At 31.3% G+C, this 143,384-nt stretch overlaps 13 protein-coding genes, 5 long non-coding RNA genes and 1 other non-coding gene across 29 annotated transcripts; 9 read left to right on the forward strand and 10 right to left on the reverse strand.

Annotated features, from left to right (window-relative positions):
* The first annotated feature begins 6,977 nt into the window (after positions 1-6,977).
* Positions 6,978-10,128, forward strand: LOC101265746 (G-type lectin S-receptor-like serine/threonine-protein kinase At1g11300). The gene is made up of 7 exons (XM_004243377.5): positions 6,978-8,317; positions 8,394-8,531; positions 8,619-8,788; positions 8,867-9,077; positions 9,167-9,404; positions 9,495-9,645; positions 9,729-10,128. The coding sequence occupies exons 1-7, from the start codon at positions 7,012-7,014 to the stop codon at positions 10,014-10,016; spliced, it is 2,502 nt and encodes an 833-aa protein (XP_004243425.3). The 5' UTR covers positions 6,978-7,011; the 3' UTR covers positions 10,017-10,128.
* A 738-nt stretch (positions 10,129-10,866) lies between these two features.
* LOC104648392 (uncharacterized) lies at positions 10,867-11,730 on the forward strand. Its single transcript, XR_742398.4, has 2 exons — positions 10,867-11,157; positions 11,237-11,730. It is a non-coding gene; the product is annotated as an uncharacterized lncRNA (long non-coding RNA).
* Positions 11,731-11,821: 91 nt separating this feature from the next.
* Positions 11,822-13,320, reverse strand: LOC104648391 (uncharacterized). Its single transcript, XR_742397.4, has 3 exons — positions 13,184-13,320; positions 12,539-12,664; positions 11,822-12,406 (listed from the first exon to the last, which is right to left on the reverse strand). It is a non-coding gene; the product is annotated as an uncharacterized lncRNA (long non-coding RNA).
* A 1,978-nt stretch (positions 13,321-15,298) lies between these two features.
* LOC101268703 (G-type lectin S-receptor-like serine/threonine-protein kinase At4g03230) lies at positions 15,299-19,475 on the reverse strand. 4 transcript variants are annotated; one of them, XM_019214985.3, is made up of 9 exons: positions 19,269-19,475; positions 17,958-19,142; positions 17,342-17,863; positions 17,064-17,216; positions 16,763-16,959; positions 16,466-16,676; positions 16,118-16,355; positions 15,872-16,013; positions 15,299-15,793 (listed from the first exon to the last, which is right to left on the reverse strand). In XM_019214985.3, the coding sequence occupies exons 2-9, from the start codon at positions 19,042-19,044 to the stop codon at positions 15,470-15,472; spliced, it is 2,874 nt and encodes a 957-aa protein (XP_019070530.2). In that variant the 5' UTR covers positions 19,045-19,142; positions 19,269-19,475; the 3' UTR covers positions 15,299-15,469. The 4 variants fall into 4 exon arrangements, with proteins under 4 accessions (XP_019070530.2, XP_025887847.2, XP_025887848.2 ...); XM_026032062.2 differs by lacking the exon at positions 19,269-19,475 and having other exon boundaries at positions 17,958-18,933; positions 19,006-19,259; XM_026032063.2 differs by lacking the exon at positions 19,269-19,475 and having other exon boundaries at positions 17,342-17,626; positions 17,747-17,863; positions 17,958-19,259.
* Positions 19,476-27,024: 7,549 nt separating this feature from the next.
* On the reverse strand, positions 27,025-29,004 carry LOC138337559 (sporulation-specific protein 15-like). Its single transcript, XM_069287481.1, has one exon. It carries the CDS (start codon positions 29,002-29,004, stop codon positions 27,025-27,027), a length of 1,980 nt encoding a protein of 659 aa, XP_069143582.1.
* A 1,478-nt stretch (positions 29,005-30,482) lies between these two features.
* LOC104648390 (G-type lectin S-receptor-like serine/threonine-protein kinase At4g03230) lies at positions 30,483-34,214 on the reverse strand. The gene is made up of 7 exons (XM_010325478.4): positions 32,482-34,214; positions 32,243-32,398; positions 31,962-32,155; positions 31,651-31,861; positions 31,320-31,557; positions 31,050-31,191; positions 30,483-30,978 (listed from the first exon to the last, which is right to left on the reverse strand). The coding sequence occupies exons 1-7, from the start codon at positions 33,854-33,856 to the stop codon at positions 30,664-30,666; spliced, it is 2,631 nt and encodes an 876-aa protein (XP_010323780.1). The 5' UTR covers positions 33,857-34,214; the 3' UTR covers positions 30,483-30,663.
* Positions 34,215-37,484: 3,270 nt separating this feature from the next.
* Positions 37,485-37,569, forward strand: TRNAS-UGA (transfer RNA serine (anticodon UGA)). Its single transcript has one exon. It is a non-coding gene; the product is annotated as a tRNA-Ser (tRNA).
* A 1,864-nt stretch (positions 37,570-39,433) lies between these two features.
* LOC101265452 (zinc finger protein CONSTANS-LIKE 4) lies at positions 39,434-40,824 on the forward strand. The gene is made up of 2 exons (XM_004243376.5): positions 39,434-40,209; positions 40,301-40,824. The coding sequence occupies exons 1-2, from the start codon at positions 39,727-39,729 to the stop codon at positions 40,589-40,591; spliced, it is 774 nt and encodes a 257-aa protein (XP_004243424.1). The 5' UTR covers positions 39,434-39,726; the 3' UTR covers positions 40,592-40,824.
* Positions 40,825-47,566: 6,742 nt separating this feature from the next.
* On the reverse strand, positions 47,567-52,879 carry LOC101265146 (frataxin, mitochondrial). Of its 2 annotated transcripts, none has more exons than XM_004243375.5 (5): positions 52,513-52,879; positions 50,523-50,595; positions 48,893-48,940; positions 48,719-48,813; positions 47,567-47,885 (listed from the first exon to the last, which is right to left on the reverse strand). In XM_004243375.5, the coding sequence occupies exons 1-5, from the start codon at positions 52,749-52,751 to the stop codon at positions 47,756-47,758; spliced, it is 585 nt and encodes a 194-aa protein (XP_004243423.1). In that variant the 5' UTR covers positions 52,752-52,879; the 3' UTR covers positions 47,567-47,755. The 2 variants fall into 2 exon arrangements, with proteins under 2 accessions (XP_004243423.1, XP_010323779.1); XM_010325477.4 differs by having other exon boundaries at positions 47,567-47,950; positions 52,513-52,832.
* Positions 52,880-54,038: 1,159 nt separating this feature from the next.
* On the forward strand, positions 54,039-55,766 carry LOC138337143 (uncharacterized). The gene is made up of 3 exons (XR_011210569.1): positions 54,039-54,418; positions 54,898-55,029; positions 55,313-55,766. It is a non-coding gene; the product is annotated as an uncharacterized lncRNA (long non-coding RNA).
* Positions 55,767-56,798: 1,032 nt separating this feature from the next.
* Positions 56,799-60,753, reverse strand: LOC101264645 (uncharacterized). Of its 2 annotated transcripts, XM_026032065.2 has the most exons (3): positions 60,514-60,723; positions 57,470-58,214; positions 56,799-57,331 (listed from the first exon to the last, which is right to left on the reverse strand). In XM_026032065.2, the coding sequence occupies exons 2-3, from the start codon at positions 58,210-58,212 to the stop codon at positions 57,250-57,252; spliced, it is 825 nt and encodes a 274-aa protein (XP_025887850.1). In that variant the 5' UTR covers positions 58,213-58,214; positions 60,514-60,723; the 3' UTR covers positions 56,799-57,249. The 2 variants fall into 2 exon arrangements, with proteins under 2 accessions (XP_025887850.1, XP_004243421.1); XM_004243373.5 differs by having other exon boundaries at positions 56,799-58,214; positions 60,514-60,753.
* Positions 60,754-62,593: 1,840 nt separating this feature from the next.
* LOC101264342 (mitogen-activated protein kinase kinase kinase 1-like) lies at positions 62,594-73,004 on the reverse strand. Its single transcript, XM_010325476.4, has 9 exons — positions 71,492-73,004; positions 70,148-70,232; positions 69,774-69,836; positions 69,207-69,364; positions 67,335-67,407; positions 67,136-67,195; positions 65,558-65,668; positions 64,109-64,333; positions 62,594-62,949 (listed from the first exon to the last, which is right to left on the reverse strand). Exons 1-8 carry the CDS (start codon positions 72,529-72,531, stop codon positions 64,118-64,120), a joined length of 1,806 nt encoding a protein of 601 aa, XP_010323778.1. The 5' UTR covers positions 72,532-73,004; the 3' UTR covers positions 62,594-62,949; positions 64,109-64,117.
* Positions 73,005-85,141: 12,137 nt separating this feature from the next.
* On the forward strand, positions 85,142-91,311 carry LOC101264030 (uncharacterized). Of its 2 annotated transcripts, none has more exons than XM_004243371.4 (5): positions 85,142-85,480; positions 87,238-87,664; positions 87,761-88,970; positions 89,084-89,230; positions 90,387-91,311. In XM_004243371.4, the coding sequence occupies exons 2-5, from the start codon at positions 87,614-87,616 to the stop codon at positions 90,995-90,997; spliced, it is 2,019 nt and encodes a 672-aa protein (XP_004243419.1). In that variant the 5' UTR covers positions 85,142-85,480; positions 87,238-87,613; the 3' UTR covers positions 90,998-91,311. The 2 variants fall into 2 exon arrangements, with proteins under 2 accessions (XP_004243419.1, XP_010323777.1); XM_010325475.3 differs by having other exon boundaries at positions 85,227-85,480; positions 87,761-88,769.
* A 2,972-nt stretch (positions 91,312-94,283) lies between these two features.
* On the forward strand, positions 94,284-99,491 carry LOC101263728 (uncharacterized). Of its 4 annotated transcripts, none has more exons than XM_004243370.5 (5): positions 94,284-94,792; positions 94,952-96,047; positions 96,179-97,516; positions 98,405-98,519; positions 98,989-99,491. In XM_004243370.5, exons 2-5 carry the CDS (start codon positions 95,364-95,366, stop codon positions 99,222-99,224), a joined length of 2,373 nt encoding a protein of 790 aa, XP_004243418.1. In that variant the 5' UTR covers positions 94,284-94,792; positions 94,952-95,363; the 3' UTR covers positions 99,225-99,491. The 4 variants fall into 4 exon arrangements, with proteins under 4 accessions (XP_004243418.1, XP_010323776.1, XP_010323775.1 ...); XM_010325474.4 differs by having other exon boundaries at positions 99,001-99,491; XM_010325473.4 differs by having other exon boundaries at positions 96,185-97,516.
* Positions 99,492-100,699: 1,208 nt separating this feature from the next.
* On the reverse strand, positions 100,700-102,354 carry LOC101263226 (universal stress protein PHOS32-like). Its single transcript, XM_004243369.5, has 2 exons — positions 101,635-102,354; positions 100,700-100,969 (listed from the first exon to the last, which is right to left on the reverse strand). The coding sequence occupies exons 1-2, from the start codon at positions 102,275-102,277 to the stop codon at positions 100,962-100,964; spliced, it is 651 nt and encodes a 216-aa protein (XP_004243417.1). The 5' UTR covers positions 102,278-102,354; the 3' UTR covers positions 100,700-100,961.
* Positions 102,355-106,424: 4,070 nt separating this feature from the next.
* On the forward strand, positions 106,425-109,898 carry LOC101262933 (uncharacterized). Its single transcript, XM_004243367.3, has 4 exons — positions 106,425-106,946; positions 107,615-107,823; positions 108,309-108,416; positions 108,785-109,898. Exons 1-4 carry the CDS (start codon positions 106,655-106,657, stop codon positions 109,487-109,489), a joined length of 1,314 nt encoding a protein of 437 aa, XP_004243415.1. The 5' UTR covers positions 106,425-106,654; the 3' UTR covers positions 109,490-109,898.
* A 384-nt stretch (positions 109,899-110,282) lies between these two features.
* On the forward strand, positions 110,283-116,381 carry LOC101262633 (G-type lectin S-receptor-like serine/threonine-protein kinase At2g19130). Of its 2 annotated transcripts, XM_069287058.1 has the most exons (3): positions 110,283-110,450; positions 110,927-110,993; positions 113,587-116,381. In XM_069287058.1, the coding sequence occupies exon 3, from the start codon at positions 113,764-113,766 to the stop codon at positions 116,224-116,226; it is 2,463 nt and encodes an 820-aa protein (XP_069143159.1). In that variant the 5' UTR covers positions 110,283-110,450; positions 110,927-110,993; positions 113,587-113,763; the 3' UTR covers positions 116,227-116,381. The 2 variants fall into 2 exon arrangements, with proteins under 2 accessions (XP_069143159.1, XP_004243414.1); XM_004243366.5 differs by lacking the exons at positions 110,283-110,450; positions 110,927-110,993 and adding an exon at positions 113,412-113,477.
* A 5,719-nt stretch (positions 116,382-122,100) lies between these two features.
* LOC138337246 (uncharacterized) lies at positions 122,101-122,639 on the reverse strand. Its single transcript, XR_011210805.1, has 2 exons — positions 122,557-122,639; positions 122,101-122,461 (listed from the first exon to the last, which is right to left on the reverse strand). It is a non-coding gene; the product is annotated as an uncharacterized lncRNA (long non-coding RNA).
* Positions 122,640-124,096: 1,457 nt separating this feature from the next.
* Positions 124,097-125,616, reverse strand: LOC104648389 (uncharacterized). The gene is made up of 2 exons (XR_011210806.1): positions 125,210-125,616; positions 124,097-124,611 (listed from the first exon to the last, which is right to left on the reverse strand). It is a non-coding gene; the product is annotated as an uncharacterized lncRNA (long non-coding RNA).
* Between the last annotated feature and the right edge of the window lie 17,768 nt (positions 125,617-143,384).

Genomic DNA, 143,384 nt, shown 5'->3' on the forward strand with positions numbered 1-143,384 from the left:
AAGATATGCTTCGAGCGTGTGTGATCAATTTTGGTGCTAGATGGGATCAATATTTACCATTAGCGGAGTTTGCCTATAATAATAGTTATCACTCTAGTATCCAGATGGCCCCATTTGAGGCGTTGTATGGAAGACGGTGTAGGACTCCAATTGGTTGGTTTGATTCGGCAGAGATGGAATCTTTGGATACAGACTTGCTTAGAGATGCTATGGAGCAAGTCCGTATGATTCAGTATAGATTATTGACAGCTCAGAGTCGACAGAAGAGTTATGCAGACCGGAGAGTTAGAGCCTTGGTATTTATGGAGGGTGATCATGTTTGGCTCCAAGTATCACCCATGAAGGGTGTGATGAGGTTTAGAAAGAAGGGCAAGCTTAGCCCTAGGTTCATTGGACCTTTTGAGATTTTGAGCCGAGTGGGAGAGGTGACCTATAAGTTGGCCTTGCCACCTAGTTTGTCGGCAGTTCATCCTGTTTTCCATGTCTCTATGCTTCGTAAGTATATTCCGGATGAATCTCATGTGATTTCACTTGATTCTGTGGAGTTGGGTCCAGACTTGACATTTGAAGAGGAGCCTATAGCTATTTTGGATAGGCAGGTTCGAAAGCTTAGAACCAAGTAGATTGCTTCAGTAAAGGTGCAGTGGAAGCACCGATAGGTGAGAGAGGCAACTTGGGAAACTGAGTCTGACATGCGTGCCAGATATCCTCAACTTTTTGAAGCATCAGGTACTTTCTTTTACTTTATGTTCGAGGACGAACATGATTTTTAGTGATGGATAATGTAATGACCCGGAAGATCATTTTTGGAAATTTTAAATATTAGTGTAACTTGAGCTAATTAATCGATAGTTTATGGGCTAAAGTGATAATTTATTTAAGACCCTATACCATTTAGACTATATTTAATTAAATATGTGGGTAAAACCCATCACAATTAGTACTTAATTAATTCATAAAAGGAAAAGAATGAAGGAGAAAGACGGAACAGACGAAGGGTTTCGGCATCTTACGAACTACTACAGGTAATTGCATCAAGTCTACATGTTCTTCAATAATTTATGCATATATATGCATGCCTGAAACTAATATTATATTAAAATGGGAGGGGAATGATTTGTCCATAAGGTTGTAGGCTAAATAGGTGTCAGATACCCATTACTCTTTACACTTAACTTTGTACCAATTTTTGTTTTTTTTTTTGCCTTTAATGTAGTGATGACTTGGCAGCAATTGCCTTTAGTTTAGAATTAATCCTTAGGAAATAAGAGTTTAGATATTATGAATAGGATACAGTATGGTATTGTGACGGAACATTTGTATGGTTCAAGATTTTATCTGAAGCTTACTGTTGCCCGAATTGCTTTTCATCATTTAGAAGTCAAAAGACATATTTGTTTCAACTTGGCTTATTAAAAATAAAAATAATAATAATAATTAAAACTTGACCCTAGGCTTGAAACTTGGAATTTTGATAATTGAAATATCAATTGACCTTAACATTAGGAGCTTGATTGTATACTCGAGTAAGTTTTTGAGTGAGTTTAGAGTCTAGACTAGAGACAAAGTGATGTAGATATCTTTTCGTCTTGAAATCTTATTATGGACAATTATTTGAATAGATTGCTTTGAATTGGAACTTCAAAGAAAGGGGAAGATTCAAGTTCCGAAGTGATTGTTCGACTACTTGAGGCAAGTGGATTTCTAAACTCTTGTTAAGCGTACGAAATTCGTGTATTTCCTTGTGTGATGTTGAGAATGATTTGGAGACTTGATGTTTATTTGTTGGTGTTGTATTTCTTGTTGTAAATTGTGCTTTGTTATCAAATGGTTATCTCCTCCTTTTCATTTGAGCATGTCATTTGCATTGTATCTGAGACATGGTTGTGGTAAGAGGATGATGTACTATTTTCGAGGGTCGTATCGCGCGCCTCGAGGGTCGTATCGCGCGCCGCGAAGGTTACTATTTATCGAGGGTCGTGTCGTGCGCCGCGACAGATGCATGGACAGATATGTCCCCCATGGGTCCCGGACTGAGAGACAGCGGGTGTGTATCGTTAGGGAAGACATGCATCACTATACTTGACATTGCATCTCATGGCATTACACATTTTATTATTGATGAACTTGAACACGTGTTTTGTTGATCTTGTGATTGTTTCTCTGTGAAGCTTGTGACTGTTGAATATTGAGTTGTTATTGAGAATGTGTAAACTGATAGAGTGTGGTTATTGAGTTGTGTGTTTGGTAAACTGTAAACTATTAGACTGTAGCGTGGAGGTTTAGATATGGTGTAAGAAGTGCCCGTATTTTATTCACTTAACTTGTGTTTAGAGGTTTGCTTGTTGGGTACCGCGTGGTTTGGTACTCACCCCTTGCTTCTAAAATTTTTTGTAGGATACGAGCCTGGATCTTCGTGATACCTGTCATTCTTTTCGTTTCCGAGGCATCTTGTGGAGGATTGTGAGGTAGCTGCTTGTCATCTCAGCAAACTTTCCTACTCCAGTTTATGACTTTGTTTTTTACTTGAAAGACAACTTCATGTTAGACTCCTATTTTATTTCAATTCTAATATTTACATTAGAGGCTTGTGCACGTGACAACCTGATTTTGGGGATTGAATTAATATGACTTGGTTTCATAATAGGAATTGTAGTTGGATTGTCATTTACTTCCGCACTTTGTTAGATATTTAATTTTAGGCTGACTTGTCTTGGTGGGATAAGACGAGTGTCATCACACTCATTTTTGGATCGTGACAAGAGGTAAATTACTTAGCATGATAGTACTATATTTTTTAAAATAATAATTCTTATTCTACTAGAAAGTTAAGATACTAGAGCTGATATGTATCTCATAAGCAATAGTTTTTATATCATTACATTTATTATACTTGTAAAATCATATCAGGAATTTTATTTTTCATGAACTTTTTTAATCATTCTTTGTAATTATTCTAAACTATTCATGTATTTTTATAATTTTATGTTATTATACTATTTAATTATATAGTAAATTAAAATTTTAAAGATTCATGGACTTATGCATCATCCCATGCTTAGTTAAATCTCTCATCTGATAACACGCCTTTTAGTATACTGTTTTGACTTGACATGAAATCAGAACACATAAAGAAATTTTTTTAAATTTTATAATTTTAAACTAAAGATAAAATCTTAAACACGTGATATGAAAATTTGAAATGAAAAATTTGCTTGAAAAGGAAAGAGACATTCCATATGAAACAAATTAAAAATGATGTTACGACAAAATCATATATTTTATTATTTAGCTATTTGAAAGTTATTTTATTTTTATTCATGATGGAGTGATATTTTTATTATAACTAGTCTGACGGCACGTGCGCTGCACGTGAATATTGTACATATAATATGCAATGTTATAAAATAAAATTACTATTACTAAATTAATGTTTTTTTAGTAAATAATTATAATTGAAAGAATATAGGAGAAGTGTTTTAAGTGATTAATACAGATTGTTATAGAGTTGCGTGTATTTAATTTGAGATGCAAATGACCAGATTTTCTTGAACCATTTCAAAATACATAAAAGTTTAAATATAGGGAGAAAGTGACAATTTTTTTAAATATTTTTATGTCAATTTTGTAAGCAAATCTAATCAATAAATTTTTTTAAAAATATCAATGCAAAAAATGTCACCAATGATCTTTCCTCGTGAGGTTACAAACATAAATGATGGACGCCATTTAAATATTCATACTTGAAATGTAGTGTGTGCATGACAGTTTTATCTTTATACACAATCTATCTTTTACAAAATATTATTACCCAATTGATACTTGAGTAAGACTATCATGTATTGATAGGTATTTCCATTTGATTGCAATCATATTATAAGTAAAAGCTAATTTTTTTTTTTTGAAATAGAGGATTTTATATCCAAACTAATAATTCAATGGAACATGTTGATGCCCGTTGTTATCAAAATTAGAAAGAAACTCCTTCGTAAGGGTAACAGAATGAAAAATGAAAAATAAAGAAGAAATATCATACCCAAATCATGTGACTTTTTTAATATTTGTTTATTATTATTGTCTTTCCCACAACTTTTCGTCATTGTTAACTCATGAAAATCGTAAGAAAAACTACGAGTGAATTGTTGAATGATTTACTCTATACTTTTTTCACCAACTCTTTTTTCATACCTCGTATTTTCGTTGAATTTTGAACTTAATCAACTGTTGCAAATGACAATGAGATTTTTTAAGAAGAAGAAGAGTACAAAACTTAAAACAATTGTAGTTTAAAAGTGAGAGGAAAATCCTCTATTTATAGCTAACAAAGACGCAACCTTTTGAAAAAATCATAACTCTTTGAAAAATCACAACCTTTAATATGAAAGGACATCTATTTTTAATATAATACAAATAATTAAACTAATAAACAAAATAAATTGAGTATTTGATTGGGAGTACTATAGTAATTTAACATTTAAGTTTGGCAGTTCATGCTTTTGAGACAGTATAAAATAAAAGGAAAATGCACAAGTACCCCCTTAACCTATGCCCGAAATTTCAGAGACACACTTATACTATATTAAGGTCCTATTACCAACCTGAACTTGTTGTATAAGTAATTTTCTACCCATTTTCGGCCTACGTGACACTAGTTCAAAAAAAAGTCAACCAGCGTTGGGCCCACAAGATAAAATAAGTTCAGGGGTAATAGGAACTTAGTATAGTATAAATGTGTTTCTAAAATTTCGGGCATAGATTGAGGGAGTACTTGTGCATTATAGATAGATAGATACTAGTAAAAAGTTTATTGACTTTTTTTAGGAGGTAAATAGTATTGTATGATAATAATATATTTTTAGAAATAATAATTCTTTTATTATTAGAAAGTTAAGATATTACAATTATTTTGCATGTCATAACAAATTTATATCATTACATTTTATACTTGTAAAATCATATTAGAAAATTTATTTTTCATGAATTTTTTAAATCATGTTTGTAATTATTTTAAGCAATTCATGTATTTTTTTTAATAATTTATACTATATACTATTTCACTATATTGAAAACTAAAATTTTAAAGATGACGGGGCTTATCCCTGACAGAGTTAGGATTTTAACCATATATTAATAATATAATTTTTTTCGCAAAAGAATTTGACTGAACCCTGACTCAACCAATGGGGCTTACGCCTCATCACGTGCTTACTAAAATGTCCGGTCCCACCCCTACTATTTAGAATACTAGAGTTGGAAACCAAAATAAGACACAAAAATATAAAAATAACCAAAATAAGCCACTATTTTAGTAAGTAACTAAAATAAGCTTAGTGGAAGAAAAAGTTCCACTATATCCAATAATTTAAACGTTTTCCGTTAGTTTCATAACGTTTATTTTTAATATATAACGGAACTTTTTCTTACACTTTATAAAGTGGAGTTTTTTCTTCCACTTTATAAAGTGGAACTTTTTATTCCACTTTATAAAGTAAAACTTTTTATTCCACTTCACAAGAAAAATATTTTTCACGTCTGGAATAAGCTTTTTCAGTGTTGTCATACAAATTATATTGATTTGATATGTCATTGAGACGGAAAAAAATATTTCATTATGTATTTTTATTATTTTATTCTGAAAAATCTATTTAAGGACGTTTATACATAGTCGATAGCACCTACAACATAAACTCTTCTATATTTGTTCATTTCAATCTAAAAAAAATATCTTCTACACCTAAAGTTAAAGTTTCAATTTATTGGGATGACGAAATTATACATGACGGAAATACCATTTATTATAATTGTCCTCACAAACACAATGCTAAATATCCAATAAATGTCCAATATCATAAATTTATTTAATCAATTTATAAATGAATGGGTATAAACAGTACGATTATAATTTGATTATAGCCGAAAAATACCCTACTTCATTTTTATCACATGGACAAGTAAATTTTGGAGAGTGAATTATATATAATGACGAATCGTTGACCGACTTTTTAAGGGTTCCAAATCACTATATAGATCAAATCAAGTCAACAATACTTGGAATCTATGTTAGGAAGGATCCTAAGATTAGTCAACAACGTTCTCCTTTATCAGTCGATGTTCATCCCTAATTAGAAAATCATAATAGCATTGATGAATTTCCGATAACTCAATCTACTGATTTTCCTAAAATGACTCATTATCAAAATACTCTTACCGGCCGATATGATTTTGATTTAAACAAAACTATCAATGATAGTGATCGGTAATGCTCAATCATAATATTTCAATTATTGTTTGTTGATTTTGTCAATTATTTATTAATTTATATTATTTATTATTCTTATTATTATATATTTTGTAGCGGTTTACCTCAGCAAGATAGGGATATTGCTCCAAGTTATGGACTAAATAATTATTTTGGTTAGTCCTCACACTTTGAAATGACGGAAAATGTTGGGACATCCTCAAATTTTCATGTCTCACCTACTTTTGACGCAAATGATTATCGCTATGTCTAACACTTATTTTTTTAAGTGAATTTTTGATGCAAATGACCATCTTCAAAGTGATTTTTTTTTTTGGAAGCCATGAAAAGAAAAATGAGAGAAGGTGAAGGTGAAGATGAAAAGGTAACTTTTCATAAATTGGAAGATTTTCTTCCACTTTATAAAGTGGAATAAAAAGTTTCACTTTATAAAGTGGAAGAAAAAGTTCCGTTATATATTAAAAATAAACGTTATGACAGTAACGACAAATGTTTAGAAAATTGGATATAGTGAAACTTTTTCTTCCACTAAACTTATTTTAATTACTTACTAAAATAGTGGCTTATTTTAGTTACTTTTATATTTTTATGACTTATTTTAATTTCCAACTCAGAATAGTATTTGAAAATGAAGTTAAAACAACTTTTAAGTTTTAAACTAAAGATAAAATCTTGCTTAGAAAAGGAAAGAGACACTCCAAATGAAACAAATTAAATATAAAGTTACGACAAAACGAATTGAAACGTGAATTATGAATTCTATATATAGAGAGAAGGAAGAACAGGAGGTGTCGTATAGTTTGGGAAAAACAATGGAGTTTGATAGTTTCTTACCTCTTTTACTGTTAGTTTTCTCATGTTGTTGCTTACCTGTTCTTCCTTGTCAAAATTGTGTGGAAGTTGGCAAATCAATCACTGGTAATCAGAAATTGATTTCATCTGATAGAAGTTTCGCCTTAGGATTTTTCATTCCATCAAATTCAATGTACACCTATCTTGGCATATGGTACAACATAATCCCTCAACAAACAGTTGTTTGGGTAGCCAACAGAGAATCTCCAATCCCATCAAATGCTTCACCAGTTTTCACTGTCGGCGGTGATGGAAATTTAGTGATTTTCGATGAAAAAGGTGAACTCATTTGGTCATCGAATGTCTCATCAACATCACGGGAACCATTATTAACTTCAAATTCTACTATCGGAATATTGTTGGATACCGGGAATCTTGTTCTCCGATACTACGGTGAGTCCAATTATTTGTGGCAGAGCTTCCAGCATCCTACAGATACGTTATTACGCCATATGAGATTTGGTTTCAATAAAATTAGTGGCTTACGAAATGTGATCACTTCATGGACGAGTAATGAAGATCCTCAGCCTGGAAATTTCTCTTTTGGAATAGATCGGGTTATGCGTTTTGTTATTTGGAACCAAAATGATATTTATTATAGATTTGACGATGGTTGCAGAGCGTATATACTAGCAACAGTGTGGTGTTTCACTGTTGTTACTGAAAATGATAATGTATATCTTAATTTAGCTTACTACAGAATCTTTCTGAGATTAAGAGTCGTGCTGAACCCGAGCGGGCAGCTTCAGGTGATGGTGTGGAATAAGAATAAAAGTAACAAATGGAATGTTGAATTTGAAGCACCACGATCTAAGTGTGAACTTTACGCGCATTGTGGTCCGTTTGGTACTTGTGGGATCAGATCAAAAGGATTATGCAGTTGTTTAGACGGATTTGAACCTAAGTTTTCGACAGATTGGGCAAATGAGATATGGAATGGAGGTTGTGTGAGAAAAATAGCGTTGGGATGTGATGGTGGAGATGGATTTTTTAAGCATGAGAACATGAAGTTGCCAGATTATGCCGTCTCTTTAGGAAATATGAGCACTGAAGAGTGTGAAACTCAGTGCATTAGGAACTGCTCTTGTTCAGCTTATGCTTGTACGAGAAACGCCTGTTTTATATGGCATGGCGATTTACTGGATATTGGGCATGACATTACTAACGGCAGAACTCTCTATGTTCGAGTTCACAACTCAGAGCAAGGTATTTTACTTGAATCATTGTTAGTTTTACTAACAACAAGTGAAAGACTACTATAAACTTTGTGTTGTGGATGCAGTTACTAATGCTCAATCTAGAAATTCAGCTCGAAGATACAAAATTCTCATTGCAAAAATTGTTTCCGCAAGTTTTGCAATCTTGCTTCTTATTAGTATCTCTGCTTTTATCTTCAAAAGAAAGCGCTTGAGAAGACGAGGTGAATCTAGCATTTCTAAACTGTAAATGATTTTAGATTTCGTATTGTTCACAGTGCTTTGACTTACTGATTGTTGTTTGAAACTAGGTAAGATGGACGGAGATTCTGCTCTAGTTAGCTCCATGCCTAGTGGATCTTTAGTTGGCAAAGATGATATGAAGTTGGTACAGTACAGCCTGCAGAATATAAGAGATGCAACAAACAACTTCCATGAAGAAAACAAACTCGGAGAAGGTGGTTTTGGCCCCGTGTTTAAGGTGCAAAATTCAATATTTTGATGTTCGTTTTAATTACATGAATATATATAGAATTGTGGATTTAAACATTCTGTTCAGGGGTCTTTGCCTGAATTCGGAGATGTAGCCATCAAAAGGCTAAGCAGGAAGTCATCACAAGGACTAGAGGAGTTCATGAATGAATTGAAGCTAATCGCAAACTTGCAGCACAAAAATCTAGTCAGCCTCTTAGGATGTTGCGTTGAAGGGGAGGAGAAGATACTGATCTATGAATATATGCCCAATTGCAGCCTGGACAAATTTCTTTCTGGTTATACTCATTAGTATTATCTTCACGAGAACTATAACTTTGTTTTCCTCATTTCTGTTGGCTAATTTGATATTCATTTTTCCTTTTAGACCCTTCATTGAAGGTTACACTCGGTTGGGATACACGTTTTGGGATAATAGAAGGAATTGCTCAAGGAATGCTTTACCTGCATAAGTACTCGAGATTAAAAGTCATTCACAGGGACTTGAAAGTAAGCAACATTTTGCTAGATCAAGAGATGATCCCAAAAATATCAGACTTTGGAATGGCAAGGATTTTCGGGACTGATCAAACACAGGCCAGTACAAAACGAGTGGTTGGTACATAGTAAGTATTAGCCCTTTCTGAAACCAGTTTTTATGTTATTACCTCTTGTATATTAGCTACTGAAGACTGATTTACGCCAATATGGCATAGTGGCTACATGTCTCCAGAATACGTAGTATATGGCCAATTCTCGGAGAAATCAGATGTATTCAGCTTTGGAGTATTGTTGTTGGAAATCTTGACTGGTGAACGAAACTCAGACTTCTTCACAACTGAAGTTTGTGTATCTCTATTAGGATGGGTAAGTACACTCGCGCATTTGAATACTAATGTCCAAGTTTGTTTCAATTTCTTTTAAACATTTCACGTCATTTGTCATGTTAGGCATGGAAAATGTGGAAAGAAGGAAGAATGTTGGAGTTGATTGATCCATCAATAAGGGCAATCTGCGACAGTAACAAAGCAGCACGGTCTGTTCTGGTTTCTCTTCTTTGCGTTCAAGAAGTTCCTACTGATCGACCAACAATGTCTGATATAGTTGTCATGTTAAGCAACGAAACAACACCCATCCCTGAGCCAAAAGAACCGGCTTTCCGCAGCAGCTGGCGACATCAAACGTCAAGCGATTTCTCCATAAATGAGTTGACATTAACTTTGCCAGTACCTAGATGAGAGGATTTAGCTTTCTATTTCTCTTATGGAATTAATATTATTTTGTAAAGAACCATCTTCTCAAAAATGTTTAGCACTGTAAATAAAAAAGAATCAAAAACCAATTCAGTTACTCCTTTCTGTCCCAATTTATATCACTTATTTTTTTTAGTCGGTTTCCAAAACAAAAATGATAAAATATTTTAAAGTAACACAAATATTTATCACTTATTTTTCAACACAAGTTTCATTGTATTATGTCATTTTCTCAAAAAAAGGGAAGAGGAGAGAGTAGGAAATCAAATTAAAGTGGATATACGTATTGAAAAGCTTAAATTAATAATTAAGAAAAAAAGATTGATGGCCCATTGAAACTACAGAAAATGTTTCCCAGCCCTTTTAATCAACTATTTTTTTTTTAAAAAAAAAAAGCAGTGTTAATAATTTCCACAAAGATGGAATTTCATCTTGATTTGTCAAACTAATACATCCCCTTTCTCTAATATGATAAAAATGACTCATGTTTTACATTTCACACAGTATTTTTAGTCAAATTTCGACATTTGAATTTACTTTTAAAGTGATGTTTGATCTGACGGTCCAAACGAGAGAAGAAAAAACCACGACTTTTTTCTTCCAATGGAATATGAAAAACATTCATATATATATATATATATATATATATATATATATATATATATATATATATATATTCAAGAAAAATAGCTATGTTTTATTTATTTTTATGTTATATGGATATAATTAGACTATGAATAGCAAAGTTAATTAAATACAAATAAATATCATTTTTCTATGTATTTAATATAATAAATAAATATTAAATAGGAAAGTAATTATTGAATGCCTAATTAATTATGACAGACACATTTGTGATCTTTTTCCATTTATCATCATCAGTTTTTTCTCTTTCATCAATATTCATAAATACATATTTCTGATTTATTCCTCCAAATTCATTCAAATTCAAGATCCTTTACGTTACTGCCTGAGCGATTTTTGTAATTTTGTATCCATCAGTCATCTTCTAATTGCATATTTATCTACAGATCTTCACTTCTTTTATTTTCATAGAGTTTTGATTCAAGAATTTATTTATTCATTTCAATGACTAAAATTGATATCCCGAGGAGGGTTACGAGAGGTATACATTTTTTGATAAATTGTTGGACGAATTACCTTCTTTTGATTTGTTTATTACTCACAACAAGTCAAAACTTCAGGCTCTGGTTGCTGCTATGGAGAACGAAAGAAGAACAAAAAAGGTTAATGACCATATATTCTATTTGCTTAAAGAAATCTAACATGCGAAATTATTAGAAAATTTGATCTTGTATGTATATAGTTAAAAAAATGAGTACAAGAACATGAACAAAAAAGAGATTGAGGGTTCTCTGATTGTCAATTTTGTATATAGTAGAACATTTCTATACATAATTTGTATTATTATATAATTACAAGTTGAACTGTTGATCTGTGAATACAATTATATCTGAATACATAAGTACTCTGTCAAATTTAAAAAGTTGATTAGGAAATCCAAGTATAGTTGGGTACATCAATACTACATTGTTAGCCTTTTCAAAATTTTATTTAGAAGAATATTTATATAGTTTCATACACACAAATTGTATCTTTTTTACTCGTTTGTCTGATGTATCCATATTTATACAATTTGATACCCACAAATTATATTTTTTTGCTCGTTTGTCTAATGTATCCATGTTTTTGCTTAACAACAGTGTTGAAATGTGTCCATATTTATATGCATAGGTACTTGTATTGTTATATAAGCACAAGTTGAAATGTTGATTTGCGATACAAGTATATCTAGATAGATAAGTACTATATCCAAGATAAACAGTTGATTAGGAAATACAAGTACAATTGTATCTAACGTATTCATTTTTGTGGTTAACAACAGTGTATTCATTTTTGGGTTCATTTCTCGATCCAAAAGAATGTTACTTGTTTTCAGATCTCTATGAAAATAATTCTGAGCCTTGAGTCTTCATGAAGATAGAGAAGCCCTCGAGAAATTCCTAATGTGATCTCAAATCGTTTTTTTCCATTTCAATGGCTTGCTATGTGTTGGATCTTGTTTTGGTAACCAATGAGAAAGTTTAGCAAACTAGGATGCTATGAAATGACTTCATAGAGTTGAACTCATGTTGAAGTGAATTATTAATGCTAACCTTATAAACAGGACCAAAACCTCCTTGTCCGAGTTTATTTCTATCTGAGAAATTATCTGTGGCTGCTAATATGTTTTCCAAACTAAAGAATGGAACAGCGATGTTTTGCTTATCATTTTCGTTAATCAGGTTTTGTGCTTCTCTTTCTCTGTTTAAACCAATGTGGCACTGGATTGCCTCCTGTGCTTTGTTGGCTTGCTAAGATCAAAAAACAAGAGCAGCCTTTTAGGATATCTCTCTTGATCTGATTCGGAAAAAAAAACGGAAGGAGAATTTTTTCTGGTAGTGGTAAAACAACAACTCCATAAATTGTAATCGCAACACAAGTACCTGTATTCTTTGACAGTATTCTCCTATGATAAATGTAGCTAAAGCTACATAGAAGTAGAACTGCAACGGCTACCACGCCAGATATGATGACTTTAAGCTTCGGGGACAATTTCCCTGATTTTGCATCTGATGACAGAAGGAAGAAACATAAGGAAACTGTGAAAAGAAATAGACTATTTTGGGATGGTTCTGATTCTAATAACGCGATAAGAAATGGACCTTGAGGACAGCTCAACTATAAAAGCTAGTTTATGAGGTAAGAATTGTCCAAAGAGCTGATGTGGGAACTCAACGAACTGGTAATGTTTACTGGCGTCAACACATATTGGCTAGTTGTAACTAAATCAAAACATGAAAAACAAACATTTGGTCAGTGACCATCTTATGTGTGATTAAGACATAGAGGGTGTTGCGTAAACTTAAACTGGTCGGTTGCTATCTGATGTTTGTTTAAAACGTAGAGGGTGCTCGCGCAAACTTTTAGTTGCCTAGTTAACTCTTAGGAGCACTAAGATTTAGATAATATATATACTCATAATGTTGAAAGCTATGAGGTAAAGAACCAAAAGATTAGTCAGTTACTATTCGGAGATGAGTATTGCATACATAGAAATGACAAACACTACCAAATAAAACTCAATGTACCTTCACCGCATGCTTCATCAGAGAAAGCAACTCTGGTATAAATCACATTTCCACTACCATCTCCTGGTGACAGTAGCTTCAGATTCACATGTTCATCCAAATTGAACACACATTATTATCATAGGCATATGCGTTACATGAGGAACAGTTACTCAAGCAAGTAGATTGGCATTCCGCAGCTGGAACAGTTAGGGAATACCCAGGCAATGTCACGTTGGGATTCACTGAAAAACCGCCCTTCATTTTACCATCACCACACTGCAAGCTTTCCTTCCTTACACAGCCACCAGAATGATCATTCAAGTCCCATTCTGTATCAGATTTAGGTGTGAAACCAGTCAAGCAATTACAGAAGGTCGCGGACTCCTTATTTTCGATCTAACTCAACTTCAAAAGTTAGCTGATACGAAAGGCTTATAAGGAGCTTCCTTATTATATTTGAATATTTATAAATTGAGGTTCATCTCTTTTCACTTAGTAGCATCCAGTATGCAACTCTATCGGGTTAGAGAGTAAATTTGTGACAAACAAGTGTTATACTCTCTCAGTCTTTTCATGTGGCACTATTCATTTTTTTTTTTTTGTCTAAAAAAGAATGCTCTTTCCATTTCTATTTAGTTGTCCTCGTTTTAAATTTTGTATCCCTTAAGAAATTAGGTAAGTTTATTACTGTTATCTTATTTGGTGTTCTCTTGAAGTCAAATTTTCAATCAATAACATGAATTAATTTATTTTTGATTATTTAATTTGATCAATAAACATAAATTATTTACTAGTTTTTTTATGTTGGGCAAATACATATTTTCAAGACTAATAATTCTCGAGGATAAAATAAAAACTATTATCATTTATGCATTGGTTTTATGAAATGATTATTAAGAAATGTTTATTTTTAGTAAGTAGTACATGTAAATACTTGTTCTGTCCCTAATTACTTATTCATTTTTCTTTTATAGTTGTCCTTAATTACTTGTTCATTATTCCTTTTGTTGTTGTCCCTAATTACTTGTCCATTTTGACAAATCAAGAAAGAACAATTTTTTACCTATTATACCCTTAAGTGATTAATTTGGTAAAGATAGAACTTTTTGAAAATCTTACGTTTTTATTCACTCACTTCACAATGAATAGGGGTAAAATGGTTTACACTATGCCAATAATTATTTTTTAAATAAGTGTGTCAATTTAAAAGCTGATAAAAATGTTAAAGAATGACAAAAGTCCCATATCGGTGATTATGAGATGGGTGGACTCCTTATAAAGCATGGGCAATCTTCCTTCCTTTGAGCTAGCTTTTGGAGTGTAAATTATGCCTATGACCTAATTTCACAATATAATTAGAGACATAAAAAGTAGAAATTAAAGGAGTATTACCTTACAATAATTAAAAATAATTTAACTTTAAATTTCTTCTGTTTACCCTTAATAAACTATTTAAAGCAACAACAATATTTAAAAATTGTTTTAGGCCATAAATTTTTTTAAAAAATAAAAAATACATTATGTCAAATCAAATTGTTATTAAGAAAAAAAAAAAAGAGAACCGACATTGACTTGGTCAATAAGTGGGAAAGAGCTGGCATGGGTCGAAAGCGATTTCGGAAAGGGCAATTGTACCAAGGTGGGAACACAACATTGTTGCTATCATGAATAGACTCACCACATTTGGAATTTACAACAATGATTTTATACTTTCTACCATCATAACTCACATCACATTTTTCAAGTAATAGAGATCTCCCCTTCACACCCAAATCCAACTAGAGCGTGGATCGAAAGTCTAAATAAGTATCAATTTCACTCTGATACTATTTGGATTTAACTCAATTTTAAATTTTACTTAATCGTGTCTATTAAGAAAATAAAAAATGTAACTTCATAACTTATGGTAGAAATTCGTGTTTACCTTTGACAAATCTCACATTGACAAAACATAATGGAGATGTTAGTCATATAAAAGGGATATCTTAGATCCTTACTAACATATTTTAAAGTCGCGTGCATCTAGACTTAAAAGCAGATAATATCACAAGTAGGTTTGACTGTTTGACATTTGGTATAAAGTCACAATGCATACAACCTTGGATGACATTAGGGACACTAATTAGGGTAATATGCATGGAAAAAGTGTTGATCAGTATATAACTTTGAATTCGTGTTGTCACTTGAGGGAAGATACAATGGGTTATTCTCTATGCCAAAAAAAATTAACTGAAAAATTGATTACTGAATTAAAAGGGAAGATATAGATGATTTTAACATAATGTTGAATTATTCGTCTTGCATTTACATCTCTATGTATTGGCCTTCTTCTTCATGAGTTATCGCCAGCTCTTTGTTGAACGTGCTGTAGAGCTTAGAAGAGGAAGAAGATGTACTCAAAGCATTTCTTCTTGTGATAAAATGTGGCTGACTTGGTCTTGGAAGAGTCATGCTTTCGCCTCCAAGCATAACGACTACATTTGACATTGTAGGACGATCACCTGGATCTTCTTGAACACATAAAAGTGCAACATTTACGCATTTTATCACTTCCTTGTCCTCAAAAGTATCAACAATAGTTTGATCCATCATGTCTAGTGCCCTGTCTTCCATCCACAGTCTCCATGCCTGTGATTAGCATTTTTGAGACAGTTAAAGTATTAAAACAGAATAACAAATTAGTTGAGGGACGTTTTGGGTACTTACATAACCAGTCAGGTTTACTTCTTCGAAAAATTCCATGTTTCTCTTCCCACTTATGATTTCAAGGACTACCACTCCGAAGGCAAATATATCGGACTTGATTGAAAAAAGTCCCTCCAATGCATACTCGGGTGACATGTAGCCACTGTTTTATCAGTTCATACAATTAGACATCAAAGGAAACGTATATTTAGTGAAATCGGACCAAATTTTAGATATCAAAGCTGAAAACAGTACTCAGAGACTTACTATGTTCCAACAACTCTGGTAGTATTAGCTTCTGTGCTTTTGCCTTCAATAATCCTTGCTAAGCCAAAATCTGAAATTTTGGCGTTCATTTCATCATCTAACAATATGTTGCTTGTCTTAAGATCTCTGTGAATAATCCTTAGCCTCGAGTCTTGGTGAAGATAAAGAAGCCCTCGCGCAATACCCAATATAATTTCAAAACGAATCCTCCAGTCCAATAATCGGCAGAATGTACGATCTATTTGCAATGCACAAGGTTAACTTTAGAGGTAATAAATCCAAAAAAAAACCATATAGTTGCATAAAACGTTACGAAGAGTTTTGAGGTCCGGAGTGGAGTATACTGACTGAATATAAATGTATCCAAGCTTTTGTTGGCCATATACTCATATACTAAGATCTTTTCATTTCCCTCAACACAATAGCCTAGAAGCCTGACTAAATTTCTGTGCTGCAGTTTGGCAATTAACATTACTTCAGTTTTAAATTCTTCAACACCTTGTCCCGAATGATTTGACAACCTTTTCACCGCTAGCTCTGCACCTTCGAGAAACTTTCCCTGTATGTATAATTTTTTGTCAGAATCGCTGTATAACGAAAATAGAGAAACTTGAATGGTACATGAACAAAAGAAAGTAGCCTAACCTTATAAACAGGTCCAAATCCACCTTGCCCGAGCTTAGCTGCATTCGAGAAGTTGTCTGTAGCTTCTAGTATGCTATTCAAGCTGAAAAATGGGACATCAATATGTCGCTTTTCATCTGCAGTGATCAATTCTTCACCAAAACTTTCTCTACGAGGAAAGTTCTCCATATGATTCCCCAAAACAATATCTCTTGCTTCTAAAATCAAACCAATTAAGTAATTAGTTATGAACTTGATCATAATATTTCTCCAAAAGGCGAACTTGAGAAAAAACAGATGAGATTTTTCCGATTGTTATCACCTCTACTTCTTGCCACTCTAGTGTTCTGATAAACTATATAACTAATGCTGCACAAAGTTATAACTCCAAGAACTACAGATATGGAAATAACAAGGGTTCTCTGATTCTGTGAGGATGTCAGCTTCGCGATGAATGATCCTTGTGTTCCAAGTTCTGAAGCAAATTTAAGAAATGAAATGTGTGTTGGTCATATAAAAGGTCAAATGGAGAACATAGAAAAACGTATCATTGAACTATTGGCAAGAAAATCATTTGTAGTAAGTAACATTGATCCATACCTGAGCTCAAGGAACAATTTAAAATCAAGCCATTCCATTTGTGATCAGCTTGGCATATACATCTTCTTTCTCCTTGTTTTGTCATATCGCAACTAGAATTTGGCCAATCATTGCAATCTTCTGAAGTCTTGCAAATTGGCTCCAATGGTGGTTTCCAACTAATCAATATTAAATCTTTCCCTCGACTAATAGGTCCTGGAGTAAGATTCTCTTCGGGATTGTAACACCAGTTTATCACCTTAAAAGGTGATGACTGATTGAACCAAGAAAATCCTGTCACTGGTCCTTTGTCATCACAAGTACCAACAGATTGTTTATGAGCTGCTTCTATAACAAATGATTTATTTTCGTTATCAAAGTTAAGGACATCATAGTTGCCATCCGATGTGTGGAAGCTTACCTTACCGGCTAAATCATCACATGAGAAACTATAATACAGAGGGTCACCACAATTTGGTCCACTGCTTAATGGATAGGGTATTACGTTTATGCCACAAGGCTTGCAATTTCTCTTTGTTGCTTCTGCAATGCGCAAAAAACAAATTATTATACTATTTGTGGTTACACATTGGCTTGAACTATCAGTGTACATAAGTTAAATCGAAAAAGAAATTACCAATATCGGAAATGCTGACACGAACAGAGATGTTGAAGCCACCAGCATAGTTCTCCTGCAGATGCATGAGACTATTGACCCAAGTCCAGCATACAGAATCGCTGTAAGTATAGGCCTGGCACAGACAGTTGCCTAGACAAAATCTCCTGCAGTCCTCACGGGTACTAATATTACTGAATAACCTGTCTGGACTCTTGACATTCATTGACCTCAAATCCAAGAACGTGTCGAGTACTTGTGCATTGTCTTCGTTGCAAGAGCTAACTGATGTACTCGAACAACCGCCTGAAAATTTTCCTGCTTTTGAATTATCTGGAGGATTGAGCTTATACCCGGGCAAACATTTGCATACTGGCTCACGTTTGCTGTTACAAATGCTAAACCTCCCACAATACTTGTACAAATCACACGTATCATTTGGCGCTGACCACATCAAAGACCATCCACTGCTCTCCTTATCCCAACCGTAGAATTGTATTTCCCCCGAGGAGTTCATTAAAAGCCTATACTTGTCAAATGTTACTATCGATTCCAATGAATTATCGACAATGTCTTTCTTAGTGAAGTTGGATAACATGTACGCAACATAACCAGGCATCTCACCGATACTTAAGTTTACTAATTTCATAGATCCTTTCCAGAGAATTTTGCCCTGCTTTGGAACTACTATAACATATTCCTTGTCACTTGATTGATCTAATTGGAATCTGTAGTTGCCATTTTTTGAATCAATCAAATTCAAACTACTATCCATTTTCATACCTGGTAGGAATGTATCAGTTGGATTTCGAAAACTCTGCCACATATCAACACCTAATTCATCAACTACAACTAAGTTCCCTGTATCCAACAACTCTACTTTCCTATTAGAACCACTACCTAATTGTGTGGAGAAATAAGTGTTCCCATTACTTAAAACTTTAAGATTACCATCTTCAACCACAACTGAATTATCCTCATTCATTATTATTTTTCCCTGAATCGAATTATTCCAATTAGCAACCCATACAACTGTTCTAGGACTTAATTTGTAATACCATATACCTACATATCTGTTTAACCCTGCATCATCAGAAAAGAATCCCATTTCAAAGTTTTCTCCAGCAGATACCAGTGTTTCGCCATTGTCGACTAATTTACTGCTTCCATCAATGGTGCTCCTCCTTGCATCACATTGCCGTAACGCTGCAAACAACAACAACAACAACAGAAAATTACTTAATCGCATTGTTTTTATGGAATTGTTGATCATTTGAATGAACAACATAAAATTAAAATGGGCATTTCATTTCCGTGAAATTGAGACCCTACATGACTAATTGTTTCATTGAGAAAAAAATCTCTCACTTTCCGACATTGACACCTTTTTGCTCATTGACCAAGTCCATATTGGTGCTTTTTCTCAATATTATATTGTATCGTTATTTTATTGTCTTAATTAATTATTAAAATTTATGTATATTTTTTTTGAAATTTGTATAAATATTTGTTGATATTCATTTTATAAAAAAGCTAAATAATACACTTAATCAGATATTAGGTTATTTATTTACAGGACTAGAGATTAATTCTCATTTAGTGTTTTTTTTTTCTTATTTTAAAAAATTACAAATTCGTCCTCCGTTCAATACAAATTTATTGATGAAATATATGGCACATACTATAATGCATCTATTTTCAAAGTGGAGCAACTGATACGTGAGAAAAATTGTTTATGTCGAAGTCCAACTTTGAAATAGCGATTTTTCTCCTCCGTTCCTTTATGATCTTTTCTATGCTGAACAGCACTTCCACTCATCTACTACTTGACTATTTTGGATTCACTCTAACGAAAATATTTTATAATATTATGGTCAAAGAAGAGAGTAACTTACATAAATGACTAGATTTATTGAAATTCAATAGCTATAAGTACGTTATTTACTAAAAATGACTATATTTCATATGAATATCTAGCTGAATTTGTATTTTTTTAATTATATAGAGATACAATTAGAATTACAATGAATTAAATGAGGTAACTGAATCCCTTTAATTATGTGCTGAAATTTCAACTTTCCATTATTACATTAACAACTCATGATTACATAGTCAATGAGTATACTTTCGAATTTCAATTACTTTTAAAAAAAAATTGAATATCGTATAAAAAAATTTATTGTCGCTATTGGTCTTGTTCAAATGTCACTTGCGTATTTCTTTAGTTAAATTGATTTATTGTAATTGTGATGAATCTTGTTTGTTTCGATTTCAAATACACGATAAACATAATTGTATCTCTAAGATTGCTACACAATTGTGTTGATATATCAATACAATTGGACAATCTAGAAAAAAATGACAATGAACTACACTACAATATGATTATCCAAATGTATGTGTATTTCACATCTATGCAAAAAAATATAAAAAAAATAGATGTGTTGTATACGTATACATTCAAATCTATGTAATATATTAATGTATCCAAATACACTTGTATTTCTAATTCGACAATTCATGAAAAATAACAAATATTCAAATGTATATGTATTCCATTGTGTTCAACATTTGAATACAATTATATGTGTGTAACAGGAGAATGAAATGCATTCATGTATTATGTCATTTATATCAAACTGAATTTTAACATAATTAAATTATGTATTTGAATGTCAGTGAAAATAACTTCTTCAAACAAAACCCTATGAAAATCGAGAAACATATATATGTATACAAATATAAATTTCATATAAATGAGAGAAAAAATGCAATTACAAAATACCCAACGAAGATGAATTATAAAAATCGTTCATATAATCATGCAAATGATCTTAATTAGGAGGAAATCGGAGAAATAATAATAATAATAATAATAAAAGACATTAACATGTATAATGAAAGAGAAAAATATTAAATAAGGTCAGTATGAGAAACATAGCTCCATAAAATATGCATAGTGCATTTATTAGGTGTATAATGATATATTTTCTATTTAGTAATAATTATTTAAATACATAAAATTTTTATTTTTTTAAATAAAACTGATAATTCACTATTAATTAAGTTTGCTAATTACTATGTAAGTATATCCATATAGCTTAAAAAAGTGAATTATATCTATATACATTAAATATAAAATAACATTTTCTATATTTTATAATTTTTTCTAAAGAATAAATGTACAATCTCATTCATTACACCATATTCTTTAGTGGTTTCTCTTACTTCATATACTTTTCAACTCAATATGAATTTTTCATTTAAATGTTTTAGGGCTGTCAATGTTTAATTAAAATTGATCAAACAGATTATTAGAGATTTTTAAGTAAAATTGAATGATCTTACCTATATTTATAATTGTATTGAATAATTATATTAGAATTTTAATTTTATAAAAAAAGCCCAAGAAAATACCAAAAAGAATCAAAGGTTGTTTTCTCTTTTGTGGTTTGTGTGTGCGCTGGATATGGTATGGATTATGTAAACTCGAATTATTTATTTTCCATCTTTCTATTTCATCTTTTCTGTTTTACAATGCTCGGATATTCATTGGGTTGCATGGGCTCAAATTGTTTTGTCTTTCTATTTCAATCTTTATTTATCTTTTGTCTTTCTAATTCATCTTTTATGTTTAACTAATCTGAATACTTTTTGTTTCTATTTTACTAACCGAAATACATGAGATAATAGTTACAACGTAGAATACACATAATAAAATAATAACGTAGTGCACTAACTAAGAAGAGATCAATAGAGAAGAAAGTAACGAGAGAGGGATGGGATAAAGGACCATAGAAAGGAGACGAGAAATATGAGAGAGGAATGACATAGAAGACCATAGAAAGGAAATGAGAGATACCAGAAAGTCAAAGTTTCGATGTTATAATTTTCATAACCGTTCTTTATGTTCCTTAGCCTTTTTTTAACAATAACTAATTGAATCTGGATTCTAAATAAAACTCTTTAATATTTTACCCAGCCTAATAATATCATTTGATCAATCTTATTTATCATATCTAGCCCATATGCCCTTATAGATTGATCATGCATGGTGCACCAAAGAATGGCTAAAAAGTTGATATATATATATTTTGATAGAATCTATGCCTTCACTTTACGAGTAATGGACCAGGTCCCTTATTTTACTTCAGAAAATTACTAGAAAGTTAAATGCAGTAAAATCAACACAATGATTTTACGTGGAAACCTCCTTGCTTAAGGGAGTAAAACCACGACCTGTCTCACAGGATTTTCAATCGTTTTCACTAATCTTCAAAAGCAAAAGCGAAACACGATTACACCAAACGTAAGGAAGAGTTATCAATCTTACCGTTAAGCAATAGACCTCTATTGCTCAACAAGCCAAAGTAGAAAGACAATCTACCCACTAAGCTATCCCACCTGGACAACCTAGACTTTTAACACAACACACCAAATCCTTTATAGATTCAAGAATGGTTTACAGTTTAAGAACAAGAGAATGTATTCCTAAACAACTAGACGAAAAGCTCAATATATTGCTGTTGTTCTTGGAATAACTCTGCCTTTACTTTGTAGAGCCTTTGCAAGAGTTCTTGAAAAGTTTTTATCAAGTTGCAAAAACTAGAGAGAAGTGTTTAGGAAAGTGCCTTTTATATGGGCAAGTCACTTTCCTAAACTTCTTTGCCATTGGCTGGAAGGGTCACACTTTCTGACGCCATCGGGAAGTGTGCACCTACTTTCTGCACCATCTCCAGCTGGCAGTTGACTGACTCATCATCATGAGAGTCTGGTACCTCTATTAGGTCCCTGAGTTTTGTTTTATCTGCAATACTTTGAACAATACACCTGCAATACTCAAGTAGAAAACCCGGTACCTTTATGAGGTCCCTAAGTTTGTCAAATCATCAAAACTACAAATAACATTTTCCCCCTTTTTGATGGTGACAAACAATGATACCAAAATCGTTCCCCCTGACTGTGTATTCCCCCTTACTGTATATTCCCCCTTAAAGTATGTTCCCCCTTATTTAGCTACTTACAGTTTACTTCCCCCTTTTGGCATCATAAAAAAGATATGCAGTAAACCATTGAGTCAACATAAATACTGAACAAGATCAGAGCGAATTAGCAACCAAACAGTAGAGGAAAAGCATTCACAAAAGAACATAGGAAGAACAGCAAAGGAATAAAGTAACCAACATACCATTATAACATAAATACATTAAAAACAAACTAAAAATCCATTAACACGATGATTAGCCACACAACAAAAGAGACACAGGGAAGGATTGATTGAAAGTTTAGGAAGAGAGGGGAGTTTTGGACAGGGACTGGATAACAAGAGTGAGTCGTGCATTGGCAGCATCATTATCCTTGATGGCCTTTTCTTGCAGGGCAGTTATCTTCGCCTTCAACTCATTGTTCTCTTTCTCCAGGGCTTGTACAACTGAAGAACCAGGTCCCTCACTTTGTGCAGTAAGCAGCTCTACTTTGAGTACAGCAATTTCAGCCTCTTTACTACTCAACCGCACAGTGAGTTCTTCAGTCTCGTGTTTAAACTGATCCAGGTCCTCAAGAAGTTGAGCCATCTTGCTTTTTGGTAAGCCTCTGCCTTCGATACATTCACATTCAAACAAGGTATGCTCAGAGATAGTTTGTTTAACTGTCCCCACCTTTCCAACACCAAGAGGAATCTGAAAGTGCTTGAATACTTTAGTGAGCAAGTATCCATACCCCATTCCATGTACTCCTTTCTTCTCAATAACAGTTTTGTGAATGTGTTCAATCATGAGACTAGGAAGGCACAGAGCCTCAAAGCTGCACAGCATCTCCATGACGTACAAGTCAGCAGCAGTAGCAAGTGTTCTCTTTTCAGTACGAGGGAGAATCACTTTGTTGACAAACTCGAAGACCAGCTGATAGTCACTCTTCATAATTTTCTTATAGATCCCAGCAACCTTGGTTGTGGGAGTCTTAGAAATCAGAGATGCAAATTCTGAAGAGCAAGTTTTTCCCTGAACGGATCGGGTCCCCTCTGTAGGCACTCTGAGGATTTTGCCCAACACCTCCTCATTCAAAGAAATAGCAATATTGTTCACACGTGTGAGGAGACTCTCATCTTCCAGAAATTGAACATTGTAATAGAATTCACGAACCTCTTCTTCATGGAGGATGGGGGATTTCTTGTTGAACAGGTGCATCCAAGACTGGATCTCCACATGTCATGCAGAGAGTCCATGCCCGGAAGAGTAATAATCCCCATATCAAACACTCTTCCTGCGAGAACTGCTTGTTTCCTCAGACTGTCAACTACTTCCTGCAAGTTAACATTCTCAACTTTCCTGGCTTGAGGACCAGGTCCCTGTGTCCGCTTTCTCTTTTTCTCAGATCTCTTCCCTTTTGACTGTGACTTTTCAACCTTCTTTGTAACCCTTTCCCTTTTCTTTTCTGACTTCTTCTTGTTATTTTTCTTTTCAACCTCTTCTCCAGACAACTCAACCAATTTTTCTTTAGGTATCTTAAAATTTGATACCTTGAAGGTTCGTGCACTTCTGACTGCAGCAGCAGAGCATGCGCTTGCCTTCAAGGCATCTACCATCAATTTTTGTGCAGCAGACCTTGTATTAGGTCGTCTCTTAGGAGTCTCTTCCACGATCTTTTCTTTCCCTTTTCGACTCTCAACCTTCCATTTTAATGGTACTTCCTCATTTGCAGATTCAGATGAAGAGAAAGAAGAATACCGCCCCAAATCGGGGGTTTTATCGAAAATGGGTTGAGAAGGCCTGACCTCTTCTCCTTCCAGGACATCAGTGTTTTCTGCTCTGGCCTCTTCTCGCATCATTGCCAGACTTTCAATCACGAGTTCCTCACTCGCTGCTAGAATATTAGACTCGGAAGCCCTATGTTTTGGTAGATCTCCTTCAAACATGTTGTCAGGCAACATGTCTTCACATGGACCAGGTCCAGTGGGCACTGCAGAAGTGTTTAGATCTATGGAGAAGAAAGGGTTATCAGGAGTATTTTGTGGAGGATTGGGTGGGGGAGAAAGTCTTTCTTGAGCAGTTGTTAGAGAATAGAATGCAAGGGGCTCAATTTCACTAAGGGCATCCAACATTTTCTTAGAAGAAGATGAAGAAGAAGACATGGTTGTAATACTGGAAGGTTTCTTTGAAAAACAAAGAGAAGAAGATGAGACAGATTTTGCCCCTTGAATTTGATAAGCCTTTTGAGAAAAGAAAGATGATGTTAAGAGACAGATGAGAGTTTCAAAAAGAAGAAAGGCTTTTTAAAAAAAGTGAAAGGGTGCCAGGTCTTGTGATTGGATGCGTCGTTTGAGGGAGAAACGATGGGACTGATCGGTCAGAGTAACCGATGACTGACACGTGGAATTTTCAACGGTCAAAATTTTCAGTTTAAATTTAATGTATAAATTCTAACCTGGACAAGTACCAGGTACCATGGTAGAGTTTAACTTCATTCCTTAATTGTTCTAGTTTCTTCTTTTGCTGAGCAGGTCCCTACTGAGAGTATACCTACAAAAGATACAAAAAGGGATCTTTGTTCAGATATTTAAAATTCACACAAAGGATACCTGCACTGCAATTTTAGCCATCAAGGGAGTTCCACTGTTGGAAGCTAAAAGCATCACTTGGAGATTAACATTCCCAACTTTAGCCGATTCCTCTCAAATTGATCCTTGCTGAGAGACTTGGTGAAGATGTCTGCAATTTGTTCCTCCGTTGGACAATTTGTGAGCACAATATTTCCCTTCTCAACATTATCTCTCAAGACATGATGTCTAACATCAATATGTTTTGTTCTTTTATGGTGGACTGGGTTCTTTTCCATACTAACAGCACTAGTATTGTCACACATAAGAGGAATTGCTTTGATGTGGATTCCAAAATCCTCCAAGTGTTGCCTGATCCACAGCAACTGAGAACAGCAAGCTGCAGCAGCTACATATTCTGCTTCATCAGTTGAAAGAGCCACAGAGTTCTGCTTCTTGGTACCCCAAGAGATAAGTGATGATCCAAGGAAATGAGCCATTCTAGAGGTACTCTTCCTGTCAACTTGATAACCTGCAAAATCAGCATCTGTAAAAACAACCAGATCAAAAGTGCCACCTGCAGGATAGAGGAGAACCAGGTCCCCTGTTTTCTTCAAGTATCTGAGAATACGTTTTGCAGCCTTCAGGTGTGAATCACGAGGACATGCTTGAAACCTGGAACACATTCCAACACTATACACAATATCAGGCCTGCTAGCAGTCAAATATAACAAGGAGCCAATGATTCCTCTGTACAATGTCTGATTCACAAGGGGATCAGATTCTTCTACTATCATCTTGGAATTTGTTCCCGTAGGAGTATCAATAGGTTTAGAATCAAACATATTGAATTTCTTCAGCAGCTCTTTGATGTACTTCTCCTGGCATATTGAAATCTCATTTGATGATTGCTTGATTTGCAGACCCAGGGAGAATGTCAACTCACCCATCATGCTCATTTCAAACTCCCTTCCCATTAGTAATGAGAATTCTTCACAGAGATGTTCTTCCTCATCAAGAATGTCATCATTTTTGGGGAGTTTGATTTACTCTGACTGAAATTCAGAGTAGTACCAGGTACCTCATCACACTTTCCAACCTCATCAGCCTCTTCAGGTAGACTATGATTTTGATCATCAAAGTCATTTTTCAACTGTTATTCTGCATCAGCTTCACTTCCTTCAATTTTTTATTTTTTTTGAATTGAATAGCTTGAACACATCATCTTCATCATTTGATCCATTGGCTTTTAAGTTTCCATCTTTATCAAAAACAACATGAATGTTTTCTTCAATACCTTGAGTTCTATTGTTGGGTTTAACACTACTTCATTACTTCTAGGATCAAATTTTCCCAGATCATCCTTTCCATTGTTCAGCACAAAATATCTACACCCAAAATATACCCCCTCTTTCCATCACCAAAAGAGACACCCCCTTCCTGAAGTGTCTTGAGTGAGAGGAAATTTTTGATGACACCAGTCATATGTTTAGAGCATCCACTGTCCATATACCAACATTGACTGCTGCTCCTCTCACTCACTTGCAACAAGAATTACTTGTTAAGATTGGGAACCCATTTCAATTTGAGTTCCCAGAAAGCAGATAAGGGAGTGATCAGATTGTATCTAGTCCAATAGGGCAGTTTTTGAATTTTTCTAACAAAGGACTTTGGAGTAGAAACAGATTTTTTATTTGAAAATCTATCAGTTGAAACATGTTTTGGAGGACCAGGTCTCTCATTTGATACTTTTTGCCTTACAGCATAGTTAGAGAGCCTTTCATGGGAATTTTTCCAGCTAGCACACTCTCCCGTTAAATGCCCATTTTTACCACAGTGAAGACAAAGCAGATTGTCAGACACAAATACATACTTACTGTGAGGATTAAAGGGAGGAGTGATATTCAAACTTCCTAGTCCTTTCTTATTGAAATTACTCTGGTTTGTTGCACTTGACAACAACTTAGAGGATTTTGTCCACTTAAGAGATTTTTCAAGTTCTTCCTTAAGTTTGACAATATCCTTTTCTAATCTGTTGCTTTTCTCCAAAGACAGTCTCAGATTTTTCTCAGAGTTTTTCAATTTTTCTTCAATTTCAACTCTTAAACCATTTGACATTCCATTCAGCTTTTCAGCTTCTTCGGTTATCTGATTCAATTGATTCTTAAGTTCAGAATTATCAGACTCTAGAGACACCATTCTTGACATTGTCTCTTCAAATTGAACTTTGTTTTCAGTTAAAATTTCAAGTTCAGCATTCATGGTATCTCTTTCAGATGTTAACTCTATCACAGAATCTAGCATGACTTTTGCCAAAGCTCTCAATTTTTTAAGAGAATATTTTTCCAAGTCATTTTTCATGTCAAGAAGAGTTACCTGATTGTCCTCTTCTTCATTTTCTGTGTGTGCCATGAGAGCAAACATTTCATTGAAGACAGTTTCCTCCTCATGCACAGCGACCATAGACACATCTTTTGGCTCATCAGGATCTTCTGAATCACTTGAAGAATCCCCCCAAGCAGCAAGAGCCCTTTTGACAACCATATCAGCAGTAGCTTTACGATCTCTGTTACCAGGTACCAGGTCCCTTCTATTCTCACTGTCACTTCTTGGTTTTTGATAATCCTTGCTTTCATTCTTGAGCAAAGGACACTCTTTGATGAAGTGTCCAGCTTTTCCACACTTGTAGCAAGTGTCACCTTGAGCAGCATTTCGAGTACCATTTGTTCCTCTTTTATAAACTTTGTTTTTCCTCACAACCTTTTGAAATCTGCTGATGAGATATGCCATATCATCATCACTGGAATCTTCATCTGATTTATACTTCAGCATCGATGACTTGTCTTTCTTAGCTTCCTTCTTTGATAAATCGTAATTCTGATTCATCTCATGTGTCTTCAGATTGCCAATCAAGGCATCCATGGTCAGCACCTTCAAGTCTTTAGCTTCAGTAATGGCATCAACTTTGCTCTCCCAAGACTTTGGAAGAATTCGAAGCACTTTCCTGACTTGTTTGGTCATGCTTATAGGTTCACCCAAACTTCGCAGCTCATTTGTAATAGAAGAAAACTTGGTGAACATGTCATGTATAGTTTCTCCTTCCTTCATTTTGAAGTTCTCATATCGTGAGGTGGGCATATCAATCTTGGATTCTTTGACTTGTTCAGTTCCTTCATGTGCAGTCAACAAGCAATCCCAAATTTCTTTAGCAGACTCACAGGCTGACACTCTGTTGTACTCATCAGGTCCTATCCCACAGACCAGAAGAGTTTTAGCTTTGAAACCCTTTTCAATCTTTTTCCTGTCAGCATCATCATATTTCTGCCTGGGCTTTGGAACAGTAACGGTCATTTCTCCATCCTTTACTTCCATCATTGGAACAAAGGGTCCATCTAGTATAATATCCCATAACTCGCTATCTTCAGTCATGAGATAGTCGTGCATTCTAACTTTCCACCAACTGTAGAAGTGTCCATTGAAACGAGGAGGTCTGTGTGATGACTGACCTTCTTCGAGGTTAAGTGGAGCTGCCATTCTTAGAACAAAATCACTACCTTGGTGTTAACCAAATAGGTAGTGTCTGCTCTGATACCACTTGATAGAATGTATGCCTTCACTTTACGAGTAATGGACCAGGTCCCTTACTTTACTTCAGAAAATTACCAGAAAGTTAAATGCAGTAAAATCAACACAATGATTTTACGTGGAAACCTCCTTGCTTAAGGGAGTAAAACCACGACCTGTCTCACAGGATTTTCAATCGTTTTCACTAATCTTCAAAAGCAAAAGCGAAACACGATTACACCAAACGTAAGAAAGAGTTATCAATCTTACCGTTAAGCAATAGACCTCTATTGCTCAACAAGCCAAAGTAGAAAGACAATCTACCCACTAAGCTATCCCACCTGGACAACCTAGACTTTTAACACAACACACCAAATCCTTTATAGATTCAGGAATGGTTTACAGTTTAAGAACAAGAGAATGTATTCCTAAACAACTAGACGAAAAGCTCAAGATATTGCTGTTGTTCTTGGAATAACTCTGCCTTTACTTTGTAGAGCCTTTGCAAGAGTTCTTGAAAAGTTTTTATCAAGTTGCAAAAACTAGAGAGAAGTGTTTAGGAAAGTGCCTTTTATATGGGCAAGTCACTTTCCTAAACTTCTTTGCCATTGGCTGGAAGGGTCACACTTTCTGACGTCATCGGGAAGTGTGCACCTACTTTCTGCACCATCTCCAGCTGGCAGTTGACTGACTCGTCATCATGAGAGCCTGGTACCTCTATTAGGTCCCTGAGTTTTGTTTTATCTGCAATACTTCGAACAATACACCTGCAATACTCAAGTAGAAAACCCGGTACCTTTATGAGGTCCCTAAGTTTGTCAAATCATCAAAACTACAAATAACATATATATATATATATAGTGTATCATTATTCTTAAGATATTTATGCTTTCTTTTTTATTTTTTTATTATTATTATATGATTATAGTTTTTTATACGTATGATATGTTTTGTCTATACTAAGCCAACTTCTAACAAAATGTAATTTAATTAGTATGAAAATATATTTGTCTATACATTTTAATGTGATGTCTTTTATTATGAATGTCATGTCTTTATTTACTTTTTTTTTGTTTGAAATTATAATTTTTTCTATAACTTTGATGATACACCGCCAAAATATTTTGTGAATATTTTTCTTTATACTATCTTTTTTTTTAATAGACAATTTCTTTTTTGATTATTAGAACTTATGTTTAGTAATTAAAAAAATATTCATTCTTCTAAAATAATTATAAAAAGTTTGTTTTTCATGAAGTATTTAAAATTCAAACCTCCAATATCTAACATAAGATTTTTATGTTATATTTCGTGCAGAGTTATATTCTTATGTCAAACTTACATATCAAAGGACTAAGATTTGAACTTAACTATATAAATTAACTTTTATAATATCAATTAGGGAACAAACGTGCAATGCACGTTCCGAGAACTAGTAGGAGTATAAGTTTGACCATGTTTAGTAGACTATCTTTTAATTACTCTCCGAGACTATAACACAATCTGTTATTTAGCGTGCCAAAATAATTTAACAGGAATTCAAACTGAATTTGAAGAAAATTTATACCGGCACATTGTTGGCTTCAGTACGTTATGCATTTAACATATATATATATATATATATCGATTTCATCGGCCTACTTGTTGAGTTATTGTCAACCCATTGTTGGAAGTGTTGTAGAGCTTAGAAGACGAAGATGATGTACTTGCACCAGCGCTATTTCTTCGTGCTATAAAAGCTGGTTGATTTGGTCTTGAGAGTGTTATGCTTTCACCTCCAAGCATAAAAACAACATTTGACATTACAGGACGTTCAGCTGGATCTTCTTGAACACATAGGAGTGCCACATTCACACACTTTAGCACTTCATTTTCATCGCACGACTCAACTATGGTTTCATCCATCACTTCTAATGCACTGTCTTTCATCCAGAGTCTCCATACCTGTAATAAGTCATTTTGAGTCAATGAAAGCTTTAAGTAGAATGGGATGTGAGGGAGATTTTGCTACTTACATGACCAATGAGGTTTACATCTCCGAAAAATTCCATGTTTCTCCTCCCACTTATGATCTCGAGTAAGACCACTCCAAAGGCAAATACATCAGACTTGATTGAAAAGAGTCCCTCCATTGCATATTCCGGAGACATATAGCCACTGTTTTAAGTGTGTTCCAGAATAGGTTATTTTAGCATCTACTCTGTGTCAACCAATACATTTTTGGTGTGTATATATCTATCTTCTGCCCACCAAATCAAAGGTGAAAGCAGAACTAAGAGACTTACTATGTTCCAACGACTTTGTTAGTATTAGCTTCTGTATTTTTGCCTTCAACAATCCTTGCCAAGCCAAAATCTGATATTTTGGCATTCATTTCTTCATCTAACAATATGTTGCTCGTCTTTAGATCTCTATGAATGATCCTTAGCCTCGAGTCTTGGTGAAGATAAAGTAGCCCTCGAGCAATACCCAATATAATTTCAAAACGGATCCTCCAGTCCAGTAATTGACAGAATGCATGATCTAATTGCAAGGTTTGTAAGATAACTTCAGAGAGAAACAATCATAAAACTATTACTACAACGAGTTTCGTGGCAGGGAAGGAAGTATACTAACCAAATAGAAACGTATCCAAGCTTTTGTTGGGCATATATTCATATAACAAAATCTTTTCATTTCTCTCAACACAATAGCCTAGAAGCCTAACTAAATTTCTGTGCTGCAGTTTTGCAATCAACATTACTTCAGTTTTAAATTCTTCAACACCTTGTCCAGAATCACTTGACAACCTTTTAACTGCCATATCTGTACTTCCGAGAAACTTACCCTGCATAAATGTATCTCCGAACTGTTATATAACAAAAACGAGTGAAATGTTAAAACAACTTAAAACAGAAGAAGGAAAAAAAAAGAGAAAGTTGCAAAACCTTATAAACAGGTCCAAATCCACCTCTCCCGAGCTTACTTGCATTTGAGAAGTTTTGTGTAGCAACTAGTATGCTATTCAAGCTGAAAAACGGGACATCAATCCGTTTCTTATCATCTTCAGTGATTAAATCTCCATCAAAACTATCTCTATGAGGCAAGTAGTCCATAGGCATCCCCAAAACAATTTCTCTGGCTTTTATAATCAAAACAATTGAAATGATTAATATATCCAAAAGTTGGAGTAGTTGAGAAAAAGCAGATGAAATTTCTACATTGTTACCTTTACTTCTTTCCACTCTTTTCAGATAAATCATATAAATAATACCACATAGAACCATAACTCCAAGAATTACAGAGATGGAAATAACAAGGGGTCTCTGATTCCGTGAGGATGTCTGCATCGGTGTATTGTTCAATGGTGCTTGTGGTCTAACTTCTGAAAAGAATTGAATAAATGAAACAAGTGTTGGTATCGGAAATGTGAAATGAAGAATTTATGGTCACAGATCATTTTCTTACCAATAGGGGGCACGCGGACAGAGAGGTTGTAGCCACCAGTGTAGTTCTCCTGGAGATTATTGAGATTCGACCCCCAAAACCAGCATCCAGAAATATTAGAATATGTATATGCATTGCATGAACAGTTACTTAAACAATGACTCAGGCAGTCGCCACTGGTATTAATCTTTGTATCTGTCCATTCTGGATACACAAATTTCATTGAGCTCAGATCCATAAATGTGTCTTCTTTGCAAGAAAAGTTATCTGATTTTCTCGAACATCCACTTGAATATTCTCCGTCTCCATAATCTTCTCGAGGATTACTCTGAAACCTAGGCAAACATCTGCACACTTGCCTCTCGTTGCTGTTACAAATCTCAAATTTACCACATTTTCTAAACTCGTCACATTTATCTTTTGGGGCAGACCATAACAAGGACCATCCGCTCTTGCTATCCCAAAAGTAGAATTGTATTTCTCCAGAGGAGTTCATTAGGAGTCTGGTACCTTGGAAAACAAAATCATTTTTGTCTAACAATGAGAAAACAATCGGAGTAAAATTACGATTATTATTGAACAATGTTCTTGTCTCTTCCACTGAATTATTGAATAACGTTTTTCTCGCTTCAACTGAATTATTGGATAAAAAGAAGGTTACAAAAGATGGCATATCATTGAATCTGAAATATTTATAAGCAGTTGATTTGGCAACTCCTCCTACAGACCCTTGCCAGTGAGTACCCCCTCCGTTCTCAACTATCACATATTTTTTGTTGTCTCCTTGATCTACTTTAAATTTGTATTTCCAATTTCCAGATCCTTCCCAAGAAGTTAATTCCAGACTCTCCATATTCATACCAGGAAGGAAAGTATTCGTTGGATACCGAAAACTCTGCCACATTTTAGTTCCTGATTCATCAAATAAAACCAAATTCCCTGTATCCAACAACTCTGCTTTAACGCCAGAGTTACCCTCTACTCCTGAGGAGATAAAAGTGTATCCACTAATTGAATTCAAAACTTTGAGGTTACCATCTTCAACGACAATCGAAACAATCGCCTTATTTTTTATTGGATGCTGAATCGAATCATTCCAATTAGCAACCCATACAACTGTTCGAGGACTTAATTTGTAATACCATATACCTACATATCTGTTTAACCCTGCATCATTAGAAAAGAATCCAAATTCAAAATTTTCTCCAGCAGATACCAGTGTTTCCCCGTTTATTAACTTACTCCTTCCATCGATCGTGCTCCTTGCATCACATCCACATAAAATTAATAACAACAAAACAAAATTACTTAGTTGCATAACATGAACTTTTCCAGCAACTACTTGAGTCAATAACATATTGTTTTTTTTTTTTTTGATGATATGAGAAAAGAACATTCACTTCAAATGTGAGTACAGTCAACACCAAGTAAATGGTCGTCCTTAAATTAATTTAGCTGTTTTTTTTTTCAGCCAACCATTGAGATTATTTATATGATCAAATTTTGTTTCTATTACTATACTATTTATATTGAGTAATAAACTTTACACACATGGTAGGCTTTGGAGAATTGACAGGTAAGATATCTATAATATAATTGAGTAAATATTTGAATAATAAACTCCGAAAAACTTTTAAGCTATGATTAGCCTTGGAGAATTGATAAGTAGATATCGTAAAGTACTTCTTGGATTGGATTACTAGTGTGTTTTCGAGAGTGAATTATTTCTTCAAAAAATGAGATTTCATTTGTACAAGTTCATCATATTATTAAACATTTAGATACTACTGCAAAATATTGTTAGAATTACTTTCTATTTCTGATTTACCGTTTGGTGTGACTTCACATAAAAACGAAGAAAAGTATTCAAAATCTTTAATAATTTAGGACTAGTATTGTTGAAATAAGTATAACCACATACATTGTTTTCATCTTTATAAGATGAAAGAAATGAGAAGACGAAAAATTAAAGTCAATTCCTTTTCTTTTTTCTTTTTTTTTTTTAGTTAAAGTTAAAGTCAAGTCAACTTTGGAGTAGAGGATATTCTCCTAAGTTAGTTCTTTAATTTATTATCTCTTCGTTTATTTTCTGTATCGACAAATAAAACGTATGGTCCTATATCACAAAATGATTCCTCGAATTGATTTTTTTTTTTTTGACATGCGACAAAGATAAGAAAAATGTGAATTACATGGAAATTTTTCTTGGAATTTGTAGGAAAATAAGTTTTCTACGAATTTTCATATTAATCCCCAGAAAAATCTCCATGTAATTCACAGTTTTCTTGTAGTGGACTAAAATACAATTCTAGATATTGTCTATAATTATCTCATTTAATTTGATTTAAGTTACTTTCTGTTTGGATCATTATTTCATAACATACTATATTGTATTGTAATATATGGTATATACAATGTTTTACTAAACAGTATTGTTTGTTGTTGTTTAATAATATTTTTATTTATTTGATTTGACTCCTAATTATTCTTAGGGTAGGAGGTTTGATTAGGATTAAATAATACTCCCTCCATCCACTATTGTTTCTTAGGATAAGACCATCCAACAACCCTTAAAACATAAGTTGCAATTTGACTAAAATAGTCTTGTAACTTTAAAATGACAAATACTTTTTTAAATCAATGGTTATGTAATTATTAAGTGCGGGATTGGAAAAGGTTGACTAATCGGTTCTTGATGATTTAAATTGACAATTAATTTTGGACAATTAATTTTAGTATATCTGACAAACAATAGTGGACAGAGAGAGTATATGGTAAAGGCTAAAATAGTATTATGAAATATTATGTAAGGATATAATTGAAAAAAAGATATTAAGTTACAATGGGAACACACCCAATCGTTGTTCTGTAAAATGAGAATTTTCGTTATTATGTAGGACGAACTTTCACAATTCAATACAATATATTTTAAGTAACAATCAAAACAAATATTGTATTTATGATAAAAATACAATACAATGGGTAACAATGATCAAAACAGAATGTAACGTCTTTGCACTCCAATTTTATCACAAGTATATCCACTTAAACATTGTGGTGTTTATCTTATGTGGCGATTCACATCCTACATGTATTATATCATGTAGAAATATATGTGTCTACCTATTGATCATCTTTATACATGTTTAAATATTTGTTTATACACACTCAAAATTGTAAAGCGTAGATCCTAATTCAAATAAAATTAAGGAATATGTTTATGCATTTTTTCTTTCAAGGACTCCTATTAAAAAAAATTTAGGACTAATAAATGGACAGATTCAAATTGATTTTAGGCCGGTCAAAATGAGTTGAATCATTGGTCTTGTGCACCTATGCTTAGTTGGGCTGAAAATTGGAGTAAATAATGATTGTTAGCCCAAGTAGGCCCAATTTGGATAACAATCCAACACATATTTTTAAGAAAATATTACGTGGTTGAGCAAATTTATACTACCTAATTTTTTACTATAGTTATAATTTGCTATAATCATCAATTACGACTAACATTAGATATTAAATCTGTGGGCTGACTTCGAGTTTATAATTAATCATATTTTGTATATGTATATTTCACCAGAATATATAAATACATATATATAATATACAATTTCTAATCAATATACACATACAATTGACCTCTCTCGCTCTCTTCTCTCCTCCCTCTCCCAATCTCACTCGCCTCTCTCCTCTTTCTCTCTCTCCCAGTCTCGCTTGCTTTTTATACAAACGGAAATGTGTAATATACAATTATCTAAACTATATACATATACAATTCACCTCTCTCCTACACTCTGCCCTTCTCGCTTGCCTCTCCCTCTCTCACCTGATATTGTTTGCCATATATACAAATACATATGTATAATACACAATTATCTAACCAATATACATAAACAATTCACCTCTCTCCCACTTTTTGCTCTGTCTCGCCTCTCGCCTGTCTCTCCCAACGCTCGCCCCTATCCTCTCTATAACATATAGCTATGAATTGTAATTATCAAACTATAACTATGAAGAATAATTAGACTATTTTTAGTGGCTATATGTGAAAGTTCTCCCTTTTTTAATTTGAACTTTACTATTATAGAAGTGTGAGTAATGGAGTAATATCATCATGTCTGTTTTAAAATTCAAATTGAGGGCATTTTTGACTTTTAACATACTATAGAAAATGTGTGTTAAATCTAAAGTGTCATGGTATCTCACATTCAACTTCAGAGCTTGTGTTAATCAATTATTATCTTCTCTTCAAAATATGGTATCAAAGACAAAGAGGAGACCTCCTTTTTAGTTGTACTTTTTTGAGTTCCAGTTCCAATTGTGGGTCATAGTTATAGAATTTCAATAGAGATCCACAATTGAAAAGTCAGTGTCTTTGTATTAATTATTATACAAGATATTGTTTAGTTCTAATTTTTTTCTTATATTTTTTTATTTTGCTGTTTCTGATTCTAATAGTGTGTCGTTGTTGGAGAAAATCATTGAACATATATTTACAATTGCACGCTTTAGTTATGGAGTGTAGTTGATATTTACTGAAAATTGTTACAACAACATGAAGCAATTTCAAACGACAAAAGCTTGATAATATATTAACAATAAGCTAAGAGGTAAGACTAATCTATCAATGAAATACCCCATACTTGACAAGGTTAATATTACAGGGCAAAATTATCTAGTAATAATTAGAAGAAGCAATAAGGGATCATTTGGTATATGATTTAGGTACGAGTATACGTAAATGTACTTGTTGAATTTATGTATAAGTAATACTATTGCTCGGTAGTTGATTAGGAGGTAAATTATCATTTATAAAATTAATATATTATTTTAATTTTATAATTTAAAAATCTGCATAACTAATACATGATAAGTTATAATAAATACTTATATATATTATTTGACACAAAATAGAAGTCGGAAGAACTAGTCTCATCTTAATTTTGAGTGCTCGATATTCTTAATTTTATTTAGTAGAACAAAATATATTCTTTAAAATAAAACATACGATAATTTAAACAAAAGTCGATATGTCCGAGTGGTTAAGGAGACAGACCTGAAATCTGTTGGGCTTACGCCCGCGCAGGTTCTCGAACCCTGCTGTCGACGTCTTATTCTTTTTTTGCATAATTAATTTTCCAAAAATCCATAGAAGGAATTTTTATAGCATATCCTCTCTAATATACTTATACTCGATATATTTTTACAAGTAGATACTATAAAAGTCAAAATATATACAGATCTTATCTTTGCTTCGTGAAAATGGAGAGAATTTTTTTCTGAAAAATCAACAACTCAAGCAACAGAAGAAAATACTACTTGTTATGAAATTCATTGCATAAGTGTCCACACATATTCATTAGTTCTATAAATTTTTTGTATGTTACAATTTCCCTATTAATTTGGTCAATTAACAGTTATAATATTTGGGTGATTTATCAGATGTCATTCCCCTTTTAAAAATATACTACAATGAACAAAATAATCTCTACATTCTTCTCTGCCCAACTTTGGCAATATGGTCCACTATCAAATGAAATATTCAGGGTATGGTGCCTCAGTCTTTTCTTTTTGGGACAAAAAACTATCAAAACTCTGGAAAAAGATTTTCTTATAAAAAAAATAATGTGCGTCATTATGCTATTTTATAAAACATAAATTTAAAAATTAAGAACACATGAGACAAAAATTAAATTGTGATGCTGGGATTTTGAGGAGAGGCAAATGATTTTAGTAGTAATTTAGCACTTCAAATCATGAAACTTTGCGTTTCATATTTTGCCCCGTTTATATCTCATTTTACCTTAAATAAAATATTTCATATAACATTCAATTTTACGATTTATTATATATAATACATATTATTAAAGAAGGTATACAGTATGAGTGACTAGCTATCCTCCACTGAACAAGGATTATTTGGTTGAAAATAACTTATTTCATTAATTTTAGGATAAAGTTATTTTAAAACGAGTTATCTCATCTATAATCTATCTTATTATTATGGTGATGGTAGAATAAATAACTGAATCACTATCTAATTGTACTCTCTCTATTTCATATTATATGAATCTTTAATACTTTTTTTATTGTTTAAAATAATCGATTGTGGATATTTGATTTTTTTTTATATTTGCCCTATCTTTTAATGAAGTTTGATTTTTCTAGGGGCATAATACACAAATATGACTCTTAACTTGGCATTAACTAACAATTATGTCCTCCAACTTTGAATGTGAACAAGTAGACACAAGTGTTCTACATGGCATAATACATCTAGAATGCCATGTAGATTCAATATTGTCATTTAGGATGAATGTGTCTATTTTTCAATCTTAAACAACTTTAAGTGTCTATTTGTGTACACTCAAAGTTAATAGTCATAATTGTGAACTCACGCCAAATTAAGAGTCATATTTATGTATTATATCTTTTCTAGAAGATAAATTATATAACTTACAAAACTATATTATTTATAATTTCACACACCACAATAATTAAAATTACAATTTAAAAGATACCATTAAATATTTTTCTTAATAAGTACATTATTTTAAAAATTCACTTCATATAAAATATATCTTAACTAAATACAAATTAAAATAATATCTACATTTTGTCCTAAAATTATTACATATTTTATACTCCGCACCCAGCGACTTGTTAGGAGCACCACTATATTATAGACATATAAAGTGATACTATTAAATTCTGAGAATGTGGATGGAAGAAAAAGTCGCCATAACGAAATGACACATGGGATATTATTTACCTTGTAAAATAATTTCATTTTTGGGTAAATAATTAATTTCAATCTAAGAATACGCAATTCAATGAATTTTGTGATTTGAGGTTTGGGTCCTACACCAATTCAAATTCCTCTTCAGGTGCATTTCACGTGGCCCATTGCTACACGTCAGACAAATCAGAATCTTCCTCCTAACTCTAAATCTCCACATCAGCTCAACCCCATATACTCTCTTTGAAAAATATCCTGTACGAACCCAAGGAAACATCCCTTCCCGAGCCACACAAGAAAATTAAAAAAAAATAGAAACTCTTCACGTACCTACCACCTGTCACTCTTTTTTACCATTCATCTTTTATGTACGTTGTCGTTTCTATATCAACCCACATCTCTACCTTTTTCCCATTACATTTATACTCCCGTCTGAGCTGAACAATTGGTGTTTCTGTGATTTCTCTCTCCATTTTCTCTAAATTGTTGCTTTTTTTTTTGTCCATTTGAAAAAATACAGAGAAATTATGAAGAACTGTGAGCTTTGTACGGGATTGGCTAGGATGTATTGTGAATCGGATAACGCAAGTTTGTGTTGGGACTGTGATGCGAAGGTTCATTCAGCTAACTTTCTTGCGGCGAGGCATTCTAGGTCTTTGCTATGTCAGGTGTGTCAATCGCCTACGGCTTGGTCGGCTGCCGGTGCAAAGCTTGGGAAGACGGTTTCTGTATGTGATAAGTGTGTGGATGGTTACTATCATAGGGATGGAGTGGAAGAGATGGAGGAGAGTGAGAGCGTGAATGATGAAGAGAGTGATACAGAGGACGAGGAAACTGATTACGAAGAAGATGAGGACGAAATTGATTCGGGGGATATTCAGGTGGTTCCGTGGTCAAATACGACGCCTCCACCGCCGGCTAGTTCATCTAGCAGTGAAGATTCATCAAATGGCTGTAGAAATGTCTCTTCAAAGCGAATGCGTGAAGCTGATCCGGATCTTCAGTCAGATGTATGAACTTTTCCTACTTTTTTTCTTAATTCTTATTTTGATATTTTTCATAAGTTTTTGAATACTTAAATCTTTGTTATCGTGGTTATAGGACGACAGCGGAAGTTCGTCGTGTCAACGGAAAGTCCATATATCGCCGGCGATGGATGCAGACGGCGGAGACGACGCAGCCGCTAGTGTTGACTCATACTCATCAAAAATGAGAACGCCGGTTAAGATCCAGAGAACAGATCGTCTCACGGCTCCTAGATGCACGCCGGTAATAGAGTTTATCCGGAGAAATAATCGGCAAAGGATGAACTCCGGTGCGGCGATCGCCGAGCTCTGTAGACTCAATCATGAGTCGAGGACCACAGATCTGAAAAGCTCAGAGACATCGTAGCCGTCTGATTGACCATTCGTTTTCATCAACATTACGTGGGTTCTACTTTTTTTTACTTGCCCTTTACCCCTAAATCTTTTAGTCGGTTGATATTTTTTAGGATAAGAGTTGTTGAATTTATTCTAGTACTAATCTTAGGGATAGGTAGTATTTTATTTTACTGTGTTGATGTACTAATATGTTTAGGATTAATATTAAGATGAGGAATGCCTTAAAAACACATTTTTTACAAATATGCATTACATTTTTTTGTTGTTTCTCTTAACCATTTATCTGTTTCATAATTTTTATGATATCTAGTACTCCCTGCTTTTTAAAAATATTGACCTAGTTTGACTTGAAACAAAGTTTAAGAAAAGAAAAAAAAATTAATCTCGTGGTTCTAAATTAAAGTTATATTAAATATATCAAAATGTCTTTTAATCTTATGGTCTTAAACATGTCACGTAAAAAGTTAAATTTTAAGTGTTGCAAAAAAAAAACATCATTTTTATAAACCAACTAAAAAGAAAATAGGAACATTTTTTTTTTTAAACTTGGATATATACGCTTGTTGAGGTGAAAAAAGTTTTTAAATCAATAGTAAGTCTAGATATTTTTATAATCCTGGAGTTTAGGCAGTTTGTGCTGAGTTCTGATTAATTTGTATGAGATATCTGTTACCATTTACCAGTTCTTGGTGTTGAGTAACAAGTCCACCATAGAGTTGAACAATTCTACTAGAATTGTGTACTCCCTAATCCTTTCCATTTTACTCTCTGATTCAAAAGAAACCGTCTGTTAAGTCAACCGATCGTAAGTTTTAGAAATCTTTTTTTTAAAAAAAAAAAATATTGTATCAAATCTAATAATCCTAAGCAAAATAAAATAAGATGAAAAAAATAATTTTTTTTTTTAATTTTGAAGTACAAAATTAAAATGGATATAGTAGCTATTAGTACTAGAATTTTTTTTAATGAAAGGATTTGAGAGGGACCCTTAAACCAGACGAAACCCAACATGAGTGGTTTGTTCGAAATATTGGTTGCGCCACTCATTTTGAAAACATCTAATTTAGAAATGGTACAGAAAAGCTGCAAGGCCACAACAATTTTGAGGTCATTTTATTCTCTTTTTATATTTCTTATAAAATATTAATAAAATTTTGCTAAATAATTAAATAATAGAAAAAAATTAGGTTTTATTGTGGGGAAGAAAAATAGGAGGAAAGATTACGATTTTTTAAATTGAATGCACACTTAATAAAATGAAATTTAAATAATCGATTAACAAAAAAAATTCGTTAACGAACGAGGGAAATAATAAATTTAAGAATTCGTAATTTTTCCGCAATAAGAAATTGTATGGAGGGAGTGGTTGAAATTCCACAAGAGTGGATGAATGGCTAAAAACTTTAGCAATTTTATAGAAATATAGATATTCAAAATTGCCTGCGTTTGACAAACACCACATAATTTTTATATATTTTTTGTTTTTAATAATATACAAATAAATCATTCATGACTCGTTTTCAAGAAATTAGTGAACCTAATTTGTTCTCTTTTTTTGGGCCCACAGTTGATATATTATAAATTTATAATTGAGTCATTATTCAGAAGATATTTTCATGCCTCTGTTTTATTTTATTAATATAGTTTGTAAAATATCTGGAGATTGATAGTGGCCTTAATTTGAGGATTAATGTCTATTATTTTGAATTATTAAGTAAACTAGTTGTGGCCGGCAGTCACATCAACTTGGACAAAGCTAAAAACTTGAAAGAAAGTTATTAATTTATATTATATACTTCTAAGTTTACTTTATTTACTCAGATTTAATTTGATATTCTTCTTAAGATTTAAGGAGTAATAAATAAAATATTTTTATTATATTAATTATTAATATAATAATTTTTTTTAAAAAAAATATATATATATATATTAATTATTGATTTTAAAAACTATATTATAAATTATCTTTTGATGTATAAATTGGCCAAATAAAAATGCATATTTATTTTTAATATAAGGACAAGTAAAATTAACAGATAAAGTAAGACTCTTAACAAATACATAGGTGTCATTTAGTTTGAATACTTGTTATGATCGAATTAGTTAGGCATAATACACGTATTAGATTCTAAATTTAGCTTTACATTTTAAATTTGACCTTCAACTTTCATAATGTACGTAACTATCCAATTTTTTAAAAAATAAACATGAGTCCTACATGAAAGAATACATGTAGGACACCATGTAGGACGAAAAATGACATACAGGACATGTATATCTATTTGTTCATCTTTATACAAGTTTAAGTGTTTATTTGTGCACTTTCAAAGTTGAAGGGCATAAATGTGATTTTAAGCCAAGTTATAGGACACATTATGTATAATGTCAATTAATTGTAATGAGATAAGTTATGTTGAAATTATTTCTTATTGAGTGATTGTTTTGTCGTGTTCAAAATAATGTGCATTACATAAATTTTAAGAACAAATTATTTGTACAAAGGTGTCCTTCTTGAATGTGACAAATAATGTATAAAAAGGATTTATAGAGATGTTTTTGTCATTTATCTATTTTATCTTGAGATAAGTTATTTCGAAATTACTGCACTATTTAAGGAAAGATCTAACTTATTGTAATACTAATTATTAATTCGGAATAAGTTATTTCGAAATTGCCTACTAAACTACAAATCAAATGGCACTATAGTTTAAGCTGATAGCTATTTGGTCTCATTTCTCACACTAAACAACTCCTTGGAGTTTGTTTCGATTGATTTTTCATTTTTGACTTATAAATCAAAAGTCATTAGTATTTTAACTATAGAAATTTATTCAAACTAAAAACCAAGAGCTTATGAGCATTTTTTTAAATTTACTTACATACTTTAAAAGTCGTTAAAATGCTAATATAAACCGACTCTTACTCCATATATATTTCTATTCTACACAAGACTTTTCCAATTCATCACGTTTATACATGTTCAGTAAATCAATTTTGTTTGAGTTTAGATTCTATTTAATATTCATAATGTAAAAAAATTTGAATAAATTGATATTATCTTATTATTATAAAGTATAACTAAGATAGTTACTTATAAAAGCGAGATTAATAGCTAAAAATTAAAGTCAGTTCTATATGTACACGTCAAAAATTAGTGAAGTCCTTTTTGTTATTATCTTAAGTATAACCAAGTAGTTTTGTCTTGAACTATCGGCCATTTTGGATCAAAACAAAAGATAATAAGAGAGAGAAAATATGTATCATCAAAGAATATGGTACAGTAAAATGTAGTAGATGAAATTCTTTTTTTCTTAATTAAATGTCTCGAAATTAGATCTAAATGTAAAAAAAATATCAATAGAAAGCATTTCTTCTCAAATAAAATCTTATTCAACGCGAAGTCGAAATGAATACTAAATAATAAAGTCAAAAGAAAGATTGAAAAAGTAAAATGTGTGTGTAATATGGTTAAATTCAAATAAATTATATGGCCTAGAAAGCAATTCTAGTTCATTTTGCACTTGTATATTAACTTGTGGCCTAGAGATGTGTTGGATTTATTGGACACTCATAGAAGAAAAAACTCAACTATTGTATTTCATAATAAAGTGGAATGGAAGAGGTTTAAATAACAGAAAGTATACAAAAATAATTACAAAAGACTTTCTAGATATTTATTTCCGTTTTTTCATCGGTAAATTAACAATAATTATTCTCTTCTAATTTACTTCCATGTAAATAGAGAAATTCGTTATTTAAGACAGCTACTCTAATAAATAGGAGATAGTTGAATAGTTTAATAACTTTTCAACTTTTACTTTCGTGTATTTAAGATGACTAATAATTAGGATAGTTAGTTAATTATTATGTTATATTTTTGCTATATATACATGTATAGTACATAGGGGAAAACTATTTTTCCCCTTATATTTTGTTATATTTGATATTCTTATTAACTTGAATTTTATCAATAGTTTAAGATCGTGGAATAATAAAAAACTATGCACAATGACACATGAGTATCTTCTACTACTGATAAAATATCTCGTGTGATTATTTTTGTATATTTTTATACCATCTAAAAAACACAAAAAATTAATCCTTTTTATACTTCTTTGTTACAAAATCATCTTCTAGCTTTTTCTTTCACAAGGCTCCAATAAATCCCACAAAAATCAATAATAAGTAATCATAGAGGGAGTAATAATTTCAGTCTAATATTTATTGAATGTGTTCATTTAATTTATCATATTGTATTATCTAGTTACATAAACTATAGTAGTTTGAAACAAAAAGGTGATTACTCATTCATTAATTTAAATTATACTAATAATTCATGTTTACTAGATAAAGAATATGTTATTGTCTTATTATTTTGTAGATATTTTTATATTTATCGTGTATAAAACTTAAATATTAAGAATTTTTTTTTTTTATGTAAATAAAAATTCTTGTGTTGGGTGTCGCTTTTGAGAGACTAAGAAGAGTCTCCTGGAGAATAATAATGTTTTTATCTTGTGGTGTAGAATTCATCAACTAAATTCAATGAATATGGGTTCTCAGATGCTCCGGATCGAAATTTCTTTATTTTTAATCAGAAATTTCGAAATGAGTATGAAATATTTTTTATTAAAAGCATCCTCTTTAGAGGTAAAGTCAAAATTTTAATCTTATGAGTTCTAAAATTTTTTATAAGATAATTTCAATTATTAATAATTATGTTCTAAAATTAATAATTTTTTATGCATTTACTAATTTTTCAAAATGTAATACATTGTTTGAGAAAAAATTTAAATAGATATGAATCTTATAATTTATAAATTTGAATTTAGTCGATAAATTTTAATAGAAATATCCAACATTGCATAGGAAAAAAAAAGAAGCAAAACCACTTGTGGGATATAATAACATAAGTTGATCATATCAAAAGAACTATATATATATATATATATATATATATATATATATATATATATATATATTATCTTGTGGTGTAGAACTCATAAGAAATATAAAGGAATTGATTTGAAATGGCCTTTTTATTCATCTTTTTATTTTTATTTTTTATATATAAAATAAACAATTTGTGGCTATATATAAAGTGTTGAAAGCACTGTGGAAGATATTATGAGAAAGAGGTTGCCTTGTAAAATACTCTTCTTTAAATTATGACCATCATTTTTATTTTATTATATATGTGTGATTATTATGATCACTCAAACAAGAATCAAGTTTGGACCCACTCTTTAATTATGACTACTATATTTCTTCTTTCTTTTTTTTGACGTTCTCAATAGCAACACTTGGTTCTAGTCTAGTCCTTGTATATATCATGTACATATGATGGTCTTCTTTTAATTTCTACAACTTGTCTCTATTAAATAAGGGACAGACATGAGATTTAAGAGTATTGATAGTTTTTTTGTCCCTTATTTGGATGAGTTATTTTATTTTTGTTTGGAGTAGTGTCATTTTGATATTATAATAAAATGAGATAACTAATTTCAAGATAGCTTGTTCAAGTCTAAAGTTTTCATTGTATCTCCTTCAATTGGGTAACGTTTCACTAAATACGATTGAGAAGAATTAACCTAAATAGTCGTGTCATCCTTTCATGTCTAACTCAATAGAGAAAGTAGCTTATAAAGCGTTATTTAATACTTTCTCTGTTCATTATTATTTGTCGTGGTTTTTATATCTAGAGTCAAATTTTAAGAACTTTGACTAATATTTTAAGATGTATGTTTTATTATATTGACATGCAAATAATTACATTTTATAGTACTTTTCATATATTTTTTGAATATTTAAATTTTTTGTTTAAGATATCGAATCAATATAATCTAATTTAACATTAAAAATTAATTAAATTAATTTTTAAAAAGCGTAACATGACAAATAAAAATGAACCGAGAGAGTATCATTTAAGAATAGAATTTACTTAGTCAAAGATAGAATAACTTTATCACTCACCTCCCTTTATCTTCACATGCGGAGTGTAAATAATACAATATGAAAATGTGACTATAGATTAACTAAGAATAAGGAAGACTCTAGCTTTAATACTATAATACTATGTAAAGAAAATAAAATTTGAATTTAACTTTAGCCCTAAAAATTAGCCTATTATGTGGATAATAATTATACAATACCATCATATGGCTACAATTACTCATTCCCTCAATCAAATTATAATTCATGTTATTACAACTTTAAATTTTGACTTATTTTTCTATTTTTTTCATCCCTCAAAAATGTGAAAAAGGTGGAGGAACCAAACAAAGGAATTGATTCTAAAGATAAAAGCATTAAAGTTATTGCCCTGAGAGAGGGACAAACCCCTATCTGAAAGGGATGTTCTTCTTGGTGAAGTTGACACATTGTATAAGAGTTTAAATGATTTAATTTTATTTTCAAACATCATAAAATTATAATATGGTGAATAAAGTTGGCACATGTTATGCAAATTAAGTAGAACTTATATTATAATGCTGTTTTCAGTGAAATAATTTGATAATTCAATTCTAAAATCTTAAAGCAATTTATAATTTGAGAAGGAATATAAAAGACCCATAATTACTACTTTCTCCATAACAATATATTTTTTTAAAAAATAGCTATAAACTTTTGTTTTATGCATGAAAATAACTTTTGTATTGTTATGGGAAAAGTGAGGATGCAACTCTCTTCCTTTTTCTTTCCTTTTGAGTATGAAAATAACTTTTAAATTGTTATGGAGAAACAGGTGGCAGTGATGACTTATGATAGATTTGTGGTGGTAATTTGAAAGTGAAACAAATGTACATCTCATATATGTTCAACGTATCACACTATATACTGAATAACACCTGAAGTTTGTTCTCAATATTCGTTAAAGACGTTTTAACTATGCAGACGTCCTAATCCTCGTATATGTCAATGTATTCATTGTATGTAAAGTGTGTTCATGACATATATGATAACTCCATAATGTCCCAATCCAGAGTAACAACCATAAAATCACGTTTGCCATTCTCCATGAATCATATATGTAAATAGTTTTAGGTAAAGATTTATAATTTACAAGAGAAAAATTTGAGTCGCTATCTGTTTGGGAAAAATAGCTTATTTATTCCAGACATGTAAATCATATTAGAAACAGTACAACTAAAGACACAAAAAAAATCGCGATGTCTCAAGAAAGAGTAATGGCACTTCCGCATAGTTTTTCTAGTTCGTCTTCCAAAACCTTTTGCAGGTTTGCCTTGGTTCGCCTATAGATCCAACCTTGTGAGCTCTGATCCCAATCAAACCTTGAGGGACCGCTGCAACAAGAATGTTTCGTGAACACAATGGAGATTGGGGCTGGGCGGGTATCTGAATATCGAAACTTAACACAAACCAGAAAGAGCAAATGATTGTAGTATGATATAACAACTTCATCAGTAAAAGCTTAAAAGGAAATTTATAAATCATAATGCATTAAAGTGATACTGCTATAAATATAGGGAAACCAGAGAAACAAGTGAATCTTTTGAATTCACGGGCGAGTGAACATGCTCTTTCGGGGAAAAAATAATAATTCACACAGTATGTTTAAATGTTCTTCCGGGTACTTTTTATTTAATTATCTACATCTGGGTATTAGTATCATAACGGAAAGCACATTACAACCATATTGTTTCAATTATGTATAGAGCAGAGCACAGGGAAAGCCCCTCAATGATTCACACACTCTTTGAACATGAGCCTATAACAAATGTTTGCTGGTCTAAATGATGTGTAAATATTTCACTCCTCGTAGTTGTTTCTTAAATACTGACTTTGAATCACAGATCCATTTTTTCCTAAGCATGTTACAGTATTATATATACGCTAAAGGAAGAACTAGAAATGTTTCCAAGTTGACGAAAAGAGAGAGCAATGAAATTATAGATGGAGGTGGCACAGGGGAAATATTTGCAGACTGCATTGTGTTGATGAAAAGAGAACAATGAAATTATAGATGAAGGTGGCACAGGGGAAATATTTGCAGACTGCATTGTGTTAGAAGGTTGATTTTTTGATATGGTCCAGACCAAGATTATATGAAAATAAAAAGATAAACAAAGACACATCAGAAATGCAATTACAAAGAGAGAGAGAGAGGCATTGGTACCTCACTGGTGAAGACATCCAAATCTGCCTATTTGGCGTCTGTTTGTTTATCACGTAGGTTCCCAGGCTCCCAAGCTTCAGCGTTAAAACCTCATTCTGAGAACGAAATCTAGAATATCAAGACAAATGCAGGATATTGAAAGAAATATATTCTAATGCTTTTTATCCTTCTCACCCCATAATCCACATCAAAACCATCAATGTCAACTGAGTCCCCATATTCCTGTCATATAGCAAAAGATACAACTGTTATAAACAATCAAAAGATACAGAATGCTAATCATATGTAGAATACAACCCAACTCAATTTTGACTTAGCAGATTGATAAACAATTTTAACAAGAGAAGTAAGGGTGCTGCATGGGGCTAATATCTCTTCATCGATATGAACGAATGATGCATAACCAATGATTGGGGTAACATGTTCTTCAACTCCTCGACAAAAAGTAGAGCATCTTAAAGCAGCCACTTGAGAAATTCAATCCAAATGACATACGTAAGAGTTCATGTATTAGTGGGATCCACTCTGATTTACATTTATTTCTCATCATCAACTTAATGAAGATAGATTCAATACGAGAAGAATCTTATCAAAATATAACCTCTACTATTTATAAATAGGCTTTGCAGAAGATATAGGCTCTCCATTGATACTAAAGGTAAAGAGAATCCAAACTCAAGTTTCGTATTATCAGTTGCGATATCAACAAAATTATTTTTGAAACCAACTGTTTTCTTTCACACTAGGTGATTTCTTCCTATCTATCCAAGTCTTGGTGAATGGAGTTAACGATAAATGTACTCGTGCAGGTAGCACATACCCGAGGAAATTAGTCAAGGTGTGGTCAAACTTACCCTGACACCACGATTATCAGGGTGAAAAAATGTTACCTTTTATGTGTCCCCAGAAGATGAAACTTAAAACTTCTGGCCTCACCCATGATAGCTAAAAGTTCATAATTCTTTTAGGCTAGATAAATGCATGTACTTGAAATGAAATAAGTTTAAGTTCAACTACTATATAAACTTTTGGGAAAAAAAGAAGATGGTAATGACAGGATAAATCACAGTGCATAATGATCTAAAATGTATCACAACAACATAAGCGGTATGATCCCACAGGTGGGGCTTGGGGAGACAAGAGAACTGCTCCCATGCTGGTACTCAAAAAGGTTTGGTAAGACAAAGATGATAAACATGAAATACTCTCCCTTCGGCAGTATGGTGGACCAGTTGGAAGGAAATGAATGCAATGATTTTTGAAAGCAAATCAGAATCAGTAGTTAGTACTAAGTATTAAGTACAGACGTTTATCCCAACTGTTTTTTGGTGTAACATGGCAAATGCAAATGATATAGAGGCCATGCTAGATTTTTGAGCTCACTACACAATATGTGATGGAGCGACCCTTGTAAATTCCCCACAGCACCTTCTGCTTGCTGGATTTCAATACAAAACCTTTTTGACAATAAAAAAAATCCAAGTAATCTTTTTAGTGATCAATAAATGCCTGAGGGTGAGTAGCGCAAGGCCCACAACTCGAGAATAATGGGCCTAGCCCTCTAACCTTCTCTACTTAAATACCCAAGCTTTTGTTTAAGAGAAATATCTGATACTAACTAAACTTCTGGAAAACAAAAGATCCAATACAAACAAAAACAGAAGTTTTAAATTGACTAATAAACATCAGCAACCACCTTGAGTATCATAGTGCAACCGCTAAGATATAGGTACATATACGAGAAAGTCCAACTGAACTTGATACAAATAAAGTAAACTTAAGTATATCAGATACAACAGTATACCTCCAACTTATCTAGCAAGTCATGGATAGTGGCATTAGCCAGTCTGTGATACTCATCTTCCTGCAGCAGAGATCTGTAGATTTATAAATTTAGTATGAAGATACAAACACATTTTCCTACATCAATAAACTTCCAACTGTGAAAGGACATTCTAAGAATTACAAACACAAAACAACCTCTTGCAGATTTTACAGAGAGAGCAACACACATACAGAAGGAGGGAGCGAGAGAGAGGGGAAGGACTAAGACAACGTTAGTTTCTAAGTGAGAATCAACGGCTCTGTACATAAGACACAAAAATCTAAGTATCAAGCACTAATTATTTGGAACTATTGACATGAAGCAAGATGGGAGCTTTAGCAATAAATTAAAATCCATCGGACAATACTGCAAATGTTTTATGCTGCTCTTCCTTTCAACCCGTAGAGAAAAGGTGTACCATTTCAATCTTTTTCCCAATTCACTCTTCATTTGTCAAGCTTATCTTTACTTGTCTACAAATTCAGTATTAGGTTTTCAAACAATTTAGTTTCCCCCATGTAAGATCTACAGGAGCCAGGCAAAACAGTATCAAACTTCTGTGCAGTTATCTTCTTCTAGATTTTTGTTTTACACCAACCTTAGCTTATCTCACATTACATCAACCATGCAACACACCTTCAGTTGAAACAAACCAAAATAGCTAGTCCTTTATCACGGGCAAGTGTAAATTAAACACTAAACTTCATCTGTTACAACAGCCACTTCTAGTGCTGGGCTACGGCTTCAAAATTCAATATATTGACCTGCAGAACTCTTCTAGATTAATTGTATTACCTGCACTCTATCCTCACTTACATTGGAAGTCGAACACATTGGAAAATCAAAGATGCTCTGAGATACAAAATTAAAATGAGGACTTTAAGCTACTTAATCAAACTAAAAAGATTTCATCTTTGAACAATTATGAGTCTACACTCTTTGGATTGATGCTTAGCAATTACACAAAGGAGGCAGAGGCAGGGAAGTCAGAAGGGCGCTAGTTCAGAATGATGGGAAATGTTTTACTCAATAAATTTGTTTTCCACAAAAATACTAAAACTGATTATGCCACTTAGCCACAGAAGTCATATTCACTTACAAAGATCCTTACTCTTATTCAATCTCCCTGATTTCAAACAACGCATAGACATGGAGGTCGAAGATTAGGATAGAAAACTAGAAGGTAGTGTGTGGGAGAGGCAGGGGTCTAACCCTCTTCTCCTTTTTTTTATTAGTATTCTATAGTTTTAGCATAGTTTCTTATTTTCCAATGTGTACTACTATTTGTTGTTGCATTTGTTTTGTATCTTGCCACTTTGTTCTCTTATTCCTTTACAAACCTGCATCAGACACGTTTCTATTGAGTTGAGGGTCCACTAGAAACAGTCTCTCTACCTCACAAAGGTAGCGGTAAAGTATGTGTACATCCTGCTCTCTCCGTACCCCACTTATGGTGATTACACTGAATTTGATCTTGTTGTTGCTATTTACTTTAGACATTAATTATTGACCTTTACCCAAAATATCACCAAAACCTTTCCCTCACATTTTATCCTACACCTTGTACATTTACCATATGTGAAGCACCTCTCCAACAATACACCGGACAGACAATATTTTCCATGGAAATCACTTTCCTCCATACCAAATGCACCTGACACTATTCAACTTCAAACAGCGCTCAAATCATAGATTCAATACTACTCTCTCATCTAACATTCAGGTCTAATAACATCCTAAAGTATGCCGAATTTCTCAACAGAAAAACAATTAAGACTCAAGTAGTTTCAAGCAAATTAAAATTGAAATAAATTCTAGATACAGATACTCAAACTCCGTTCCTTTCTCCAATTTGTTCAAGCAAATTCTATAATCACTACAATTACTCAGCAAAAAAAAACAAAATCCCAAACATCGAAGTAAGAATAAAGTAATTCGGAACTAAAAGTTGTTACTACATCAAACCTACCGGTAATCGATAGCAGCAGGACCTTCAGAAGCATCTTGAAGAGGTGACGAGCGGGAACAATAGCTTCTACAAACTTCTGAAAGTAACGATTTGGATATAATGGTCGAAGGTTCTAGAAGATATTTATGCGTAGAAGCAGAAAGAAATGATCTTTGTATTAATGAAGAAGAATTAGGTTTGAGAGCTCTGCATAGCGATTTGCGAAGTAGAAGCAGCTTCCGTGAACAAGAAGAAGCCATTTTTACTCTTTACAACAGTTTCCACTTCCTTCGCCATTCTAGTTATTTCACACAAGCTACCAACAGGCCCAAACTCACTTTAAGGTTTAAGCCCGTCATTTTATATATATACTTTTTGGGCCTTACGCACTTTATTTCGATGGTCGTTAACTTGTTATATATTGTTACATAATGTGGTATATTATGTGGTATATTGTATTGTATTGTATTACTCTCTCAGTTTAAAAAAGAATGATTCTATTTTTTTTTAGTTTGTTTGAAAAAGAATGACCTTTTTTTTTCTTTGGCAGCATTGTAACTTTAATTTTCCACGTGACATATTTAAGACCACAAGATTAATGGACATTTTGATACTTTCGACATAACTTTAATTTAGAACCACAAAATTAACAACTCTTTCTTTCTTTTCTTAAACTCTGTTCCAAGTCAAACTAGGTCATTCTTTTTTAAACGGAGGGAGTATATTATATTATACTTTTCTAATAGATATGATATTTGAATGTATTGTATCATTTTCTTCCGTTACATGATGACACATATCCATAGATTTTAACAATAAATCATGATAAAATAGAATATCAAATAATAAGTAAAGGTAAAATGAGAAGAAAATTTCAAAATAATAATGCGATTCACATTAAATCAATCATTAAACAAAATAGGTTTTTTTATAATTACCTAATAATAACTTTTAACGATACAACATAATAAAATTTAAATAACAATCAAAATAAACATTATTTTTAAACTAATAATACAATACAATATATTAACCATCCAAACAATGTGTCAATGTTCGTCCGGAAAACTATTACTAATCATATAATAATAGTATATAATATTTTATTATTTACCAACTTTCCCAAAACAAAAATTATCCCCTTTATTAGCCTAATCAAATGGGAAAAAAATTCACACAAGTTTTAATACCTTTTAATTATCCTAAAAGTATCTCAATCATTGATTTTTGTATTTTATTTTTATTTGTATATATATTGTGTTAAATGTTAATAGATTCATGTATTTGACATTAGTTTAACAAAAAAAAAATGGATATAGATTCATGACCATTTTATCCTTACTTGTCTTAAGAGAGAAAGAAAATGTTTTAACATTTTGTTGATTTATGTGTTATTATCATATTAATGAAATATTTATAGTCTTTAACAATAATTACTACTAAAAATAAAATACTTTTTTGTTATCTTTGAACATGATATAATTTAAGAGAAAAAATAAGGAGTAAGAATTGGTTTCCAAACTAAATCTCATTTTTTATCAGTCAAAACAACCACAACAATATAACTGAAACCTCGCAAAAATAGTTTCTTTAATCAAAAGAGCAAATATAATATATGGTAGATTGTAACAAACTAGGCAATTAATTAATTAATTAGTTGATGAAATGAATTCCAAAAGGCCAATTGAAAGAAGTTATTTATTACATGGAAATGAAAAATGAAAAAGAAGTTAGAATTAGTTACTTAGTTGAAAGTTCATTAGATAGAACTAATCCCTTCAAGAGAAGAAATCATTCAAATCTAATTATATTAGGGACAAGAAGGAGATTTGGTTGTAATCGTAGAGCACAACTTTTAGCCATTGCTCATGAGTTAAGACTTCATCAACAAATATCTCGTAAGTCATCATCAAAACAAAAATACAAGGTAAATCATATATAGTGAAATGTTCTTTTTTTAATTTTTTATTTCACAAAGAAATTCTATGATCGTTCTCGACTTAAATATTCTGGACTCTTGTTTATGGTTGGATTTAGTGGTGGATTCAAGATTGTATTAAATAGAATCAAAATATAAGAATTAATCATATGAATAAATCAGCGATTCTAACATATTATATATACATATAATAATAATATATCCAGTATAATCTCATAAGTGGAGCTGGAGAAGGTAAAATGCACACATACTTTAGTTCTACCTTTTTGACGTAAAAACTAAAAATATTATTTTCTATAGACCCTTGGCTCATATACATATAGTATACATACATAACAACAACAAAAATTCTAATTTTCAGCTCTTATCACCTAATCAAAAAGCATTAGGTTCTAGTGTAATGCTTTTTGTTTTGTTTTTTTTGGTTGGTATATATTGTGTATATGAGTTATTAAAATTTTGTATAGAAATGGAGATGGACAAAAAGGATTAGATTGCCATTTTCCCATTTGTTTGGTAGAAAAGATAAGCAATGGAGGTATGAGAACATTGGAACACAAGGCTGCAAACGAGCAAAAAAGAGAACAACTAATTTTTGTGTAAGTCTTGCTATTATTATTTTCTATAGTAATAAAAATTATGTGTATTTTGATATAATACATAATTTGCCTCTTAATAAGGACTTAAGTCTTTAGAGAAATATACACACTGATAGTATAAAAAAAAGTTTGTACTATTAATGTTCCCACTATTTTTAAGATTAGCACATATATATACTTGTATGTTAATTTTAATTGATAGTATGAAGGAGGGAAAATCATAGTGTTCGTGCAAAGAGTTTAAACACCTACTAATTTGTGTTACTTTTGTTGTGTTATGCAGAATAAATTGAAGGGCTTCTTCAATATGTTAGGTGCCTGGCAATTTTGCAAGCAAACGTAAATTTTTGAAGAGGCAAAATTAGTTCATAAAAACATGATTTATTCAATAAGTTTAAGTATTAACGGATTAATGATTTGCTCACTTTTGACTCGTTCAAATTTTATCTAATTCGCCTATTTTACCTCACCAATCTTGATTATCTAGTATTCTTTAGTTGAATTTTTGAAGTTTCTTATTGGCGTAAATTTAATTTTCCAAAGGGCAAGATATTTTAAATTTATTTTCAGCGCTACAGTTTATTGCTACACAAAGTTTTTGTTGCTCGGACTCTTCTAAAATTATAACAAATGTACATCGATTGTCCAAAAGTAAGAGAAAGAAGATCATAGTTGAGATGTGACGTTGTCGAAATACTGATGTTCTGTTTTTGAATTTGAAATATATGCATGCAAGAGCTTTTTTTCGACACACGAAGGATTCATCGAGAATTTATCTCGATAGAAAATTGTAAATGTAAATAATCAATTTTTTTAAAAAAAAATCAATCAATGTTACCGTAACATATTTCCATATTTTGATATCACTTTCTTTATCCAATGCTTTTATTTGGAATTTTGGATTATATGTTTTTTTCGATATTGTTATAGATGTCAGTATAAACAAAAATATTTCCTTATTAAAAGCAACTATATTTCGATTTTGTTATAGATATCAGTACAAACAAAAATATTTTCTTACCAAAAGCAACTATATTTCGATATTGTTATAGATGTCAGTACGAAAAGGAAAATATTTTCTTAGAAAGACTCTTTAACTTTTTTTTAATATTTGGTAACTAAGCAAAACATTGTTTGTCCTTCGAAGTATTTATAGGTAATATAAAAGAACAGTATGGACAAGGGTGTGGCAGACAGTGGGGTGGCGAGAGGAAGACAAATATTAAAATATAAGTAAATTTATTTTTTCTATGCTCACTAAGAAAGTATCTTTTAAGTCTCGAAAGTCATTTTTAAGTCTTTTCTCAAACCGATGACTCGCTTATTCGGTAATACTAACTATTATAAAATATCACCCTTCAAAACTAAGCTGTTGTTGAATCCCATACAAAACTAGGTTGTAGTTGTATTGGTTACAAACAAAACATAAATGCTTAAATTAAGCATATGTTGACCAACACTCACTTTGTATATACTATCGTATATATGATAAAAAGTAGTGTGGTAATTGACCTCAATACTCATGATAATTGATACTATTGCAATAGAGATAACGGTCTTCATTTGATGTCTCCAAACTAACCAATAACCATATTGGAGTAGATGCAGAAAGCAATAGCAATTGACTCCCATCAATCAAAATAGATCGCAAGCTACTTTCAAACTCAAACCACTTGTAATTGAACGTCACCGATAGAGTGATATTTTCCACGTTAACCCTTACGAGAAGGGGACAATCCTATCAAACATAAGAAACCATTGCAAGCCGGTAAAAAACACAAGGATCGGTACTCTCAAATAAGCTTATTACACGAATCATCCAACGCGCAAAACCAAAGGCAATACAAGAAGTACTAGTACTAGTTCATAGTTAAATAATGTTGCAACCTTCTTTTCCTCAAGGATATGCATATATCCAATGAGAGGAAAACAAAATCTTTAATATTACCTGATTTATGAAACTATTGCCTACTTCATGAAATAAAAGTACCTAAGAGTAGGGAGGAGGGTTGAATTTACTTTACTATGCAAATTTACAGGCAACTACAGGAACTCCAAATTGCTGTAAGCAGTGGTCTTCAATCCTCGCTGGAACAACCGATTAGGATCTGCAACATGGATGTCTCACATATTTTTCTGGGTTAGGACAAAGAAAACAATAGTCAAACAAACATGTCTCATCATCCTAACCACTCTTGAAAACCTTCTTTTCCTAAAAGATCACCGGATTCTACTACTTGCTCGATGTCGTTGCCGCCTCCTTGATCGTCCCAATAGGATCCTACTGTGAAGTCGAGAGATTCTGTTGAAAACATTAGATGCAGCCTCAGTGCCAGAATGATGGACAAAAAAATCATCCTGATCAAATGAATGATAGCTATCATTGAAAAGATCGTCTGGGTGGACATTATTATTCCACAGATCACTAAGAGGGTCTGACCTAAAAAGAGTCTCATCGAGATGGTTATCCAATCCAAAATTCCTGTGGAGCCCTCCGAAGTTACCATCTATTACATAATCTCCCATTACAATTGCCCCAGGCATGGCAGACCTGATTGTGCTAAACACATCGTTCAATTCTCTCTCGTGCTCAAGCTTCTTCCATTTCTCTGCAAGTGAAGGGTCTACTTCTAGGGGACGTGCTGAAGGATGCTCCCGCCTTACATGTTTCCTTAACTTTTTGTACGTTCCAACAAACGAGCAATTTTCATGCATGCATGTTCTCTTCTTTGCATTTAGATGCTTGCGTGCAGGTTCCACAACCGTCCAACCCTTTACCTGCCCACGACAGAGTGGACATAGAAGTTCAGCTGCCCCAGCTAAACATCCTGCTCCTGACGAGCAATTAGGATCATCAGTTGCCAGCAACCCAGGTTCAGAGCCCTCGATTGAAGTGACTTTAGTATACGCTTTCTTGTACTGCTCAAGACAATTTGAGAAACGGCAGCTAGTAGCACACATATACGGACGACATCCCTTGTCATAAGATGAGCACAGCAGCAGCACTGCATTGTGAGGGTGCTCCATGCAAACAGAGCAAGTTGCCCCTTCCCATTCTTTCTTCTCTGATGGTTTTGGTCGTTTCTCCTTTTGGTGAAGCTTATTGTACATTTTTGAGCGGCAAGACGGCAAATCATGGTGATGGAAATCAGCTATCCGTCGCACCTTGTTTGGTTTTGTCATTTCTGGTAAAGAAGATACATTCCCCAACAGCAAAATAAAGGGAACAAAAGAAACCAATGGGATAGGGTGGGGGAGGGGAAGAGGTTAGTAAACCAGATTTTTTGCTAAACAAGCAAATCTTAAACTATTAAACAATAACTGAAAAGAAGGAAAAAGATATCATGCAAGGTTTCAAATGTTTCTCAAACTCTACACTTAAAACTTGTGCGCATTCAGATATATTGTTGTTAAAACAGATAAACTTGCTGCCTTTGATGAAAGAAATCTAGAGGATAAAGATGTCTTAAATCAGCAAAACCTGTTTACTGCACACAATGCTGATCCACATAACATGATAACTAAATTATTAACAATTAAGGAAGTAGAGCAGGTAAATATACACCAGTTAAATGCACATGTAATGAACCATCTCAACCACACAAAATAGTGTTCCATGAAAAGCCAAGCTCCAACACATGCTTTTCTTTTCGTTACTGATAATGGTGGTGTCTGGTCCAATTTGCACGCACTTAGACTAATTTGACAGGGTACTATCACCTCTAGCACATACTGGGTGCTTCAAAACAGATTCCACTGGACCATAAAGTTATGTCTTTTATAGGTGCAATCGTTTATTTGCCAACACTTCATGCCGACTTCTCATTAAAAATCACGAAGGTACCAGAACTAAATGTTAGAGCCTCTCTATTTAAAATAGCATACAATACTCAATCATAGGTAAAACATCTAAAGTGAAAAGAATGGGACCAAAAACATACTTCATAAAAAAATGGAACAATAACAAAAATTCAACTCAACCAACTTTGCAAAAAGAAAAAGAAAAAAGATATGAAAAAAAGGAACAAAAAGAATTGTAGCTAGCTAATTTAGATAGCGTAATAGGCATTGTCTTCTAAATCAATGGTCAATGACATGATTTTGGTATAGGATTGAGAAAACTGCAAGCTAACATGACTGAAAAAGTTCATCTTTACTCCCTCCAACTCGATTTATGTGATGGTGCTTGACTGGGCACATAGTCTGAGAAGGAAAGAAAAGACTTTGGAACTTGTCAAAGTCTAAAATAAACCATAGATATTTGAGTGGTTAAAAATCATCTCATTAAGAGTGAAATGGGAATTTTAAAGTTAAAAATGTTACTAGATATAGAAAAATGTCGTTCTTTTTGGGACTCAAAAAAAGAAAAATAATGCCATATAAAATTAAGACAGAAAGAGTAAAAAAGATGGTGCGGGTGGTACACCTCAATTATTCCACCAAATACATGCTACCTTCCACTAGTACACACCGGATAACTCTATCTAACAAAGCTTAGGCAGATAGAAAGTAAACCCCGAGCTCCACTTAAATTAATCGCTAGGCCACACTATTGGTTGCTAGATAAAAAAAATGCTTTTAAAACAAATTTGGCAAGTGCTAAAGAGGCAATGACTCTCTATAAACTACCCTGCCAATGTCATAATTTTGAAATAGGATTGAGACAATGTCTATAGGCTAACGTCAAAGAGAGTTTTAGTGCACAAAATTACTGATAAAAAATGTTTAATTTATAAAGATTGTGTTTAGGCAGCTTGTGTACATCTCGATTATTCCATCAAGTCCTTGCTACCTTCCACCAACAAAGTATGGGAAACTCTATTAAATAAAACTTACGCCTCTCTGCTGAATATAACACCATGATCTCTAAGAGTTTCACCTACTTCATAAACCACTAGGTCAGACCGTTGAGTGCCTGACAAAAGGGTACTTTTTAACACAAAATTGGTGAGAGAACATTGTTGCCACCCTATCTTAATGAACATATGTCAATGCAAATTGTAAGCAAATTGAGGGTTTTAACATATAGCCTTTAACTCTATTATACCTTTTTATCATTCTATAGATATAAAATACAACTCTATTACCCTTGAACTTCCCTCCATCTCTCCTCTTTTCAGTTAAAGAAAATTAATAAGACATTTTCAAACAAATTAACCATTGCAGAACCAAGCCAGAAGGTCCCTTAAACACGAAAAGAGACACATCTTTCAATTCCAACTATCAAGTGAAACTCTTAGGTAAAGTTATCCATAACAAATCTTAGATAACTTCACATTGCCTTGATATATAAATGAAAACAACCCAACCTATAAACACTACCAAAACTTAAATCAATATACAATCTACTAAGAAACTAAAAATAAAAATCAATATACTCCATTCAAACACAAATATTTACATAACTAATCAATTAAAACAGGAATCAACCCATCAAAATCCGGAAATAGTAACAAAAACAGATCAGATCTTGAACAAATGTACCTGAATATCGTAACGAATTGAATATACGCTAGGTTTATCAGAACTTTGGTATATAGACCCGATTTGAAGATATGATTAGGAAGAAGAAGAAGAAAATTTTGTATGGAGGAGAGAGAAAGTGTGTATGCTTCGCTCCTCTAATCTTCCGGAAGATTTGAGGGTTTGCGTCCAACAATTGATTTCTCTCTCAAGTTTTCGCTGCCTTCTACTGTGGGCTTACACTATATCTGTGCAATTTACACTGATTTCATGTTTCGGGTCGGGTTGCGGGCAGAAAAATACATAAATGAGCTTTTTAAATTTTAATATTATTAATCAACATTAAATAATTATCTAATTTATATGACGAGAATACAAGAAAAAAAGAATTATTATGTTTTACACTAATATAAGATTAAAAGATTAATCGAAATTATATCTTACAGACTAGCTATATCAGAAACAATTACCTGCAAGCTCGAAATATGAGTTTCTCCTAATTTTCTTAAATCCAACCCATGGGATTTGGTAAATATTGACGGAGATTGAAAATATTAACTTTAGATAAATTTAGCATGAAGGATAAAATTATTTGGTGCATACTATTTTAAACATGTCACTTAATATAAAGAATGATTTCTATTATTTTCTTTATTTAGGGATTTTCTTGGATGTAAATGCTACCTCAACATGGTGGAGTCATATTTAACACATTGTGACGCCATTATTTCACTGTGGTGACTTTTTTCATAAAGGAATTTTTACCTCTATTATATTAATCTATAATTTGGAAATTATGGCAATTTAATCAAACTATCAAAGTATATTTATTTACAAAAAAGATGATTTTATATAATTGTCAGTTTCATACTGTTAAAATGACACATTTTGAACCTGATAGCACTTGCAATTCAAAACCAATATTACTATTAACTAGTTCAAAGTTAAGTAGTTTATAATGCTTCCATGGTAATACTATTGGTAAAATAATGTCTACTTTGAGAAACTTAAAATAAAAAGAAATCGTTTTAATTCTATCTGAATAATAATAGCAAAATTAAAATTGTCATTTTTTATTAGAAAATTAGTTACAATCTTTTAAAAAAATAACGCATCTTAAATCTGTTTGAACAATAAACTCTATATCCTTGAGCGCATTTCTCCAAATAATTAGATCTTCAACTTGTTTATACCCTTTCGTTCGTACGTATATAGACACGTTAATTTCTCTCTCTAGATATGATTGATTAAAAAAAAACAAGTACCGTATACCAATACAATTCTTTTTCAATTTTTCAAAGCTTACGTATTATCTAATGAACATACATTTGTTGAGTCACGAACAAATTCTCCAAAAAGTTTATAAAGTGTAAAGGCATTTGATGCTTCTGAACAAATTGAAAAAGATTCCTCAAAGAAATCATTCTTGTACTGTAATACTTTTGTACGTCTACCTCAATTCTTAACTGGTAAAGTGATTTAGAACTAATTCATTTCTTAAAACATATTATACTCTTTTTCTAAACATCTATACAATACAACATACTATCTTATTAAATCCATACTAGTTGAAGAAATCTGTTATTTATCAAACAAATTGTGAGTAATTTAGAGTGAAAACAATTTTTTGATGCTTTTCAAAAATTGGAAAATTCCAAAATTTTAAGCCAAACGTTTTTTTTCGGAGTTATTAAATTTGTTCACGAACCAAACTCTTCTCTGTTAATCTCCATATTGTTGTTCATAAATCTTTCTTCGTACCAACCAGACTTAACCTCACTTCTAACTTACTGAATCTCATCCCCCATGTTATATGGTCGCGCTCCAGATATCCAACTCTAGACGTGCAGGATTGTTGTTGTTCCACAATTCTTAGACATGTGTTCACTTCTATCAATTAGCTTTTGAGGTTGAGTTAAAACAAAATACGAACTTCCCTAAAAAATTCTTACCATCTTCCAGCTAATTATAAGACACTGGCAGCTTCTTTTACTGCTAGCCCACAGCTTGTTCCGAGAAAATTGAAATGCAGTACACATTAGCTTTTACAACACAACGGAACAAGCAAGTAAAAAAGAAAATAAACAAGAAAAGAGAGGTATGAAGCAACAAATGGGCCTCTTCTAGTGATATATACATTTCAAATGGGTTATCTATCTTTACATCCCATGCTGACTCAAGCACTCAACTATGAATTAAAACTACATATACAACACAATACCCCGACGACCTCGTCTTTCCTTCCATGGTGGAGTGGGAGAGGTGTCGGGAAGAGGAAAGAACCGAGAGGGGTTGGGGGCTCAAAATTACACCGCAGCAAAGGTATTGACCACAATTGCAAACAGCTCTCGATGTGGTTTCAAATACCTGAACTCAGTGTTCAAATACAGATTTTAGGAGATGCATCCACGTTAAACCCCCTTCAAAATTTTGAGGATCCAATGAGGAAGAATAGAGCTGCAGGAAAAATTACATAAATATATCTTAGATTAACTAATAAAGTCTAGTGAGACAAGTAGATTGTAATAGAACATCAAAAGTCCATCCACAGGCACATAGTAGAAACGGAAAGGTGATTGTTATGAAATGACTAAGACAAGATCGTGGCCCTTATAAGCAAAGAGGGCAAAGAGTCCTATATATTTTCAGAACAGAGCATCGTTATCATGTTTGTCAGTTTTTCTTTTTCATTTTTTTATATTGGTCTTGCTTGGGCCAGCTTAAATAAATGATAACTTATGCCAGGTAATTCAGCCCCACCAAAACTTGGACAGTTGGAGACAAATTACCAAGTCGCTTTTGTCGGAATTAGACCCTGCTCTCCAAAGTTTGCACCCTATTGCTCACAAGGCCAAACCTTTGGATTGTTACAATGGTTGTCAGTGGAAGTCCCTTTCACATTAGTTAATGTACTTGAGAAAGCGACAAGCTAAACCACAAAACATCTTTTAAGAATGGGCTAGGAAAGGAAGAGCACAATCAAAGGTCTTTCCAATAAAGGGACTAAAATCTGAGGACTGAAAAACCAGCTTGACACATTGCCCTCCTCTCTAAAGCCTAAGAAACTGGTCTCCTATTGACCCAACTCAATGCTTGCACAGGGCAAACCAGAATCTGCCAATCAAAGCCCTAACATCTGGATACACCCAATGGTCTATCAATAAATGCACCCCAGCAGGATCAGGCCGTCGTAACAAGGGGTGTCTAAATCAACGGGGACTCTGATAATATCAATAAGTTCAGACTTTTCTTTTCTTTATCAAAGCAACATATTCATTAATGAGGTACCTTCTATTATAAGTAAATGTATTATTAATGAGGTGCCTTTTAGCTTATCCCTACAGATTTTACCAAGATCCCAACTTATTTGGGATTGAGGCATAGTTGTTGTAATTGTTCAAGTGACACAAAACACAAGTAAATTCTCTATAAATGATTGTGTGAAGTTAACTAAAACAGATTTCAATAATTAGATGGCAGAATTTTTTGCTAACCCAAATGAAACAATGGCAGGAATCAAGGTGCACATGGTAGCATTTTGAAATTCTAAACACTACAGTTGATCAAGTGACTATCATAAGTAAAAATAGATGACAAAGTAACCATTGGAACTTACAACAAGATTTCAAAGCCTCCTGCCCAGATTGAGAGGTGAAGCTGAGCCCAAGGAAGAGGGAAGTGTTTGTTTCACAAATGGATGCTCCAAGAGCTGAGTAGCAGTTGGACGGGCACTTGGATCCACTTGCAGACAGTGGTTAATGAAATCGCGTGCATCTTCCGAAAGGGAATTAGGCACAGCTGGAGGTTCCCCCTTTCCAATCTGATACAGTACCTGCATTGGCTGTTCCCCAAAATATACATGGTCACTCTTCATAAATAGTGAATTTGCACACACCAGCATCTCCATAAAGGAGGTGTTCACAATCAAAGAAATCTTATCCCCCTACTCCAACTCCCTCTTTTTACATTTTTCTATAAACAAGTTAAAAGTCAGTTGCACAAGCATAAGATTTTCTAAGTTGACCAAATATAAGAAATATAACAAAAGGAAACCTCATAAACTAAATAGCATTTGACAGGAGAATAGTTATTGCTCATGTATTATGAGGTAACTTTCCAACTTACACACATAGCATCTTAAAAGACATTCAGTATTTTTATATTCAATAAAGAGAAGAAAATCCACACACACACACGTGCACACACATATCTTAAACAATGATCTTCTGATAATCAATTATTTTTTTTAATGACAAGGAAACCTGCCATCGCTACCCTTTGGGTGAGCACAGGCACAAGGTAAAAACCCCGCTGCTATGCAATAGCTGGCAAACCACACATGAGAGGTAACCCACACTAGGAAAGCCCGGTGCGACGAACTCAACCCAGAAGGCAAACCCCTTGCTTTCGCTGGCAAGGGGTTTCCAACTTGAGGCCTCCAACATGGAAGTCCCAATCCCTAACCACTAGACCACCCCGAAGGTTCTAATAATCAAATAGAACTAGCCAACGATCACTTAAAATAGCAAAGTAACAGAAATAAACAAATTTCATGTGAGAATATAGATCCCAAACATCTACAGCTAATAGTGAAGACCTCCAAAAAATTATCCTCCCAACAATAACTGGAAAAAAAAAAAAAGAAGACCAAAGTATATAATAGGTCAAAGACATCACATTTCAATAGCCATTTCATTTAGGTATAAATACAATCTGGTTTAGACAGCCTAATTAAGTATTGAATTATACTCTAGATGTTTCAACGACAGAGCACTCCAATCATAGTTTCTGAAATAGGCCTTTTGCACATCGTCCAATCAAACAGATATAAAATTTCAAAAAATAATAAGCAATTAGTAATATTTAGCATGAATTAGCTCCAGATTAAGGGATAGCGTATTAGAAAAAGAATACCATTTCAGCAATAACAATTGTCTAGGTTTTACAATAACAAGTGCCACAACAAGCTATATTAGGAGGTTATGAGATCAAAGCCATTGACGAGGATGTCTGACCAATCAATAATCAAGTAAGGAAAAAGAATATGAAGTTTGTGGTTACGTACATTTTCCAAGTGGGAGTAAGGAAATTGGCGAGTAAGCATCTCTAGGACAGTGCAGCCAAGGCTCCATATATCAGCTGCAATTCCATAACCTTGGTTCTTCCTGTTCACAACCTACATAGAAGACGGGATCTCAAATTTCAAATAATGAAATAAATAAGTGGAGTTAACAACCCACAATGAAACTACATGGTAAACAAGATTTTGCAATGGTACACTCATACAAACTTGCAACACTATCCAGATATTAGATTGTCTACCATATGTAATACTAATTAGTGATATAAGTGCATTGCTTCGTTAGAAATACTCCTATGACTTCCTTATCGGATACACATGAACCCAGAAAGAACACTGGAGAATTCATTCTGCAACCTCAAATACGGAATAAATAGACAAGTTATTTAGATTTGCTTGGAGAAGTTATAGACAAGTTTTTAGTGGTGTGTGGTTTTTATATTTGCTTGGGAACTTTAGCTACTAAAAAACTATTTGGGCTCAAATTTTTGGATTCGGGAGGAGAAGATCAATGAATTGTCACATCTAATATCAGAAATAGGCCAATACATTGATAAGAAGGTAAAATAAGCAAACTGACAGTAAAAATTAACAGCCATGCAAACCTGAGATCTACATATGCAATGTACCTTTTTCCGGGAATTCTCAAAATAGATGTTTCAAAATAGTCTATGAGTGAAAGGCAGGTTTAAACTAAAAAGACGGGGAATTAGCCAACTTGCACGATTGAACTCTCTTCTGAACCACCTCTATCACACATCCCCACACCACTAAAAATCTGCATCGCCTATTTTCAGATTGAGCTTGATATATAGGTTCAATCTTTAACATAAGAGGAGACAATTTTCCTCGCACTAGATATGAGATCATAGGTGAGGCCCATCACCCATGAGGCATAGGCTAGCAGCTGCTACCAATAACTTGGTTTTGAACTTTTGAAACTACAAGAAAGAAACCAAACAAGTTTCTCGGTCTAGTAGCTTGACACACAAATCATTACACATTGGGCGACTGAGAAACCCTGTCGAGTAGCTATTTTCAATATCTGCCTACAAGCACTAGTTCACTCAAAGGATGATAATAACTGGAGCAACAACTCAATTTCATATTTATGCACTTCACCATGTGAAAAATTTAACACTAGAAGCCATTTAAATGACCACAAGACTCTTAATGTGCAAGCCAAATGCGGTTTCTTTCCAAGATAACTAAATCCTGTTTCTCAAAGCTGAATGGTAATTGCTAAGAAGCAACCATGAGAACACGAGACTCCTGTTGTGTGCGGCAAGTATATGTTCTCCCAAAAGAGTATTATATCCATTTCTTGATGCTAATTGATGATTGCTAAGAAGCAAGAATGAGAGAAACTCAAACACATTAATGCACTCGGCAACTATATTTAAAACTTAAAAATTTGATTTCTGTTATATTGAGTTGCAAAATGCACCAACATTGATGTTCTTTATCACACCAAAGTAGCTCCCTCTAAAGATTTGCAATATTACATTCATAATTAGACTACCCGATTTCCTTTTAATCATCAAAAGACAAATCAAAGCTTACCTCAGGAGCCATCCAAAGTGCAGTACCCTTGAAAGACTTGACATCATTCAACTTAGTAGCCTGCATGCATGTTGAATGAATCCGCTTATCAGAAAATTGTGACACAAAAAAAAGATTAAAACTCCTGGAAGTTTGAAAGACAATAAAAGCATCAAAATGAGAGAAAAAATAAAGGACAAGAGTGTGATGATATGATAACCTTTGCAAGGCCAAAATCAGCAAGCTTGACTGACCCATTAGCATGCACCAATATATTAGCGCATTTAATATCTCTACAATAAAAATAAAATAAAAGAATATCAATAAGCTACAAGGATTAGTCTATGTTATGTGCAGGCATTTTCAAAGATTTGGGACCACCACTCTCAACTGCAAACAAGATGAGAAAAAACTTTTAAAACTGAGGGTCTGTTTGGAAAGCCACCAGGTAATTGAAATTGGTGTAATTACTAAGATAGTAATTACCATGTTTTTTTGTCACGGTGTAACTATCAGGTGTAAGCACAAGGTTATAGTGAATTTTAAAAATAACAATTAATTATCTAAAATTAAAAACTTATATTGGACAAATAAGGGTCTTTATAAATTATATTAAATTGAATATTTGAGATGCATATTATCTTTTGAAAATATATTAATTAATAAACATATGTTCTTAACTAATATTATAAAAAATAAATGATTTTTATTTTTCAATTTATTATGTTTTAAGTAAATTAATCATAAAAACTAAAAGTATAAAATCTCCATAAACATCATGAAATGCCATTATGTTTGACATAAAAGATTAATAATATAAATATAATGTCATAAAATTATAAAAACATTTGACAAACAGACAATCTATTGAGTCTAACTAAAAAAATAGATTGCAATGTAAAATATACCGCCAATACCTCTAAAAAATGAAATTGAAATATACACAAGTTCTAAATTCAAAACAAAAAATTTAACATAATACTCTTATGTCAAATTTCAACCTAACATACATAAATATGATTTAAAAGAAAAGGTAAATGTAAAACCACAACCTGATCTAACAACAAATTCTACTTATATTAAAAAATAAGAATACTAACAAAATTATACTTCTGAAAAAATAAAAAAAATAATACAAAAATAATAATATATTTTTAGAAAACATTAGAATAAAAAAATAAATTTAAAATAATAATAATAAAAATAAAAAGTAAATTTAAAACAAAAAAAGTAAAATAAATTAGAAGGAAGAAATTTAAAAAAATGCGCTTGTAATTGCACCATGTAATTACCGGCAATTCACATCCTCTTTTGCCTATGAATTGGAGTGTAATTATCACCAATCAATTACACCCAATTACCGATCAAGTAATTACATGGCCAACCAAACAAGCCAGACAATGAAATTACACTCACTTACATTAAATTTAATTACTAGGGTGGCTTTCCAAACAGGCCATACAGTAAAACAATTTTCATGTAAATCCTTCTTTTAATAAATAATTTTCATATAGAGACTGGAAAAATTTTGTTTAAAGGGCCACCTTCTCAACAACCCTTCACAAATCGAAATTCAGGGGCCTTTTCTTTACAAGTACAAATTATCACATGCTAGCATGAGTATGCTCGAGTTTCTAGGTCATTTAACCTTACAATTTCTCATCTTCCTAAACTTTTGACAACAAACCAGATGTGAAAACAGTTCATAAGATATACAGTTACCATTATCAAAAAAAAAAAAAAGAACAGTTCAAAAAAGATATTCTAGTGTCTTTGAAAGCAGATGAGAAAAGTGATCGACCACAGTCAATTAAATAAATAGGCAGTACTGAACAAATGTTTAATTTACTGATGAATAAATGAAACATGTACTGAATCCAAAAGATTCACTTAAATGTCATTAACTTGCAACCATCCGCAAAAAACTTTACCCTTCTTCAAAAGAGACAGTAGGCTTAACTCTTAAGTTTGTTCTGTATCCAGTGTATCACACTAATAGACATAAGACATGGGGGGGAAATAATTAAAAATTGGTAAAAGAGGTCTAATACAGCAGTATAGAGAGCAATTATTTGTTGCTCTGATGTGTCACCTGTGAAGCACATTTCGGTCATGCAAATACTTCAAACCATGCAAAATCTGTCTTGTGTAGGCAGATACTTGCGAGTCTCGAAGGTGATATTTCTGGTAAAGGTTCAACAGAGATCCTTGTGTGACCAGCTCAAGAAAGATGTACAATTTTGAATCATTCTGCAAAAAATTTAACCAGGAGTGAAGAAAAAGATTAACTACAGAAAGATTATTGGTAGACAATGCAAAGGAGATCGAAGTGTTAAGACTGGTAACTTATCCAATTTAGTCATGGTACTGAAAAAAGTGACAACCGAGTGATTTTGAAAGGAAAAACGTGAGACAGAAAATAAACAACAAACTGAAACCTAAGACTGTATTTCACATTTAAACTGCCAAAGGTGGACAATGAGCCGTACAGATCAAAGAAATTTAACTAGGTAAGCGTCTCTGCATAAAGGATTACATGTATGGATAAAATGTGCATTCTTCAGACTAAAGGCTTTTATATAAAAAAAAATAATCATTCACAGGGAAATAATTAAAAAACAGTTCTTCAGAGAGAAGCACAAAATTGAGTAGGCATTACCTTATCAGTTCCATAATATTGGACTATGTTCTCATGTTCGAACTGTCTCAGAAGTTCAATCTCCTAAAAAGCCAAATTAAAAAGAAACAAAAGCAAATCAGTGAATATGCCACTACGGTAGAACATGTGTCACCAAGAAGCACAAAGGAGAAAGCATGAGAATCTAGGAATATAATGACAATTTCATATGCTCATAATAGGCTGCCTTCATCATTCAAACTTATTTTCATAAATCTTATAAAAGGGTGGTCCATTTCTAGTCCAAATACCTCTTCTTTGTTCCACTTCTATTAATATTTTACTGGAGGTGTGTCTCCAGCACAAATAAGTAGTTTTTGGATAAACTACAGCACCATCAAAAATATTGTACAAACCTGCTCAAGTTGGTATAGACTTTGTCTTCCCCCATCACCTTGATCAAGTAATGACACCTCCTTCACGGCAAAAAAGAAACCATCACTGCAGCAATGTGAACACAGAAGGTTACTTTCCAATAGAAACTGTGAAAGCAGGAAAGATTAAAGAAGTCATAAAATTCTAAAATATATATACATTCGAAAGACCGTTAAATTGGTGGAAATAAGAAAAAAGGTTCAGTTTGAGTATGCCATAAAACTATCATTTTTAATTTTTTTTAAATGATAATTGTGGTGTCCGGGGCAGCTTACGTGCACCTCGATTAGTTCCACTGGGTACATGTCACCTTCCACCGGCAAGGGGTATTAGGTAAAACCTTTGTCCATTGGGACAGATGGGAAGAAACCACAGTGTTTTTGTCTATGCAGACATTGAAGCTAGAAAAAACTATAATTTGATGAAGTACATATCCATCTTTTGTTTCCTTTGTGTTCTAGGCAATTATACCAATTGTCTTCTTCACGCAGCCTGACTTTTGTAAATGATGTAAACATTATCACTCAGACACGCTCAGTGCTTTGCACAATCTGTAATGCTTCTGTAGCACTTTCGTAGTGCTACCTTCCTATCAATAAAAGTTCACACTTATCTACGAAGAAAATCCAACAAGTTGGACTCATCAATAAATCATTATTGCAGAAAAGAAGAAGATAATTTTCCTATTAACCATTAAGGTCTCTGCTATGGTCAGGTTAACCAAAATATTATGTCTCTTGAGTCTCATCAAGGTAGTAACAATTCACAAATATACTTCCTTTTATCTAACAGTGTGCTCTCCTAAGTGTGCTCTCCTAACTGTAGCCAATCTTAAATTACACTGTATATTCATACAATACATATTCAGCACTGAATGTCAAGTAACTGTTTTCTTAACGATGCATTATCTTTTTGAAATATTAAGTTTCTTATACCCTAAGTTGATTATGATAAGTAGCTAATAGCTTCCATTACCAAATCCTCAGAAATATATTACTTCCTTGAGATTTAGAATCACAAATAACATTTTGTATTATCTTGATATGTCATCCCTTGAAGCTCTATTTAGCTTTCGAACAGACAGATGTGCTTGCCTTCAATATAAACGCTATCTGAAATTGTTTCCAGAAATCTGTTTCCTGGTCTATTTATTTCGAGGTAATGAGATTTTGCACCAAAATCACAGCCAAGAAAAGTAGGTGTAAATGAAGAATTTGATCCACTGTATAAAGAACCCCATAATAAAGGGGTATTTGTTTCTGGAAAATCATGCTAAAAATTGTAAAGCAAAAAAAAATAAAGATGAGTCATAGCATTGGGCTTACTGTGAAATTCCTTCATAGACAGATCCAAATGATCCACGTCCTAGGAGACCTCCCTTTTCCCATCCTGTAATGAAGCGTGTGAATCTCCCATTTGGTGAGATGATTGACATACGCTCTGTCGTGCAGCTGGAAGAATCATCGTCATTTGAAGTATTGGTGAAAGAACTGGACTGAGATAGTAAGCTACTCACTCCTAATATCCTCCTAGTACTGTTCTCCTCATCCTCCTCATCCTTCATATATTCTTCATCACCATTAACAACCTCAGATCTACAAATCCCATGACCCACCATTCCTGATTCCCTATGATCTTCCGGGCCAAAGGCCCTAAAAATATCCCAAGTGGAGCATGCATCATCAACAATTGGCAGTGACATGACGGGTGGAGGAGCGAGAAGAGGCGGCCTTAAACCCTTGATCCCTCCTCCACCAGCACCTCCAAGTAAACTTACAGGTTTATTTCCATTCGAAACAACTCCATTCACTGTAACACCATCACCTAATCTAGAATCCGCTCCAGACACATCATTAATCACTCTAGCAGCACAAACAACTCCACCTCTGTCATAATTTAACTCGACTGACCGAACTTGCAGCTGAATTACATCACTAGCTTTAGAACTATCCGAATATCGACAACTATCCTCCTTAATTAAATTACTACCTAGATCAACCACCCTTCCAGAACCCGAACACTGATTACCTCCTCCTCCACAACAACTACCGTTACTCTTAACATCAATCACATGATTATCCGATGAGGAACGCACAATCATAGCATCCCATTCCTCAGTAGGTATAGCGAAATCATCAGGACCAGAAAACCCCAACTTCTCAAAAAATTCAATAAACTCACCATCTTTCCCTTGGATCCGAAAGCTCTTATCCCCGCTAAACTCAAGCATAGAAGGCTCGTAGTCGATATTCTTCCTCGCGTTCAGCCTCTGTAGCTTCGGCTTCGGCTTAACGGAAGATTCGGCGCGTTTATGCTTAGAATCGACGCGCTTCTTCTGAGCAAAGATTCCTGGCAATCGATACATTGCCGGATTCAGCTCGATCCATGTATTAGCAATATAACAGCGGCGATAATCGGAGGAAAATAGCAGAAATTAGGGATAGGGTTTTTTGCCGGGAAGATTGGATAGAGGAAAAAGGGAAAGAGGAAGGAAAGGAGAGAGAAATGAGTGGTAAACGCCGTCCGTCAAATGTAGGACCGAAGGCGACACGAAACGCGGTGCTTATGGTGGAGTGCGGAGTGATTGAGCTACACTTTTTTATACTAATTTTTTGTTTTTTTTTAATTTGACACACTGGATTTCATAAAATTTCACGTGTCATGATTGGGTAATGTGAATAAAATATTCCCATTAATTGGTTTGGTACAATGAATTAATCAACATTACTACTCCTTTAATTAAACTTAAGAAATTTCGATCATTCCATTATAACTTGTATCGTTTTCAAATAAAATAAAATCAAATGTAAAATTGAAAAATATTTTATAAAAGGAAAAGAAAGGAGAACAAAACGAAGTGTTCATTGGATTTATAGTAAGGTCAAAATGATCAGTCTGGCCTGACGAAAAGCCACAACAGCAGATAGGTAAGTGGTGACACTTTTTTTTAATAAATAAAAATTATCGTAATGCAATTAAAATAACATGGTGAAGGAAAAGTATTAGGGATGCTGCTGTTGGTAATAAATTTTAATATCACGATTTTAATATTATAACAAATATCTTTCAATTATCACACAAGAATTTTCAAAGAAAAAAAAAGATATTTCCCCCGCACCCCACACACACTCCAAAAAAAATATACGTCTTCCTCCTTTTCATGTTGCATGTTAAAAACATTTAATTAAAGAGACATCTTATAAATAATATATGCAGGGATTATAAAAAATAATTATTGACTATATCTCTTTAGCTTTGTTATTTTTAAGAATATTTTTAAAAAATGGTTTTCAGAAAAATATTTTTGAAAAAAAAAATAAGTTTAACTAAATTATTTGAAAAGAAATGATCTAATAGACCTTTGTACTTATATTTATTTGTATCGTGAATTCTTTACTTTAACACTTTAGCGATTAAACTCTTATAATAATTAATCAAAAGATTATTTTTAAACCCCTCCTATCATGTGTGTAGTCCAGGGGGCTGACACGCCCTGTATCATGAGGTGTCGATCGACATTGCTTCGTTGAAAAATTTTGTATCTTATACATATATAAATTTGAAAAAAATAAAAATATCCTTATAAATGACATTAATTACATTATTTAAACAATTGAATCTCTTGGCTCATCGATTTGTAGTGTGAAATCAATGGTTATTCGTTTGGCGTGCCCCGAGATTGAGCCTGAGTGAGGCCAAATTATTTTTTATTTTTGAGACATTTTTTAAAAATATATATATTATCGAGATTTGAATCTTCAACCTCCTATTTATAATTAAATTAAGCTAAAAATAAGTTAATTGCACAAAAATATTTATTACTTAATACTATTTTCAGTGAGACGATTATAAATACATTTTAAAATATGAATACTCGTCGAAGAAAGTTTAGTAGTTTACTTGACTTTTGTTCTAAATAAAAAAAATTATTAATATAATGTTATTATATCAATTATTTATTATTTACTAATTTTTAAATATCGACACTGCTTATAAAGATTCTGCCCATGGTGTAGTCCACCCTCCCTCAAATAAATGACATATCAAACTCATGTCTCATAAATTAATAATACATCAAATTATCATTATTCACTATTTTAAAAATTATTAATCAAATTATTAAATAAAAGTTATAAATTTTTTAAAATAATATTTTTATTTTCTCTCACCTTCCTCCAACTTTCGTCCACCTTCCCAATCGATAAGCACCATGACCACCATCACCTCCACCCTCTTTTAGTCTCTTTTTTCTTCCAATTAAACTTGTCTTCGTATAAAAAAAATAGATTATCGAAAATGAAGATCTTGAAAAGAAAATCTTTGAATCTTAAATTATATATAAATTAATCTTCATTTGTTTCATTTTCTTTTCCTTCCTTTGTAAGTCATTTATATTTTATAATTTTTGTTTTCAAAAGTGATATTTGATGAAACTAAAATGGGAAAAAAATTGGTCTTATGATAGGGTGGGGTTAACAAAAAAACAACATTGAGGCAAAGATAGATGGGGTGCAACTAAAGCCAGAAAATGGGGGTTGGGGATGGGTGGAGGTTTAGGGCAAATATGGGTGTGGGGATGGCTGAGAAGGGGGATTGGGGTGGGAGCATGGGATGAAAATGAAGGTTGGGGCGGGAATGGTGGTGGGGATGACCGAAGAAGGTGAGGTGGGGGGAAGAAAGTTTTTAAAAAGATATATATTGTATTATATTTTTTTGAATTTAAATATGTTATATTCACTTGTTTTTACGTGCATGTGGTTACACCGCCAACTCATACGTGTTAATGTCATATAAGTATGGTCAATGGTCAGAGAGGTTTGATATATTATGTTTTAATGAGTTTAAAGGTTCGATTGATAAAGGGTTAAGTAAAAAGGTCCATAACACAAACTCATATAAGTATAGGGATCTATCAATCATTTCGCCTTTTGAATAAGCAAATCTGTTCGACAAAATTTTTCAAAAAGACATAAAAAACATAAACGTGACCTTTAAGTTGGCTTTACTTGGTCATTATGACATTTAACTTTGGATCTGCACAAGTAGACACTTAGATTTGTATAGAATTGAACAAATAGACGCATTCGTCCTACATGACACCCTACATGAAAAATTTGTGTCCTACATGTATTATGTCAGGTAAGACACTTGTGTCTATTTGTTCAAATTTATACAAAGTTAAGTGTCTACTTGAGCACATTCAAAATTGAAGGGCATGATTGTCTGTTGAAGTCAAGTTAAGGGTCATTGATAAAGTGCTTTTTAAAGTCAAATTATGAAAAAGACAACTATTAATGTATTTTTAATATTGAAATCATTTTATGGAGAGAAACTATTTTAAACATGTATTATAAAAAAGTTAATTCAACTCTTATTTTTACTAAATTAAAACGTAGATATTTAAATTTTCAATCAATATTGTACCTTTTTTGGGGAGGGTTGAAATCTTTAATTGTTTTTATGCTCTAACCTTACAAAAATATTGTTATCATCTCTTTTTCTAACTCTATAAAATTATACATAAAGTAATAATATATAAATGGAAAATTTCAGTTGAGACTCGATTTTGATTCGGGGATTCAAGAATCGATCCTAACCTAAGACACCCGAGACTCGAGAACATGAGACCAAGGACGATCTGCTCACCCCAACCCAAGAGTCTACCCTAAGTCGAATTCAATTTCAATTCGAAATTTGAGACTCGAATCCTAAACTTGATTTGACCCTTAATTTTATTAAGTACGACAAAAATATTTGAGTGAAATATGATTTAGCGACGATGAAAAGTGAGTTGAATTTCATAATTACACTAAATTAAGTTAACAATTATTTTAAAATGGATCACGCTTGAATAAGTAAATATTTAATTTAATTTTAAATTATCATGAGTCAAATCGTGTGAATATTTATTTTTTAAGCTCATTGACAATCAACTATTCAACCCTACCTATCTGACAAGACCAATAGTAACCATGCACTTCACTACACCTAATTTTTCATTTTTAACTTTGTTCTTGTGCCCAAGTCCTAACTATCATTGTCCATTTAATTTTCTAGAATATAATTGAAGTAACAAATGCCATACGACTTTTGATTTGTACTTTTAAATCTTAATGAATATGTAGGACATCATTTTAAAGGGAGAGACGTATACAAAATGTTTCCTTTTTTACTTATTCCATATTAATATATTTTTAAAAAAAATAAAAATAGATTAAAACACTATGGAAGATTTTCATAAATGCATAGGGTACATATCTTTGATTCAACCATCGACGCTTAATATTATATAATATATTGTAATTTGTATGTATATTTACTATACATATCAGTGACAATAAGCACATAGATAAAGGTCAACATGTCTGCTTATTCATATAAGTATCTGTTTGGCCTACTGGATTGGGTTTGACATTTTAACCTCAAGGTCTGGGTTCAAACATTGCCAACATCATTTTTTATTTCTGTTTTAATTTCAGCTTCTTTTTTCTCCATAAATCAATTGCTCTCTCCGTCCATTTTTATTGTCATTAAATTACATTAATTTGATATTAAAACAAAAAATTTAGATATTCAAAAACTACGCATAATATATATATTGGACCCTAAACTTGACTTCAAACTTTAATTTTGACCTCAAACTTTCATAGTGCACAAATAGACACTTTAACTATCCTATCTTTCAATAAATAAACACGCAATTTTTGGAGCCAAAGTGCGTGGAATGCAAACACGTCCATGTGTATTAGTGAGTCAATCAGTGGCTGTCAACTAACTAAACATTTTACATGTCTTTTTTTATATATAAAAAAATATCTTATGTCATTTTGAAACTAAAAAAAATTAAAATTAATTTTAATTAATATAAAAGAGATTCATTAAGGGTAGAATTGTCGTTTCAGTATTTCTTTAACCTTTGTAGGCCTCGAAAATTACCCCTCACTCGCGCAGAATGCGTGCATTTCACGCATTTTGCCAGGTAGGAATCACGTGTTTATTTATTAAAAGATGGGATAGTTAAAGTGTCTATTTGTGCACTATGAAAGTTTGAGGTCAAAGTTAAAATTTGAAGCCAAGTTTAGGGCCAATATATGTATTATGCCCCAAAACTATATTGCAATTTTTTGCATATCAATAAGATGAAAAAATATATTGTAAAATGTTAGTCAAAATTTTTATAATTTGACTTTAAAATAGAAAGTATGAGAATTAATAGTGAACAAAGTGAGTATTACTTTTGAAAGCTAAAGACCTCTACATCTACTAATTGATTTATAAAATTTTCAAATTGAAAATTTGTGTTTCAATTAGTAGAGGTCTTTAATAGCCAACATGTCTGCTTCACATGTGTGATTCCACGCTATAATTAACAACATATTGACTTTTGAAATTCTATTTGTGTCACATATATTAGGACAAGAAAAATAAATATATTATTTAAAAATTATGTAGAGATACTATAAATTACAATAATTAACAACTTAAAGAATTGAAAATCATATTAAAATTTAATTGAGTCTCTAATTTTTATCTGTGTCATAAAGTGAAATAAAAAATAACAAATATTAGGCCCGTGCTAACACGAACACAGCATGTGTCTAGTAAAATAATAAGCCGCCATATGTTTAATATTTAGTATAGATTATAAAACATAATATATAATACAAGTCAAGTCAAATGATGTAAAGAAAATTTAGATACACCACGAATAATCAAAACGTAATCAGGTCAGTTTGGAAAAGACAAGTGACAAAACTAGGCTAAAAGCATGCATTGAAAAACATTAATTAGGGTTAATATCCCATATGATTACTGACTATGCACTCTTTCTCTCAGAAAGTTACTCAACTTTCAATTTTCATTCAAAAGTCATTCAATTATGCACTTCTTTATCAGAAAGTCATTCAACTTTGAATTTTAACTCAAAAGTCACTCAACTATTCATTCTTACCTGAAAAAGTCACTCAATCTATTAAATTGTTTTTTTTTAACTAAAATTTGTTGATATTAATTATTTATATAAAAAATTAAAAAAAAATACCATGTAAACCATTTAGTGATCCACCCATGTAACCCGACCCATTAAAAAATATGATATGATCCATTTTATTTTGTCTTTAATCATAATTTAAGGTTTAGAGAAAGGGATTAATTTAGGATTAAAGATAAAATAAAACGGGTCATATCATATTTTTTAATGGGTCGGGTTAGGTGGGTGGATCACTAAATGATTTAATTTATTTTTTAAAATTTTTGATTTGTTATACAAATAATTAATAATCAATAAATTTTAATTAAAAAATAATTTAATAGATTGAGTGACTTTCTGAGGAAAGAGTGAATAGTTGAGTGACTTTTGAGTTAAAATTCAAAGTTGAGTGACTTTCTGAAAAAGAAGTCCATAGTTGAATGACTTTTGAGTGAAAATTGAAAGTTGAGTGAGTTTCTGAGAGAAGAGTGCATAGTTGAGTGACCATGTGAGGAATTAACTCACATTAATTAGAGGTAAACATAATTTATCGTACACTACCAAGACTATCAGCATAACGAAGAAATTTTGGAAAGGTCTTTAAATTTAATTTATTATTTAATATTTTTCAAGTTATTTTATTCGTTATTCTCATAATTTTTTGTATTTTTAAAACAAAAAAGTTAAATCATTAATATCAAGTATTTGAAACGACTAGCTATTTGAAGTGTCATGGCATATTCTCAATATAAATATAAAAATTGACGTGAAATTTATATTTTAATTGATTTTAACAATATTGAATGACTTTATATAAAAAAAATAACTTTTGTGATAAATTTAAAACTAGTTAACTTTTATATGATATAAAATGGAAACATAGAATTTTATATATGATAAATTTTAAAAGCTAAATAATATTTATGTAACAAAGTTTATTCCTAATATCGATACCAACTTTACTACGTTATAATTAATTTGATGCAGAAAGGGACACCACAATGGAAATAAGTTATACTTTTTCTATATTAATTTATATTTCTAATTTTATTTTTGAACAAAATATAAAGAAGGTTTTTGGACTTTACTTCTAATGAGCATATTGATCAGCTCAGGTGTTAATTGTGATCAAATAAATAAATTACTAAATATAATATAACTTAAAGATAAGAAAAAGAAAACAATGACTAAAGAATAAAAAGAGAACAATGAAATGTCATATTTTATTTACTTAAAAATTGTTAGGAAGCTTCCTTTTTAAATTGTTATTATTGTCAAGACGTGAAATTATGACTTATATATCACCTGTCGGTTCGTGGACCAGCCAAAAGGTGTCCTATAGCTAAAGACCTATCTCAATCAAATTTCTATAATTCACTTGTAGTTTTTTTTCTTACGATAAAGTGTTTTGAATCAGTATTGATATTTAAAATTGTAATAAATTTAGATTTATGCAGTATAAGATCTATTACAGATTAGAAGTATAGTATTGAATCATAAAATATTAGTATATGAGATTTATGAAATCTTTTAATTATGATGTTTGAGTTTAAAATCGTGATGTTTGAGTTAGCTTGGTGCATCTCAATTCATGTCACCTTCTGACTCTTACCAATAAAATGTATTTTATCAAAATTAGAACAGATGAAAAGAAATCACATACTAATATTTTGTTTTTATTAGAATTTGAATCGAAATCTCGATATAAATCTCTTTAGCATAGAATCTATATATGTAGTACCTACAACACTTATAAGTCATCTTTGTCTCTTTGAGAATTCTCCTAAAATTTCAAATAAACCCTGACTATAAGATGGTTCTATTTTGAAGAAGAGATGTAATTTTCTAACAGGTATAAAAATGTCAATTGACTAACAAGCTAATTGACGCTTTCAAATTTTTTTATTATAATATACACGACTTTATTCAACTCAATAATCTTTTTCTAATAAGAATTTTTTTAATGAAAATGTTTCTATTGACGCTGAAGATAATGTAACCTAAAAACACATGTTTGGCGGTGGTATCGAAATCGGGTGAACCGGACCGGTAAGTTCCGGAATCGGGACAGAACCGGTACTGTACGAATCGGTACCGTTTCAGAATCGAGACCGGAGCGGACCGGTAATCGTTAGATTTAACATATTCCGTCCCAATACGAAAGGGAACCGGTAGTATGCCGGACCGGACGGGATCGATAATCGGGACGGATCGGTATTAAATAGAAAAAAATTAATTTAAATTATTTAAACTTAAAGATTTAATTTTTTTAATTGAATATAATTTTTGTTATAATAATTAAAAAAATAAAAAATTAAATTTCAAACTTTAAAAGTTAAAAAATTTAAAATTTTCAAACTTTGAAATTTATATTTTATTAACTTTAATGTTGAAATTTTTAAACTCAAACTTTAAAGTTATAAAATTTAAATTTTAAATTTTTAAAGCTTGAAATTTTTAAATTCAAACTTTTAAAGTTTTGAAAATTTTAAATTCAAATTTTAAAGTTATAAAATTTAAATTTCAAATTCTAAGAGTTTTGAAAATTTTAAATTCAAACTTTAAAGTTATAAAATTAAAAATTGACAATATTAAAATTAAATTTAATACAACAATATTAAAATATAAATTAAGGCGAATAGCCTATATTTTTATTAATATTTATTACAATTACATTTACAAAAATATTAGTAGAGTATTAAAATATTTAATCTACACAACCATCTTCTAGGAAGGATTCTGTTTGAATTATATTTCTAGCAAAACCTTTAAAATTTGGATTATATTTATAGCAAAACCTTTAAAATTTGGATTATATACAATTTGAATATAATGTATAAAATTGGAATTTTCAGCAAAACTAAATGACAAACCCTTTACACATATCATTTTAGCCAGTTCTTCAAGATCTTTTTAACATTAGACGGATTTAATTGTGTTTGTACCATGTTAGAGCTGCCTACTCCTACATTTTCAGGAAGGGGGGTACCCTTTTTTTTTAGCTTCCGCTACCGCTTTAGCATGCAAAAATTCATTTTTACAACAAGATATTAAATGACTATTCAAATGTCCATCCCGCCAGATTTACCAATAGTTTTATGATTTAATCTATGTTTACATTTATTAAAAATAACTTGTGTTTTATCTTCGTTTTGTGTCATAAATTGCCAAACAATTGATTTTTTAGCACGATCTACCTTAGGCCTAGGATGTACTGAGGGAACAGGGGCAGGTCAACGAAAGGGAGCGGGACTGGGAGTATTAGTAGACGTAGGTGGCTCAGTTTCATCATCATCAAAAGTAGGTGTATCAGTATAATTATCGATATCATCATCATTATCATTATCACTAGGCAAATCATCATCAAAATTACTAAAGTTACGTTGTAAATGTTCATGATAAGGATCTAATCCTAAATTACTATCAATATTAAAAATCGTATCATCAGCGTGTGTATAATTATCCGTATTTATTATTAATATAATAGATTTTTTAGTTTTTGATTTAGAAGAACTATCGTTTGTGTATTATCGGAGGATGTAAAGTTACACATATTTTTTACACGCTCAAATGCACTTTTTTATCCTTTCTTTTTTGAAAAATATTTTTACCGAAATCCATATTAAAATATTAAATGTGAGATTATATAAATACGAAAAATGTAATGCAAATAATAAATCACAACATAAATAAATAATTATTTAAATATAAATGAAATGTAAAATAAAAGTTGGAACGAATGTACCAAATGTCTACTTAAAAAAGTAAACGTTTGTGACCGCCAAAAGCCGAAGGTGGAAAGTGAAAAGTTGAACTTTGGAGCTCTAAATTCAATTTCCAAGGCAACACCAAAATTTAAGATATTATATATTAGAGAATTAGAGATTAGAGAGTAGAGAGTTGAGAGTTGAGAGAATAGAAGATGAATAGATGAGTTTTTGTAATTTAAAAGAATGAAATTTAAGGGTATTTATAAGTAAAAAAATGGGTTAAAGTGTAATTTTTAAAATTTTAGGGTATTAAAAAAACTGGGGGGTAGGGGGTAGGGGTGTAAGTGACTGAAATTTGGGTCAAATAGCCGTTGGGTGCCCACTAGCCGTTACCCAACGGCTATAAACAGATAGATTTAAAAAAAAATAAAATTGACCGGACCGGTAATGGACCGATAATTTTCGAAACCGATAGGGACTGGTAAATCCTGGTTTACGCCTGTCTCAAAATCGGACCGAACCGGTCTATACCGGAACTAAACAGTACCGAACCGAAATTGGACTGGATCGGACCGGTAACCAGAACTTACCGATTCTGCTGCCAGTCTTATGTGCCAAAAAAGAATATTGTGAAACTTAGGAAAAAACATTTAAATTATCGAAGAAAATAACATTTTTGGCTATTTTTTCCTTTTCCTTTTCTTGATAGAACTTTCCTTTTATTGTAGAGGAAAATCTTTCCCTGCTCCATCACGGCAAACATAAACAGATAGGAAACGAACAGGAAAGTAAAGAAGCTCTAGATGTTTTCAGTTATGATAGGCTCCATTAAGGATTAACTTTTACCTTTTTCTTTTATGTTGACGTAGTATAATTATTCAGATTGAGTAAGACCGATGTAAAATATTTGAAGTGTAAATTTAGTACACTAACATATGAAGTTGTGAGTAGAAATGAGGCTTTATACACAAGTCATTCAAAAGAGAGAAAGAGTTTGAATATCTGAGTCTATTATAAATTCAAGGAAATGGTGAGATTGAAGATGGTGTCACACACCCTATTACTGTAAAGTGGATGAAATATAATGGAGGCTCGCACCTGGAGACTTGTAATAAGAAGTTGCATGCCACAATTAGGGGTGAAATGAGTGGATTTGATCTGATTTGGATGAATTAAATAGAGATTGGGTTGAAACAGATTGGATCACAATTATACGGGTCAATATAATTTTTTTCAAATATGATTGTTGTAACCCATTTTAATTTCCTAAAGGCAAAAAGTATTAAATAAAAGTGAAATTGTTAATACCTCAACTCCTACCACACCGTCCCACTCCTATATTACTATTTTTTCTATAAAAAAAATCATACAAAAAAAGAAAATTTAATTTTTTATCCCTCCCGGGCATTCTGAAACAAAAAAAGAATTTTTCTTAAAAAATAAATATTTATGTTCATGCATGTTCAAGTTTAGGTTTTCGTGTATTTATCATTGTGATTTACGTCTACACAACTATTTGTTAAAGTAGAGATAGAAAAATTATTTTGTTTGATTGGAGATCGATACAATGGTAAGTAAAAATGAGAAAATAGTACATGAAAGAACTGAGCTAGTACACCATTCATCAACCGCCTCACAATTACTTACCTGATTTTGAATCAACACATGTCTTAATAACTGACTAGCAAAGTAATACTTCCTTCGTTCCATAATAACTTATCACTTTTAATTTTAAATATAATTAAAAAATTATGAATAAAATAATCATTTTAACTAGTATATCTTTTATCCATATTGATGAATATCAAGATAATTTATAATTACATAAGGCCTACAAAAAGTAGAACTACTCAAAGTGGGTGAGAACTCTTTAATTTTTGTAAGAATAAATTCTAGAAACTTTAGATTTTATTTAAGTTTTCAGAGAGAAACTAATGGAACATTAAGCATGATGATGATTTTAATTATAGGAATAAAATTGAAAAATTTAATTAATTCTATCTTAATATAGTAAGTAATTTAAGATTAATATTTTTAAGAAAACGATCAATTAATATAGTACATGAAAAATATATTTTAAAATTAATATCCCATAAATCTAATCATTAAGCATAATTAACCACTCAATTCACTCGATAAACAACCGTACCCCGCGTTGACCCAAACTTTAGATATGTTTGTCCAGGCAGTCCTATATTTCTTCATCTCACACACCTATTAAGTTTGTTACTTTAAATTTAATCTTCGTTACAAAGTTTTTATTAATAACATTTGTTCAATTTAAACATATTTTTATATTAAAAAAAATAATTTTCGCTCACTTCTTCGGGCTTGCTCAGCAACAAAAACATAACAACAACTATTACTATCATCATTATTACTATTATTATTAGATGCTACTTCAATTTACACCATAAAATATTATATATTAGAACTCAGAAGAGCATAAATATCAATCAACTTGAATATGTTTAACTAATTCTAGTATTACTTTATCTCACGTTAGATGTGGGATAAATGATTTAATTTTTTAGTCTAATATTATTAATACCAGTAAGGCAATAACTAAATTTTGGTTAAATAACACGCATGGAGTAAAATAAGAGAAGAAATAATTGATATGACATAATAAGATTAAATTATCAAAATACCTAACCACAGCTCACAAGCATAATACTCCTTTCCTCCCAAAATACTTGTATAAATTTTAATTAATATTTTAAAATATATTTTTAAATTATATTGATATGAAAAATATCATATTATAATATTTTTTTAATATAATCTTTAAAAATTAAGTTAACTCAATCTAATTTACCTAAAAAATTAATCAAATTAAATTTCAAGAAAAATAAAAAAGATGGTTGACAAGTATTATGCTAGGGACAATAATAATTAATTTGGCTTTAATTAGCTTCAAAGATTTCTTTTAATTAGGTCAAAGGTAGCTACCAATCACCAACTTAAGAACTGATTATTAATAATTTCAAATAAATCACACGGTTATTATAAAATTGTTACATCTATATAAATCACAGCCTGTAACGTTAGAGGAATACTCCTCCCCTTTTTATTAGTGGTCATAAAATGGGATCTCAAAATTCTATATTTAGTGGTCACCAATAAAATAAAATAAAAATACATTTTTTTCTTACTGATGAATAATATATAGATATAATATTATAAATACTTATATTATATTTATAATTTTCAATTTTATGTGTTCATATGTATACATTTAAATTTGTATAAAATTAAACAAACAAATATATACATCTAAGACACATACAAGATATAAATATTGAATAACGTAAATATAAAATGAGGTTAAGTCAAAATGATTATACGGAGTATAATATATTTGAATAACAGAACATATTCAAAGCTTATTTGTTAATTAACAAAAATAAAAAAAAAAATAATAAAGTTAGTTGAAAAAAATCAGGTGCCGTTCAATGGAGCTATAAATTCTTAGCCAAACACTTTTTTCACGATTTAGTTGTAGGGTTGTTATTGTTGCTGCCATTATTGTTCTTCTTGTTGCTCGTTCAAAGCCACAAAAAAAATAAAAAATAAAATTGTTCCTTTGTTAATTTTCAGTTCAGATACGTAAAAGTAAAGCTGGCTAGTAGAAGGTTAGATCTTTGAATTTTGTTTTTCTTTTGGTAGGATGACTGAGAAGTTTGATTAATTGGGATTTGTTTGTTTTTATGGTTTTGAAGGTGTGTATTTTGATTGAAAATGAGTTGTTATTGGGTAGAATAGATTTTGAGGATTCATATAGAGGATTCCATCTTGTTTGGGATTTAGGCGTAGTAGAGTAATAGTAATTGTTGATGGTGTATTGATAGGTTTTCTGGGATTTGATGCTGTTGTTTACAAATATAATTGGAAAACCATGGTATACAATTCAAACATTTGCTATTACTTGAATCGAAGATGTTAGAAGAATTTACGAGTTTGATATAGATGTTAACTGGGTTGAAATTGGTTAAAACCGTTGTAGAATAGATTTTGAAGATTCATATAGCAGATCTCCGATTTGTTTGGGATTTAGGCATAGTAGTAATAATAGTTGTTGTTGTTGTGGAAGATTTTGTATTCATATGGTTCTTGAACTTTGAAGATGTTGTCTAGTAATTTAATCTGGAAAACCATGGTATACAATTCATACTTTTGCTATTACTAGAATTGAAGATATTAGAAGATTATGAGTTTGAAGGTGTGGATTTTGTAATAATGTTAACTGGATAGAAATTGGGTAGAATAGGTTTTGAGGATACATATAGTGGATCCCAACTTGTTTGGGATTTTGGCGTAGTAGTGGTAGTAATAGTAGTTTTTCTTTCTTTTTTTGATGACCGTGGTGTTTGGACCAGCAGAAGCAGTAGCCATTGATGGTGTATTGATATGTTTTCTGGGCTTTGATGTTGTTGTCTAGTAATTTAATCGGGACAACCATGGTATACAATTCAAACTTTTGCTATTACTTGAATTGGAGATGTCAGAAGAATTGTTTATTTTGATATCGATGTTGAATGGATTGAACTTGGTCAAAATGGAGTAGAAAAGATTTTGCGGATTCATATAGGGACCCCAGCTAGTTTGGGAGTTAGGTTTGGTAGTAGAAGTTGTTGATGTAGTATTGATATATTTCTTGGGCTTTGATGTTGTTGTCTAGTAATTTAATCTAGATAATCATGATATACAATTAAACTTTTGCTATTACTTGAATTGGAGATGTTAGAAGACTTTATAGGAAGTGGTTGTTGTTTGATTTCTTGGTGCGCTAAATGCGGCCATGCCTTGTACTGTTATTTAATTTTTTATTGGCAAAAAATACGTGTAGAATCACTCTCTTTTGGTAATTTATGTGGAAACCTCTTTTGCTGAACTCTGATTTGTTTCCAATCTTGAATTATACTGGCAAGATATGCCTACCTTAAAGAACCATATTCATTGTTCTATGGATCTGAGTCTGAGATTTATATCTGCCTTCGTGAGGTTCTACTCCATTTGATTTTATTTTGTATTGGAATGAAAATAATTGAGGGTTCCTTGAGCCAAGGGATATCGGAAACGACCTCTACCTCCCACTGTAGGGTAAGCTCTGTGTCACTCCTCCTTGTCCACTCCCTAGACTCCACTTGTGAAATTACATTGGGTATGGTGTTGTGATGAAAATGATTGAGGATACCTGGTGTCTATTACATGAATTTAGAGAACTAAAGGAAAAGGGAATAGGGATCTGTAAGTAGCATACATAATCAAACATTTTATTTCATTAGACCATATAGATTTTGAACTTTCTGACATGGTATATTGCTCATCTCTTGATTTTAATCTTTTGTTCATCACAGTTTCGGTTTATTTATTTTTTCCTTTTTAACAGGTTGGTATCTCTGGGGCATAGCAATCATTGGGTTCATTTAGATTTTGACAAACTTCTTCAAGTCTGGCCGCTATAAAAACTTCCAGCTTCTCTCGCACCTCTAAGTGGGTGTGGGGCAAGAACGAGGGGGTGATTTTACTATGTGTTTTGAGGAGATCAAGATCATCACATATCTGGAGATTGTGCCGTGTCTCAGCAGGGCTCACACTTGATTATGGCTAAGATTGCCATGTGCTAAGTCCTTCAGTCATGTGACCTTATTTTGCTGAAATTCTACAGATTACCAGTTTAGAAAAATATTAGAATATTAGAGATCTTCAATATCTCGAAAGTGATTAAATCTCATGTGAACCCAATTTCTTTTTCTTTTTTAAAGATGTTTAAGTTTTCATGCTTCCCAGCTCACATCCATTCCCACAGGCAAAAGGTTAGAAAATAAATAGTTTGGATGTTATGCACATATTACTTTTCCTTGCTTGCATAATTTTAAAATGTTGCTGATTCTACGTTCCTCTATAATCAGAAAACAGTTCAACTATCTGCTGAAGAAATGCATAAAAGACTTGAAGATTGTTCACAGAATCACACCATGAAGGATTTTGCTTACTTGTCCACAACTAGTGCATCATGTGCGGCGGATGGAGATGCTCTCGAGAACTATGCAGATCATGCTTCAGATTCTTCTCGCTTAGAGCATGATTATAAATCTGAGGAATTAAAGAGCAAATCTAATACTGAATGTGAAGTCATACATAACAATGCACATATGAGGAAAAGTTTATCTTTGGGTAGTAGTATACATTTGGATGGAAGAGTTGCCAGTGGCAATAACTCAGAGCATGAGAGTGGTAGATATTCTTGTTATGAATCAGATGATCAATGCGGATCAGCAACTGCAGATGATGGGAAGGAATTTAATATCAGCTTGGTTGGTTTATTTCACAAAGCTGGGCCCTCTGATTCTGTTCAAAATGGAGATGCAAAAGAGTCAGAAAAAGAGGGACAGGAGAACTATGAGGTTCAGTTGTCTAGTGCAAATGAGTCTGGTGACTGTTCACCTCGTACTTCTCCTTGTATTGTAAAATCAAGTTCATTGCCTAACATTCATTCCCCAGGTCGACAATTTAGCCTCAACTGCCATCGCTCCAGATCTGCTGAGGACTTGAATATTTTAGATGCAAGACGGAAAGAACATTTTGTGGATGAGGTAGCAAACAAGGTGATGAAACATGAAAAGGAAGATAGTTTACATAATAATGGAAAAGGTTATGATGAAACCCCACCGGATGAGAATTTTGATACAGATAACTATGTTGGCTCAGCCAAAGACTGGATACTACCTGGGATGGATGAGGTTAACATGAAGAGGCATGTTAATGGAGAATCTACATTTTTCCGATGGAATGAACTGACAGGCAATGATTTTAAGACAAAACGTATTGAGGAGTGGGTTACAGACCTTCAGCATTGCGGCAGATTTGAAGAAACAGATGACTTTTCTGTTCCTGAGAATGGACCTGAAGTGCAAAAAGGTAAAGCTTTCTTGGATGCTTCTCCTGTTGCAAAGTTGGATGGTCAGGTCATACCTAGTGCAGAAAGTATAAAGAAATATATCTCTTCATTGAGTGCCAATGCCACATCAGCTCAGATGATAAATCATGGGTTGGTTGTGATTCCATTTCTCAGTGCTTTTGTGAGTTTGAGAGCACTTAACTTATCAGGGAATTCCATAGGTTTGTATCTCATACATTCTATTCCGCTGGCTTGAGTTCTCTTTCTCCTGCTCTCCAAGTCTTCATTTAATTAGAACTGACGGTTTATTTTCTCGCTTCTATTTTTTTCCCAGTGAGGATTACTGCTGGTGCTCTCCCTCGAGGGCTTCATATTCTGAATTTGTCCAGGAACAGTATCTCAGTTATTGAAGGATTGCGTGAACTTACACGACTTCGTGTTCTTGATCTGAGCTACAATCGACTAGTGAAGATTGGACATGGTATGATTTTTTTCAAGATGCACTGCGACTGTTGCTAGACTTCCTTGATGTAGACACCATTTATCTCTTGAAGTCCTAATAACTGGTCATTAAGTTAATGGAGAAAGTTCTTTATTCGTCTAACTGAATGAATATGCAACTTTTTAGAAATTTTCCACTTGAAAGGATGCTTTTGCAGTTTGAGGAACTTCAAGGAATAGTTCTAAAATCATGATGAGTGAAGAAACCTATACCCCATATGAACTTGACAAGTCTTGTTAGTTGTATGTTATGCATAACCTCCCAGATCTGGTGCAGTAACAACTCTATTTGAATGTTTAAAATAAATTGAAAATGCCTTACAAGTTTAGCCACATTTATAGCGTGACTTAGCTGGTTCTTTGCTAAATCATCTTTGTTTTGTGGATTTTCTTAAGACTTGACTTTTCTTTTTCTTTAGAGTGTTCTTGCAATTAATATACATTTCTGTGAAAGAAAGAACTTAGAGTTGATGCTTTGATCCATTTACTAAAATCTTCTTTGTTCTGTCAGTAATCAAAGTTGGCAATTCAACTTAATAAAGTTAAAATAATATCTTACTAGCTAGCTATATACTGCTTCCATATCAAATTAGTTGCAAACCATCCTTTTCAGGTCATCTAAAGTACTGGCCACTTTGCTAGTGAACAGAACAGTACATATTCTACAACAGAACAAGCCAGATATGCCATAGGATCAGTTATTTACTTCTATATACTGTTTTCTTCTCCTCGTTTTTTTATCAATACACTCAAAAAGTACGTAAGAGAATATCATTAACCCTCTTTTTTAATTATAAAATCCTCAGAACTCATTGTCACCTAGTTCAGAATGAACAGTTTAATTTTCTTTCAAGTTGGTGAAGATTCTCTAATTTATGGCCTCTTCTGAGTGGTACATTATTACCTATACAAATAACAATGTATTGTTGACCTCTCTTCTTATCCAGCGTGTTGAGTCAAATATATCTGTTCAAAGTCGGTGGGAGAGCCGATATTATTTCTCCATATGTTAGCTTTAAGTTACCTTTGTTTGGTTTATCTAGATTGAATGTCCTTTAAGTTAGCTTTAAGTAATGTTAGCTAAATAGATTGTAATTGAGCTAAATTTCTTCTCCTATGGACAATTTGGCCTGTAGGTCTTGCTTCATGTTCTTCCTTGAAAGAGCTGTACCTAGCTGGGAATAAAATCAGTGAGGTTGAGGGTCTTCACCGCCTCCTAAAATTGAATGTCCTGGATTTGAGATTCAACAAAATATCTACAGCCAAATGCTTGGGCCAACTTGCAGCTAATTATGGTTCTTTACAAGCAATCAGCCTGGAAGGGAACCCTGCCCAGAAGAATGTTGGTGATGAACAACTGAAAAAGAATCTTCAAGGCCTTCTTCCGAATCTCATTTACTTCAACAGAAAACCCGTCAAGGTGAAGGACACAGCAGACAGATCTGCTAGATTAGCCGTTGGTGCTCATCAGCTCGATCGAGGTCTCAAGCCGGTCAAGGCTATGCGGAAGGCAAGCCATGGTGTTGTCACACACAAAGCATCATCTTCATCAACCCATGGTCGTAAAAGTCAAAAAGTGACCTCAACAAAACCATCCAAAAGTAGACCCACTGCCCGCCTGCCCCCTATTGGAACTAAAACTACTACACGGCCACAGGTCTATGACTTCAGCAGCAAACTTCTTAGCTTCAGTCCTGACCTGTCTATGCGCAGGACCCGGAGTGAGGGAACACTTGGTGTGATTTGAGGATCATCACAGTATTTAACTTAAGATACTTTAACGTGGTCCTCCTGTTTCAGTATTTGAACTAGTATTTTAATTAGGGAAACCCTATCCCTTTAGTTTTAGTTTCCCAGGAAGATCAGCAAGGCAGCCTGCACTTGCAAACTTCAGTCGACTTGTGCCTTTATTTCAGTTCTATGCTTTAGCTGTTATTGAATTTCTACGTTTAAGGACTATATAGTTGTGTGGTAGTATTTGCTTGCCTCATATGTCCATAACAGTAACATATTTCTTGAATCATCTTTCTGGATACAATAAGAAGTGCATTGTTTCCCAAATTGGATGTTGAGGTGTGGTTGTTTTATCTTGAGCCGAGGGATCTAATGGAAACAATATTTCCGCCTTCACAAGGTAGGGGTGAAGTTTCGTATTTACTACTAGCCTCTCCAAATCCACGTTCTGCGTGAAATGTTGAATGTTTTGGTCAAACATCATTTGTGAAATTTTTTAGTTACGTTACTCCTGGCACTCACTTGTGTCTTAAGAGTAGGTAACAACAAAAGAACAAATCCAGGAATAGAGACTTTGACCTTTCAGTAATATGTTGACTATTAGTTGAGAAACGGAAAAATCATACTATGTGAGTTGTGACAAATACCTGCTGGTCTGATCGTTAGACACATTTTACTAAATTGAAAACCACAAGTTATAATAAATTGACATAACTCAGTAAATTCATTTATGACTAATTTTAGATCATAACAATTATAATATATTTAATAAAATTTTATTGAACGAAGTTTGAAGAGGTTAAAGTGAACGTATCATTATCTCATGAAGAGAGAGAGTTTGTTTTCAAAAGACTCTGTGCTCAAGTGCATAAATATTTATGTTTTTAAATAAGTAGTTTCAATTTTTTTTAATGTTCAATTAATTATCATCACACAAATCAAAATGAAGAAAGTTTATGATTGAGTTTAAAAATTTGGCGTTTGATTTCAATCATATGACTAGAATAGTAAAATGTATGTAGAAATTGCCATAAATTTTAGTCATGTGTGTCTAAATTTGTTTTTAACTTTTTGTTTTTCATATTTCAATAATTCAACACTTAAGTTTATTCTAAATAAGCTCAGGTTTGAAACATAAATTTCATATGTTAATAAAGAACAGATTTTCTAATAATCAATTTGCTAAAACAGTAACAAAGCTCACAAAACAATTATATATATTTAATAATTTTTTCGTGCATATTTAGAGTAGATATTGAAAATTTAGGAGACTCTGCAAGACGTTTTCAATTCTAATTGAGATTCTACAAGATGTATTCGATTTCAATTAACATTTTTGGAGGCTACTCTAACCCTTAAACCGTAGTTCATGCATATATAAATGATATTGTATTTCTTTACGGCAACTAGAATATTTCATCTAGGGTATTCACAAATTTATAAAATATTCATAGACAGATCAAAATCAATCGTCTTAATTCGAGAAATATGTCATTAACAACCCTCGAATTAATCTTATAAACGGAATCAATGGAACAAAAAATTTATACTTATAATCTTGATAAATAAAATTATGTTTCTTCATATTTTATTTGTGATTATAATTTATTTTCTTGCCACTTTAAAATATATTACAAACACTTAATTCTAGTTATATATAATAGAGCATATAGTAAAAATTTAATCATGTGTCTGACTCTTCATAAACAAAAAAATAAAAATACAATAATAATGCATTTTTTTGGTCAATACTTAATATTTGTATAAGATAAAATAAAATATAAAGATGAGTATTAACCAAATGGTGACTTACATAAATTTTCTAGTTTAGGAGTTAGTTACCTAAATTCACGTTAGTTTGTAATATTAAATTTTTCTCATATGGAGACATGTATCAAAACATATCAATTAATCTCAGGGTACATACATAATGAACTGTCAAACACATATACACTTAATTAGATATATTGATACAAATTAAGTATATGAAATTTTAATAAAAAAAGACATAAAGTCACTATTAAAATTATTTGATTTTTTTTTTAAAAAGACACTTTAACTTTATTCTTTTAAATACATGTATCTAAACATTCCAATTAATGTCAAGGTACATGCACAATGAACTATCAAATACACATACACTTAATTAAATATACCGATACAAATTAAGTACATAAAATTTTAACAAAAAAAAAACATATTAAGTTATTCGAATTTTCAAAAAAATAAAAAAAATATCTTAACTTTGCGGGTGTTCTATTACCCACAAAATCATTTGTAACAATTATAAATTGAAATCTGTCACATACTATTCTTCCACATGATTTTTAAAGGTTTAATAATGAAAATCATGATTAATAAAATAAAAGAGAAAGACATAGAATAACAGCAGAGGACGTGCTATAGAAGATTGATAAAAGAGAGACAAAGTTGATTGATACGAAACAGAATTTGAAGAGACATCTTTCTCAATATACGATTAAAAATGTTAATAAATGATAAAATAGATAATTATTTGAAAATCTACTATATGGTAATAAAGTATTATGTATCTCTAATTATTAGTGTGGCAGTGACATGATGATGACATGACGCGAGTGTGAAACACTTTCTTATCATATGACTGGTCAATGTGCATTAGAGTTGAAATAAATTCACTTTAAAGTAATTCTAGTGTGTTATAGGTTGTCGCAATAGTATAAGCGTGTATGTGACTTTTCATAATAAGTTTAGAGGGAAATTTATGTTTTTTCCCTACACTTAATTAGATATACCCATACACCATAAAATCGCAACTAAAATTGTTAAATTACATCTTAACTTTATGAATATTCTATTACCCACAAACACATTTATAACATCTTAAATTGAAATCTACCTTGAGCACATGATTTTGAATAATAAATAAATAGCCACAAACTTCAATTTATTAATACTATTCTTCCATATATGATTTTTAATTTAATAATAAAAATCATGACTAAAAAAAAGAGAGAGAAAAACATAAATAATAACAGAGGATGTGATATAAAAAAATCGATGAAAGAAAGATAAAATTAATTGACAAGAAAACATAATTTAAAGAAACTATCTTTCTCAATGTAAGATTAAAAATCTTACTTAATAATAAGATAAGTAATTATTTGAAAATACAAATAAAAACAATACATCACTATATGGTAATAAAGTACTATGCATCTCTAATTATAGATAATTTTTTTCTTAATTAAATGTGACAATCGAAATAGATGAAATTTAAGTAGACATATATATTCCTTGAACCCGCCAAAAGGTAAGGTGGAGAAAAAAAAAGAAGAGGGAAAACAAAAAGGGTAAAATTGGAAAAAACAAAAACAAAAAAGGAAAGGACTCTTGCTACTGCTATTATCTATGGTGTGTCAGTCTGTGTGTCTTCGTGTGGGGTCCAGCAAAAAATAATAAAATATCTTACAGGGACTAACTTTGCAATTTATAAAAACATTTGAGGGGCACATTGCAATATTTAAAACATCAAAATAGGGGTTAAAACTGAAATTTTGAAAACATTGCGGGGTTCAAATTGAGAAGGGACAAAATTTTAACAGAGAGAACCCTAATTTTTAATCGTGAACTCAACTCTTCTCTGTTCTCTGTGTTTGAACGCCGACGCCTACACTGTCCCTTTTTTTTTTTTTGGTCACTCCAATCGTCGATCACTCATAGCTTTTCTCTCTCTAGACTTTATGTTTCTCTCTCTAAACTCTCTTTCTAAGTCTTTCTTCTTTACTGGAACTTTCACGAAGACGATCGGTTTTCTCCGCCGTTACAGGTACTTTTAATATTTTTTTCTTGGAAATCTTGAAGATCAATTTTTTTTTTTGGTTGAAGAAAGCGGAAACGGGTACCCTTTTCGTTTATCTGATATGGGTTTTTTGTATTTCTAATTTTTTTGATGAGTTTTTTGTTTTTTCATCGCTACTCGGTGCAGTTTGACCAGTATTCGGTGTCGTTGGAAGTGAAGGCATTTGAATCTAATTAGAACTGAAGTGGGTTTTCAATTTTGGGTTCTTTACTGGTTAAGAAGGAGTTACGTCGGTTACTTAGCAATTTTTGAGGTTTTTTGGGAAAAGTACAGGAGTTCATGTAAAAATTGAAAATTGGTCGAGGTGGACTTAAAACTGGGTTCCAGTAAGGAGGAATATTCTGGGGATTTGCTGAACATGGGATTTAAGAACAGATTAATTTTAAAGAAAACAACTTTCGGCTTGCATGTGTGAGAATTTGCGTTAAAAAAAAAATCTTTAGTACCAACCTTATTTTGTTGGGGTGGGAAAACCAGTGAAATAGGGGGGAAGATTGGTTCGAGGGCAGGGGTATTGCCTGTTGAGGTGCGTGCACTTATGCCTTCGGTTGGTGGGATGAGAAGAACTACTAGGATTTTTGGGACAAGGGTTTTGAGGTCAGGGCGGAGGTTATCAACTTCATTTGAGGCTAAGCGGGCAAAGCATGGGGATGAGTGGATTGGGCTTCTTGACAATGTAGGTGGTGGTGGTGGTGCTGCTGCTGATGCCACTAGGTGCAAGAAAAAGGGGTGGCTTAAGAAGGAAGTTGCTTTGAACCTTGAAGCTGACGAAATGAATATTGATGTAGATAGTAAGTCTATGGATGAACAGGAGACAGTAGAGGCACCTGTGGTGGATACTGTTAGTCCGAAAAGCTATATAGATCGGATGTGGGGACTTGTATATACGAGGAAGAGGAAAAGGGTGGACTTGAAAAGGCATGATTCTGTGAGAGGGAAAGTGTTAACAGATGTTATGAGGTATGGCAAGCAATTTATAAGGAAGAAAAAACATAGATCAGCTTATGCTAAAGATTCGGATAAATCTGAAGATGGCCAATTTTCAAGTGACATTGTTATTGTAAATACATCATATGGAAGCGGTTATTGGGTTTCCTGCCTTTTGAATTGCATGTTAATGTATTTGAGGAGGTCAACTGTTAGTCTGCAGCAAATCTTTGGATTCATCAACTCTAAACCCCTGAGGGACGTTTGGTCATTGCAAGGAATCCTCCTCCTCAAGGTAAATCAGTCATATTTTGATACTATTGGGCCTCATCCTTTATTTTTCCCAGTCTCTTTTTGTTTATTTGATGTCTTATTCTTAGGGAGTTTGTAGCTGATCTTGTTGTTTTTCCTGTTTCTGGAACTTAGGATCAGACTTCCAGGAAAATCAAAACTGGAGCTTGTGTTATCTCTGGCGTCAGGTGTTCTGTTCCTGTTTTTACGTTGGACTTTTCTACAGTCCCGTGTTTCTTTTTATACCTGCACTCAAGCTTGCTTCTCAGATTTGTTCCCATGTCGTATGCATTAGTCATGCAACCTACAGTTGCTATTGATGAAGTTACGGTGACTAATGACATGGAGCTTGTATCTTGCCTTACCCCTGTAACTCTGTCTGAATTGGATGTGAATACTCAGTCTGGACATGATGTAGTTGCACCTGGAGCATATGATTCTAAAAAGATTGAAGTGGTTAACACAACTGTTGGTCTTCCTAAATCAACTGCCCGGCACTTGCAGCCAAGGAACAGTCGTAATATCCAGAAGAGGAGAAGCTCATTGAGGTCAATGAGAGGCAGACATTCTTCCTTTGGCACACAGAATGCCAGTGGTGTTTTGACTTCCGACAGGTTAAGGTTCAGACGTGATGGCCTCCGATTTTCCTCTCGGACACCTCATTATGAGCTTAGAAGTTCACGGCAGAAAACTTCCATGCCAAGCGTCAAAGAACTAAAATCTGCTTTGGTGCGATTGACACAGAATATAGAGACAGCGAGTTGTTCGGCAAACATATTGGTTACCGAACCAGACAAGTGTTACAGAGAAGAAGGCGCCGTCATTGGTATGGAACTTTCTGCTGCAAAACAATGGATTCTAGCAGTGAAGATAGGTGGTGTAAGGAGATTTAATCTTACTACTGAAAAAGTTATGAGGCCATGTAGTTCCAACCGTGTAACTCATGACTTAATATGGGTTGGGGATAGTGGTTGGAAGTTAGAGTTTCCAGATAGGCAAGACTGGTTGATTTTCAAGGAACTTTACAAAGGATGTTCTGATCGCAATGTACAGCCCCCTGCGGTGAGCATCATTCCTGTTCCTGGTGTAAGTGAAGTATCAGGCTATGCAGAGAGCAATCCTCCCTTCTTTGCCCGGCCAGTTTCATACATCACTGTTAAAGATGATGAACTAGCAAGGGCATTAGCAAGGAGTACAGCTAACTATGACATGGATGGTGATGATGAAGAATGGCTGAGAAACTTTAATGATCAGCCTAGTCTGGAAAATGATCACCTTTCAACTGACAGCTTCGAGTTGCTGATTGATCATTTTGAGAAAGGCTTCTATTGTAATCCAGATGATTACTCTGATGAGAAAGCTGCTGTTAGTAGTTGCCCGAATAAGGAAAAGAAAGAGATTGTAGAGGCTGTGTACAGTTACTGGTCGAAAAAGAGGAAGCAAAACCGGTCTTCCCTGATAAAAATTTTCCAGGTAAAAGTGATATGCTTCAATAGCAACATTTTTCTTAATGACAATATCTTTGGAAGCAATTGTATTTTAGATCTTGAATTGAAGTAAAATAGTTTATACACTGTCTTCTGAATAATATCAATTTTTTTCTTCATGGAGTATAGTTTCTGTTTAATTCTCCTGAAAGAAGTTGATATACACCCTCACCTCTCCTTAGGTAAAGCGATTTGCGGAGAAGTGACTAAAGCTTCTTTTGTTCTATACCAATTGTTTTCATCTTTTTATGAAAGAGAAACTGTTTGGTATTATAATTGTAGAATAAATGTGATAAGTGACTTGAGATTTGCATCTAGATTCTCTTTTGAGGATGTGATGGGTTGTAATGAAGAATTGGTCTCTAATCTGATAAGGTAGCAATAGCTTAGTGGTAAGGACCTTCCACTGCCAACCATGGAGGTGGGGTTCGAGTCACCGAGGAGCAAACTGAAAAGGGCTACTAGTGGGCTCATGGGTGCGGGTGTGAATGGGTTAACTGTATAAAAAGCAACTAAATCTTCACCAACTGGTGCTTATCCGACGTAACTGGTTTATGAGCAAGCAAAAGAATATAAAAGATCTTTATTGATTGCTGTTACAACTCTAATCAAGTTAGAGTTTCATAAAAGAAATGTTCAGCTGCAACTTTTAGGGGAATACAAAATTTGTTTTTCATAAAAAAAAAATGAAATGAAAAATGAAAATAGAAGAAAAGATTTTGACTTAGCGCTGATATTTCATCTTCATTAAGCAAAACATAAAAAAATCTGACATTTTTCTTTTATAAATCGTTCTTTTCATTATTCCTATACAATTGTTGGTCGATGGTTCTCTACGTCATATTATGAAGGTCACAATGATTTTTCCTGACAGTGTTACCAGCCAAGGAGAACTCAAGTGATCCCAAAATCTATCTTCCGGAAGAAGAGGTCTTTCAAACGGCAAGGAAGCAAAGCTGGTAGAGGCAAACATCGGCCTTTTCTACCAGGTGTGTATTCAATTTTATTTATATCAGAATTCTTGTTGTCCTAACTGAGGTCTGTACTGCATGTTTACCACTTGAAAGAAGCTGTTAATGGTAGTTGAAATTACTTATGAACAATTTATGAGAGATTCTACATTAGAGTGGTTCGATGCTGTGCAATAGCCAATGCCAATGCTTGCAGCTTAACTAGGCTAGTATGGCTGCTTGTTTAATTTTTTCTTAAGTTCTGAAGCTAAATCTTCAAGCTTTGCCCACTTTTCTCAAAAAAAATATTAATCTGTAAAAGCTCTTTCCTCAAGTTTTCTCAGTTTGCGTTCACTGTAAACAAAGATCTGTTAGTAGTCTTCTTGTGCTGGACCTACGACTGTTGAACAATGTTGTATTTGCTGAACAGTAGGTATACAGCATTTGCTATATGTATCTTGATGTTTTCTACTCGACTGAAGACTTATATGAAATTATTATAAAACAGCTGTTGTTGCAGAGAATGATGCTGTACAGCAACAAAATGCAGTACTGAAGGTGAAAGAAGCAAAAGCTGCTGCAAACAAGTCGGAGGATTTGGCAGTTCGGATGAGACAGAAGGCGCAGCAGCTGATGGAGAACGCTGATCTAGCAACTTACAAAGCAATGATGGCACTTAGAATAGCTGAAGCAGCTAAGATTGCTAAGTCTAAAGAAGCTGTTGCGCCGATTTTCCTAGGTTAAGACGAGTGTCTTTTTTTTGGTGTTCCAGTTAATTCAGGTTGAAATGGCCAATTTTTCCCCTTGTTGAAATCGGAGGAAAGACAGCCTCGTAATGGCCTTTTTAGAGAAGCCTGTGGAGGTCTCGAAAATCTTTAACAGGATTTTGTGTATAGATTCTAATGGGATGTACATTCTGTATCATTATTTCTTTAGATGTTAGCTTAGATTTGTACAAGGCAAAAATGTTTCAGAAAAGCATAACAGATATACAAGATTTTGAGCATCGTACATACCAGACTCCGTAAATTATGCTTTTCAACGTCTTCTTCTTCAATGTTTTTTTCTCGAGTCTATCTGAAATAGGAAGGTATAGGTAAGATTTGCATATATTTTTACTCTCGCTAGACTTTATTTACGAGATTATATTTTCATATAAGATGTGTTTTTCTCAAGTTGATGATTCTACAAAAGATTTTGGTAGTTAATGTTAAGGGTGTTATGTTTTGCTGTTTGGTCGTCTTATGTTGCGTTTTTAAGAATAGGATTATATTATTTTAATGTTTTGTCTAACCTTAATGCAATAACGGCATATGTAGTGACAGGTGTGATAATTATCTTGTAGGCCTTTTTGTTGATCATGCGTAACTCAAAAGTTGACCACAATGTTTGATGTGATATGTCGACGTAATCTTTAATTTGTTATTAATATTAGATTAAAAAAAGTATCTGGTGTTCACGTATATTAGATAGTTTATTAAAATATTTAATTATGATAAATTGATATGACTTGATATAAATATGCGATTAAATAAATTATATTAATTTTAGTACTTACTTTATCATTGAAGCTCGATTTACCTATGCTTACCGAATTGGATAACTAATGAGCCCACGTAATGTCTCGCCCTTACCAGCTAAATTACATATAAATATTTTTTTCAAACTTATTCGATATTAAAGAAAGAAAAAATCTACTTGATTTTTTATGAAATTTTTTTCCAGTAGTTCTTACTAACTTATAAAGGGCTGGCTTTTGACAATATCAAGGCAATATATTGATATTCTTGTAATCCAAGTTTTTTATAAACTACGAAGTCTTCATCTGATTCTTCTCATCTCTAGTATAGACTAAATCACATTATTTGTGTATACATGCGCGTAGGAATTATATTGTAGTAGAATTTACACAAATATCATCGTATTAAGAACTTATTGCATTTTATTCCTATTTTTTTTTTCAAATTATAAAAATATCTTAAATTTGATGAAATCTAGATAAATTCCAAAACATCATGATATATTGTGTCTCAGTTTCAGATTTATTCCTCAATGTGTTGATACAATCGCGTAAAGCATTACTTTGATACATCGTATATGTCTCGATACATCGACACAACGTAATATATCCAACCAATACATCGTGTAACGTAGAAATTTTTATAGTTTTTCGGATGTTATTTTTCCAGGCGAAAAAGCTTACAAAAAAAGTCACAAAATTAAAACAAAACTCATCATTCAATTTATATTTGTCATTATCATTCAACGGTCTTAACTCCCTAAGAGCTAGAAGTGTTTTTCCATACAAAATATAATAATTGTCTTTCATTCCCTTTCCTATTCACTCGCCATACTTAAAACCCAACATAATTTTAAAAATATTATTTTTGTTTGGTAATTTAAGCAATATATAAAACAAAAATACATCGTGCAGCAAGAAAATGTAGACATCAAGATAACCATCTATTTCACAGCGTTAGATCATTCACCTGAGAAAAAAAAAAAGAAGAGGAATGCTTAGTACTTAATTGACTTGCTAAGTTGCTATGCTCCGTTGATAATTTATCAGAAATAGCTTTTTTATCTTTATAAAATAAAGTAAAGTCTATATAATCACTATTTTTCTCTCATACTTTACTTGTGAGAGTAACATTCGATATGTTAGTATTATTGTATCAAACATTCATGATTTTATCAAAGATCTATCGAGAACTCGTATCAAATACTTAATACAGAAACTCCCCCCTCTATACTAGCTCTGTTTTTCAGCCTAAACAGAGATGTGTTTATACATAAAATATGTATATCAGATTCATCTAAACTTAGTATTTTTATTTTTAATGTGGTGCATAAATTTCACGTGTGAAAATTAACTTTATTTACAGCAAATTTCACATTGGCTATCTTTTTCTAAAGTTAAAATGAATTTAATGTTAAAAAGTTAAAAGTCGAATTTAGATCGTAAAGTCACCTCTATTAATATGAACATTTCCTTTTTGTTGTGAGTCCTCGTAACTTAAAACTTACAAATAAATAATTTATTTTCTTTATATTATTAATTATTTTCATTTATAATATATTAAAAAAATTAAATCAAATTCAGTATTTTAACTATTTTATTTCGAATCAAATTAAACAAATTATTAATACATACCTTTTAGCTCATCATCAGCATCATGATACTCGTGCTCCTCCTCCGGTACCGGTGGCAGCTCAGCCTCAATCGCCGCCTTCTTCTCCACTGCTCCGTCGCCATATTCATCTTGTTGTGGGTATCTAACAACCACAACAGGACAAATACAGTTTTTGACGCAGTAATCACTCACACTTCCAAGTTTCCCTTTACTAACAATTCCCCTGCTTTCATTTTCCCCAAATCCTCTGCTTCCCATAATCATCGCACTCAATCTCAACCTCTCCACTTCTAAACAAAGCCTTTCCTTCATATCCCGATCTTTCACTATGTGAATTTTGAACGGAACATTCGCTTCTACTAAAGGTACCGCTAATTCAGTCGCTTTATTGTTGGTGAAAATTTCATAATCTCTTTCGATTTTGTGAGCAGGGGAGGTGGAGGTGCTTCCCCAATCTGCACCGTAGAGGACGGAAGTTGGTCGGACGTGGAGGAGGATGACGGCGTCTCCTGGACGGAGGTAGTTTTGGACGGCCCATTTAACGGCGAAGGCACTCTCGTCACTGAGATCGACGGCAATGGCGACGCGGCGGTGTGCGGCGGAGAGTGAAAAATTGGGGGAAATGAGAAGGGAATTGGTTAGTTTTAGAAGTGGTTGAGTCATGGAGGATGATGAGATTTTTTATTTTTTATTTTTTTGCTAAGCTATCAAAGCAATAGAAGAGACTCAACTTATTAATTAATATTACTATTTAGTTACCTTCTTCTCAAGGTGGTATACTAGAATTAAAATCAATGAAGGAAAAAAAATCTTTTTTTTAAAAAAAAATAATAATCATGGTTTAAAAATGTACTTATATAACTACCAAAGTATGTTATGCAGGGCACAAGTTGTTTTGGGTTGTGGGTATAGACATCAAACGAAAAATAAATAAATTATATAGTATTGAGAAGTGAGTAGAAACTACTAACGACGGATGGTGGTTAAAAGTATAAAGTGATGAAAATCCTATCGAGAAAGAAGAGACATAGGTAACGGTTCTTGATCGAATTTATCTTCTCTAACCTCCCCAACACATGATTGATATAAAAGAAGTTACTTTCGCCTCGTTAATTCTTACTTGTCCATAATATACTTGATTTGAAGGCAAAATCATAAGTTAGAAATCTTAGCGTATATTTTTTAATTTATAATCTAAAAGTCAAATGTCAATTCAAACCGACTCAAAAAATAAATATCTCATACTTTTTTCTTCACTTTTATTTGTCTATTATATCAAAGATAGTGTTAGTCCAACTTAAAGAAATCAAGAGATGATACAACACTTACTTGCTAATTAACTATTATTAGTTTTAGTTATTTATCAATGCATTGAATTTATTATATATTCAAAATATGACATGATAAGATTACATTTTACTTGTTACTCCTTAAGATTGTGCCAAGTTAATATTATACGAATAAAATTAATAGAGAGAATACTTGCATAATTTGAAAAATTAAGAGATAAACATCCTAATTTATTCTTATTATTAAGTACTTAATGAATAATCTAATTTAGTTTTCAATATTTAGATGTCTCATCTTTCCTAAGCATGTCCACTATTTACTTTGCACAATTCTTAAGAAATTATAAATAAAAGGTTATTACCCTTTGAATATAACAAAACAGTGTTTTAAAAAATGTCATACAAAAATGACTATAATTAATAATAAAAGTTTAATTAGGAACTAAGTGTAAAATTATTCAATGATTTAATTAAATGAATAAATATTATTGGATATCGTAAAAGTAGTATCATGAACAAAATTGAGAGAACAATAATCAAGAGTAAGACAATAAAAATATCATTTAATTCATTATTTCTTTAAGAATATATTAAATCTAATATAAATAAATAAACATAAATGGAGGAAGAATCTTTATAAGCGTGAAACTATATATTTAAAAAAGGTAAGTAAGAAATTCATATATGTCAAACTAAAAAGATAAAAATGTATTTCAGTTTTTTTATTTTTTTTATATCTATATGTATGATATATGTATACGTAAAATAATCATTAAAAAAAGTCAATATTTTTGAGTTTTTGCATGCACAATTTAGAAAACATTTTGTTATTTTTTTTCAATCATATGCAGAACGTTTTCTTTTTCTATAATAATAAATGCCAGTACCGTAGCGGCAAAGACGTGTAAGCTTTGGGCTCCAATTTAGATCGTCCACGTGTCTATTCAGTTCTAAATAATTAATACTCATTAAAATTTATTTCTGATCTATCAATTTAATTTAATGACCATTATCAAAACTTTCATTTTTATTGATAAAATTGATATTTTTTTTTTACTTGTAATCGACTTTTTTAATTTTTTTTTCTCTTGCTTTAAATTTCTTTTAAAATATTCATATTATTATTATCTTCGACAGTCTACCAATTAAAAAAAAGATAACAGTTGATTCTTGAGTTAGTGATCGATCCTCGCGGTCATTTAAACATAAGATAAATAATGAATCAATATTCAAGATTGAAGTTGTGGTGATTATTATTTATTTATCCGATTTTGCATTTCTATTTGATGTAATATCATGAGTCTTACAATTTTGAAAGATTATTGAAATACTTTCTAGGCAAATTATATTTCTATACAAACATAAACTAATTAATTACTTGGTCTCCTTCGAAGAGATAAAATTTAATATTAATAGTAGTGTTACAATGTGATATGAAAATATTACTTTTTAAAGGGTTCTTTAGAGATGATCATTGAAAAGTGATTGTTAATATATATATGTACGATGAAGTCTATTTCAAACCTTAATTTAGAAGTACTTATCATCGAGTAAAAAAGTAATTAAATATCACAAAACTAAATGTATTTGCATTAGAAGTGTGGAAACATATATGTCTGGAGAATACACAATAAATTAGTGTCAATTTTTTGTAACAATATATGAAGGACAAATAATGAAGAGCTTTTGGTATTTGCATTTAACTCAAAGTAGATGTTTTCTTTTAGTGTATGAACAACATTTTTACTACAGTATACTAAAAAGCAAAGTCTTAAAATTTAGTTATAAAAGTCAATACTTTTGAGAATATCTTTGGACGTAATGTGTAATTTTTGGAATATTATATGATGTAAAGTGTATATGAACATACACTTGTCAGCTTTGGCTGAAGTAAGAGTAACTAGAAAAGGACTTCACATTATACGACCATTATAATTACGAGGTTGAGAGACTAGATGTGTGGGGGGGTAAGGGGAAGGAGGGTTGGACCATCCACCGCGATGGTAAAATCAGAAATTTTTTATTGAAAAAATTTAAAATACGAAAAAGTAATTTGGACAATTTTTTATGAGTTAGCTTTAAGTGCTTTCGTGGATTTTGATTACTTCTTTATTTTAATTAAACACACTTTTTTGTTTGTTTGTTTATATTTAATAATAATTTAATTTAAAAAAAAATATAAATTTTATAGTACTTAATAAGATAGATTTTTAAAAAAATTGATATATTTAATAATAATTTAATTTTTAAAATTTGAATTTTATAGTACTTAATAAAATAGATTTATAGCCATATGATTTAGACCACAAATTTTTCTAAAAAATCTCTCTTTCTTAAAATTTCAGGTTCATTCAGATTACATCATATAAATAAGGGCAAATTAAATAACACAAATTTTGTAAGTTTAGGAGCAAATTACTTTTTTTTCCTGGCAAGTTTCGAATATTATGACTTTTATTGAATTGGACTATGGATATATGTATCTGTCGTGTCTAGACTCTTGATATATGTATCTCGGTCACATGTATTTATCATATCTAGACTCTAGATACATGTATCTCGGATATATTAGATCAAAATTAAGTGTAATTTATTCTAGACACATTATATTTCAGTGGATTCACATATATTTGATTCTCTCACTCGCCTCTCTCTCTCGCTCACTCATTTTTCTTACTATGTATTTGTATTTCAAAAATGTCTAATATTTTACATATAATATCTCACTCGCCTCCCTCCTAATTCACTCACCGCTCTTCTTTCCAATAAACTAAAAGAAAAAGGATTAATTGTATAGAATATCAAACTACTAATGTAAAATAAATACAGTAGCTATCGTTTGATTTATTGGTGTTTCTTAGCAAACAGTTTGATTTATTTGTGTTCTTTAGCAAACTGTTTGCTAGTGTCGCTTGCCTCTCTCGCTTTATACAATATAATAGTAAAAATTATGTTTCTATTTGTATAAAGCGAGAGAAAATTGTATATACACATGCAATTACATATATCTCTGTCCTATACAATTATAATTATACAACACAAATATTTTTCTGCCCAAATCTCTTTTGTCGTTCTCTCTTTCTCGTTTTATACAATTCAATTACAATTTCTCTCTTTCTCGTTTCATGCAATTCGATTCAATTGTATATTCCCTGTCCAAGTCTCTTTTGTCTTTCTCTCTTTCTCGTTTTATACACATTCAAATTGTATATAATTTCTCTCTTTCTCATTTTATATAATTCGATTCAATTGTATACAAATTTGAAGAGGAACCAACAAATTATACAATTGCTTCTTTGTATATATGTATAGCGAAATGGACATATCTTTCAGTTGTATATGTAAAGCGAATTATACATTTATATATTTTTTATGGAGCACAATTATACAAATTTTACTATAACATATAAATTTAAATTTTGTATTTGCTATACGTAAAAATTGTCGTAAGAAAAACTACATACATAATGGTGTTTCTCACTTAAAATTTTATATAAAATTATTCATTAGTGAGACGCGGAGGGGAGTATTAAGATTGACTAGTTGGGCCGTTGCACTACATAAGATATAAAGCCGACCATTGAAATTTCAAATCACAATTCCCCGCCAACCAAAATTCTCTTCAATTTTCCCCCAATCTCCCATCTGGATTATTCCCGTGTTAGCGTACAAGCTCAGAATCGAGAAATTATTTGCCTGTAACTCGCAGTTATGCGGAATAGTTGATGTTCATTGAAGCAGGGAGGGATCTATGGAGAGTGGAATGGTATCAGTGGATCGTTGGACTGCTGGAAGCCAAGTATACTTTCTAACTCACCTTCATGCCGATCATTTGAGTGGACTCACTTCAAAATGGTCTCGGGGACCCCTTTACTGCTCCCGCACTACTGCTAAGCTCTTACCCATTAAATTCCCAGGATTCAACCTTTCTCTTCTTCACATTGTTGAAATTGGTCAATGGCACTCTGTGTCTTTGCTATCTCCTTCCTCGGGTTCCTCTACTACTGTATCTTTCATGGCTATTGATGCTCATCATTGCCCTGGTATATAGCAGTAATAGGCGCAATTTTGTCACTATTTTTTTTTTTTGCACTCCAAGTGTTTGATTAATTTCTCATGTGATGCAAGTTTTCATGTAATTCAATGTCTGCAGTTTGCTGTTGGAATAAGATTAATGGGTAGTTGCAATTTTGACTTGAATAGATATTCGCTGACAAAATTAATTATAAAAGGGGATTCTTTTAGCTGACCTAACAATTAGTCTTTACTACTGTTACATTAATGATTGAAGTATATAAATTGACCCGTTCTCGGTTGAAACTATGGGAGTGCTAGTGATTCCTTTTCTAATGGAGAGTATATATTTCTTGGAGTGTTAATATACAGAACCTTTTTGTTGTTCATTTTTCTCCTTATTGTTATGGGGCAAAAGAGGGGTTTTGTGGTGCTGTTGTGTGTTAGGGGTGGTTTATATGCTGTTCTAAAGTTAAAGAAGACGTGACATGATTTTTGTATCTCTCTGTAGTATTTAAAACTGTATTTGTTGTGTTTAGCTCTTAAGATGCTTGGCCTTTATACTTGCTTGGAATCTCATTCCTATCACAACAGAACCTTACATATTATACTGCTTGTAGTTGTAACGACTAATTATCATGCTTAAATTGCTAGAGGTTGCACTATTTCTTCTGCTAAAGTATAAGCACTGATACAGGAGCAGTAATGTATCTGTTTCGTGGTGAATTTGGCTGCACACTCTATACTGGGGATTTCCGTTGGGAGAGCACAAGTGAGAGAGCACAAACTGGAAGGACCATGCTGCTTAAAGCTATGAAGGATGTACAGCTCGACATGCTTTACTTGGATAATACTTATTGTAACCCAACATATTGTTTTCCTTCACGTGAAGTTGCTGCTAGACAGGTGAATGCTTTTTTCATATTTCCGTCTTTTTTGGCAGCAATTTTTTTGTGTAAAGACATTGTTGGTGTACTGCAACCAGTTGATTGAGTGTTTAATTCAATGAATATGGTTTCTTTACGAATATCATTTCCTTGTATACCTGAAGCTCTGTTGAACTTTTCTTTAGCATAATTTTCTTACATCAAAAGATTATTCTAATCAGAACAATTTTAAAAAGTCTTTTGCTTTGATGTTTAGGTTTTTTTGTTCACTTATTTTAGTGTGCAACATATGCTTTTGTTGCTGTTATTTTGTAAAAATCATCATACATCCTGTGTCTTATGCCATGTTAATAAATTTTAGTTCCCTTTTCAATCTCAAGCTGTGAAATTCCAACTTGTAGAAGCGGTTTAATGATTTTGCTTCTTTTCCGTATGAAACATGTTTGATGAAGTTACAGTATATAATATTGACTGATTGGCTTAATTTCTGATAAATGTTTCCAGGTTTTAAGCATCATATCCTCTCATCCTAATCATGATGTTGTCATTGCTGTTGACACACTAGGGAAAGAAAATCTTCTGCTGTACATATCACGTGTCCTGAAAACAAAGGTACTTTCCTACCTTTACGATATAACCTTTACTACATAATCAATACTACAATTTCTTTTGCGAGTCAAAATTATGAGATCCAAAGTTTACCAGAACTTACAAGTTTATCTTAATGGTCAGTTGAAATGCGGTTATCCTGGCAATAAGTTTCTATGTTCTATTGTTTGGAGGTAGTAATACTAATGTAGGATACCAGTAGATATCATCATTACACCTAATAAGTAAATCTTCAGATTGTTTCCTTCTGAAAATTAGTAGTATACTTGTGTTTGAAGCTAAAAATGATATTCTTTTTATTGTGTGCTCTCGGACACTGCTGACCCATTGTCAAGTATTTGTGCTTCAACTGCTCTTCAACTGTCCTGCAGATTTGGGTGTGGCCAGAACGATTACAAACTATGCATCTTCTTGGGTTCCATGACATCTTTACGACAAAAACTTCAGTGACAAGGATTCGTGCTGTTCCTCGTTATAGTTTTAACATTGAGACTCTGGAGGGACTAAATACAATGCGTCCAACCATAGGGATCATGCCATCTGGTCTCCCTTGGGCGCCAAAAGCTTTCAGAGGAATGGAAAAACTTCCCTTGGGATCTCCTCCGTTGCTCCTTCATAACAGGTGGCACACAGGTGTTACAACCTCTAGTACCTCAAGCAAGACAAATGGAGGTTCATTAAGTTCAGGGAGACATGATCATTACATATATACAGTTCCATATTCTGATCACTCATGCTTTTCAGAGTTACAAAAATTTATTGAGTTTGTCAAACCAATTAATATCAAAAGCATCGTATCTTCATCTGCTTGTAATGTTGACCCCCTTTACCACTTTGGAAGCATTTGTCGAATCCAACAAGCATCAGAGCTCTTATGCCAGAGGCTCAGAATTAAAAGATCTGAAAAAATTGGAGTCATTGACATGAAGTCTTCCTTTGGATGCACCGGCACGATGCAATTAGGGAGGAAAAAGAGAAAGAGACAAATTTCTAGAGCAGCTATTCATGTTAGTAGGGTGAGGTTGTTGAGAAGAGAGAGGCAAGGAGTAAAGATTGTGGATACAAATCCTGATTAAAGTACTAGATGTCCTTCCCTTGCTATTTTTAAATACACAGGTTCTGAAGTCATTCCTGTGTGTAATGATGTTGAACTTGCTGTCAGTAGAAGCAGCAAAGGAAATCTAGTTTAGATTTTAACTTGTACATCTCGAGATCATCTATCAAATTTGAAGAGGTCAAGAGTTTGGTTTCCTACTTGGTTCCACATAGTTCATATTACTTTGTTAAACTTTTCTCAGGATTGTGGACAAATTAATATCTCAATATTTTAATGCACTCTAACAGGAAGTATACTCCATTTTGTACAAATGCAACCTCCTTAGAAGATCTAATAGCAAAATATACTATTTGACCTGTTAAATTTGTTACAAAGATTTAGTTTGGTATACAAGATCAGATTGCGTGATATGCTATTGTTGTCCAGAATTTCCCTGGAAGAGTGTTTGCATCCACCAAAGGTGTTGCTACTTCAAATATTCTGTGATTTACTTCTTCAGATAATTCGTTTGATAGATTGCTGAAAGATAATTGACACACCTGAATGTGAGTTTCTGTTTCTTTTTAATAGTTTATGCAAATATTCAGCAGTTCCTTCTTCTGCAGTGAAGGAATAAAGAGATTAAATGTTTGCCGATGGTTCTCTGTTGAGGAAATAGCTCTGTTGGTTCTTGACTGGTGACATTGGCAGTGGTCCTCTTTTCTAGAGAGACAATACGATCCACCATGGGTCCATAGTCTCATATATGACATGTAAACTAGATTGCTAGAGAAACTTCTATATATTTGCTGGATGATAAAAGCAGCATCTTTCTCTCTCTTTTCTTTTGTGTTTGTGTGAATTGTTTGATGCTGGATGTTTCTGACTCTCTTGCAGTATAGTTCCAACCACCAGGAAATGCTAGCCAATCATCCCAGTTAAAGTTGTATCCGGTGGCCACCAAGTATGGTTCCAGACAGGATGCTCCACTGCAAAGTCTGGTATAGGAATTCTCACATAACAAAACATTTTATACCTGTTTCGTCTTTGTGAACTTTGTTAAGCAGGCATTTAATCGTGTCAGTTTGAAGGGAGTTCAGTTGCAGTTCTTTCTTTAGTTGAGTTAAATACTTACAATTAAGTTGAATTGAAGTGTACACATTTTAGCCTGAGGAAGATGCATACATATTTATGTACTTAACTATCTAGTTCAAGATCTAGCTCTGTAAGCTACACTTTGTTTGACAATATAATAACATGACTTTAAGACATGGTTGGTGACAAATGTTTCTTCATGATAAAAAAAGTTACATAGCCTTAGACACATAAACGTTCTTTTTGTACTTTGCAACCTGCAAATATCAAATTTGGATGAGAAAGAAAGAAAAGGGAAAAAAGAAAATGATCAAGCTATTTGACGTCTGACTGAGTCTTTGGCGTGTCGATGGATTCAAAGTTATAATATTCCAACTTGCAGTTAATGCAGGGGGATTGCGGCTTCAAGTCCTTCACAATCAGAGTATTTTAAGGTTCCAACTTCAAAGGTGCGTTTGTTTTCATTCTTGCTGAATTGACATGACTGGCCGTGGAATTTACAGCGTAGTTGTGGAAAAAAAAAAGGTTCTGGTAGTCAACATCTGTTGTTTTCTGATTATTAAGATTATCATTCAGCAGTATTAAATAGAATATTTTATTTCTTGCTGAGTTTCTTTTTTGACTCCTAGGGTTTATCGGAAATATTTTTCTACTTTCACAAGGTAGGGATAAGAATCTGTACGCATCAAGCTCCTGAAACCCCAGAAGTGGATTAGCATCCTAGCTTTAACACCTTCTTTATCTCTCTTAAACAACTGTTCCTTGTAGGAAATCACTTCATTAGTTTTAAGATTAGAATGATTTAAATTTATAAATCTTACTTAAAATACCATCTGATCCATTTTCACATTTCTGTGTTACCTTATTTGCTTAGTGTATATTTCCTATGGAACACAAATTGTAGATTACTTGATCACTTAGTAAATGCAGAATAAATATAAACATACCAAATAGTACTTCTTTGCGGACTTGCTGCAGTGGTTTAGCTATATAGATGGAAGGGTGATAAGTTGTCTATCTTTCATCGGAAAAATATATATTTTAGGATTGTGCAGGGAAAATTGAAATTATGTACTCCTTTCGTTCATCTTAGGAAATCAATAAATACAATGTGTAGTTTATTAAACTATACTTACTTAATAATGTTTATTGATAATTAAACACTATTAAAAAGATGAAACGTATGAGTATAGTTGAAAAAATCACACAATTTGTCTTTGAATTTTAAAAATGACACTTATTTTTAATCAGATGAAGTACTTTTTAAGTTGGCTATAGTTTTATTCTATGTACAAAGTCATGAAAAGTAAATGGTAAAATGATTATCACCTAAATGGTTGAGTCTTAAACTAAGAGTATTCGTATTAGTCCACTTTAATCTGTGCCCAATTCACACGAAATGTGAAAAAGGACGTGAATGGTTGGCCAATGAATTGTAGTAGTATTGCCAATCAGTAGCTTTCTTGCACAATTTATTTTATATTAATATAAATCAATCATGCCAATATATAATTAATTTTATATTTTATATTCATTTATTGCTCGTTATCTTAGAAGAAAAAGATTGTTGTATACTGTATACTTATTTGGTAAGAGAAACCTACTGGACATCTGGATCCACTTTAGTGGCGGTTGGCTAAGCATTTACTTTTCTCCACTAAAAGTTAATGTGGGTAGCTGAGACTTATTCAATTTGATAGTGACTTATCAAATTATGATTAATGCTAATGGAATTATCGGATTTAGCTAAACTAGGGGGTGCTTTTGGTAATGTTTTGTCGAAAAACATATGGTTTGTTTTAAAGGTATTCGATACATAAATACAAAAAAAAAAAGTTATCCTATAAATATATATATATATGTAATTTAGCACAAGACTACACGAAGGGAGTAGGGTTCAAGGGTTGTGAGGATTAGTTGGTGAAGGGGTTGGGGACGTTGGATGGATGGGGAGAAGATAATAAACTTGAAATGCCATAGATATCAAGTAATTCTGTTTACCATATCTTAGGTCAAATGAGAAGAAATAATCTAATAATTTGTTGGGAATTAAACTTGAGATCTCATAGTGCTTAGCTCACTTCGTTGACCATTACATCATATTTTTGAATGTCTTAAAATGTAACTTGCGGAATTTTTTCTTCCTGACTTTTTAGAAAATAATTTTTCAAAACGCCTATCAAATATGAAAATATTTTTACAAACACATCTAGGTGACTGTCATTTTTGAACTTTTAATAGTCTCCATTGGTATATTAGGCGCGATAATGGGTGAGTAAAAAAATCTTTAGCCTTGACTTTTCTTCCTCATACATAGCAAATGGGGAGAATCTCTTCCAGTTGTGTTTGCCTTTGGCTCATAGAATTACTATCATGTCCCTGGATTTTTCATGCTTTGAATTATTGAATATATATGTTCTGGAGTGAATTTCAAGGACTTGCTGATGGTTGAAAAAACAGTCATACCTCATGCTATTGTGCATCAATAACATATTCATATTTATATGGTTGACCCATTCTCTATATGAAATATTTGTTCTGTTCAGCTATGTCATAAATGAAATTTTATGATGTATGACAAATTTAAATATTTGTCTATAATGCTATCAGTTCGTCAACGTAGACAACAGAATATTTGATGTCTGGCATAGATTATATGTTTGGTAAATTATGACATTTAATCGGAAAAATTTGCTCCTTAAATAAATTGATTTTTAATTTTTGTTCCTAGCAATCGAACTTATGCCTACCAAATTATGGAATTCTCATTAATCTACTTTTCCCACATAGAAGATTGAATTTGACAACGTAAATCTGGTCAGTTTTTAATATTAAACCATATAAGAATGAAAATTTGTGTTTGGAGTGTTAATGTAAACATGGGTACTATTGCTAGTTACAAGGTTCATTTTCCTCATTTTTTTGATAGAAAAGTAAGTCTATGTTCTTGTTTAAAACAACTGTTTTCTAGTTTTTAATTCAATTATTGTTTCTCTAATCACTTCTTTATTTAATAGAGTATTAATTTTTTATTTTGGACAGAGGGATTAAGGGTGAAAAAGTCAATTTAAGATTGTCCTGTTGACTTGACACCAGCAGTCATATGAAAGTTTATTTGTCCATTTTCAAACTGACCCATTCTTCAAGATAATCCCATGAATGGCTTCTGCCAAAAAGTGATATAAATCTCTCTGTCCTCTGCACAATCTCTGAGCAGCCATGGAGATCAAAAACAATTCTTTTCTCCTCTTTTCTTTGTTGTACCTATGTCTCTCTCTCAAAACCTATCTCTCCATTGAAGCTGCTGACACCATTTCCGCAAATCAATCCCTTTCTGGAGACCAAACAATTATCTCTTCAAATGGGAAATTTAAGCTTGGTTTCTTCAAACCAGGTAGTTCTCCCAACTACTACATAGGCATGTGGTATGATAAAGTGTCTGAACCAACTGCTGTTTGGGTTGCAAACAGGGAAAAACCAGTTCTTGATAAGAATTCTGCAGAGTTAAAGATCTTAGATGGTAATTTGGTACTGGTGGATGAATCTCAAACTTCAATTTGGTCCACAAATATCAGTTCCAGCAACTCGAGTTCTGTTGTAGCAGTCCTTCAAGATGATGGTAATTTGATCTTGACAGATGGGTCTAATTCAACACCACCACTTTGGCAAAGTTTTAATAACCCCACCAATACTTGGTTGCCTGGTTCTAAACTTTCTTACAATAAAGTCACCAGAACAAAGCAGCTTCTTACTTCATGGAAGAGTGCAGATGATCCTGCGCCTGGGCTGTATTCACTTGAACTCGACCCAAATGAGAAGCAGTATATTATCAAGTTCAATCGAAGTGTGGACTATTGGAATACTGGACCATGGAATAATCGAATTTTCAGAGATGTGCCTGAGATGAGGACTAACTATATTTACAATTTTAGCTATGAGGACAATCAGAATGAAAGCTATTTTACATATTCCCTTTATGATGATTCTATCATATCAAGATTCATTATGGATGTCTCTGGACAGATTAAGCAACTCACATGGTTGGATAATACAAATCAATGGAATCTGTTCTGGTCTCAACCAAGACAACAATGTGAAGTTCATGCATTTTGCGGGCCATTTGCTACCTGTCAGGAAAGCTTACCCTTCTGTAATTGTTTGGATGGTTTCAAGCATAGTTCAGAGACTGATAGGAATCAAAATGATTTTTCTGGAGGATGTGAGAGGCAAACGAAGTCGCAATGTGGCAATGGTACTGGGGAAAGAGATGACTTTTGGATGCATCCCCAGATGAAAGTACCTGAAAATGCTCAAAATATTTCTGCTGGAAGTGATGAAGAATGCAGATCTACCTGTTTGAATAATTGCAGTTGCACTGCTTATGCTTATGGAAGTTCATGCTCAATTTGGAATAGTGAACTCTTGAATATGCAGCAACTCCCACAAAATGATGGCAGGGGCGAGTCGATCTATGTCAGGGTAGCTGCATCTGACATCCCAAAATCAAAGAGTAAAAAGGGAATTCCAATTGGTGTTTCTGTGGGGTCTGCTGCTGCCGTACTGATCCTTCTGGGCATTCTTTTTGTTGTATTCCGGAGAAGGCGTAGGCATATTGGAAGTGGGAAAATAGTGGAGGGTTCACTGGTTGCATTTGACTACAAAGACTTGCAACATGCGACTAAAAATTTCTCAGAGAAGTTAGGAGGTGGAGGCTTTGGTTCTGTTTTTAAAGGGAAACTATCTGATTCATCTGTTATTGCTGTTAAAAGGCTCGACAGCATCAGCCAGGGAGAGAAGCAATTTCGATCAGAAGTCAGCACAATCGGGACAATCCAACATGTTAATCTGGTACGCCTTCGTGGATTTTGCTCTGAAGGTAACAAGAAACTGCTGGTTTATGATTACATGGAAAATGGATCCTTGGATTCACATATTTTTACCGAAAAGCAGTCAGATGTTATGGATTGGAAAACAAGGTACCAGGTGGCACTAGGGACAGCAAGAGGCTTGACTTATCTCCATGAGAAGTGTAGGGACTGCATCATACATTGTGACATAAAGCCTGAAAACATCCTTCTTGATGCACAATTATGCCCCAAAGTAGCAGATTTTGGCCTGGCAAAGCTTGTTGGGCGCGATTTTAGCAGAGTGCTTACTACTATGAGAGGCACAAGAGGTTATCTTGCACCAGAATGGATATCAGGGGTGGCCATTACAGCCAAAGCCGATGTTTATAGCTATGGCATGATGCTTTTGGAAATTGTATCAGGGAAGCGAAACTCGGAATACTCTCAAGATGGGAAAGTGAAATTCTTTCCTAGATGGGCTGCACGTGTAGTCGTTGATGAAGGCGATATCCTTAGCCTATTGGACTATAGGCTGGACAGAGCTGCTGATGCTGAGGAGTTGTCAAAAATATGTAAAGTTGCATATTGGTGCATCCAAGATGATGAATTTCAAAGACCCTCAATGGGTCAGGTTGTTCAGATTCTTGAAGGAGTTTTGGATGTGAATTTGCCTCCTATCCCACGCTCTCTTCAAGTTTACGCAGACAATGAGGAGCACATCATTTTCTTCACCGAGTCATCCTCGAGCCAGACTAGCTCACAAGCTCAGAGCAAAACTTCAAGTACAACATCTCAATCTAAAAGCATAGCAGAGTCTACGAATTCCAGGTCTTAAATATGACTTTCAACTACTACTTGCAATGTATATCATTAGTAACTAATTCGAATTATCTATGCTTAGCTCTGTAAAATGATATAATGTTCAGCCCTTGCATTATCTGTTGAGTTTGCCGGGTTCACCAAGTTTATATTATTTCATACTTTTGGTAATTTTGTGGTGATCATTGTCAACAAGTATCAACTATTAACATTGGAAATGACAATTGCGATGTCCGTATAACTCTGTGGCCTCTTTTGAAGAGAAAATCAAATGATGGAATGGCTTTGCTTGAGAGTCGTCGGGATAATAGTTCATCTTTCTGAGCCGTCCAGCTACCTTTGTGATGCAATTGCCTCTACCATGAACAATTTTGAATTTAGTTTGCTTCCGTCACTAACCAATTCAGTATGGCCAGTGGGCTTTGTGTTTGAACCTTGATTCCGGACCTATTCGACAAGATTAGCTCCATCTACAAACCTTGGTCCAATATTTGCATTTACAAGCTAGGGCTAGCCATCTATAGACGAACATCCTTGCATAGACTTTTCTCCTTTAGGCTCCTGTAAGGCGGGTATGAGAAAGGTCCCCCTCTCCCTTTGTCAAAGCTTATTTATGTGTGGATAAGAACTCAGTTTTGCGTGTTGGATGACTTGGACTGTTATTTTTACCAGAACTTCAGCTTCTTCCATTTCCTTGAAATATTCTCTGGTTCCTTTGTTGGACCAATGCCAATGTGTAGACTTGCTTTGTCATTTTGTCCATTTGCTCTACAATTACTAGTTGAATTGTCTTTTTTGGTACCACAAAAATTTGTGACCAGAAAGTTTGGATTGAAATTAAGATGCTGGTTATCAGCCCCCCTCCCTTTTTCAATTTTTTTTGACAAATCAAACATGAAAAATAAGAGAATATTTCCTAGTTGAACATCCCCTAGCATACAAAAAGAAAAAAGAAAAATCAAATTAGAAGCATATGAGAATTGTTGGAAGCTTCTACCAAAAAAAGGGAAAATGCACAAGATAGTGTCACGTAGGCCGAAAAAGGATTGAAAATTATTAATAAAATTAGTTCAGAGGTAATAAGACCTTAGTATAGTACAAGTGTGTCTCTGAGATAATGCACAAGTACCCCCTCAACCTATGCCCGAAACCTCAGAATTGAATATTACAAAATCAAATCGAAAAATTGAATGGACCTCCAATATTTAGTTGCCCTATTTAGTTTCATTGTACATCTAGGTGATAGCCCTTTTCTTTCATACTTTCACAAATTCATAACCCATAATAACTTAGAGGCCCTTTTAATAAATGGACCATCTGGGTCGAAGTTAAAGATCTCCAAGGCTCCAACAACAAGCCCAACTTATAACTTTTGAGCCCAATTTATATTCTATAGTTCAATGAACAACTTTCACATATAGCAAATATAGAAGGGAAAATTTCACATATAGTCACTTAAAAATAATTAATTACTCTCCATAGATATAATTTGATAATTACAATTTGTAGCTACAAGTTATATGGGGGAGAGAGGAGAGCGAGACTGGGAGAGAGAGGTGAGAGAAAAGAGTGGAGAAAGGTGAATTGTATATGTATATTGGTTAGATAATTGTATATTATACATAAGCATTTGTATATATGGCAAGAGAGATTGGGAGAGTGAGGAGAGAGTCAAGCGAGACTGGGAGAGAGTGGAGAGAGGAGAGCGAGAAAGGACAGAGAGAGGTGAATTGTATATGTATGTAATTGTATATAACTGTATATTATACATACACATTTGTATAAATGACAAGCAAGATCGGGAGAGGGAGGAGAGAGGTGAGCGACAGAGGGAGAGAGGTGAATTATACATGTATATAACTGTATATTATACATATACATTTATATAAATGACAAGCGAGATCGGGAGAGGGAGGAGAGAGGCGAGCGATAGAGGGAGAGAGGTAAATTGTATATTATACATATGTATTTCTATATCCCGACGAATTATATATATACAAAAAGGACTAATTATACAAACTCGAAGTCAGCCTACATAATTAATGTATAAATGTTAGTCGCGAGTGATAATTATAACAAACTATAGCTATGATGAGTAATTAAATAGTATAAGTTTGCTTAGCCGCATAACTTTCATATTTATATGTTATAGTTATAGTTAAAGAATGTTTGATATGAGAGAAAACAAATCAAAGTTTGCAAGCAAAAGTTTATAAGACACACGTTATTGCCTTATGAGATATAAGTTTGGTTTTAAAATATTATTACCGCAAAAAATCTTATAACTGCTAAATTATGCCTTGCAAGATTAAAAAAAACTTGCAAGACAGTTCACAAGCCAAAATTGACAAGACACATGTTATACAATATATAATTCAATTTCAAAAATCATAAAGTTTTATCTATTTTTAAAACTTTTACCATATAAGACAAAGTTTCACTTAACATAAACTTTGCAACTTGAATACTACACAACAACTTTTGCCTTGTGAAATTATGCTCACAAATTTTACTCTAGATGTATCATTATTATAAATTTTTTCTTTTGCTCTTACACAAAAAAAATATATATATAGTATATCCGAGTTTGGAGCCTAAAGGGTACAAAATATTAACAAAAATTCTAAAACGGTATATAAAATTTTATATTAACCAAAACGGTAAAATTGCTGCACCAACAACGACTTACCCTACCGGAAAAAGCAAAATTGCTGCCTCTGCAGCGATTTTGCAAAATCTGATTTTTTTTCTTTTAAAAAAAATGAAATCGGTGCCTAAGCAACGATTTATAGAATTTTTTTTTAAAAAAATAATAGGAGCAGCGATTTCAAAAAAAAAAATTCTTTTAATAAAATCGTTGCTCGCTGCTGGGGCAGCGATTTAAAAACATTTTTTTTTGAAATCTTAAATTTTTTTTTATGAAATCGCTGCTCCCAGCAGCGATTTCTTTATTTTTTTAAAAAAAAAATCGCTGCTGGGGCAGCAATTACCTTTTTTTTTTTTTAGAAATCGATGTCGTGGCAGCGATTACCAATTTTTGTTTAAATAAAAAAATTCTATAAATCGCTGCTTTCACTTTTTTAAAAAGAAAAAGTCAGATTTTGCAAAATCGCTGCAGTGGCAGTGAATTTGCTTTTTCCGGTGGGGTAAGTCGCTGTTGGTGCAGGGATTTTACCGTTTTGGTTAATATAATATTTTATATACCGTTTTAGAATTTTTGTTAATATTTTGTACCCTTTCGGCTCCGAACTCTAGTATATCCTTCTCCATCTTAATCGATTCTATTGATCATTAAATTATAATTTTTCAATTATAAAATTGATCTATTATATGTAGAGGCAAATGAAGACTAAAAATTTAGAGATTCTAAATTTTAGAATATAAGATAAAATTATCACAACTTCAAATCTACAACATTATTATTAAGGTTTTTTAATCAATTTGAGCTCGAGGCTCGTTTTATTAAAAAAGACTATTACTAGGGCTTTTAAAGTTTTTTTTTTAAATACGAACTCCTATTTACTCCGCCTCTAATTATATATTGTGTCATTGTGGGATCAAAGTTTAACTTTTTCTCTTTTTTTCGCAAGCACCTAATCTAAGGGTACCAAAAAAGAGGAGAAGATTTTCTTCCAATAAAGTTGAAAAAAATACATCTTTTTCAGAACAATTAGGGCTAAGCAAAGGCCACATGATCGAGATCAATGATAAATGCCATAAAAATAAAAAATAAAAAATTACGTTACTAAATTAATATTTTGTAGTTAATTATATTTAATAATTATAACCTTAATTAATTATGGAAAACCAATATTGTTTAAGAAAATAGCTATTAAGTCAGGTCCCATGTTGTGTATTAAAACATGTAGAATCTTTTTCTCGTTTTATACAAATCAAACATATTCTATCTTATCACACTTACTTATTTTGCTCCTAAAATTATAAGGTTATACTACATTTATTAATTCACATATACATACTTTAAAAAACAGTGTTAAAATCTTATAAACTGTGTTAACTGTCAATAAATTTAGTATGGCTATAAATTTAAAAAATAAATTAATTATTGCTAAAATTATATATTTAATAACAATTTAAGTCATTACCATTTAATCGTTAATTAATTATCGTTATATATCAATTTCTATACGATATTTATATAGAATGAAGTTAGGTTTAAGCTTATTAATACACACATGTATGGTAGTAGATAAATTAATATATGACCAAAAAAAAAAAAAGCTTTTAAAAGGAACTTTATAGCTATCAACTAAACACTCAAGTGGGGGTTGAATCTTTGTTGAAAACTAAGATATTGTAAAGGACTTTATATATATATATATATATATATATATATATATATTTTGATAAATGAGTCGATTATTTAGAATGTTCTGTCATTGACGTGTGCCCTTCACTTTTATTATATTGATGTGGATTGCCTCGTGCAATAGCAATATAATATTTCCAGACATTTGTATTCATGGTCTAATTAGACAACCTCTTGCTTCGGACATAGTTGTTGCTTCGATTAAAATTTGAGAAAAACAATCAATTGTATGGAAAATCCTTCAAAAAGTTATGCAGAGACACTCTGTATTACTGAATAGAGCACTTATACTACATAGATTAGGCATATATGCATTTCAACCCGTTTTAGTGTAGGAGCGCACTATTTATTTATGATCCATTAATTTACGAGAAATATATATATGTATATATATACACGATAATACAATATCATTAAATTATTTTTGTAAATAAAAGACACAAACTTCTCAAACTCTTTCAAAGTATCATTATATGTCCTAAACATAATATTTTGATATAAAAATAACAGTTAATTTTACCGAATTATGAAAAAAATGTTTAACTATTTTCTTCGCAGATTGTATGTGATACTGACTTAGTTAAAATTGAGTGATTTTATTGTTAAAAAAGTAACTTACTGAATTTGCTGCTTTTATTGCATGTCTATGTCTCAGTATTGTTTGTTTATAAACAATATTTATTTTGATTATTAGTTAATTCAAAAGTTTACTATATTAAATAGGTTAATAAACATGTCGAACAAACATTTAAAGTAAGATCCTAATAAGTTTGATTACAATTAAAGATTGTCATATATATCAACATTTTTAATTAAATTTTTCACTTAAAAATATCATTTTTAAATGATTGTTCATTGATGAGTTGGTAAAATAAAAAGTAAAAAGAATTATATTTTCACTCGAAAAAATTAAGGAAATTCTGAATATTTCAATGAAAATAAATTTCCCATTACATATTCTATAAATTTATTTGGTGGGAAAATTTATTTTTATAACATAATATAGTTTTTTTTACTAATTCTTATGAAAGAATATCTATTTCTTGAATAGATACCTCTTTAATGAATTTGATTTTCCACAAAAAAGATAGTTTGGGGATAAAATAAATTAAAGGTGAAAGAAACAAAATAAAATATCACCCTATACTTTTTTTTTCCTTCACAAACGTTAACTTCAGTATTAAGCAAAAGTTTTTTTTATAAAATATTCCATGGAGAAAAGTTTGGATACTTTTGAGTGAATGCTCGTGGCACAAAGTTCTCCAAAAAAAAAAAAACATTGTAGAGATAATGACAATCAATTGTTTCACGAGGCAATAATTTATTTTATAAGCTTCTTCCTTCATGTTATTTTTATTTTTTTAAAAAAATATTTGAAATATATTAAAATTATTTATAACAATTTTAAATTTTGCGAAGGATTTATTATTCTCGCACTATTAAATATACTATTTTACGAATTTTAGCAATTATATATTTTAAAATATATTATTAAATATATTATTAAATATGTAAAAATAATAAATTTTATCTGATATCAATTTTGATTCAAATATATTTGGAACACTTCTTCAATTTTGCATATTTAATAAGTTGCGGACAATATATAGAATTTTCCAACTAAGGTGAAAATCAAAATCCCTAAAGATGTTACAATAATTGCATAGACCTTACCAATATATATAAGAACAAATAAAATGAAAATAACCAAACATACACAACAAAATGAAAAATCCATGACTTTGTCACATTCTTCTGTAACATTTTTAGCATCTTTTTGATGATCATATGAGTTTGATGATCTTGATAATTCATCTTCTATAGAAGAACAAGATGATAAAGTTGAACAAGAAAGTTCATAGCTTGCTTTTCTTAATAACTTTTCTTTTTTGTTCCTCCTCTTATTTTTTGTTTTGATCAACTGCAAAATTAAAGTGAATAGTCAAAGGTTATCGAACACGTAAAATTTAAATTCTGAATCAATTTACGTAGCGAATCAAAATTAAAGAGACTTACAGTTGGATCTTGTTTGTGATGCACATCAATGGGTTTAAAACAGAGGAAAAGTTTGTTCTTCATTTATTTGTTTTCTCAACTTTAAAACTAAATGAAGAGACTCAATTTATTTTATAAAGTTAGGGGGGAGTAGTAGTTGAAAACAAGAAATATTATTTGTTTGACACTGGCTTAGGCTTTAGGCCGGCCTCTCCCTAAAAAAATAATTTAGTTATCGTCAATTACGTATTTATAGTGATAATTAATATTTTTTATAAGTACTCTTAAGGACTATAAAAATATTGAGTTTAATTACAGTTAATTAATGTTCGTAAATCATGGCGTACCAACCTTGGTCAAAGGGTTGTCAAGTAACATTTTTTGTCGAAACATTACATTGTGTCAATGTATTAAATTTTAGTTTAGTAAATACATACGTAAGGATTGACACCTCTTGATCCAAGTTAAATATCTAGTTTGGTGATTAAAGTGTTGTTAGAATTCCTTAAAGTCACGGGTTATAATAATATTATTCTCATAATTATATTTTTTACTATAATTATTAACATCTCTTAATAACAATTCTGGATTCCTCGTAAATTTTTTAGCACTTTTTATTAGTATATTTTTCTATTAAAGTAATGGTCTTCAAACATACGTGATTAGACTATTTTAATCATTAATACACTTTTTAATAATTATGTTCATTCTAATTTTTATTATATATTTTCCCGTAATTGTTATTAATTAGGCCAAATCTCCATCTTTTTATTAATATATTTTTCTATTAAAGTAATGGTCTTCAAACATACGTGATTAGACTATTTTAATCTTAAATACACTTTTTAATAATTATGATCATTCTAATTTTTATTATGTATTTTCCCGTAATTGTTGTTAATTAGTCCAAATCTCCATCATACCAAAGTTGGTAATATCGATTTTTCTTCTTCTGGTTTTATTCTTAATATTTATTATTCGTTCCAAGTCATTTATCGAGTCCATTAAAGATTATACATTAATCAATATGAATAGCATGATAGAATATGTAATTCATTTTTCTTTTTAAGATGTGATGTGTGCATTATTAATAAATGTACAAGTAAAAATAAGCGAAAAAAGAGAATATGTTTCAAAAAAATTTATGTCTACATATACATATCTATCATGAAAAATTAACAGAAATTAAGATAAAATTAACCGTGCACCCATGAGACAAAATATCAAACATATATTCAAGAACTTGCTAGATCTATAAATTTTAAAGCTGTTCCAATCTATACGGACGAAAAGTTATTTGAATAGTAATTCTTAATCAATTAAGACAAATTTCACCAAGTACTAAAAATATTGAGATGGATGAAATCAAGATAGACAAAATACTCGAATAGCTAAATGTTGGCATATTCATAACATAAAGAATCAAGTTTTGAATTATCATCATAGTTCCGTACTATCTTGTCCTAATTTTATGTTTTTTTTTAAAAAAAAAAAATTGGCATTACTATGGACAAAATAAAACATGTCAGTTGGCTTTTGAAGTATCCATAAGAGAGCGGTATAGTTTTCACAAATTATGAAATTTTATATTTTAAAAAAGAAAATATATACAATAATCCCAAAAAATCAAAATGCATATTCAGAATACTATAATCTCACTTTCGATTAATCGACTCTGATAATAAGGCTTCACTGAATATGTTATTGTTATCGAGTCTCATAATAATAAGGAATAGAATAGAGCCATGATAATGTTAACACTATGGCCCAATATTTCCCTAGAAAAATAGTCATGAATAGAGCAATGACAATTAAATACAACAAGGAACAACAGTCCTTTTTCTTCTTGTCACATGATGATGTTGAAGTAGTACTACAAGCTTTTGGATTTGTCCAATTTGATGATGACAACTTTTGAGATTCATGTGAAACTGAACTGCCTTTTTCTTGTGAGATTTTATTAACTTCCATTTCTGGTTTTCTTGATTCATGATTTTCCAATTTCTTGTAGCACTTTTCATCTTTATTCCAATTCACTTTACTTTTCAATTCAATCTCAAGTTGCTGAATATTTCTCTGTACATCAAATATATATAGCAAGAAAATAAAATGTCATATATCAGAAAGTATACCAAGTGAGTAAATCTGTTGGCTTTTTAAATATTATCGACAAAAATAACTTTTAACACAATTAAACATATACCATGCATAAATTGGTATTACTTTATTATTATTAAATATAATATCAATTAATTAATAACCGCTAAAAATTATTTCTTTTTATATAATGTTATTGACTAAAATTGATTAGGGATCAACAAGTACTATATATTATGAGTATTATATACTCCCTCTGTCTCCCAATTTTTCTAAAAGAATTCAGAAAACGAGATTCAAAATACAACAAATTTGATTTTTCAGAAAGTTCAAACAATTAATATCAATAGTTACTATCTCAGAAAATCACAAATTCAAAAGATAGTAACTTTTATGTAAATTGAGCGTTATCTAAGGAATTAACTCTGATTTTGAAAAACCAAAAGAAAATTACTACAACCCAAGACAATAAAAAATAAAAAGTTCTTAGATAAAATGAGACAGTAAAGTTATTTAACGCTCCAAATAATAATACCTTCGTATAAAATGAAACAGTAAAGTCGAAAAAAAGACTAACCAGAGAATCTTGAAACAATATGGCTTTACAAAGTCGAGGAAAATTCTTGTATGAAAAAAATTTCCGGCTAGGAAGTTTGTGGATACTTTTATTAAATGATGGATTCGTTATTTTTTCGTCTGAATTATTCTCGAAGATTTTCATAGACGAAGAAAGAGTACTATTGTTGTTTGTTGAAAGAAGAAGATCATTAGAATCCTCTGTTTCAACAACAGAAGGACAATAACAAAGACAGAATTTTTTCTTCATGGTTTACTTACAGAGGATTTTGCAGAGAAGTTTTTTTTTTTTTTTGGTTATGTTTGTTTAATGTGGCAGTTTAAGGTTGTGGGTTCGACATAAAAGGAGTAAGAAAAGGTGTGGAAAATATGCTAACTTTTGTTTTGATGCCTATTTGAACACTTTTCAAGTCACCAAGTTAGGTAGTTTGGGACTTTATTATTGGAGTCAAGTTAATAATAGCGGGTAAGATACAAATATCTTTAAAATTATAATCGAAATTTCAGAAATACAATTTAATTAAAAGTAAGATCTTATTATCTTTTCAACTTTTTTTTTTTTATAATTTTGCACATCTTTTGTTTTACATGGTATACGCCATGATTCCACACAATTGAGATACGCGGGAGATATTTAGATATCACGTAAGTCAAAAAGGTGCACAAAATTAAAAAAAAAGTTTAGGAGGTAATATTACCTTAATTTAGTTAAAATATATCCTTAAGATTTCAATCATAGTGTAGGAGGTACTTGTACCTTGGAGTTTGATTCCTAATATTAGGAAAATTATATATTTGAAATTGATATTATTTTTTTCTTGCAAATTTCATGAACAAATGCTTATTTTGAAATCAAAACTTCAAAATTTATTGATAGAGCGCCTGTACAACTGATCGATAAGTTAAAGACTTGAGTTATACTAAAAAGTAAATGAGAACACTATTAATTATATCAGAGGATGAAATAGAAAAAAGAGAAAAGACATAAGGTCATCATTGAAATTATTTTGAATTTTTAAAAATACATTTTAATCTTATGAGCTTTCTATTATTCCACAAAAATATTAAATATCTTGCAATTATACCATTTTGACTATTTTCTCACCTAATTTGTGAGCACGCACATAACGCACGTTGAGGTAATTTTTTGTTGCCAAAAGACAACGCAAGAGCGCCATGTTTTAGTTATATTTTCTTTATATTATTTACTCCATTTAAATACATTATCTTCCCCCAAAAGAACACAAGAGAAATGGTAAAATGGAGAAATGGAAGGAACGATGTACTTCATTTAGATACATCATCATTCTTAATGGAAGCAAATTCTATAATAGGATTCGCGCAGATTATAGATACCCTTGATTTGATTCAATTTTTTAAGATTGTAAATTTGAATTATTAAAAAAAAAGTTAAAACTTCTAAGGAGATCTAAAAAATATAGATCGAGTCCTAAAATATAAATTGTTATCATTCATCAAAATAAAGCAAATGATCTTCCACCAAAATTGTGATGAAGAAAACAAGGAGACAAACTAAGAAATGGATTATAGAAGAAAAAAGCAAGTTTTTTTTGGAAATAAATCAAAGAATTTAATATTTTAATTAAATTAAAATGCGAGCATCATCCTTACCTGGTGACAAAATGAGTTGAAATGGTATATTTACAAAATTGTTTAATACTTTTATGGAGTCATAAAATTTTTTTTTTTAATATACATGACAATTTTAATGGTGATTTTATGTTTTTTTCTAGAAATAAATAATAACCAAAATTTCAAATTAGGTCCAAATTCTATGGCCAAACATACCTACAAGATTGAATCTGAATTCGACATAGATTATGCTTTGAAGTTGTAAATGGGCTTTATAAAATGATGGGCCTTCAAAGTCGTTTATATTTGGGCTCAGAATCCAAAATAAATTTAGGCTTTCTTAAACAGGTTTTATTAAGGGAAAATTGTATATAATAGCAAACTAATAACCTAAATTAAATGGAATAGCTAGAGTTTGATTTAATTGTACTCCATAGCAAACTAATAACATAAATTAAATGGAATAGCTAGGGTTTGATTTAATTGTGCTCCATAGCAAACATTAGCTAAAATTTGTCAGTGTCTCTCTCCCAAAAATCTCGCTCGCCACTCTCCATTCTCGCTCGCCTCTCTCGCTTTATACACAGAAGTGTATAATTCTGTTTCTGTTTTGTATAAAGCGAGAGAAAATTGTATATACACATGCAAAAATGTATATCTTCGTGTTATACACTTAATTATACAACTTACAAACATTTTACTTCAAATATTGCAGAGAAAAAGGCCAACGAATTATACCATTCCGAATTATACAATTGCAGTGAAATACAATTTTCTCTAGCTTTATACAACAGAAGTGTATATATTGTGTTTCTGTTTTTGTATAAAACGAGAAAAATATATATATTCTTGCTATACACTTATAATTATGCATTATACATACATTTTAATTTGATTCAACTGTATGCAAAACAAATTATACAATTGCAGCGAAATAGGCCAACGAATTATACAATTTAGGCCAGTGAATTATACAATTTAGGCCACGAAATTATACAATTGTATATGTATAGCAAATTATACAGTTTTATGTTTGCTATGGAGCGCAACTATGCAAAGTTTGGTATAGCATATAAATATAAATTTTTTGTTTGCTATACGTGAAAGTTGACCTATAAATTTAGGCTTTCTTAAACAGGCTTTATTAAAGGTAATAGCCCAATTCACCAATGGGCTAGCTTTCTATACCCTATAAAAAGACAATGGATGCTAGATTAATATTCATTTGAACATGGACTCTAGTTTTTACATATTTGCCAAATAAATATTAATTTGTTTTTGCCTTAAAAGTATGTGATTTCTGTAATTTATCCTAATTTAAATTAAGAAAATTTCTTTTTCATTTTAATTAAGTTTTTAGATAGAGTTGATTGGTAAGTGACCTTTTCTCATAATCTTTTCTAATACTCTATCTATCAATTCGAAAATCAAATTAAAAGTGCAAGTGGTTAATCGAGATTATCACACCAATTATATATGTAGTGTAATTATAAAAGTAGGGTTTGGAAAAATAAGACGTATGCATACCTTATCTTAACTTGTTATTGTGCCCAAACTCCCGCACATATCTCTTTTCTGGCACATATGAGCACCTACTTTTCACATGCTCGAACTATCTCAATCTTGTTTATCTTATCTTGTCTGTTACTTATATCACTCCCACCTTCTGCAATATAACTTCACTCCTAATTATCGTTTTCTCTACTTATGCCCAGATTAGGACTGCATATTAGTCGACTCAGTTCAGTTTTAAAGTTTATCAGTTATTATTTGTGAACTAGTAAGATATCTATTATTTTATTTCGATTTATTCGTTAAGCTTTTACACAAAATTTTTCTTGATAAAAATCACTTAGAAATAAAGTAACGAACCAAGTAATCCATGCACATGAGTTTGGTTAATTATCTTGCTTAAAAGTAGAAATTGATATCATGTTATAGATACAACTAATAAATAGTAATTACCGTGAGAAGTAAAAGTAAGAAATTAAACCCTAGATAAATAACTTTATATATCAGAGTATAATTATAACTCACTAATGTACAATCGCGTTATTAATTGACTTATTAATAAAAAATCTCAAACCCAATAAATAAAAAGCAATTTTCACAATTATCAAACATAAAAATCATATTTGTCTGTTATAGCTATAGTTTGCATAATTGCGCTCCATAATAAATTTTATGTTTGCTGTGGAGCTTTTTATTTGTATAATTCTCTACAAACATCGAATTTTAGGAGTTTCTCTTGAAGCAATAACGCGTTGATCTAGTCGCCACCGGAGCCACAAAGGACTATCTAAATTACAAATTGTTCAGTTTTGTATAAATTCATATATACATATTTTGTATAATAATATCTGTATTTAATTATATAATTATAAGTGTATAGGACGAAAATTAATATATGTATTTATATTTATATATACACTTTTCTCTCGTTTTACACAAATACAAACGCATTTTATTCTTTTTATACCAAAACGTATAAAGTGGCTTATTGTTTACCGAAAACGGCTGATTGTAATTTGTAAACCGAATCAGATAGCAAAAAAAATACGAATTACAATTAAAATGAACTATGAGTATAACATTTAATTTGAATTAATAATTTGCTATTTCATATAATTTTTTCATAAATGAATAATCTATATCATTAAATCAATAATTCATTACTAATAAACCAATAACTCATTACCAATAAATTAATAACATTTTCTTTAATTACGATTATCAATTTTAATTCAATTTTAAATAATCTTGATAGCCTATAATACTCATCTAATATTCTCATCTCCGCTACCTTTATCTAACATTTCACTTTCTTTGAACTAACAAGTACTCTGGAGTCTGGCCCATACATCATATTCACCACTATGTAGAATTTAACAATGAATTATTGCTTTTGGTCCTGTCAATTCACTCAATCCGTTCTCACCTATCATCTTTTTTTTTTTTTTTTTTTTAGAATAACAAATAATATCTTATGTGTGTGAAAGGAACATTAACATTTTATAAATGTGAAAACTACTAGTATATTCATAAAATTAAAAACAAAACCTGATGACAACGTAACTATATATATTCTTTATATATATAAAACTAAAAGTGTGAAACATAATTATCTGAAAATGAAGCCTTGTGGGGCTCTTGTGTTAAAATAAATAGTGTGACCATGACTATACTTAGTTTCACAAGTAAATTAGTGTTGTAAAAAACCAAACAAAATAAAATTGTTATGAGGTTTTATTTTTTAATTAATTCCATGACTTTTGTTTACTATTAAAAATCTTTATTCATTTTTTGTGGTTCAAACACGTTATGCATAACAAGTCATAAGTCATCACCTTTTGGACTCGAAAAAGAAAGGAAGAATATAGAAAGTAGTAAGTCTTCAATTTATTGACTGACCAACTTGCAAGAATTAGAACTAATGAGTCAATTGTGGAGAACTCGTGGTTACTTCGAAATTTAATAGAAGTTTGAAATGACGATTAACAATTTTTAATAGTTCAATTGATTGATTTATTTTTAAAATTTTATTAAAGGTTAAGTTGTAGTGTTGTAATTCTTTCTCTCTACCTTAATTGAAAAAGAAAAGAGATGAGCATGAACAGATTTGAACTACGAATAAAAGAGTTTTGATTAAGTTATATATATTAGTGTAAGAAATTTTTATATCATCATGCTATATTTACTATATAAGACAGGGGAATAGTAGGCAGCAGACCGTTAACACGTCTGTTCGTGCTGTCAGTTTATTCCCCCTGTGCTCTTTATTAAAAAAAATTTGCATATGGTCACTTCTTTAAGAAAATATGGAATTCATTTAATACGTGTAATATAAACTATTTGATCGATATACATATATAATTTGGCTCTCTCCCACTCTTGTCCTCTCTCGCTCGCCTCTCTACTCCCTCTCTCAATATTGATCGCCTCTCTACTCCCTCTCTCAATATCGATCGCCTCTCTCCTCCCTCTCCTAATCTCGCTCGCCTCACTCCTCGCTCTCCCAATCTCGCTTGCCATATATACAAATGCACAATATACGATTATTTAATCAATATACATATACAATTCAGTCTCTCCCACTCTCTGCCCATCCTTCCTCTCCCAATATCGCTCGCCTCTCCTCCCTCTCCCAATCTCGACCGCCTATCTTCTTCCTCTCCCAATCTCGACTGCCTCTCTCCTCCCTCTCCCAATCTCGATCGCCTCTCTCGTCCCTCTCCCAATCACGATCATCTCTCTCATTCTGTCCCAATCTAGCTTGCCATATATACAAATACATATGTATAATATATAATTATCTAACCGATATACATAGATAATTCACCTCTCTCACACTCTTTGCCCTCTCACTGACCTCTCTCCTTTCTCTCCCAGTCTCACTTGCCTCTCTCCTCCCTATAATATGTAGCTACGAATTTTAGTTATCAAACTATAGATATGGAGAATAATTAGTCTATTTTTGAGTGACTATATATAAAAATTCCTTAACAAACATTATAAATTTCAAATAATGATAATTGAGCTGCGCAAAGCACGGGATTCCCCTTTCTAGTATTTATTATAAAAAGGCAATTTATTTATTTATTTATTTTTGGATGACCTGATAGAAGAAGTAGACGTAGAAATCCAATGGCAAATTCGATGATCAAATAGATATAGTAGTTTTTACACAAATAAAATACTTGCATAATATATATAAATATATTAAATTTAAAATTTGATTATTTAATATTTGAAGTCATTTTTCTAAACTTCAAAAATCCCTAGAGTTAAAAGTTAATCTCACCTCTACTTGATATTATACAGTTTTTTTGGCCAAACAATGATTGTCTACTGTTGACTTTACATACTTCTTAAAAAATTAAATAAAAGAGTTATTCAATTACCTTTCAAATATAAGTAAATACATTATCTTGAAAAATATAATAGCGAAATGACTATAATAAATTATATTAGACGTTGATATATAAAATTATCTATTACTTTTATAAAATGAATAAAAATTGTAGAACATCTTAAAACAATGTTGGACAAAGAAAGTATAATTTGTACTAAAAAAAGAACAAAAAATGCTTTCTCTATAGATAATAGACTCAAACAAATATTTATTGAATTCAGAAATGAATTATTAATATTTGAAGTCATTTTTCTAAACTTCAAATCCGTCAAGTTAAAAATTAATCTCACCTCTACTTGAATTAATCTCACCTCCACTTGATAGTGGGCTCTCTTCGTCCGAAATTATTTGCCATGTTGCGCTTATCGAAAGTCAATTTGACTAATTTTTAAAGGTAAATTGAATCACATTAATTCGATATTTTAAACAAAAAAAATTGAATATTCTAAAACTATATGAAAAATAATAGAAATTACATTTTTTTGCATATTAATATGATGAAAAATATATCTTAAAATGTTAATCAAAGTTCTTACAGTTTAACTCTAAAAATAGAAATTATGACAAATAATATCGAACGGAAGGAGTATTATTTGTACTCAAAAATAGAAAAGGAACAAAGATTTTTTTTATCCATAGATAATTGGCTCAAACAATCAACACAGATGAAAATGCAAGGTCAATGTTGCCAAAGTTTCTAGCGTAAAATAATTATTTAAATGCGTAAAAAGTAAAATAAAATAAATTGTTAAAATCTTTTATAAAAAGGATATATAAAAACAAGCTCGTAAAAAGTTACAAAATCAAACACAGACTAATTCTTATCCCTTAAGTTGTGTTTATTATGATTTTTTTATTTTCCAATTTCTTCATGTTTATGGTCGGTCGTAATTTTGAAAAAATATCTTTTAAGAAAATAAGAAAAATAATTGTACGATGTTTCAAAAACACCTAATAAACTCTTTTCTATCCACTAGTTTAATGGAGACCAAAGACTATATGACAAATATGATTTACTCATTTCCTTTTATCTTATTTAAATATCGTACGTTTTATAAAAAATAATAATTAATAAAAGTATTTTATCATAATATATATTAATTAATGTATAAACGTAGATCTTGAGAAATAATTTGAGGATTAAGTAATAGGAATTTAATAATTATATTTCTTAATATATTAAAAATAAACGAAAAGAATATGTCTTCAGTTACGCTACGTACTCAAAAGTTTTCATAACTCAATTATGGATGATAAAATTATCAAGATTGTGTTTGATGATCTCTTTAATAGTTATTTGACTAAATTTAAGTTCGTACGATATAACAAATAAAAAAAATAATCGAATAAAATTTATAAAACAAACCTAATTAACTCAAGAAACACACATATATACTACGGCCATATCACGTTTTCAACATTAAAAAATTGACTATATAATTTATTTTTGATGTCACGTTATTTACGACAATTTTTGATGCACTACATTTATTAAACTTGTTTTGGATTAATAGGCAGTGATGGAGATGTTGGAGAAAATATGTTCATTCAGCTTTTGATTTTTCAGGGGACAGTTGGCATAATTAATTAGGAGAAAATATGAGAAAAATATATTAAAATGACGTTAAACTAATTTTGAAAAATAACAAAAAAAATTAAGATGGATATAACGTGTAGTTCACTAAATATTAAATATTTAGACTATTAAGATGATGAAATATAAGGTTTTTAGTTGAATAAAGATACATACTATTTTTTGTCTTGAATTCTAAAATAATGCTTATTTTGAGATATTTTTATTCGGCTAAAATTTTAATACTTATAACGTGTAGTTCACTAAATATTAAATATTATATATATATTTGATTGTTAAGTGTAATTCATGAACTATGATTTAAATATGGTTACTTTATGGAACATAAAAATTTAGTATTAGATTTTGAAAATAAATAAATAAATTAGTATTAGAATTTTAAAAGTAAAGATATAGTAAAAGAATGATAGTTTTCAAATTAAAATACAATCAAACGCTAATTTTAAAATAAAGTAATTTCTTTTTTTAATTTTTGAAAAGAAAGAGATTTCGTAGTCAAAGAAGTCATAAGACTTCTTATTAAATTTAACTTTAGACTTTAATATGATATAGAATTTTTCCCAGCCATGTAAGTTTTGATTAAAATAACAATTTAATTTTAAAATACTTGATTTATATCTTTATGATTTGTCCAAAGAAGTATTACTCTCTAAAATAAATTCAAAGACATAATAGAAGTTTCATATTCTGAAATGATAGTCAAATTAATCGCGACTCATACTTTTATTAAAATTTAATTTTAAAATCTATGATGGTATTGAGTTGCTCCAACCTCTTAGTCACATAAATTTTAATCGAGATAAAAACTCCAGAAACATTGAGCATCACAAATTCATCATTTGTCCAAAGAAGTATTACTTCATAAGACAAATTTAGAGATATGTTAGATGTTAGATATTCTAAAATACTAATCAAATCGATCTTGAGTGATAGTTCAAATAATTATATCGATACAAAAACTTATTATCAAAATTTAACTTCTCCATAAAGCAAAATTTAGACAAATGGTAGATGTTGGATACTCTAAAATACTCTATTGCCCTTACAAATGATCATATATTTTGAGGTGTCAAATAAATAGACTGAATTGATGGAAAGAATTAAAATGGATTAATTTCAATAAATGAGCTGATGGTTTATTGCCCATAAATAAGTTTATTTAAGTTAGCATATGCTAAAATGCAACTCATAACTTTATTTGTTCAATTTTTACTATTTAACAGTTTAATTTTATCATTGTTTATATTATATATTGCTTTTGTTGTTATACTTTTTTGTTAATTTATATAAAAACAAAGCATCTCTTTCTTGATTTGACAGTTTGATAATTCAACCTCTTATAAAATATAGTCTATATTAAGTTATAAAATTAAATGACATTTTGATATGTCTAATTAAAATAATCTCTTATAAAATATAATTTATATTAAGTTATAAAATTAAATGACATTTTGATATGTCTAATTAAAATATAGTAACAAAAAATTGAAACGAATATAATATACATTGATATACTATATATTCATAATTTTCCTCTTTTTTCGATTTTGACATCAATGACATGGACGTGATGGGTAAACAGTTGACTTTGGCAACTGGCAATCTGGCATGTATATCGTACATCTGCTTAACATATGTTTTCACAAATTCTGAATATACTCCCATTCGATGCATTTATTATTTATAATTAAATATGATTAAATTTAAATTGTGCTAAAAAACTTAATAACAAAGATGACTACTTGACTCAAGAGAACTTAAACGTGAAATTGATAAGAGAGTCATAAATTTCACAAAGAAATCAGTTGGAGAGCCAAAACTTTTACGAAAAGTGTTCAAAAATTACGCAACAAAAATCTTTTTTAAAAGGGGAAAAATTAATGCTAATAAGATTAAATACTCATGCACTAACTCATTCAAGATATTTAAAATCCATGCAGAACATTAGAAACACTAACTATAATAAATGATTATGTCAAAGATATTCAAAAAAAACGTTTAATCACTTAAGATATTATTTTATTTATACGATATTTTATTCTATGAAATTGTACACCCTATATTTTATTTTACTTAAAATCTTTAATTAAAAATAAAATAATAAATTACGTATCATTCTATTACAATCCTCGTGAATCGTCAAACATATATTTGCATGTGATTGTGGACCTACTGATACATATATTTTCACAAACAGGTCTGGTCCACTAATTGGCATTCAATTAGTCAAAGTTTGCATCGCGGGATAGTTAAATAATTGCAGCCGTAAGATGAACATAAAGATCAATAGAATAAATAGGTTTAACTTATCGTGAGATTAGGGTTGTATAATAAAGTCAAATTAAATTGACGAATCAAATTAAATTGAAAAAGTTGATTTATAATTTGGTTTAGTTAATTTGGCGGTTAAAAAAATTAATCATTCTTAACTTGATTTGGTATTGAAAGAAAAAAAGTAAAATGAATCTAAATCAAACTGACATGTATATATAATTTTACTTTATTTATAGCTAAAAAATATTATTTATAATCTACTTTGTTAATATATTTTTAGTTAGCTTATAGTTTTCAATGTTTTTATATTTATTTCAAATTCGAGTTTGTAAAACTTATAAATATTTTATTTTGTATTAAGATCCGATGTTACAATTATATTATTATAGTTTTTCAAATTCGAAGCTAACAATTTATGTTGCAAATATTTTTTGTATTCAGGTTCCCTCTAGCTAGTCTTATTAATTTAACATGATGAACATTGATATTTTTTTTAAAAAAAAATTGTACTCACATGAATTTACCGCCTTTTCACATATTTAATGTTTAGCTTATCATACAGGTAAGTGAAAAAATATTTGATCTCTATTTCAAATACAGTATAGTTGTAAAAAACCTAAAAAATCGACCAAACCCGAAACTGAAAAAGCAGAATTTATATGATTTAATTTGATTTTTAAATTTAATAAATCGATATTAATTGATTTAAATTTTTTTAATGAAAAAACAAATCAAATTGACATATATACACCCCTAAGTGAGATAACTAAAGTTGATATCATCTTTTATTTATACATTTTTATTAAGATTTACATCATTTAAATACATATAATAGAATTGATTGTTATTTTGACATTTTCTACTGAATCAGTTAAATATGTAAGAGATGTGTAATTGTAGACTTGTAGATGATATGTCAAAGTGGTAAACTTAATGAACACATGCCATTGGGAAATATTCACAATACAATGATTATGAAAAAATATTACTTTTCAACTAAAGTTTGAAAATCTCTAAATTGTATTGTGCATATGTTAATTTGAATATTTCTTTTATTTGCACGATCACAAAACTAATATATATGAATTATTAAAAAATAAAATTTATTGCTAAATAACAAAATCTATCGATTATAGTACCTCCTGTAAAAACCAAGAGGATGAAGAAAATTACAAGTGATTTTGCCATGATGTATTCGAATCAATGATGATTAAATTACAATTTTCAAAAAAAAAAAAAATCTTTCGGTAACTTCCTTCTTTTAATGTAGTTTATTGTTGAGATTTTAATAAATTTCTTGTTTTGTTTTGCAGTATATGACATTTAATTAATTAGTCCATGATATGTTTGCTAATTATGCATTTGCACAATAAGATTTATGTTTTTTTTTGTTATATATGGAAATTCAATTAATCATTCCATGATATTTTTACCAATTATGCATTTTTACAATAAGATTCATGGTTTATTTCAATTTTTTTTCGTTTATGTAATATCTGGAACTTAATTAATTAGTCCATGATACTTTTACCTTTATGCGTTTTTACTATAATATTTACAAACCATATCATTGTGAAAAGTGTTAAAAAGTCATTATATAAATATTCATAATTTTATACTTTATCCGTATAAAAAAGAATAATCTTATTTTCTTTTTAGTCTATTTCATTGAGTGTTTGGTATGAAGGAAAATATTTTCGGGAATTTTTTTTCCAATTTTTTCATGTTTGGTTGGGGCAAAAGTTTTGGAAAATGACTTCCCTTCAAAAATTAAGGAAAATATTTTCCAAAGCTCTCATCCAATTTCAAATTACATTTTTTTTTGGAAAAACATCAATTTTTAAAAAAATAAAAATATTTTCAATTTCAAAATTTTATTTTTTTCATCCGATCCCTGACCCCCCTACCTACCCCCCAACCTCCCTCCCCAAAAAATTAATTTTGCTTTTTAAAAATATTTTCAACTTCAAATTTTTGTTTTTAAACTCCTACTCCCCCCTACCCACCCCTACCAGCCCCCCCAGCCCCACCCTCAACCCCCAAAAATATTAATTTTGCTTTTTTAAAATACTATCAACTTCAAATTTTTATTTTCTCACTCCTACCCCCTCTCCGTGCCCCCACCCCGCCCCCACTACCCCCACCACCCCACCCAAAAAAATTATTTTAAAAAAATATTTTTAATTTCATAAATTATTTTCTACTCTAGTAAAAATAAAAGATGTTCCTAAAAAACATTTTCCATTCATAAATTAAACACTAAAAATCATTTCCGAAAAATATTTTCAACTCACCTACCAAACATGAGAAAATAAGTCCAATATCTACTTGTTTTCTAGAAAAATATTTTCTAGGAAAACATTTTCCTTCATACCAAACACACCCTAAAGTAAGAAAATGTTTATTACTTTAAGATTAAAAAATATTTTAATTAATCAATATTATTAATAATATTTAAATTTTAACTTTTGAGGTGACATGCTTAAGACTACAAGATTAAAGGATATTTTGATACATTTGACATAATTTTAAATTGGAGTCTTAAGATTAAAAAGTCTTCTTTCTCTTCTTAAATTCCGTTTCAAGTCAAACTAGACTAATTTTTTTTTAAAATGGAGGAAAGTAATAAATTATTCAATACAGTAGATATGAAATCTTTAATAATTTTTTCCCCCTCATATGGACTATTTGTGCTATGCAAGTAAACCACTTTCCGATTAAAAGCTAAGATAAGACATTTTTCCAAATAGGGACTATGTTTGCTAAGTAAGTTTAGAGTCATGAACCCAAATTACGTATCAAAATACATTATATCGAAAATAATCTTTACTGATAATTAATTAATCAAAGACAATAACTTAATTGACATTAAATATATATTTTTAATGATAGTAAGTATTCTTTTTAAGTGTCTCTAGATTTATAGTGATATTAGATTCAATAACAATCAACTAATACCTATAAATTTTAATTTTCTTTGTCAATATATATAGTACCACTAAAACATTATTTTTATTATCATAATACTATTTTGAAATCATGATTCTAAATCACACGTAATTATTGACAAAACTTCTATTAAAAAAGACTTGGAAAGTTTGTCAATGAAATGTTGATTACTTTAATAAAAGTTGTATGATGCATATATGCAAACGTAAATGAATGAGATATTTCCTACGTCAAGTCTTCCCAATAAAAGACTTATTTCTTTTAATTTTCCATCATTATTTACTTTTTCTTTTCTTTTCAAAAAGATAAATATAAACCAATTTCTTTTTTTGGTCTAAGTAAAAATCCTGTCGGATGACGTAAAAAAGTAATAAAACTCCTTGACCACGAGATTTAGAAAAACTGAAAAAACACCTAGTAGAATCCACACTTCATCTAGAAACTGTATTTTCATTTTTTGTTAAAGAAATTAAATAAAAAAAATAATATTTATTATATTATTTTTATTATAATTAATAAATAATTATTCATTAATTTCACAAAACAAATAAATTATCAAACTATTTTAGCGTCAATTATACATATCCGCTCCTTCTCAAATCCCAAGAAAATATTCTTTCTATTATCCTTATTCTTCCTGAAGAAGAAACTAATCGATCATAATTTATTTATCTCATTATTATAAAAACTATTTCAGAAAACATCTCATTTATCAATAGTAACTTACTGAAGTTACTATAGATTTTAGTTAATTGTTATTGAATAAGCTTAAAGGCTAATTAGAAAGAAAAAAATTGATTTGATTTTATTTTAAAAAGTTAAATTTATGTGATTCTATTTTATTCTCCGCTTTTAATTTATTTTTGTCTCTTTTATCCTTTTTACATTGTTCTCGTTTTGTATTGGACATATCCATGCATTCTTAGGATTATTTTTTTCTATTTGTGTACCAATATAACAAAAATAAACGTTCTATTTTCAAAAGAGTCTTGCAGTGTCTAAGTAAATATTTTTAACACAAAAAAAGAAAAAATTGAAAGCGAAGAATCTTACAGAATGGGTAGAATTATCTTTTTTTAAAAAAATAAATAATATTTACTTGTGTTTTTTATATTTGTCTCTTTAAAATATTGTATCAATTTTATTTTTACAAATTTAACTATAATATTACGTACCAACTATTTCCCCCCACAAATAAAATGAGAGGAAGTATACTTTTTGTTGTTTCAATTATACTTTATAGATGCGTAAATTATCTTTATATAGCATTAGTACGTAAATTTCAAACTCAATTATTTGATGAAATTAGAGTATGACTTTTTGACTAGCAAGTCTATTAATACAAGAAGACAAAGTCCCGTACGTAAATCAAAATCTTATAATTAAGCCTTAGAAAAGCCAACAATAATACTTTCGTTTATCGGATTCACATTCTTATGCTAACTTCCAAAAATAGGGCTGCGGGTATACTATTTTTACGAGAACGAAAATAATGATTAAATATAAGAAATAATATCTCGTATGATCATTTGATTTAGAATATAATTTTTTTTCAAATATAAATTATGTGAAATTAAATAAAAATATCTTTAATTAATATTTAGTCTTAAATATGTTTGTGCCGTCAATAATTTGACATCACGGCTAAATATAAAGTAGAAATATATTGATGCCTCGTTGGAACATGATATTTTTATTCGAATTTTTTTTAAAGTGTTCTTGAATTATATATAAAAAAATAATAGTTAAATATAACAAATAATATCTCGTATGATCATTTGATTTAGAATATAATTTTTTTTTCAAATATAAATTATGTGAAATTAAATAAAAATATCTTCAATTAATATTTAGTCTTAAATATGTTTGTGCCGTCAATAATTTGACATCACGGCTAAATATAAAGTAGAAATACATTGATGCCTCGTTGGAACATGATATTTTTCTTTCGAATTTTTTTTAAAGTGTTCTTGAATTATGTGAAAAAAAAAAGATGTCCTTAATTTATGTTTGGTCAAAAAATGTTCGTGTTTTCAATAGTTGATTAAAAAATATCAATATTGTTATGTAATAAGTTAAAATTGACCTTTTTCGAAAAATAAATGAAATGGGTTTAAAAAGAAAAAAATAATATATTTATTTGAAAAATGACAATTTTGACTCATTAAATAACAATATCACATTTTAGATAAAATTATTTATTACAAAGATATTTTTCACCAAATTTTTAACTGATAGAAATTTTATTCAAATTTACAGTTCAAAGACATATTTTTTAATCCTTTTTTGTTTTTTTTTAATTAAAAAATGAATTTATATTGTATCAATTTTTTACTCCAAACTCCAAAAATAAAATAAAATTTTCAAATTAAAAAATGGGGATAATTCGTAATTGGGGAGGGTTATAGTCGGTTATTAAGAAAGTTTTATGTCATACTCAATTCTTTGTTTACTCTACAATGTATAACAAAAATCAAACTAGTTGAGATCATAAATTAAAAGCATGCTTGGTATTATTATCAGAAAGTAAAAATTATTTATTTTGAGATTTTTTTTTTTTTGAAAAATTAAACATTTTACAAATCAGTAAAAAATGTTTTTAAATATAAAGAGAAGCAGAACTTTTGTCATCTGGAAAGCGCTAGAGAGTTCCGTTTCTTAAAAAAAAAAGAGAAGCAGAACTTTTGTCATTTGGAAAGCGCTAGAGAGTTCCATTTTTCTTAAAAAAAAATTAAAGCAACAGAAACAAAAAAATCATTTTTTTTCAAAAATAAGATATTCCTTTCCCGTATTAACGATTTATATTAACTAATTAATTAATTAGAATATATCATAAGTTTAATTAAGTTTTATTAAAACTTTTTACTTTTTTCTTTTTATAGTAAACTTTATTTATTTTTTATTTATATATTATAATTTTATATATTATTGTAAAATTACAGAAAAATTCTTGTTATTTTCGTAAGAGAGATTTTTGTGTTGACGTACCTGCTCTAGTATGTTTTAAAAAAAGTAAAAATAAATTATTTTCTTTATTCTACTTTAATTTAATTAATTTTCTCTTATTATATATAAGAGAGAGTTTGTGTTGAAGCAGGCACGTCTACTTTAGCGTGTTTTGATAAAAAAAATTTAAAGTTTATTTTCTTTGATCTACTTTAATCATAATTAGTGGGTTTTGAAAATAATTTAAAAATTTTATTTCCTTTGTTTTACTTTAATTTAATTACTTTATAATTTCTTTTCAAAATTATGTAACTTGTTTTAACTATGACTTTAACTTTCTCCGTAGATGTGTCCGTCTCAGCGTGTTTCCAAAAAAAATTTAAATTTTTTTCCTTTGTTCTTCATTAATTTTAATTTAATTAGAATATAATTTTTTTAAAATTATGAAATTCATTTTAGCTATGACTCCGTCGATGTGTCTGCTTCATCGTGTTTTAGAAAAAAATTAAAAAACATTTCTTTTTTTTTACTTTAGTTTAAGTAGTGTATAATTTATTTTGAAATTATAAAATTCTTTTTAGCAATGTTTTGTAGTTTAAAATTTATATTATTTAGTTTTTGCATTATTATTTGAATGTCGGTAATATTTATTTATATTTTATAATTATTTTGAGTAAAATATCAATATTTGATAATAAAAAATACTTTAATTATGAACATCTTAATAGTCCTCTTCACATTAAGCTCTTCACATTGAATTTAGGCAAATAAAAAATAATCAACAGCTTAAATATATAAAAAATTATATTAAAATTTGATTTTTTTAAAAAAAAAATATATTAAGATATTAGATCCGTTCTAGTATGAATATCTTTATCTAGTTCCTATGCTAACTGCCAAAAATGGGGCTGCTGGTATATACTACTTTAACAATAACGAAAATAATGGCTAAATATAAAGTAGTTGAAAATGATATTTTTAAAAAGTCGAAGTTAAAAATTAAAGAGAAAATGATCTAATATACCTACAATTTTATCGTTTAGAGATGATATCACTTGTTATGAAAGTAGTTCATATATATCACTACCGTAATACAAATAACTCACTTACACTCTTTTCCTCTAATAGAAGTAAAAAGGTTATTGAACTTCTTAATTATTTTTAAAAAAATTATAATTTCATATGGGTATATTTAATCCTCCTCAAGTGTGTAGTATTTTTTAAAACTTTTTTTTTTACAATGACTAATTTAGATTTTATTATTTTGATGGTCAATTTTTTTAAAGTTTCGCTAATATTCTTGTAAAATATATTATAGATAACCCAACTTTTTTCTTCTACAAAAATAAATTACAATGTATCCGAAAATATAGTTGTAAATTACAATATATCAATGAAAAGATAGTTTTAAATTTTTTTCTTTACACTAAGGAATAAAAAAAAAATAGAATAAGAATAAGATTCTCAAATAATGATAATGAAGAAGTCAAAAATTAATTTATGTCCGAATTTTTTTTTAACATACCTTGAAATTTGCTTAAATAATCATATATATCCCTAAATGATTTTTTAAAAAAGTAAAACATATAAATTTAAAACTAGTGTTTTCACTTCCGATAAGTGAAAGCGTATATGTCAGCTCATTTTGTAACCGTAGGGATATATATGATTTATTATATGACCAATCCAACATATATATCTTTAAATCAGACATGTATAAAAATTTAATTATACTAATTAAGGAGTATATAAACACTGCACTTCTGTAATTTCATCAAAGGTTTCTAATTATTGACAACGAAAATTAATCTGCCAAATTATGATGTTATGTGTCGTTGGGTTTTTAGTACTTACTAATTAATTTAAGTCGCTAATTTCCACAAAAAGGGAGGAAAATCATAGGAAGGT

Source organism: Solanum lycopersicum, chromosome 7, assembly GCF_036512215.1.
Source record: "Solanum lycopersicum chromosome 7, SLM_r2.1".
Lineage (NCBI taxonomy): Eukaryota > Viridiplantae > Streptophyta > Magnoliopsida > Solanales > Solanaceae > Solanum > Solanum lycopersicum.

Bases quoted from the DNA above. Each gene is read 5' to 3' on its own strand.
- LOC101265746 (XM_004243377.5), top strand. From the start codon at position 7,012: ATGAATTCTATATATAGAGAGAAGGAAGAACAGGAGGTGTCGTATAGT. The intron at 8,532-8,618 runs GTGAATCTAGCA...GTTTGAAACTAG, and splicing joins AAAGCGCTTGAGAAGACGAG to GTAAGATGGACGGAGATTCT. The intron at 9,078-9,166 runs GTTATACTCATT...TTTTCCTTTTAG, and splicing joins CCTGGACAAATTTCTTTCTG to ACCCTTCATTGAAGGTTACA.
- LOC101268703 (XM_010325481.2), bottom strand. From the start codon at position 19,224: ATGTTGTTCATTCAAATGATCAACAATTCCATAAAAACAATGCGATTA. The intron at 16,356-16,465 runs GTCAGTATACTC...CATTGCAAATAG, and splicing joins CTTGGATACATTTATATTCA to ATCGTACATTCTGCCGATTA. The intron at 16,014-16,117 runs GTAAGTCTCTGA...CTGATAAAACAG, and splicing joins ACCAGAGTTGTTGGAACATA to TGGCTACATGTCACCCGAGT.
- LOC138337559 (XM_069287481.1), bottom strand. From the start codon at position 29,004: ATGGCAGCTCCACTTAACCTCGAAGAAGGTCAGTCATCACACAGACCT.
- LOC104648390 (XM_010325478.4), bottom strand. From the start codon at position 33,856: ATGTTCTTTTCTCATATCATCAAAAAAAAAAAAAACAATATGTTATTG. The intron at 32,156-32,242 runs GTAACAATGTAG...TGATTATAAAAG, and splicing joins AAGAGTGGAAAGAAGTAAAG to CCAGAGAAATTGTTTTGGGG. The intron at 31,862-31,961 runs GTTTTGCAACTT...ACATTTATGCAG, and splicing joins GATTTGGACCTGTTTATAAG to GGTAAGTTTCTCGGAAGTAC.
- LOC101265452 (XM_004243376.5), top strand. From the start codon at position 39,727: ATGAAGAACTGTGAGCTTTGTACGGGATTGGCTAGGATGTATTGTGAA. The intron at 40,210-40,300 runs GTATGAACTTTT...TCGTGGTTATAG, and splicing joins ATCCGGATCTTCAGTCAGAT to GACGACAGCGGAAGTTCGTC.
- LOC101265146 (XM_010325477.4), bottom strand. From the start codon at position 52,751: ATGGCTTCTTCTTGTTCACGGAAGCTGCTTCTACTTCGCAAATCGCTA. The intron at 50,596-52,512 runs GTAGGTTTGATG...ATAAATCTACAG, and splicing joins CCTGCTGCTATCGATTACCG to ATCTCTGCTGCAGGAAGATG. The intron at 47,951-48,718 runs GTACCAATGCCT...GTTTGTGTTAAG, and splicing joins TGGATGTCTTCACCAGTGAG to TTTCGATATTCAGATACCCG.
- LOC101264645 (XM_004243373.5), bottom strand. From the start codon at position 58,212: ATGACAAAACCAAACAAGGTGCGACGGATAGCTGATTTCCATCACCAT.
- LOC101264342 (XM_010325476.4), bottom strand. From the start codon at position 72,531: ATGTATCGATTGCCAGGAATCTTTGCTCAGAAGAAGCGCGTCGATTCT. The intron at 69,365-69,773 runs GTAATGCCTACT...AATTTTTTGCAG, and splicing joins AATATTATGGAACTGATAAG to AATGATTCAAAATTGTACAT. The intron at 67,408-69,206 runs GTGACACATCAG...TTTTTATTGTAG, and splicing joins GACCGAAATGTGCTTCACAG to AGATATTAAATGCGCTAATA.
- LOC101264030 (XM_004243371.4), top strand. From the start codon at position 87,614: ATGTTTAAGTTTTCATGCTTCCCAGCTCACATCCATTCCCACAGGCAA. The intron at 88,971-89,083 runs GTTTGTATCTCA...TTTTTTTCCCAG, and splicing joins CTTATCAGGGAATTCCATAG to TGAGGATTACTGCTGGTGCT. The intron at 89,231-90,386 runs GTATGATTTTTT...TTTGGCCTGTAG, and splicing joins ACTAGTGAAGATTGGACATG to GTCTTGCTTCATGTTCTTCC.
- LOC101263728 (XM_004243370.5), top strand. From the start codon at position 95,364: ATGCCTTCGGTTGGTGGGATGAGAAGAACTACTAGGATTTTTGGGACA. The intron at 96,048-96,178 runs GTAAATCAGTCA...TCTGGAACTTAG, and splicing joins AAGGAATCCTCCTCCTCAAG to GATCAGACTTCCAGGAAAAT. The intron at 97,517-98,404 runs GTAAAAGTGATA...TTTTCCTGACAG, and splicing joins CCCTGATAAAAATTTTCCAG to TGTTACCAGCCAAGGAGAAC.
- LOC101263226 (XM_004243369.5), bottom strand. From the start codon at position 102,277: ATGACTCAACCACTTCTAAAACTAACCAATTCCCTTCTCATTTCCCCC.
- LOC101262933 (XM_004243367.3), top strand. From the start codon at position 106,655: ATGGAGAGTGGAATGGTATCAGTGGATCGTTGGACTGCTGGAAGCCAA. The intron at 107,824-108,308 runs GTGAATGCTTTT...AAATGTTTCCAG, and splicing joins GTGAAGTTGCTGCTAGACAG to GTTTTAAGCATCATATCCTC. The intron at 108,417-108,784 runs GTACTTTCCTAC...ACTGTCCTGCAG, and splicing joins CACGTGTCCTGAAAACAAAG to ATTTGGGTGTGGCCAGAACG.
- LOC101262633 (XM_069287058.1), top strand. From the start codon at position 113,764: ATGGAGATCAAAAACAATTCTTTTCTCCTCTTTTCTTTGTTGTACCTA.